General features: G+C 38.0%; 1 protein-coding gene and 1 non-coding gene across 4 annotated transcripts; both read left to right on the top strand.

The window, feature by feature from the left end:
• The first annotated feature begins 37,656 nt into the window (after positions 1-37,656).
• On the top strand, positions 37,657-133,800 carry TNIP3 (TNFAIP3 interacting protein 3). 3 transcript variants are annotated; one of them, XM_025385970.1, is made up of 15 exons: positions 37,657-37,738; positions 48,648-48,733; positions 82,459-82,579; positions 100,948-101,034; positions 103,915-103,995; positions 106,362-106,427; positions 107,854-108,003; positions 110,465-110,593; positions 114,906-115,022; positions 117,960-118,085; positions 122,694-122,744; positions 123,557-123,655; positions 127,155-127,215; positions 129,171-129,272; positions 133,196-133,603. In XM_025385970.1, exons 1-15 carry the CDS (start codon positions 37,736-37,738, stop codon positions 133,225-133,227), a joined length of 1,311 nt encoding a protein of 436 aa, XP_025241755.1. In that variant the 5' UTR covers positions 37,657-37,735; the 3' UTR covers positions 133,228-133,603. The 3 variants fall into 3 exon arrangements, with proteins under 3 accessions (XP_025241755.1, XP_025241756.1, XP_025241757.1); XM_025385971.1 differs by lacking the exons at positions 127,155-127,215; positions 129,171-129,272 and having other exon boundaries at positions 133,196-133,800; XM_025385972.1 differs by lacking the exons at positions 37,657-37,738; positions 127,155-127,215; positions 129,171-129,272 and adding an exon at positions 48,521-48,562 and having other exon boundaries at positions 133,196-133,800.
• Positions 72,281-72,387, top strand: LOC112625558. The gene has a single exon (XR_003119647.1). It is a non-coding gene; the product is annotated as a U6 spliceosomal RNA (small nuclear RNA).
• Positions 133,801-144,179: the final 10,379 nt, after the last annotated feature.

Below are 144,179 nucleotides of genomic sequence, written 5' to 3'. Positions count from 1 at the left end.
AGATGGAAAGAAAAAAATTCAAGCTGAGTATTAAAGGCCTATCAGGGAGAAAAGGAAAAATTCATTGTCTCCTGTTCAAAACCTTTTGCAGTTTGAAAACTATACGTCTCTTTCAAACTTCTCTATTAATCCAAAGTATACCTTCAAGCCTTCATCAAAGGATATTCCCAAGTTTATAGTTGCTTTTGCTTCTGAACATTCCTTAGGTTTCTCATTTTTAATTATAGTATCTCCAAATTAGCCTATTTTATGAACTTCTAATAATGATTTGGCTAAGGTTAGAAATGGAGAGAAAACCTTATTCCTACAAGTAAGCTACAGTCATGTGTTTACATCTATGATAATGTGCTGGTGCATCACCCCTATTGTATCAAATGCAGGTTTCACAATATTCAAGAATTTCAGGCTGAGCTAGTTGGTGTCTCCAAGGTCAATACCACCATGACTTTTCTTCCAGAGTTCACGGTTATGTGTTCATGCCTATGGGCATGAGGTCTAAACCAGATACACTTGGAGACAAGGGCTAAAGCACTCTAACCTTTTAATGACAAATGGACTGTGGACTCTATTCTTTCAAAACACTTTGCATGAAAGAACTGTAATAAACTAAAAATACAGATGGACATGAAGAGATTTATTTTTCTTAGCCAAATAATGAAAATAGAGCCCCACCTTTTCTCCACTTGACTTTCTATTTAGACTGCAGCACCTCGTCTTTATCTTCTCCTGGGTGAAAGAGACCCCTAGGCTAAGAGGAAATTGAATGTCAGCAGCAGTCTCCTCAGTCCCTTGATCTGCCTCTTGATCTAATGGGTTCCATCTTTTGAAGAGAGTTGAGGCCAAAACTTTCATTTCTGAAATGTCAAGAAATTATTAAACTCATAACACAAATGACATCAAAGGAAACCCATGGTGCTTTTTTGGTGTCCCGGGGAAAATTTCATCTTATATTTTGGGTTTAAATGTATAGTCTTGCATAAACAAACAAACAAACAAACAAACAAAAATACAGTGCAGTAAAATCGTCAGTGATTTTGAAAGCCCAAGTCAAATACTCTTGAGGATATGGCTTGTTTAATAATTTTTAATGTGGTTTTCACTGGCTTCATTACATAGAGGGCTAACCAGTGCTGCTTTGAACCACTGAAAAGAACAGATGACCTTGGAGATACTGTTTTCACACTACCTAATGAGAATAAAACAAAGCAAATGTGATTGTTAAGAAATTGCTGTTAGAGGAAAAACCTTTCATTGTTTTTATACAAAGTTGCTATTGCAATGTACCTATTTCAAATCATTTTAGGGTTTATGAAGTTTGTTTATAAACATGGATTTCTTTTACTAGTACAATAAACCCATTTGGTGGGTAATGCATTCTTCTTTTTTTTTTGAGACAGAGTCTCTGTTGCCAGGTTGGAATGCAGTGGCGCGATCTTGGCTCACTGCAACCTCCACCTCCTGGGTTCAAGCGATTCTCCTGCCTCAGTCTCCCAAGTAGCTGGGATTACAGGCATGCGCCACCATGCCCAGTTAATTTTTGTAGTTTTAGTAGAGATGGGGTTTCATCATGTGGGCCAGGATGGTCTTGATCTCTTGACCTCATGATCCACCTGCCTCGGCCTCCCAAAGCTTTGGGATTACAGGGGTGAGCCACCGCGCCCAGCCTAATTTTTGTATTTTTAGTAGAGGTGGGGTTTCACCATGTTGGCCAGAATGATCTCGAGCTCCTGACTTCGTGATCCGCCCACCTCGGCCTTCCAAAGTTCTGGGATTACAGGCATGGGGTAATGCATATATTATTGCTGCAGTTTATGTATGAGGACGTTGAGGATTCATAATGCCAAATTCACTTACAAAAGGCCACACAACTAAAAAGAAGCCGAGTCTGGACTTGAACCCAGGCTTCTGTCATTGAGACCAGTGATGTTCTTATGTGTTAGTCATATTTTTAACTTTCTGTCTTTTATGATCTTTGATATCTTGGGTTCTTGCTAAGGCTAGAAAATCTGCCCCTCCCACAGCTAGCTAATTCCTATAGGTAGTAAACAACTTGTGTTTCACATGCAAACCAACCAATCCAAAACCCATAACCTAAACCACCAGCTTTCTTTAACTCTCACACACCAAACTAGTATTTCCCCTGCCTTAAATCCACTTAGGATGAGGAACTGATAGTCAGGGACCACCCCTATATTATGCAACCAGGTAAAATTTTTCAAACTAGCCAGTCCTCAACTGCTTACCTTGCCTTGACTATTCCTGTGCCCCTAAAACCACAATAAAAGCCCTTTGTCCATACTTTCTGCTCATTTTTTCTGCCTTCTGATGGAACCTGGTCTTCCCCATGTGGCCTTGTATGGCATGGCATGCCCCTCCACTTGGGAACTGTGCGTAATAAAACTCTTTCTTCAAAGGTAGTTGTCTCTATGTCTGCCATCTTGGCACATCTGATTTAAAAAAAATCCAGATACATATTAAGGCATCTTCCCACATCAGCATCATACCCCTTTGGTGGTTAGCATTACCCTTGCCCCGTCCCTGGACACTAAGGGAGGAAGCTACTTATAAGGTCCCCTGAGCTTCTAAGTTATATAGGCCTGATGCAAATAATTTTTGTATGGTCCCTGTCCTTATTAACATTCTGATTAAAAATAGACTGCAAGATTCATCAGTCCTTACAAGCAACAGTATTTTATTGATGAAGATTTAAAATAATGGGTAGAGAAGAGGTACTTAGGTATTTGCTTATGATCTAATCAGTGTACTGAAGATTCTTTGTGGTGTTCAGGCATTGTCTTGTTCAGATCCAGAAGCCATTTTTTAAATGTTCTTTATTGATAAATGTGCAGTTTCTGGCTAATTTCATATTTTTTACCACAAGCAAATGATAGTAATGCTGTTTTTACTGAAAATGTCATGGATCTTTAGAATCTGTTTTATGGGGGAAAATATAGCTATTCTTGCCTCTGTTGTTGCCAGTGCCATTTGTTTACTGCTGGTTAGATCATTACTTTTGATGTTGTATTGTCCATCATGCAACCCATGGATGTTGCCTTCCAGCGACTCTGAAAGGGTTTGTTTCTGTGCTTTGTCAATGAGGCCCACAAATGCAAGCCTTGCCCCATCTGTGCAAAAAATATGAGCAATAATTTGTTTGATGGTCATGTTAAATTTGCCATTCAGAGCTTTGTAGCAAAAGCATGTTTTCCAACTGTATCTCCTATAAACTCTTTAGAACATAATCACTGTCTTCTTAGAATGATCACTTTTTCAATGTCACCTGCACTCTTTCCTCTACACATTGCGGCCAACAAAAGGTATAAGCAAAGGGCTAGTGAGTGGAGTGAGAAGGGCATTCTTATATGTGCAAGAAATGGCCTCCCTCATATGACATGGTTTAAGACAGACCTGAGAGAACAACATCATAGTATCAATTAGGGACAAGAGAGGACGTGGAATGAAAGGGCCCTTTGAAATAGCAGTGCACTGGTCTTGAACACTTTCAGACTATATAGGTGTAGCCTGCTCTGTGACTATCAACCATATGTGGCATGAAGCCTGCCAAGAACGTGGGGTGACCTCCCTGGTAACTCACGTAAGCTAAAGGAAGGATGCCTTCTGCCACTCTCACCACCCACAAGTGCTGTAGACAAGAGGTGAATCCTGGATGGAATTTGTGCTGGTGAAAGGCCAAGAATGCAGCCATAGGCCAAGAATCCACAGTGGACCAGAGGCCTGAGCTCACCCTGCGTCTGACTGGAGCAAGAGGTACTTCATGTCAGTGTGCCAGCACCATGGTGTGGCCCAATTTCTTGTGATCCCATTAAAGAAAGCAAGCAGTCAGTAGAGAACTGCTTACCAGGCCATCCTCCTAGAACCAGGGCCTGACCAGACAGCCTGGGGACAACACCTCAGGCATAAGTCAGGGCATCTGATGATGCCTTGTTTGGGAAAGAGAATCAGAGACTGCCCCAAATAAGAAGATGCAAAGACCAGAACCCACAGAGCCCTGAGCATTTTGCCCTCGTGGCTCTGCCAGCTCCGTGTGGTCCCAGGCACCAGAGGGTCTTAGAAAATGTCAAGAAAGGTACTTCATAGTACAGGGTTCTTGAGCTGGGGCCCTGCTTGTCCAAGTATTAGGGTGATACTGATTCCCTGCCCCAACTGCATTTTGTTACTTTTTCTGATTAGCAAGACAATGAAAAGCTCCAGAATACATGATGAAAAGCCTCATTTTCTGTGCCAAGTATCATCCATGTGCCCCTTCAAATCCATTTCCGCCCCTTTCACCTCCTTTCTGCTCTGGAGGTAGATATCTGACTGATAAGGACTGCATCTTCAAGGTCTCTGACCCTCTAACTTCCAGCTGGATTTCACCAATGGAAAGCCATGGTTGGGGATCAGGGGGACATGTCAAATGAAATAAGAGATCTATTCCCCCTCATTCTTTCCTTGTGAAATCATTTTAGCTGTGTTTCCCCACCCGAGACCACTGCCCCTCTTAGGCCGCCCTCCCCATTTTAATCTCTCTCCTGGGTTCTGGCCGCTTCTCTCCCAGTGGTACCAACTTGGTTGCTTCTAGCCCAAGGGTACTGCACTATCTACTAGCCTTACTTCCTTTGTAATCAACTCTTCTAGAATTGTCTTATATTGATACACTTACAAATGTAATGCCTTGTTAAAACATACACAAGTGAGAGACAGGCAGCAACTGGAGAGGGCTCCTGCTTAGTGGCCCATGGCCAGTGCAAGCTGCCTACAAGCCTCATGAACAGGCTAGTCTCACTCAGTCAGCTATCGGGGCCTGAACTTTCTGTCTAAGACATGTGGGCTGTTTGCAACAGAAGACCTGGGCATCCCTCAGCTGGGCTAACAGGTCATGCCCCTCTGGCTGCTTCAGGGAGCTCCATTTCCTGGTCCTCCTCAGAAAACGTTATAGTTTGGCACAGGGTTATAGCCAGTCAACATGCTTTCCCATCTGTAAAATAAAGAGGTTGGATTAGGGGATGTCTAAGATCCGTTCTGGCACTAGCGTTTGAGATTTGGAGAAATTGCCGAAGTGGAAGTACTTCCTTCCAGGTCCGCCCCTAACATTTGCAGCGCTTAGTAAAGAATGCAAATAGAAGTCGTCTTAACTGTGAGTCAAAATATTTAGAAGTTTCAAATAACGGTACAAAAAAATTTTAAAAATATGTTCTATATTTTCACCCTGACAAATGATGCTTTCACCACAGTAAAATTTTTTAAATGTGTAAAGATATAGTTTATTGGCAAAATAGCAAAGATGTATGAATTTTAACCATGACTGCATAAATGTGATATTATGTTGATTGACAACATTTGAATGAGTAATAAAATGAAGATGTGCATAAATTATAAATAAATTTATATTACTTCCAAATTTTAAAAGATATTTATTGTAGTGAAGGTGCTAATTATGGCTTTGTCATCAAAATTTCTTTACAATTTTTGTTCTTCTAACAGGGTCTAAATGATTAAAAAATAAAGGCAATTGTATTCAAAGTATACAAGTATTTTAATAGATTTTTATACCAATATGACTTACCTCATAAAAATTCCAAACATTAAAGTTATTTCTATATGTTAAATTAGTTTTGTTCTAAATATTCAAATTTCTTCTAAATATTCAAAATAATAAGCATTAAGATGTAAAATAATATGAATGAATAACAAACATTCAAATAAAAATTATTTAAATAAAGCTAAACTTTTTGTTTGAAAATTTAATTAAATTTTCTTTTATTAAAAATCTCCCACATTCTAGAGTTCATCGTCAATCATCCAGCATCTGTAAGAAACTTAAACAAACTTACAAGAAAAAAACAAACAACCCTATTAAAAAGTGGGCAAAGGACATGATCAGACACTTCTCCGGAGAAGACATACATGCAGCCAACAAACATATGAAGAAAAGCTCAAGATCCCTGATCATTAGAGAAATGCAAATCAAAACCACAATGAGACACCATCTCACACCAGTCAGAATGGCTATTACTAAAAAGTCAAAAAACAACAGATGCTGGTATGGTTGTAGAGAAAAAGGAAGACTTTTACACTGTTGGTGGGAGTGTAAATTAGTTCAACCATTGTGAAAGACAGTGTGGTGATTCTTCAAAGACCTAGAGGCAGAAATACCATTAGACTTGGCATTCCCATTACTGGATATATATACAAAGGAATAGAAATAGTTCTATTATAAAGACACATGCCTGTGTATGTTCATTGCAGCACTATTCACAGTAACAAAGACATGGAATCAATGATAGACTGGATAAAGAAAATGTGGTATGTATAGACTGTGGAATACTATGCAGCCATGAAAAGGAATGAGGTCATGTCCTTTGCAGGGGCATAGATGGAGCTGGAGGCCATTATCTTTAGCAAACTAACACAGGAACAGAAAACCAAACTGCATATTCTCACTTATAAGAAATGGGAGCTGAACAATGAGAACACACGAACACATGAGGGGGAACAACACATATTGGGGCCTGCTGGGATTGGGGTTGTGGGGAGGGAGAGCATCAAATATAGCTAATGCATGCTGGACTTAATACTAGGTGATGGATGGATCTGTGCAGCTAACTACCATGGCACACATTTTCCTATGTAACAAACCTGCACACCCTGCATGTGTACCCCTGAACTTAACAGTTGGAAATTAAAAAATATATATCCCACGATTCTGGAGTCCAGTGTCCATCTAGTTGCCTATGTAAAATGTATTCCTTTTACACATATTATTTCCACACCTGATTTATACAAACTTAAGATGAAAACGAATTGTTTAATAACCTAAAATCTTACTCACCAGCCATGTACAACTGTTGTGTAGAGTAGGCTAATTTGTAAATACCTCCAGAAACACAAATGAGAACACAAAGATTAGGAAGAAAAAGGACATTTGGCATTACCAAGAAACAATATTTCATTACTCACAGGGGCTGACGTGTGGTTGGGCACAATAAAATGTAATTTTTATTAGTAGAAGTATCAACAGTCAAGAGTAATAGTTGTAGTATTAATTCTGTTTATTTAAAAATTGTGTTGCTGTCTGCAACAACAGAGAACAACAAAAGCTTATATACAGTAAGCTTGTATATATTAGGTCTGGAAATAATATGTGTGAAAGGAATACTTACTTTTTACATTGGCAGCTAGATCGACACTGCTCTCTGCTTATTCCTTTGCTCTGTGTTGCAGAATTATTTGGGGGCTAATTTAAATAAAGATAGCCTATTTGATTTCTCCTCTATTTTGACCAAATTAAATCCTAATTTCAATTCAATAGATGATTAGGGGGTTAATTAACTACTATTGTCTCAATAGCTGTCTCAGTTTTACCTAGAAAGAAGAGATTTTTAGTAAACAAAATCATCATTCTGTTAGAATCTAACTGATGAGTATTTAGCAAAAAATTTTGATTCAGATACATTTTGAGCTAAATTGCCCTCATAATTTGAACACTGAGTCTTGGCTTCTAATTTCAACTACAGAAATGTAACTGCAAAGCAAAATTTTATACAAAGCCTGATACTTTATCTCTTTCAACCTCAACAGACTAGGAGTATTATTAATAGAACTTTAAGAAATAATCTTTGCATTCCTTTGTCCTATATAAATTTTCGCTTCTTTGCCTTTTGCCTTTTAAAATTTCTCCACTACCTTATCGAAGAGAAATTGGCAATGATCACATTTTCTACTTTGATTTTCAAATTGGGTATTTTAAAAAATGTGGACTAATAGACCAAAAGGAATGGAGTTGATCAGAGAGTTCTTGTGCTTTTGCTTTTGTGAATTAAGCTCTTCGCACCAACAGTCGCAAGATTTCTGTCACACTGGTACCTTTTGAAAGTTGGGTTCTTTCTCCTCCAAGAAGGAAAACAGAATTGAGCTTAAAGTGCTTTTAAAGTAGTAATGGCATCTGGAAAAATTATATTTAAATGCTATATGAAAGAACATCCCCAACAAAAATAACTTATCTTGAAATTACCAGAAATGTCACCTAGATTGAGAATGCATGAGCACCTTTTATAAGTTAAGGTGGAACAATTTATAAATACAGTAATGAAACTACAGGTATTGGGATAGTGTACTGCTTTTTTTCCAGCTGCTTACCAATTCCTTTTTCCTTCCAAAGAGTGAAAGAGAAGGATAGAAGCCCCAAACCGTTCTCTGTTCTCTTTAGTGGAGTAGTTATATCTAGAAGAATTCCCTAAAATTTTCCCAAGACATTCTGGCCTGACAACAGAATAGGAAAGTCCACAGTTAGATAGAGACCCTAAATCCATTTCCAGCTAAACACAGATTATCTGAGACCTCTCTGCTTGTGGAAAATATTTCTAAATATCCAAACAAATGAACAAGTCTCTGAAAAATGGGGCAATAATCAGTGTTTGAAACGGAACAGTCCTGGTAGTATCAAGCATGGCTTATGAATATTCGTATTTTAATTTTCAGTGGCCAGGCCCTGAGAGGCCCTGGCACAAATAAATAAAATAACATACAAATACAAATAACCACTGCACCTGGTCAGTATCTTAAAGACTCTTAGAATGTTTGAACTGGCATGGATTTCAGGGTTCTAAGTACCACATTTTTCAGAAGAAAGAATGCCAAGAGGTAGTGACCTGGGTAATGCCACAGCATTGGACCTTGGCAAAGGCAAGGACTGTGAAGATGTAGAGCAAGTGTAATGGGGTAGAAAAATCAGAGGTTATGTGAAGAGGTAGACTTTGGTTCTAGTCTCAGTTCTGCCACTTTGACACTGCCTTTGCAAAATTATGACTGAGACAGCAAAAGAGATCCAACTTAACTGATTCCACCTTGCTTCTAACCTCCAATTGTTCATTCCTTGGCATAGACTGAACTAACTTTGGGAGAAACTTTTTTTTTTTCTTCTGAGGTGGAGTCTCGCTCTGTCGCCCAGGCTGGAGTGCAGTGGAGCCATCTCAGCTCACTGCAAGCTCCGCCTCCCGGATTCACACCATTCTCCTGTCTCAGCCTCCCGAGTAGCTCTGACTACAGGTGCACGACAGGATAATTTTTCTGTATTTTTAGTAGAGACGGGGTTTCACTGTGTTAGCCAGGATGGTCTCGATCTCCTGACCTCGTGATCCGCCCGCCTCCGCCTCCCAAAGTGCTGGGATTATAGGCGTGACCGCCCCCCCCCCCCCCAGCCCCCACGAAGCTCAGTTGATAGTTTAAACAAAGACTGTAACAGCCCTTTTCCAAAGCAGACCTCCTTCTTGCCTGGGGACTAGATTGCCTTTGTAGGACTATTATTAGCCACAAGATTAGAAATTATGGTTTAGGAGTCATACTGCTGGAGGCTACAAGATTCTGACCCTCCCTAAACTGCTCCTAAGATCAGTGCTTGAGGTATTTTTCAGACCCTGCACTTGGTGGATCAGCTGACACCATCCAGATCAATAAATTGTCTCATCTGATCTTGCGGCCCACACCCAGAAAAGTGACTCAGCACAAGAAGACAGCTCTGACTCCCTATGATTTCATCTCTGACCAGTCAGCACTCCTGGCTCACTGGCTTTCTCCCACCCACCAAGCTATCCTTAAAAACTGCTCCCTGAATGCTCAGGGAGACTGATTTGAGAAATGGTAAAACTCTGGTCTCTCACACAGCCTGCATGAATTGCTCTTTCTCTATTGCAATTCTCCTATTTTGATGAATCTGCTCTGTCTAGGCAGAGAGCAAGGTGAACTCTTTGGGGGTTACATTAACGTAACAGAGCCCCTGTATCCATTTCCTTGTTTTTCAGAGTGAAGCATACTACGTGCTTATGGATTAAACAAAACAGTATATAAAGTGCCTAGCACAGACCAGATGTGTTGTGAACATGGATTATCTCTTTTTTTCTCAAATCAAGAATTCTTTGAAATATAGACCTCTATATATGAGCCCACTAAAGGCACCGAATAAAGGGAAATGTATAGTAATATTAAAAAAAAAATCTCTGACCTAGAAAGTCCTTACTTTCAAAGCAATGGGTGTCAGTGACTCATCACTATTGGACTTAAACAGAAGAAAAGGGATGGGGGTTGGGAGGTTCCTATCAAAGCAAAATAGGACACAGATGAATAAAAATACACACATATATGTTTTATCTACACATGTTAAACTATCTACATTTAGGTGGAACTAAAGAGAGTTCAATCATAACTGATTCTACCCTCTTCTGACTCAAAAGCAGCATTAAGTAACTTCCTGCACTCTACTGAAATGAGTTCTCTCCCTGCCCGCCCCAGCACCCTGTAGCCTGAGAACCTGGCTTCACTTCAGAAGTTGAGTCACTGTCTTTTTCTTAAAGACCATTTCTGCCAACACATTTCTCCATCCAATTTCGGAAAAGAAAGATTCATAAAGTCAAGGAGTCCCATGTGAGTAGTATCTTATTTTGACCGGTGCAGGTAAAATGCCACCCTGCATTTAAGGTCAACATTAAAGAAACAGAAGGGCAATTTTGAGAAGTCATCTAACCAAAGAAAATTAAAATAAAATTCAAACAAAAAGAAAAACATCAATGTTTCAACATCCCTCACAGTTGAATTCAGCTGCAATTTCTAATTTGCAAAAGGAAGTGCTTATTCATCTTAGTTCATAATGGCCCCCAAAGTGCTCAATTTCTCTTGCTTCTCTTAATCACAGACTCTAAAGGGACATGAGAGATGTGGATTAACAATGTGGAGATTTGAAATTGATTTTATTTTGGTAGTATCAACTAAAATATATAATCTTTCATTAATTTAAGGAATTTCAAATTGAAATGAAAGATAATTTTCTTTTCTTTCTTTTTTTTTTTTTTTTTTTTTTTGAGATGGAGTTTCACTCTTGTTGTCCAGGCTGGAGTGCAATGGCATGATCTTGGCACACTGCAAACTCTGCCTCCTGGGTTCAAGTGATCCTCTTGCCTCAGCCCGCTGAGTAGCTGGGATTACAGGCATCCACGACCACGCCTGGCTAAGTTTTGTATTTTTAGTAGAGATAGGGTTTCACCATGTTGACCAGGCTGGTCTCAAACTCCTGACCTCAGGGGATCTGCCCACCTCGGCCTCCCAAAGTGCTGAGATTACAGGCATGAGCCACTGCAACACTCTTGAATTAAGAGCATTATAAATTCATATAGAATTAAGCAATAGACACATTAACAATAAAACTTGACTTACCACATGAAGTAGAAAGTTCATTATAGTGAATGTACTCAGTTTCAATATTTTTTAAAATTCCAAGAAGAAATTGCTATGTTGAAAATAATAAGTGGTGTACATATGTATGAAAAGGAAGATCATGGGAAATGTGATGTATATTGTTACATCAGATGTACTTCTTTTCCATCCCTGTAGCTATGGTTTGGAGCAGGCTTCAACCAGATTTGTACAGGCATGATCTGATAGTCTTGCTTTGAGCTATGTCATATACCACATAGTGTGGCATGAGAAGTCCATGGGAAGCCACTTGGTGCTCACCCACATGTAACCTGGAAGTACTGAAGAGTTAACACTGATAGAGCACACTTGACCAATGAAGGATGGGGCTGTTGGAAATGCTTCCCCCCTGGATCTTCTAGAAGGACAATTCTGACATGCATTACATAAGGCTCCTCAGAGGGTCCTGCTGGATGGAGCATCAGTTGACCATAGAAGTAGCCAACACATGCCAGGCACGGTGGCTCATACCTGTAATCCCAACACTTTGTGAGGCTGAGGGAGGTGAATCACTTGAGCTCAGGAATTTGAAGCCAGCCTGGGAAACATGGTAAATCCCCATCTCTACAAAAAATGCAAAAATTATCCAGGCATGGTGGCATTTGTCTGTAGTCCCAGCTACTCAGGAGGCTGAGGTGGGAGGATCACTTGAGCCCAGAAGGTTGAAGCTGCAGTGGACCAAGAGCATGCCACCACACTCCAGCCTGGGTGACAGAGTAAGAGCCTGTCTCAAAAAAAAAAAAAAAAAAAAAAAAAAAAAGGTGACCAACACATTTTTACACTGCCTATCCCTCCTCCTCTGCTTGACTTCCTATATTAGCTATCTATTGCCATGCAACAAATGACCTGAAAACTTAGTGATTTAAGACAACAAATTTTTTTGGTTGTTGTTTTTGAGACAAAGTTTGTCTCTTGTTGCCCAGGCTGGAGTGCAGTGGGGCGATCTCGGCTCACTGCAACCTCCTCCTCCCAGGTTCACACCATTCTCCTGTCTCAGCCTCCCAAGTAGCTGTGACTAAAGGCACCCGCCACCATACCCGGCTAATTTTTTTGTATTTTTAGTAGAGACGGCGTTCACCGTGTTAGCCAGGATGGTCTCAATCTCCTGACCTCGTGATCCACTCGCCTCGGCCTCCCAAAGTGCTGGGATTACAGGCGTGAGCCACCACGCCCGGCCTAAGACAACAAATATTTATTCTCACCAGTCTCTGTGGTCAACTTCAGAAGCAGCTTGGCTGAGTGGTTCTGTCTGTCTCAGGGTCTCTCATGAGGATGCATTCCAAATGTGAGCTAGGAGTGCATTCATCATGAGGCCTGGCTGGGGTGGGAGGACCCACTTCTAAAGTTACTTACAGGGATGTGAGGAGCAGCACTCAGTTTGTCACCACATGGACTGCTGCTCACAAGGTGGCAGCCAAGTTTCCCCAGAGTGAGTGATGCAACAGAGGGCAAGGGAGAGTGCAAGCAGGAAGTCACACCATCTTTAATGACCTAGTTTCAGAAGGGACATACTATCACTTGTACTGTATGCTATGGGTGACATAGATCACCTCAGGTTCAAAGCAGGAAGGGATTACACAAGAGTGTGAACACCAGGAGGCAGGGAACTAGGAGGCCATCTTGGAGGTGAGGACACTTTCTCTATGGCTCACTCATGATCCCTGGGGCCATTTCAGAAAAACCACTTTTCTATGGACAGGATGTTTATTGAATTCTCCCAAATTCAGATGTTGAAATCCTCATCCCCAAGTGATAGTATTTGCAGGTGAAACCTTTGGAAAGTAATTAACCATGAGGATGGAGCTCTTGTGATGGGATTGGTACTCTTACAAGAAGAGGCACAAGAGAGCTTGCTTCTTCTCTGTCCCCACCAGGTGAAGATACAGCAAGAAGGCATCCACTTGCACACCAAGAAGAGGGCCCTCACCAGGAACCGAGTTACTCGCTTCTTCATCTTGAACTTCCTGGTCTCCAGAAGAGTGAGAAATAAGTTTCTGTTCTTGACGTCACCTATTTCATGTTATTTTTGTTATAGCAACTCAAGTTGACTAAGGTACACTTGTATGGAACTCTTTTATCACAGGCTCTAGTCTTGGATAAAAACTATGCTAACACAGTGAATGATTTTCTCTCGTGACTTTTTTTAATGAGGTACATCTATATATGTATATATTGATGTTATTTTGTGCAAAAAGTAAGTTGCAGAACTGTTCCATTGTATACATAAAACCAAAACATTATAAAGGAAACTTAGCAGTGGTAATTTCAGGGGAGGAGATGAGGAAAGAAAGACTTCCTAATTTTCATTTTCTTATTCTCAGCACTGCTTGAATTTTTGAAATACATTTATATATTCCTTTAAACATAATTTGAATTTTTGGGGTAGTGAGATTGTGGGTCACTTTAAATTTCTCTATAATTATCTATACACAAAAGTACCATAGTGTTTATAAAAAATAACAAATTTAGCAGTCAAAGAAACCCTCTTTTGTCAGGAACTATTAAAGGCGTTCAAGAAATGGTTTAGTTTAAACAGTACATAAGGTCCCTATGTTTAATCCCTCCAGGTAGTGAGCTTCTGTGTTAACCCAGTTATTTCACATAACAGAATTAGGGAGACATTCCAAACTCCAAGAATCCATGCCCAAAGAGAGCAGACTTCTGTCAGTCACTGTGCTGGCTGGGAGTCCATTCTCTTAACATTATGTTAAACCTGGGAGTACATGGAAGAATTACCTGGAACCATGGTCCAGAATCTTGCTCTTGTCCTCTGTTACTTTTCATGTGTTTCAAATTAACATAAAACCCCTCAACAATACAGCACCAAGATAATGTGAATCCCGATATAAAGCAATTGGCAATTGGTTCCTACTATTTTCTCAAAGGAGGTCAGGTAAAAGATCTTATTTCGGAAATGTCAGACAACATTGTGTGGTGAAGCAGGTGATAAGGTGAAGGGTGGCTCTCTGCATCCTCAGTATCTTCCTAGCCTAATCTCCCACAGTTACAGCCAGAGAAATGAGGATCAAATAAACAGAGCTGGGGTTTCATTGAGCCTGTCCTGGAAATCCCCTGATCACAGAGATAGTTAAGCTGTTGTGGACAGCTGCCACCAGGTGGCAGCAAACTGAGTTGGGACCAGGATGGATTTAGATTCTGCTTCCAGATCTCTCTTGTCAATTGGATACACAGATCCAACAAGCAACTCATTAACCTCGAATAATGCAACCCTGCATTTTACCCTTGACTTCTTAAAACCCCACGCATGTAGTTATGGCAAGATTTTACTCTCATGTCTCTTATATTCCAGATGATCTCTCAATAATGCTAATATTTGTTAAAACCAGAAAAGAAACTATATTAATCTATTAAATAATTTGAGTTTTCAACATTATTTGACTGCAGTTGTAAGGAATGGAGGAGACAGACCAAGAAGCTAACAATGCTTTTTGAAATCATTTTTTTATAACAAGAAAAAAGGTGAATATTAGAAACTACACGCCTTCCCAAATTATAGGAACATTTCTTGGTAAGCAAGTTTATGTCCTACAATTTTAATTGCAAATCCAAGTGTCCTTGCCAAGTTTTCCATGTTGTCAGTGAGGAACAGAGATGACTGTGGCTAAGACATTGTGTCCTTTGGGTGCTGTGGGCCATGACCACGGTACTGTTTGCATTCTGATACGTGGACACTAGCAAGGCTCGGTATTACAGTCAGTATTGAAGTCTGTGAATATCTGGAATACTAATATCAGTCAGTAGATTAGTGGATATCTAATATATTGCATCACTTTCTGCTCATCCCAATATGAATTTAGTGTCCCCCAAACTTCCAGCTTATTTTTGTGGTTAGCAGAGACATGAAAGCATGCAATTAGATCAAAATCTTGTTAACGCAATAAAAGTTCAAAATGTGATGTAAATATAAAAAAAAAAGTGGAAAGATTTTTTTTGTATAAACTGTCTCTCTTGTCCTATAAGTTTGTCCCCTTAAAAAGTTGTTGGTCCACTATACTCCTCTGAATAGCCCTCTGAGAGAAGTTATGTCTGCTCAGGACTGATGTATATTGTTGGATTTTCATTTTTGCCTTTTTATGGTGAATATATAGTGTGTGGATTTAAGAAGATTTAGAACACAGTAGATATTTTTCAAGTAAGGGTAAATGTAGCTACAAATATCCTTGCCAGCAACAGAAAGATCAATAGGTATAAATTTAAATTCTATGCAAACCCACTTCCTTATACTCATTTACCCGTAGCTCCTTTTTACCAAATTAGACTGAGAGGTAAATATTAATAAAATGTGTACATATTAACAAGTTTTCTCAGTTATTTTCCTCTGTTGTAAAAAGTCTTGGACCACGGAGACAGCGATTCTTCCTTTTTTTCTCTGCCGATGACTGTTTTGACTGGGAGAGACACTGCATTTTTCAAGCCCGACCCAGAATATTCTTCTCTTAACCCAATTAACTATTTTCATAATCACTGTAAAATTTAACCATAAAACTCATCTCTCCCACCTTAAGATTTTGTTTCTCAAGTGAAAGTAGAAAAACATTGTTTATATGAGTTCCTCATAATCGCTCATCATTTAGAGTTGCTGTTGGGAAAATCTTTGCAAAGATTCCTGTATCTTCAAGGATGTGGTAGCTCGCTGACTGTAGAGACCAGACTTAACTGAAAGTTCTTTCTTAGATATGAAGATTATGGTATTTACACTCTCCTTTTATTTAGGGAAATTTAAAAAATATTATTTGGAAATTGATGTGTGGACATCAATGTAAATGCAAATAGCAAAGAAAAAATTCTTTTTTTGGTCATATTCCAAGAGTTTCCACCTGGAGGAGACTCAGTTTCGGAGTTGATACTGGTGAGCCTGTTTGGAGTCTCCAGGGTTACAGGTTGGCTGGCACCTGAGATAGATAGGAATGAAGGAGAGCTCTACTATCTGCTTAGGAGGGGAGAGATTTGAGACTTCACATGGGAGAAATGGTCAGCGGGAGACCCAAAGGCTGGTAACTGAGAAAAATGTATGGCAATTTTGGAGTTAAATACCATATGTCATGCAATGCAAGCTCTCCCTTAGTGTCCTCTGCAAAGTCATTGGTAAATTTACATTGCTCACTCATGCTTCATAGAGAAGAGTTTCTGTTGGGAAAAACTGAAAAAGTACTGAATCTAGCTTTAAGGCTTGTATAAACTGAAAGTAGCTGTCTACAGAAGAAATTACATATAAGATGAAAAAGAATTTTAATAATATGATTTTCAAGCTGGAGAATCACTTCCTTATCTAAGATGCCACACTTCTCATAATTTACATGAATAGAACATCAGTTTAGATGTCCTAAGAATAAATACTTACAATATTTTAAAGAGAATGGTCATACTTAGTGTGTCCCTCTCTGGGTTTGTTAGGGAGCAAGGACTTGAAAACAGAAATATATAAGCCTAATGCCTGAAGTACCTGCAACCTCTGGAATTGTAAATTACATACACCAATGATTTCCATTTAAGTTGGTTTGGTTTGAATTTCCATCACATGCAGTGAAAACTTTCTTGTCTTTGATGCAGAGAGCAATTCTAGTTATCATCAGAAGTGGTCAGAAAAGGAAGACTCATGGGGATGAGAGACTGAGAATAAGGAAGGAACCTGGTAGCCATGGCGGTTTGCCATCCTGTCTGCCTGGTCTAATCAGTATCCAAGCTCTAGCTTCAGTATTAGGCAGGGTGCCTGAAGAATTCCAGGGACTTCTTTATGTGAGAAACATTCTATCAAACCTTACCTATGCCTTGGATATTGACGAGTGCTATGATTTGGATGTCCCCTCTAAAATTCATTTTAAAAGTTTAATTGCCATTGTAATAGGATTAAGAGGTGGCATATTTAAGAGGTGATTAGGGCTTGAGGGTTCTGCCCTCCTGAATGGTTTAATGTCATTATCTCAGGAGTGGGTTCATTATTTCATGTGTGAGCTTTTGATAAAAAGGTGAAGTTCTGACTCCCCTCCTCTCTGTCCCACATTCTCTCTCGCCCTTCACATGTTATGATTCAACAAGAAGGTCCTCAGCAGATGCTGACACCATCCTCTTGAACTTTCCAATTTCCAGAACCGTGAACCAAGCAGATGCTGACACCATCCTCTTGGACTTCCGAGTTTCCAGAACTGTGAGCCAAATAAACTTCTATTCTTTTTAAATTGCTCTGTCTGTGGTATTCTGCTATAGCAGCAGGAAATGGTCTAAGACAAGGAGCTGGCCAGTTGCAGACTTGATCACAGAGGATGGATCACTGAGGGTAACTGGGATAAGAAGTAATGCATAATGGTACAAAATGAAGCAAAAAGGTCATTTCTGGTCTAAAGATCTGAGTCTTACCTCTGAACCAGCCTTGACCCTCTTCCTTGACCATACTTCAGCTGATTTTTCCAACCTGACTATATGCACTTCCTATTCATGACACTGGCTGAAGGCGTCTCCTTCATCCTTGACCCTGCTAACCCAATCATTACCCCATACCTCCCTGGGAATTGCCTGAATCTGTCTCCCATTGGACCGACCATGCCCAACTCTCTAGCTAGGTTTGCAGTTGTAGGTTTGGACTCCTGCCATCTGTTCCCTTTTTTACACAGGCCCTCAGTGGCCAGGCCAACACAATGTTCTATCCATCATGTTTTATCAAGGCATTAACTTTAACTGTTTGGGGCCTTTGATTTACTACTCTGAGAGTTTTATTTGGAGTTTTGTAGGATGGTAATAACTGAATATGGTAGTTTAGGGGAAAGAGCAGTGAGAAGACACAACTTGGAGATAGTGGGAATAAAAATTAAAGATTATTAATAATCTTATTGATTGCTTAATAATTTTGATCTTTCTTTCTATTTTAAAAAAATCTCTCTTGTGCTTTCTTCCATCTCCTAAAACTAGAGGAAGAATTCTAGTCATGATTCCCCAGGGGTTTGAGGTGAGCTGCCATTATGGTTTCTAATCTTTGACATCTGGGCATATCAAGGCCTGAGTCAGGGGAGGTCAACTGAATAGTAGAACACCAAGTTAATACTAAAATTTGTCTTGACTCCCAAATTCTTCTATATTTTCTATAACTCTCTCAAAGTGGCTTTCACTTCAATCCTCCAAAACAAATAGCTCCTGTCAAGGTCACTAAATGAAGTCCACTTTTTAAAAACCAGTGGGAAATTTTCAGGTCGCTTACTCATCACAAGTGATTGCACAGCAGATCCTCCCTTCTCACTTGGCTTCCAGGGCACCACACTCTCTGATTTTCTCCCTGGTAAGTTAATGCTTCTTACCAGTCTTTTTTTCTGATTTTTCCTCTTTCCTATTCTTTTAATATTGGAGTGGCCCAGGGCTAAATCACTGGACCTCTTCTACACTGAGTGTGTTGGTGATCTCTCGTGTAATCTCAGGGCCTTAAGTCCCATCTATTTGCAGATGCTTCCCAGATCAATATATCTGAGTTGATCTCTCTTTAATTCCCAGGTGATATATACAACCTCCTACGTTGACGGCTCTACTTGGATGTCTAATTTGCATCTTAACTCTAAAATCTCACAAACTGAATTCTAGATCTTCCTCTTTAAACCTTCAACTTCCTCCTCACATCGGCTTCCCCATCTCAGTGAATGGCAACACAACCTGTTTAGTTGCTCACACCAAAAGCTTTGATGTAATTTTTGTTTTTTGATTTAATTTAGTTTAATTTATTTATTTTTATTTTTATTTTTATTTTTTGGAGACAGAGTCTCACTCTGTTGCCCAGGTTGGAGTGCAGAGGCGTGATCTCAGCTCACTACAGAACCCTCCTCCTGGGTTTAAGTGATTCTTCTGCCTCAGCCTCCCAAGTAGCTGAGACTACAGGTGTCTGCCACCATGCCCAGCAAATTTTTGTATTTTTAGTAGAGACGGGGCTTCACTATTTTGGCCAGACTGGCCTTGAACTCCTGATTTCAAGTGATCCACCTGCCCCAGCCTCCCAAGGTGCTGAGATTACAGGTATGAGCCACAGCGACTGGCCTGACATCATCCTTGAATTCTTTTTCTCGAGTACGCCCCATCCACTCTGTCAGCAAATCCTGTTGGTCTGACTTCAGCTTATACTCTACCCACACTACCCCATCATCAGAATCTTCTGTCTGAAATAGCCTCCTACTGGTCCCATTTCTATTCCTGCTCCCCTAGAGTTTATTCTGAACATAGCAGCTAGAAAGATTCCTTTGGGGGGGGAAAAGTCAGATTACATTTTTTCTCTGCTCATAAATATCTAACGTCTTTCAGTGTCTCCCAGAGTAAAAGCCAACAGTCTTATAAAGTACTGTGAGTCCTATGCAATGTGCCCTCTTTCACTCCTCTGACCTCATCCTTTCTCCTCTCCCTTCAGCATACCTCCTCTTCAGGGCCTTTGCCCTCACTGTTGCTTGGGCCTGGAACACCTTTCCACACTCACTTGCCTTCTTTCTATGTGGACTCCAATATCACCTTCTCAGTAGAGCCTTCTCTGACTACCGAATCCCGCACCCCTTCCCTGTCTCGCTTTTGTATTTCTGCATACTTATCACCCTCTGACACATTCTATGTTTTACTTGTTTGTTAGCATTCTGTCTTTCTCTAGTTAATCTTATGCTCCACCAGGGCATACAATTTGGTTTCGTTTACTTCTGTTCTCCACCTAAAACAGTGCCTGGCACATCAGAAGTACTCAATAGATATTGACTGAGAGAATAAATGACAAAAAACAAATTGATATTTCTGATCTTACTATGTAACCTCCCCTAGCCCCCACAGAAAGAAAATTAGTAATAAACACTGTCTGCTGGAGGCAGTGTTAAAGACACAGCTCTTTCCCCACTCATTTGTATGCAACAGAGTTTTATCATACATATTTCAAGACACTTAAGTATTAAAAATAAAGTTGATGCAAAAAATATGAATATAGTTTCTGGAAAATTAAATGTAAACAAAAAGTTTAAAAATATATAATTACAGAAGATTTGGGGGAAAATCACATTTGGAGGATATAAAAGTCAAAGTAAACACTTTAAAATTATGAACAGGTAGGTATGAACTTAGTTGTAAAATTTGATACCAGCTGACAAATTTTTATTCTTGTTATTGTCCTGTTATGAAATATTTTAGATTATAGATAACATAATAATTTCAAGGCTAGAGAGACTTTGGCTTAGCCAAGAAACACGTTTTCTCATCCACACAATGCCAAATGGAAAACTTCTGAGATAATTACAATGACATTTAGCAGTATCTGACCAATTTTAGCAACATACAATGTCTGACACCATTGTTCTACTAAAACATTAATTTATATAAGAAATGGCATTGAACAAAGGGAAAGGTCATTATTTAAATGACAAAATTTCAATAAAATATCACTTTAATCAGAGGAGACATGAAACCTTACTTTATTATATTTACATTCATTTAGGGAATGTATTTTACCAACAATTTACCTATAAATTAATTAAATCATTGAGATTTTCAAATATGATTTTGGAAAATATACGTAGAGTTTTTTTTCTTTTCTTTTCTTTTCCTTTCTTTTTTTTTTTTTTGAGGTGGAGTTTCACTCGTGTTGCCCAGGCTGGAGTGCAATGGCGCCATCTCGGCTCACCGCAACCTCTGCCTCCTGGGTTCAAGTGATTCTCCTGCCTCAGCCTCCCAAGTAGCTGGGATTACAGGAGCCCACCACGAGCTAAGTTTTGTATTTTTAGTAGAGACGGGGTTTCACCATGTTGGCCAGGCTGGTCTCAAACTCCTGACCTCGTGATCCACCCGTCTCAGCCTCCCAAAGTGCTGGGATTATAGGCATGAGCCACGGCGCCCAGCCCAAGATTTTCTTTTCTTTTACCAAAATAATATTTCAGGCTATCCTCAAAAGACTGGTTTCAATAATTTGAGATGGATGCTGACAATAACAGAGGTGCAGATGGATCAATATAGATTTAGGTTTGCTAGTGGTGAGTAGGAACACTCAGGGGAAAATGTCAGATAAACCAGGGGAAGCACAGCCAATGTCCTGCTTCCCTTGTTACTGTGCTTAACTTCCCTCTATTTACTTCCTCTGTGTCAACCTTGGCCTACTCTCCTCTCACCTTCTCCTTCCCTAACCCACTGGAATCATATCCTATCAGAAACACTCTTAATTAAACAGATACACAGCATTTTATACATACACAAACCTTTCCACACACCCTCTTGCACACGCATGGGCACACATACAGACACACATGAGCACACATACACATATCCCATCGTATTCTCATATGTATCAGATTTTATACTACATTTAAATATGGTGCTTCTGTAAACACAGGTACCAATAAACTTGTTTACAGACCCTAACACAAAAGTTGAAAAATAAAATATTAAGCCAACACAGGACTTTTATTTGTATACAATTTATTGATACCAAGTCATTGAATAAATGTTACTATAATAATGAAAATGAAGTGATACTACAATTTGCTTTAGAATGTTCTTGTAAAAATTATTTTTTCAGTAGTGTTCAAGTTTCCTTTATTTTAGTAATTTGGATAATAGCTTTTTTTTTCTTTTTTTTTTTTTTAAAAGACAGAGTCTCGCTGTGTCACCCAGGCTGGAGTGCAGTGGCGCAATCTCGGCTCACTGCAAGCTCTGGCTCCCAGGTTCAAGCGATTCTCCTGCCTCAGCCTCCCGAGTAGCTGGGACTACAGGCGCCCACCACCATGCCCAGCTAATTTTTTTTTGTATTTTTAGTAGAGATAGGGTTTCACCGTGTTAGCCAGGATGGTCTTGATCTCCTTACCTCGTGATCCATCCGCCTCAGCCTCCCAAAGTGCTGGGATTACAGGCATGAGCCACCGCGCCGGGCCAATAGTATTTGTTTTTAACCTCATTTCCTGTGATTGTTTCCCCTGTTCCTTGGAAGGTGTAGAAATTGATGTCTTACTGGATCTATTTATAACTACATTGGAAGCATTTTAGCATATAATTTGTAAAAGGAAGGGGAGAATGGAGAGAGGGGTTACATAAAAGAGTGTGTTTGTTTTTCTAAGGCAATGTTCAGGGTAGGGTCTAAGCTCAGTGGGAGTTGAAGTTGGTTGCAGTGCCTTTGGGATTGTGCTGTGAGAACTATACTCAGAAGGAGTGTCCCTATCCACGTTTCCGAAGTTCTAGAACTGTCCTTAACACATGAACCAGTTTATGTGTAGCTGAAGTGGATTGTGTATATGCCCTTTTCTCATCTAAATGCCTTATGTTACTTTGATACAAGCTTTAGAGTGTTTTGCACACAGTCAACAATCTTCAGAGTCTTTAAAAAATATTTTTTAGAGGAAGCATAATGAAATAGTCATCAAAATTCTTTATGCCTCTGCAAAGAGTTGAATTCAGAGGGTTAAGCAGTTCAGTCAGAAAGTGCCACTATGATGTGGATGAAACAAAATGAAAGCAAACTTTATTCAATGAGAAAATTTAGCACCAAAGAAATATTATAAATGCTTACTAGATAAGTATTTACGTTATGAGTCATGACCCATGGTTAGTGAAGTATTCCTCTTCAGCTTTCAGTAACCACGAAGGTAATTTTTATAAAAGTAGTTTTTACCCTACCCATAATGATAGCTGGAAAAGATAAACTCCTACACAAAGTAGTGGTGGGGGTGTCGGAGGAGGAGGTTACGATCTGTGTGGGAAGCTGTAGGTTGTTGGGGACGCTTTATAGTCCCAGATGGCTCCTACTCATTCAGCATTAGCAAATCACCCGCTACTTTTTCGTTGCTTAATTGGTCTGTTCTCTCTCTCTCTCTCTCTAATCCAACACATAATTTCAAAAAACAGCTTACAGTTCTTATTAAAACACTTGAGTTTGTATCAAATTGCATCAGCACATGGAATGAATTATTAAGATCTATTCACACACATTTTATTATTCAAGCTGTGTGTTCCTGTAAAGACCTTATTGACTTGTTCCATTTTAAAATAAAGATGCTGTGTCATTCAATATATTAAATTCAGCATTTCATTTGAAATTACCCAAAGCCTTAGGTAATACTGTTCACAGCTTTTTCCAAGGAAATAATTTTTATCTTTGAATGGTTTGATTTAAGATTGTGGCTCAAAATTACTTTAGTGGAGAATGATGTCCCCCACAGAAACATTTGCCAAAGAGGGATTGCTGCTCTGAATTTCTATGTCTCTTAAAGCTGAGTGAATTAATTTTCAGATCTTAATAACAATTTAAATTAGTTTTTAATCAAAAACCAAAGAATCTCAAACTTTCAACATAATACATGTGTTTATACAAATACATTTCTATATACTATATCTATGTCTTTATATATACTCTGTGTGTGTGCACAAACACACACACTTGTATATAGAAAAGTAAATGAAATGAAAAAATAAAACAGAAATCACAGCAGCAGCACACTACAGTTTCATAGCCGTTCTCAGGTATTTTTACAAGTTCACCTCACCTGAAGAGGTCTCTGGTGTGCAATGCTAATTTGAAAATCTGACATATAGAGGTAATCCCAAGCACCCACAGTTTCCCTAAAGAGCTCTGATGATGAGGCTATGCCTCTCTGTCTTTTTAAGAACTCTTTTACTACTCATAGTGTGGGGTAAATTGAGTGTGATGCTTCCTTCACCAGTCTCAACAGCCTATCACTACAACCCAAACAGGAACTTCCTCTTTATCCACAATTTTGGCACAAGTCTCTGGCCTCATTTCCAAAACTTAGCTTCTCTCAAAATGTCATCTCAGTCATTTCTGAGAACCCAAGGGAACCATACCATATATCCCCCAGGACAAAGGTCTCGGGTCTTCAGATTTCAGCAGACTTGCCCTATAGCTGCTCAGCTGCCGCAGCTGAGTTGACCTTCACAAGCTTGTGGTCTTCCGTGAACACCAGTCCTCCAATGTGACTCTGCTGGTGTTCCCTACATGGCTTCGGGGAGGGTGGCTGCTTTTCAAAATTCCTGTTGCACAACTAAGATCAGGCTGTAATTTTTGTCAAGAATTTCCTGAAAAGTTAAAGATAACAGAAACACAACTCAGAAGACAGCTTACAACTGCTACTAGGGATCAAAAGTGGCCTTTAGCTTCCTGGGTAGCCTGTGATCAAGGCTAGCTCAACTCTCTCTATTTCCATAAGAAACTTTAAATGTCTAAGCCTCATGATCCAGAGCCCTTCTCTTTTGCCCAAGCTGATTGACAAAGTGCTTGTTTTAACATGTTCTAGGTACTTTACATACACCCTCTTCAATTCTCACACCACCACCATAATAATAATTGTAACAACAATAATAATCCTACTTGCAGATATGAAAAATAAAGCCCAAAGAGGTTAAGAGTTATCCTAGCCGAGGTCACAAAGCCAGGATTTGAAAACTGTCTGAGTATCTGACTCCCTCACATGTAGCTTTGGGAATCTAGAAGCAACTAAAACTCTGATAGTGTTCAGAGCACTGAGCTCAAGCACACATTTTAATGAAACTCTAGCAGGCTTACCATTTGATGCAGCAATCCCATTACTGGGTGTCTACCCAGAGAAAAAGAAGTCATTATATGAAAAAGATACTTGTACACACAAGTTTATAGCAGTACAGTTAGCAATTGTGAACATATGAAACCAGCCCAAATGCCTATCAATCAGTGAGTGGATAAAGATACCATAGGACCAGACACTCATGCCTGTAATCCCAGCACTTTGGGAGGCTGAGGCAGGTGGATCACCTGAGGTCAGTAGTTTGAGACCGGCCTGGACAACATGGTGAAACCCCGTCTCTACTAAAAATACAAAGAATTAGTGTGATGGTACCTGCTTGGGAGGCTGAGGCAGGAGAATCACTTGAACCCAGGAGTCAGAGGCTGCAGTGAGCCGAGATCATGCCATTACACTCCAGCCTGGGCAGCAAAAGCAAAACTCTGTCTCAAAAAATAAATTAATTAATTAATTTAAAAAATTACACACACACACACATAGACACACACACATATATATATGAATACTACTCAGCCATAAAAAGGAATGAAATAATGGCATTCTCAGCAACGTGGGTGGAATTGGAGACCATTATTCTAAGTGGTTATACTCCGGAATATTATACTCAGGAATGGAAAACCAAACGCCCTATGTTCTCACTCATAAGTGGGAACTAATCTATGAGGATGCAAAGGCATAAGAGTGATACAATGGACTTTGGGTATTCCGTGGCAAGGGTGGGAAGAGTGTGAGGGATAAAAGACTACATATTAGGTACAGCGTATACAGCTCAGGTGATGTGTGCATCAAAATCTCAGAAATCACCTCTAAAGAACCTATCCATGTAACAAAACAGCACCTCTAAAACCTATGGAAATAAACAATAAAGATAATAAAAAAAGAAACTCTGGCAGTCTTGAGTGAAAGAGATGAGGGGGTACATGGGCAATGAGGAAGGAGCCAGGAGCAGGAGAGCAGCCGCCCATATTGTGGATAGGCTAGGAGGAGCAGCTGACTCAGGTAGACCCACATGGGAAATTTGAAACACCTACCTTTTTGGCCCACCAATCTCCAGCAGAATTAAAGCTTGTGTACTCTGAATTCAGAGGAAGAAATGTTCCTTCCCTCTGGCTGCCTTGGCTTGCGGCAAGAATCTCAATAGATCTGGATACTGCACCCCAGTATCATGTGTAGCAGGGAGAGAAGGAGGTGATGCTGTTTCCATTGCTCTTAAGCAAAAGTTTCTTCCTATTCCAAAGAAAGTCCAAATCTTACGGGTAAGACATCAGTTAAGCCATGGTTCGTTTGACGGCTTGGACTGTGAATGTGGTTCTCCATAAGCCAGAAGTCATCGTGCTGTTTGCAGAGGCATGGAATGTGATGTGGAGACATTAGCCCCAAAAGCTAGAACCTGGGGATCCAAGGCCAAGGCCAAGAAAGCGTGTGAGCCCCAGAGAGGAAGCTCACCATTGGAGAGGCCAGAAATCAGAAGAAACAATGGGTGGGCAGCCACAAGTCAAGCAATAAGGTCAAGGCAAATTAGTCATCAGTGAGACAAGCAAGAACACAAGTTCTCCTAAAAAATGTGGATAACAATTTATAGCTGTATCTGCTTGACATAATTAAACTAACTGAAGATGGTACAATTCTTTGTAGTGTCATGTAGATTTTATAGTTACTCTAAGATATAGCCATTTTGATGGCCATTTATTTGATTTTATCTGCTCTCTATAATTATTTGGGGCAAGAGTCTCATCTTCAAGTCATTTTACCTTTACCTTCAAGATTCTACATGCTCTTACCAGCAAACAGAGTGACAACAATTCCTGTAAGTTTGTATATTTGGGTCGAAATCTGAGCTGAGAAAGTAAAATGCCTTTTTGAGACTTTATTGCAGAAATCTCTGTGTCCCAACAACATGCTACTATCTTCAAGGTAATTTATACAGAACTAAGACAATACACTTCTTCCTCAGTTGTGATAAAAACATGATTATTAAAGATGTACATATATTCCTGAACAATATATTTTAGCTCTATCCTCTAAGTATAACTAAACCTGACTTCTTGATCCTAAATTCTCAGGTCAATAGTCAGAAGCTTCCTTTTGACCACAGAACTTCCAGAATTGTACAGCCTCACAGACAAACAAGCCATCTTCCTGTCTAAAGAAGAGTACTCACATGGTAATTCTAGAATCTGCTCTACTCAGAACCACCTTCCTCAGGGAGTTACATTTTACTTAACTTTCCACACTCTGACCTAATACAGTTTAGCACTTTTGTTCAACCACACTTTGTGTGTGATCTCAAGCCATCCTTTCACTGGTCAAAATTTCCAACAAATGGCAACTGGATGAATTCATAATCACTGAGGGAATTCTCCAGGTGAGAGATTGACTGTGATTTTTAACCCACAATAGTTTTTCTACAATCTCCAATAACCACACAATTATTTTATTGAACCTTTCCAAATACTTTCAAATCAACTTTATTGGGAGTAACTGCCATATTGATGTTTACCTTGATTCCTCTTCTTTTGACTAGGCCAACCTAGTTTGACTGTCTACCTCTAACTATCACAGCAAAAAGTCAGGAAGTAGTTTCAGCTCAAGCCAAGACCTTTGATCTCCAATATGACTGTTCTATGATTGTGCAGATGTGGACCCAAAGAAAGGTCCTGGGAATGGGATACCCTCACAACCCTTTGATCTTTTCCACCCTTTGCTGCTCATAGGCAATGATGCTAAGTCTCACCTCACTACCCATCATGGGATTTTCCGAAGAATGAAGCAGGAAAAATTGTCTAGATGAAGTTTTCATTTATAGGACGACACAACCCTTATAGGAAGGACAGGAATGGGTAGGAAATTTTAGTCTCATCTCAAAGGGTCCTGGGATACAGTAGTTGTTCTGACTTCTGATGTTAATGGTTGATTCCACCATGTGATCACTGACCGTGATCTAGCATGTCCTCTTGTCTGACTACTCTGGCCTGTCTGCCCCTTGGTTCTGTGTTTTGAGTTTCTCTGGCAACGTAATATCCTGGTTCAATGTTTTGACTGGGTTTTCTGTACTCTTTGGCAAGTCAGATATCCTGGCCTCCCGCAGAGCACTCTGCTGCCCACAGTCTAGCAGTGCTGCCAACTGATGCTCAACTTGCACTGAGACATTTCCCATTACTTTAGTAACTACTTCAACAACAGTTGCTTTCCAATTTCTGCTTGTTTTGAAACTACTTGCTAACTTGAGGAGGTTATAAAAAGTTATCTTCTAATTCTAAACTCTGTTTGCACTAAGCCTCACCTCACTTTGTTTTTTCCCCATTTGAACTCTTAGTTCGGGTACATCCATTGGGGATGACTTTGGCAATTTATCCAAAAGGCGTATACAGAACTCTGCGTGAAGGTGTGAATCATTCACAGACTCTGCGGCTCTTTTATTTTCATTTATCAACCCCAAAAGATTTTGCTTAGGTGCAAGGTGGAGATCTTTTTCTGAAAGAGCTTTAGGAGTTTTTCCATAAGAAAAGCAATCAAAGTGAGAACAGAGCCCAGCTTTCCAAGGAGCACTGGCCACAGCTGTCTTTATGAGCAAAGGACCAGAGGATGTGCAGCTGCTGGATCTTCAGGCTACCCAAAAATAGTCAGGGACGGGTCCCCAGAGTCACTCCCTCAGAGAGGCAGCAAAGCATGCTTTGTCAGAGACGGGAATTGAGGAGCCTGGGCGGACAGCGTGCTAGCCAGAAGTTTGAGATGTGGTTTCAGAATGAGGAAAGAAGGGCTCCAGACTTGCTTGAGAGATGTCAGAGCAAAAGATAATAGGTGATCATTTGCATTATTTGTTTCTTTTTCGTGGAAGTGGGCCTGTGGGCTGTGAACTGGATATCCTTCAAAGTTTTCCAAAAGATAAAAGATGAGAATTAAATTGTAATGTTTAATAGTTGTACATATTTAAGTACCTGATAAGGCAGTCTATTAGTTTTTGCTGTGTAGCAAATCATTCTAAAACTTAGTAATGTAATATAACAACCAATTATTTAGCTCTGAATTCTCACAGAGGCTGGTGAGGTCAGGCAATCACGCTTTTGGGGCTTGGCTGGCTTTAACAAGGAGGAGAGTGTGTGGGGCATGGGAGGCACCTGTGAATATGTCTCTCCTCTTGATGGAAGACACTAAAAAGTCACATTGCTTCTTTTATTAAGGGGTAGAGTCTATTTCTCCAGGCCTTGAATCTGGAATGCCCTTGTAACTTGCTTTGGCCAATAAAATATGCAGGAAGCAGAGATGTACCATTTCTGAGCCTATGCCTCAAGAGATCTATTCCCATTCCATTTACTCTCTCTCTCGGTTTTTTTTTTTTTTTTTTTTTTGAACTCTGCTAGTTACCAATGAAATATTAATGAAATTTCATTGAAATCTGAATTGCAATTTTGGGAAGAATGCATGGTTTAAAAATGGCTATTTCAGGTAGAGAACCAAACTTACACAATATTAAGTTTTTTCAATAATTTAAGGAAAACTCGTTATTTACCTTGTGAAGCTGTAAATCTGTCATTACCTTTTACCCAACATCCATGAAGCACTAAATTTCTTAGGAAATGACAACTGTTTAGGTTAATATTATTATTATTATTTTTGAGACAGAGTCTTGCTCTGTTGCCCAGGCTGAAGTGCAGTGCCACAGTCTCAGGTCACTGCAACCTCTACCTCCCAAATTCAAGCAATTCTCCTGCCTCAGTCTCCTGAGTAGCTGGGATTACAGGCACCTGCCACCACGCCCAGCTAATTTTTGTATTTTTAGTAGAGACAGAGTTTCACCATATTGACCAGGCTGATCTTGAATTCCTGACCTCAGGTGATCCGCCTGCCTCGGCCTCCCAAAGTGCTGGAATTACAGGCATAAGCGGCCATGTCCAGCCCCATGTTTGTTTTGATTATCACAGACTTACTGCTCTGCTTCACTGGTATAACCCAGATTCCATATGGAGGTAGCTATTACGGTATGACTTATAATCAAGCAGGCTTTTGAACCATGTGCATAAAGTATTTTTAACATAAACTAGAGAAATTCATAGAACGCATTTCTTCAAGATCCTAAAGAACAACTTTGAGTTTTGTTAGAATACACTAGTGACACAGACAGCATGGAAGCCTCAGAGTTTGAGAAAAATCAACAGCCAAATATGAGATTCCAGACCTCAACTCTGGGGTGGCTCATGGTCTCAGGCACATACGAATCATATAGAATGGCCTCACTGCCCAAGAACAAGTGGTCTAGAGTAGACAGTGACTGAGATTCACATGGTTTCCTCTTCCATTTGGAAGGCAGTCACATAAATCAATTGGGAGAAGTGACAAAAGATGCTTGGAGAAAAAGAAATAGGCCAAGTCCAAGTGAAATACACTTATAGCCAAGGATGGCTGAAAAATCTTGATACTCCCACACTAGGAGGAAATAGGAAAAGATGTTTCCCGTGGCCCTTCAGGGGCAGGACAATGAAGGAGATCAAATTCGAGAAAATGTGGACTCTGAGAGTTGGAAAAAATGTAAGTTTGCCATAGCTTCTGAAGTCAGACCCAACAAACAAGAACCTGGGGGTAGAAATAAGCAATTTCTCCAATTCCGATCAGCAAACACCTCACCTACAACTTTATTCTCCGACTCCACAGCCTCCGATCAGACTGGATCTCAGTTTGGAGACACCATTCACTAATTTGTCTTCATCAGGATGAGATGAGTCACAAATGGGAGGGCCACTTACCCCTGGTATTCACAAACTCTGCCATGGATAGGCAATGAAAACACTATCTCCTTGATAACGTTCTGCTTCTTGATGTGGGTGCTGGTTACACAGGTGTATTTAGTTTTTGAATTTAGTTTTTGAAAACTCATCAAATGCAAATGTATATGTACTATTTCTATATATTATGCATCAATTTAAAATGTAAAAGAAAAAAAAAGAAAGATTACCTCCTAAATGCTTTCAACATTGAGGTTTGGACATAGCCCTGTATTTCTTTCGACTGAGTTGAAAAGGGACATCTAGTGGCAACTTGGCTTGTAACTTGAGATGATGTTTTCCAGAGAAACAAATACTCACTTTCACATTGCCCATGGTCCCAGCCCCAGAGCGCACTCTTCTTCCCAGTCCTAGGAATGAAAGAAGGAATCACCCAGACACTTCCCTGCTGAGTCTGGCAGAGGCTCCTGAGTGCAATGACACTGACCAGGAAAAACAAAGATTAGGATCCTGCTGGACTGTGACTAGAAGGACTCTGGAATGCAAAATGAATGCTGACTTTCTCATTGTGGACGGTGACATAGGTTTTGCTACAGTTTCGCCAGAAATGCTTCATAATCATTTATTGTGAGAATTACAGTCAAGAGAGAAAATTATTACATTCTTTGGAGGGTCCTTGCAGGTAAATGACCCAATCGATGGAAAGTCAGGTTCTATCAGTCCTCAAGGGGACTGGGCTTTGTTTTATGGTGACTGAGACATCATACTGCTTTGGTGGGGTCTGGATATATTCAAGAGAAGTAAAGCAGAAAAAATTGAAGTGAATGCAGAAATTGAATGGGCAGAGAGAAATTGGAAACAATGAAATCTTTTAAGTTTAGCTTTGGATCGAGTTTTCACCCCAACTGACTTTAGAAATTCTTGGTTTATTTGTATAAAAGTCATAATAATCACTGTACGAGATTGTGGGAAAAATACAGGCTTCTGAGACTCACAAACCAGGGTGTGTCGGGCCTTAGATTCTGCATTGCTAGCAATTTTCCTCGTATTACCAGTACTGCTGATCCAAAGACTCCACTTTAAGTAGAAAGTAGATAATGTTTGTAAAGCATCCGGTATACCATAGATGATCAGAAATAATTGCTAATCATTATTTTCAATCATCATTGTCATCAAAATCACATGTGTGAATTGCTTCCATTACAGTTAATTATATACCACAACAATGATAATGTTGTTAAGTCATACAATAATTGTAAAATACTTATTTCAGCAATAAACTGTCCATATATGCTTATTCCTTATATTACATAATTTTTTAATATTAAAAATTTTAAAAACAAGAGACTATGAAAGCCTGTTGAATTTGTGACACTTTTTATTCTCTCTCTTCATTGTAATAGATACAGAAGATTGTGTGAAGTCTTCTTAGTATTGCCCAATTAGACGTATTATTACCAATAAGAATACTTGTTGGCTTCATTCAGTAGCAAAATATTATGCCTTGTATAATATCAGTTATTATGTGTATAGAGAAGATAAATATTAGAAGAATATACACCAAATTTTCTGAAAATGACTGTCATCTTTGGAAATCACAGTCTATCATAGGAGTCTATTTCTCCCTTTTTCCCCTTTTCGTGTAGTGTAGTTCATGATTCTTATGTGTGGCTTTGTAATTTAAAATATTTTTTTAAAATAATTATTATTTTGGGTCTTTGGCTATGCTTGACTTTCCAGAATCCTAGCATCTTTGTAAAACGGAGAAAATTTTCTTAAGAGTGAAGTACTTCCTCTTAATGTCAAATGTTTTTACAGTACAATGAAGTACTCAAGAAGACAGCTTTTCTAAAGATCTAATTACTCCTTTTTAGGAAATTAAGCATTCAGTTATATAATTTTTAAATTGTACTGGGAGTCCAACCTTTTAGGTCTTTGGTACTTTGGTTTAATATCTGAAATCATTCATGCTATTAATTCTATAAGTAGAATCAACTCAGAGTATACATACTGTAGAGCAATGTGAGGGTCATATTTGTGGGATATTTTTCACAATGATACAAAGGACCTTAAGAAGACTATTGATTTCATGCCATAAAACCAATCAAAATGGAAATGTGTTGTTTGCTATTTGGGGTGATATCAAATTAAACTCTTTGACAGGGAAGCGATTTTTAGGCACTATGTATACCAGTCTTTTTTAGATAAAGGAATGGAAGCCTCCAGGGGTTAAATGAGTCTGATATTTAATAAGTATGTTAGAACAAATGCCCCTGGAGAATAACACATTAGTTTACATTAAACTTCTATAAACAGATTTCTCTCCTTGGTGTATAAAATTACTTTTGATACAAGCTTTAAAATTTTTTTGTGAGTTTCAAAGTGCTAGAGGTAAACTTTTACATTTGTTATATAATCTTTTGGATCTTTTGGGATAAAACAATGAGGGCTCCTCTCAAACTTTAGCTTAGGGAATGACTTTACCTTAAAATGTCCATAAACTTAATAATTTTAGTAACTGTTTTTAGAGTTCCAGTGTTCCTGTCTATTCCCAAGCGCATGAACCCCACAATGCCGTAGAGCTGGAGTGAAGATCTGAAGATCATTTAAAAACAGCTGACTGTAAATGAAGGTCATAGAAGGTGGAAACCACAGCTTAACATTAAAAGTTATTTTTCCATTTTAGGTTTTCAACTGAAAACAAGAAACTGCTATAAGCAAAATGTCCCTTCAAATGTCTCTGTATTGAAAACAGAAAAGGATACAGATATAGTGAGGGTAAAAGTCAAAGGGCCCGAGTGTCAAAGAGTTCTTTGGGGACTTCTCTGTCAACACCTGGAATTGCCTTTGAAAGGCCACCATCTCTTTCGGGCCTGGCTTAAAATGGTAACTGGACTTTGGTCCCAAACAGCTGCATTTCTGATTTATCGACATCCATGGTTCATCTCCTTTTTGTTCATCCTCTTTAGTAAGGAGATTTATGCCCATCCTCTGTCCCAATAGTTTGCATGATATATCCTCTTTTTGGCAGCATTTTACAGAACAAAAGTTGACTACAGTTCTTAGGAAAAAGCAGAGCTGTGCTACTTTAATGATTTAAATAATGTGTTGTTTACCCATTTGCTATCCATATCAGAGTAAAGAAAAAAGCATATATATAGTAATGGAAGAGAATGTAGCAAAGATGCATTGAACAACTCGTTTCTCTAAAATAAGAGTCATCAAATATTGTAATCAGCTAGCCATACTTCTAGTTGTGATAGGAGTTTGTATCTGTGAGAAAAAAAATACCATTCTTTTTTATGAAGAGCAGGAAGCCCAAACTAACACTAAAGTTTGTTCCTAATAAACTGAGCTAGGAGAGAGTAGAACACAAGCCCATAATATGACCCTTTCTAGTTTGATATCCAGTCCAGCTGAGGCTCCCAGCACAGCCACCCTCTGTCCTTTAAGTAATATAACAGGTGATATTCTGAAGTTGCCATGGGAATATACTCTCTAGTTTGCCTCTCTCATCAAAACAATAAAGACCAAAGTTTGGCAAGAGGCCATGGCCTCCGTCTTGAAAGACTCTGGAGGGTAATTAAATGTCCCTAATCCACAGAAAGCTCTCACCTAACAGACAAAATCTAGGTTGAACACTTCCTGAGGAAACTGTACTTAAATGGGACAAACATTGCCAGGTTGGCTTTACCACACTTGGTAGAAAAATTCTACGGTGGTGAACACTTTTAAAATAATTTCCTCAACTGTGACAACTACATTTATTGTCTCCACTCAATCTCCATTTCTTACCCATGATTTGGAACTTGGATGTTGAGAGGCCAAGAGGGAAAGGAGCCTGAATCTGTGGCAGAGGGGGAGGGAGGAGGGTGCCTGGAATCTCACCAGAAAGAAACATGTGGAAGCACTTTGCCTGTCTTCCCGAGGACACCTGTGGACAGCCTACACACAAGGCACGCGGTGAGGTCCATGGGAGCTGACTCTTGAGTGACGCATTCAGCTCATCTTCAGAGACAAGTTGGGTTTACCCTTTCTCAAGCCTAAAGCTTGGAAATTTTCTTATCTTAGGCTCTTTAATACTCTCCCTGAAAAAAAGAAGAAACACTGAATATGACTGCTTTTTTCTCCCCCAAATTCTAAATGGCCTTGTCTTGCTTCGCCAGTCTCATTTTCTCCTTTCCGCCCTCGTTTTCTTCAGACACTTGTACCCTCAGACATGTGAAACTAATTTTAGATCAATCATTTTTGACACTGGTCTTCAAGTTTTATTAATTTTTTTTCCTAACTCATTTCCTCATTTTTCCCTGAAGGTAAATCACTGAACAAAATGCTGTGAACAGTAAAAATCGTTTAGTTGGCACGTGGCCAGTTTCTGCTCACAGCTGATGTCAGGTGGCTTAGATGTATACAAGAAGCAATACAGTGTTTTATGTGCAAATAATGCATTTATTTCATGGTGGCATTCAACAGAATCCAGTTTCCCCTCTACAGTTAGAACAGTGAGAAGCAGTGATAACAACATCTGTCATTCTGTTTTATGGACTATTCTCCTCTCCCAATAACAGTTCTATGAGGTAAATAAATATGGTGTCTTTCTACATTTTCATTTGACTAGCATTACCATCCTCACCATCCATCTCATAGTTTGGGGGTTTTTTGTTTGTTTGTTTGTTTGTTTGTTTTGAAATAGAGTCTCACTCTGTTGCCAGGCTGGAGTGCAGTGGTCCAATGTTGGCCCACTGCAACCTCCGGCTCCCTGGTTCAAGCAATTCTCCTGCCTCAGCCTCCTGAGTAGCTGGGATTACAGGCAGGTGCCACCATGCCCAACTAATTTTTGTATTTTTAGTAGAGACGGGGTTCTACCATGTTGGCCAGATGGTCTTGATTTCCTGACCTCGTGATCCACCCGCCTTGACCTCCCAAAATACTGGGATTACAGGCGTGATTTTTTTTTTTTTTGAGACGGAGTCTCACTCTGTCGCTCAGGCTGGACTGTGAGTGTAGTGGTGCAATCTCGGCTCAACACAACCTCCACCTCCCAGGTTCAAGCAATTCTCCTGCCTCAGCCTCCTGAGTAGCTGGGACTACAGGTGCATGCTGCCATGCCCGGCTAATTTTTTTGTATTTTAGTAGACGTGGGGTTTCACCATGTTGCCCAGGCTGATTCTGAACTCCTGAGCTCAGGCAACATGCCTGCGTTGCTCTCCCTCCACACTTTAATTGATGTGATCGTCAAATGAAAAGACATGTGGCTTGAAACACGATGGTCTTTCAACACACTTTGGGAAAACTTCAGTTCCAATAATAGTAATCACATTGTGAATTTGCATAGCGTTCTATAATTTTAAAAGTACTTTCAGGAAAGGAAGACATTAGTTAGATCTGAATATTCCAGTCTGTAAAGATGGCTTAACTTTTAGCCCCCTTGTTGTTGGCTGATTAATTTCTCCTTGTTCTTTCGATATTGTGCTAAAATAGCATACTCTTGTGAAATAATAAGTAATTAATTTTCTCACATTGAAAAAAACTAACAGGGTAAACGTCATTTTGTGTTCATTTAAAAGACTTTTTAAAAGACATATTCCAAATGCTTTAGGGAACCTTGAAACAATGGAATTTTCATATCAAATGTATTTAATTTAATAACTCAGGTTAAGGATGGACTGTTTACTTCCTAAGCTCTGTTTTGATTTTCTTTTTCAGTTCACTGCATATGCAAACTACATCGTATAATAGACTATTTTTTAAATTTTTTGAAAATACAGAAACATAAAATACAGTACAGAAAAAGAAAATACAGTAAAGAAAAACGTAAGACGGTGGCTCAAGCCTGTAATCCCAGCACTTTGGGAGGCCGAGACGGGCGGATCACAAGGTCAGGAGATGGAGACCATCCTGGCGAACACAGTGAAACCCCGTCTCTACTAAAAAAATACAAAAAACTAGCCGGGCGAGGCGGCGGGCGCCTGTAGTCCCAGCTACTCGGGAGGCTGAGGCAGGAGAATGGCGTAAACCCGGGGGGGCGGAGCTTGCAGTGAGCTGAGATCCGGCCACTGCACCCCAGCCCGGGCGACAGAGCGAGACTCCGTCTCAAAAAAAAAAAAAAGAAAAGAAAAACGTAAGAAACAGTATGGCTTTACCAACCAGGACTGATTTTTACAGCATTTTGTAATAAAAAAGATAATGTTGAGGCTCCCTTTGTCTCACACTTCCCAAAGCATGTCTGTAGAAGTGGAAGTGCAGAAGGGGATTATCACTGTCCATCTGTTTTTCTGAAGTCACAATGCCTGTTGTGATGAGAGCTAAAGTAGAGCAAAGAGTCAAACTCTGAGAAAATGTCTCCTCCAGCATATTGCCAGTATGCTATTTGCCATTTTCTTAATCTTACCATGCCTATCTGAAAAATGAATACTTCAATATAAGCAAATGGTATAACTAACCAATAATAATCACTATTAGGCACTTCCTCAGCAAACATTTTATTCCCAAACTGGTACAAATGTCCTTATCACTTTGGAGAGGTTTACCACTACTAATGATTTTGCAGACTGTTTTCTGGGATAAGAAAAATACACATCATTCCTAATGGTATAGTGCCAGGGAAGCCACATAGAGACTGTAAGTATAATCTCCCCTGCAAGTAAGAAAACACTCAGCAAGTCCTATTTTTAAAAGGTAATGAGCTTATTTCTAAATTACTTTAAAGGGTAACTGTTTAAATGTTAACCTGGGTGCTAGCTCTCTCAGGGAAAGAAATAGGAAGATGAAACACAGGAACATTCCTAGAAATGAGTGTGTGACCTATGTGGTCCTTACAGTAAGTTATACTAATTCTAAATTTATGTTTATGTGTTGTGGCCCTAGTAAGCTGATATAACTTTTCCATTAAGTGGGCAGGTAGATTTCCTGTAGTACCCCCAATTGCCTGAAGAGGTTTATTGTTTTCTTGTGTTTCCATTACAACATAGAGACTAAGAGGGAATCCTCTGTGGTATTTTCACATAGGTTGTGAATCTTTTATCTGTAGGTTGTATTTGTATCTGAGAGGTGAATATTAATAGTCTCTTGGCAGCAGAATGACTTTCTTAAAAAAGGGGTTTCCCTGTGTATGGGTGGATTAACCTTTCAAAATACATGTTTCTACTTAAACCACTTAGTTACTGTTTGATTCAAAGAGTCATAAAGACAGGTCTCTGTATTAGACCTTGTAGTGCGCTTACCTAGACCTGAGAGGGACTTTCAGGATAGAACATGGTGAGTAACATAGTGTCCTGGGCCTTTACTTTCATTTCGCTTACTTACGAGAGTCGGCTGTAACTTAATTTCTTTTTAAAATGCATAAAGTTCTCATATTAGAAAGACATGTATAATTGATCAGAATCTCAGTAATATTAACAATTAAGATATGGTTTTATGTGTTCCCGGTGAGAAAAGATATAGAACTTGTTGTAAATGTAATAATGTATGCTGTTTCCTTTAAATTTTTTACTTTAGAGCTTTTATCAGTTGGCCCCTTTGTGCACATTAGATAGAATAAGCTTTGGAAATGACACATTTAACTATGTGAATGTTACTCTATTTGCTTTATTACTTCTAAAAATCCTATAAATAATAACTAAATGTAAGTACTTACACGAGTAATTATGCTTTCCCTCTTGGCATATTACAGGGTTGAACAATCTTGATTAAGCAATGAGCAGAGCCAGCATCCATTTAGTGTGTTCCTCTGCAGGGGACATTTTTCACCATGTTCTTCATGGTGCTAGAGAATCATGTCGATGGGGAGCATAAAACATTCTAAAAGAATGTATTTCTCAATATAAAGTTACCGGGCTCTTTTATTTAAATAGTCAAATTTCCCAAAGGAGATTGGAAAATAAACTTCCCTAGGAATAATTTAAGTGTGAGCAGTTAAACTATCCTGCAAGGAAGGTTCATTTTAACAGCGAGCAGTAGACAAAGGTAGACTAGATGCTTACAGGTGCAGTGCCGATATTTCTTGAATCTGATAACATTTGCTTTCTCGCTTAACCACAAACTCCCTGCTGTGAAATGCTGAGAACTTCGTTCTTCTTAGGAATCTTGATCAGTGGCCTGTGGCAGAGATTCCCAGAGTGTCCTTTCAAGTGGCACTGCATGCACAGACCTGTCCCCACAGTGGAAGGCCTGAATTGGGCCTTAACCTAATGAGCAAGAAGCAAATATTTGTGGAATGGATCAATGTTAACAAACTATGTTCAGATATGATCTTCTCAACTTTTTAAGTCTATTTTTTATATCAGAATTTTAATGAATTTTTAAAGTCTAGAAGGGAAAAAACATTATACCTTTTCATTTTCTCCTTTCCTTTTCACTCTGTCTCTCTTCCTTTGTGCCTCTGTTGCTTTCTCTCTGTCTTCCCTATGTGTACCTCTGCCTCTGTCTCTTTTCCTGTCACTCTCTGTCTCTGTCCCCCTTTGTCTGTTTCTGTTTCTCTCTTTTTTTGTCTTGATCTCTCACTGTGCCTCTGTTTTTCTGTCTCTCTCTCTTTCTGTCTCCCCTTCAGCTTGGTCCTACTGTCTCTCCAAGTATATATTTAATTATCATTGGCTTCCAGTACAATTCTCTCACTGAAATTTGTAGCCATTGTACAATTCCCCAATTTTAATGATATTAATGAGGCATGAATGAGGAAGAAATAAGACTTTTTAAATATGGGAAATAGACTGTTAAATACAATTCCTCCTGTTAAAGGAACCTAAAGCACATAGTCGTCAAAGAGACCTGCGGCACAGTGTAGAAGAGACAGGCAGAGTTCCTGTATATCTCATCAATCAAAGTCTCTGATTCATCAAAAGTCCTGGAGGCCTCCTTGTCCAGGTGGGGGGCAGAGGTGGAGAAGGTGTGAGGAGGGGAAGGCAAAGGTGCTTACTAAGTTTTTGGCCGACTAAATACTTCCTGCTGGATAAAACCTTAGAGCTCACTTTAACTGTTAACTTTCAAAAATTGCTCTTTAACACTTTACTCTTTAGCTCTTTTTCTAAACACTGCTTTCTTAGTAAGATCAGATAATGATGAATTATCAGAGGAACACCTATTAGTTATAGTTGACTCCCATCTGTTTGTGGTTGTGACAGTTTGGATCTTTCAAATATTTGTTTCATAAAGGATAAAGATCTTAGAACAAACAAACAAACAAACAAACAAACAAAAACCTCACTTTTCACATGTATGTCCACAAGTCTTAAAGAAAAAACCGAGAATAAAAAATGCCCTTCTAATGAAATTGCACAGAGCATGAATAAAAATCAATTATATTTGAAAACACGGCCAAGATTAAATATCTCCGTTGTTTTGAAACAAAGACACCATATGGGGGGAAATTATTCTAGTGGTTGCAAAGCACAATCCAAACAAATGAATCTCTTGATTAATCTAAGTATGTAAAAAACCTTGGATGACAGTCACAAGGGGCAGTTAGTACATAGTTAATAGATCATTGTGTAAGTAATAAAAATTAATCATTCTCTGCCTTTGCTAATCTGACATGTATGAATGCTGCAAGAAGAAAGGATATAGGATGTAATGTAGTATTAAGCAGTATAGTTAATAAAATACATTTGAAGGCAAATGATTCCTTTCTCAGTTTTCGATTACATCTTAAATTTCAAATATGGTGAAATGTTTCCTTTTGATGTGAATAAATATAGATATATAGATTACAGCCAGATGACTCTCAGACACAGTGTATAGCTGACACACTATATTCAGTATGCTGTTCAGTATGTTGTGACTTTTTTCAATATTAGAGAATACGTTGTCATTTTCCCCCAAACTCTTTACTTAGAAAGGTGTTCAAAAATCTTCTAGTAAGATAGGTCACATTTTCTAAATTATGAAAGGCAAAACAATTGTAGATATTAAAATAAAAGAAAAATTGTTCAGCTTAACTTTAAGCTATAAAAATCAAATTTTATTTATAATGAAAAGAAATACCTAAAATCATTTAATAGAAAAAAATGAGTAGAAAGATTATCAACTTTGAAGTGTTTAATGTAGACAAATTAGAACCTGCCTAAATATGGGTGAAAACAATAAGATGAATTTCTAATTAGAGAGTGTTCTGCCACTTGTTTAAAAGCAAGAAAAATATCAAAAAACATAACCATGAACATGAACATTAAGATATAATTAGTCGGCCGGGCGCGGTGGCTCAAGCCTGTAATCCCAGCACTTTGGGAGGCCGAGACGGGCGGATCACGAGGTCAGGAGATCGAGACCATCCTGGCTAACACGGTGAAACCCCGTCTCTACTAAAAATACAAAAAAAACTAGCCGGGCGAGGTGACGGGCGCCTGTAGTCCCAGCTACTCGGGAGGCTGAGGCAGGAGAATGGCGGGAACCCGGGAGGCGGAGCTTGCAGTGAGCTGAGATCCGGCCACTGCACTCCAGCCTGGGTGACAGAAAAAAACACCCTCCCTCTCCAAAAAAAAAAAAAAAAAAAAAAAAAAAAAAGATATAATTAGTCTGAGAGGATCTTGAGCTTTACAGGTAAAAGCCGAAGTGTGGATTCTGTATCGGAAATCCAGTGCTCAGGGATCAAGTCTCTCAAGTCTCATCTCAACTTTTCTTTTTCTTTCTTTCTTCTTTCTTTTTTCTTTTTCTTTTTTTTTTTTTTTTTTTTTTTTTTGAGACAGAGCCTTGCTCTGCTGCCCAGGCTAAAGTGCAGTAGCACGATCTCTGCTCACTACAACCTCTGTCTCCTGGGTTCAAGCAGTTCTCCTGTCTCAGCCTCCCAAGTAGCTGGGATTGCAGGCACCCACCACCACACCCAGCTACTTTTTGTCCTTTTGGTAGAGATGGGGTTTTGCCACATTGGCCAGGTTATCTCAAACTCCTGACCTCAGGTGATCCTCCTTCCTTGGCCTCCCAAAGTGCTGGCATCTCAACTTTTCATTATCAGCAGAGAGTACTAATTAAAATCACAGAGCTGAGATCAGTCGTTATTATTCATTACTATAATTGAACAGTCTTCCATTTATTTTCATTTGAGGAATTGAGACAGCATAGTTCTTTGTATTGATGCTTGTTAATCTGGGGATAATCACTGTCTAGCCTCGGGTGGTTAGATTTAGCACAACTGATTGATTTTAATAGTAATAATGTATGGTTTTTTGAAAGAATAGTTTCTGATATGGCTTCTATTGCTGAAAATTTGATGGAAATCAGAATTCATTATACTCTTTCCTTTTAGTTGCTAACGATCTGTTGACAGGAGTAGAAAAACTAGTATTACAATTATGCAGATACCTTCTGTGCTAATGGATAGGGAGGCTAAGAAAGTTGTTCAAGGACACAGCTCTGGCTTCTGCTCTTCATGCTCTGAATCTCATAAGGCAATGATGAAATGCATGTGTGATAATAAGGCATTTACCTTTTCTAGTTTCTGTGGAGCCTTGTAAGGTCTAAATAAATGTGGAGGAATTTAAATCTTGTTTGATATTTGAAACTCACTGGAAAGCACGTAGCAAAAGTGATTTTTTATAGGACATCAGTATTATTGTATGTTATTTTTTAAAACCATCTTTCAGCTACTTTACCATGGAAATAATGAGAGCGAATCCAGCATTAAAGTTTGAATTTTTTTTTTACAAGACCAGGTTTAAGTTTGGTCATTGCTTGCCAAGCTGCATTCAAAATTAATGTATAGTTATAAAACAAAATTTATTACTTCAGAACAAAATCCTGGTGTGCAAAGATTTCTGATAAATTGGCACAGGCTATCCTTTACTTCCCTTTCAAGCGGGTAAGCATCTGCCTGGAGGAACTGGTACAGTTAGCAGGAGGCTAAGGATAGGCCGAGGCTGGCACACCTGTAATGGATATGAAAGCGATCCATTCCTAGTTTCACCTGAAGCATATTCTCATAAAAACAAACACACCCTCAGCTCCACATTTTCATGATTTTCAGCAGAACAACCAACTTTAAAAAATAATAACATATATAATAACATTTATGTCCAATAAAAATCACTTTCTCTATAGGCTTTCCAGTAAGTTTTGAAGATTAAACAAAATTTAAATTCTCTCACATTTATTTGGAGCTTACTATTTGCCATGCAACACTAGAAAAGTCATCTTATAGGGCAACTGAGGTGGAAGTTGCTTGCAAATGCAGTATCTTGTTTAATCATTATGAACTTTTCTTTGAAGAAGGGAGGTATTATCCTTACTTTGCAGGTGAGTACATTGGGGCTCAGAGTGTTTAAATAATATGCCCAAAGACATACAGCTTGTTAAACGTGAGAGACAGATTGGAATCCACATCTTTTGACTCTAAACCCAATCATCCTTCCAAAACACGTTTGAAAAAGCGAATTTGTAATTTGGGGTGTTTTTATGAAATATATGAGTAGAAATCCACAATACAGGAATATTCCCAAATAGAGCTGAATAAAGACTCAGAACAAAGATATGCTCATTTTTCTGCAGAATGAAGGAATTCTACGGAAAACTAGATCCTCTTCACAGGGCAAAAATTTCACTAATATTTCACTAAGCCTCTAAGATGCATCAAGAGCAAGATAGCAATATTGCAAAATCCTAGGATGACCAGTTTTCATAACACTCAAGTATTAGGAGCACTCTTAGCTACTATGATGTACAATCTGTTCTCATATCAGAGCCGGTGATAGACATTCAGCGACAAGCAAATGTAGTGATAGCCCTGGTGACAGACAGAATCTTAGTCTCCTGACTCCTGGTTCAGGAAGTTTTTTAGTTTCAGTCCTCAAATGTCAGTTTTGCATGTAGAAGAAATGCAGGTGTCCTGATGTGATTGAGCTGTAGAGAATCTGTGGTAGCAGAAAACTTTATCACTATAAAACAAAAAGACTTCTTAGAAGGAAATAGATGATGAAAGTCCCCTTATTTGACACCTTTCTCAGAAATATGAAATGGAAAAAAAATAGTTACAGCTCTTTTGAGTAGTTCTTTCTTTTGGTTTAGCCAAACGATGTGTAGCCAAAAATCTTTTTCTTGTTCTCAATTTCTCTTGAGCCATTACTGTAAATGACAGTAGTGTGTAATTTTCCTTTCCTCCGATTTCTTCCACACTGTAATCAAAGGTCCTTAAGTACCTATTAGGTATAGGAATCTTATTTGCTAGAGGAAATAAATGAATTAAAATGTGTAACATATCTTTTTTTTGAATAGCATTAGCATATTCTTAAAAACATTGATCATTTGCCTCATTTTGCATAGAAATTATCTGAAATCTTTTATTGCTGTTTTAGCTTTGTGCTTGTAAATTTAGGTTAGTTTTATAGTCACGTGACCTGCTTTACTGTTCCTGTTTCTAGGCTAAGTGAATTCCTTTTCCTTTTTTTAATATTTATGGAGATAAAATGATGGATAGGGAGCTTTAAGGATAAAGCTTCTTGAACATACAAACTGGTTATTTTATATATTAAGAGTGATTTAGACTGAATATTAAAGATATTATTAGAAAAACATAACCAAGATTTTATACTAAAAATGTTATAGTTCATTACATCTCTTTCTTACCAATAATAGCAAGGATCTCAAAAAGGTTATCCATTATCATCCACATATTGGCAACAAGTATCTCAAGCTTTGGAAATTACAAAAAGCCATGAGAATTGCTAATAGTAAACCATAACTTTTTAAAGAGCATTGGATTTTATTTGTTCACATTGATTTTTTTTAATAGAATTTTAATACCTTTGGGGAGGATATTTCTTCACTTACTCACCACAGCCCCTACCACCACTTGTCACCAATTTATGTCAGCTTCCTGACTCTGCAGGCATTTTCCCACTCTTGACTGAATCTATTGCTCTTTTTCATCCCCTACTCAGTCAAATCACAGCAGGAACAAATCCATTCGTTCCGTAAAACACACAGACTGGCACTCAAGGCATGCTGAATGCTCACAGCTAAGGACATTCACTTATTTCTGACTCTAAAAGTTAAGTGGTACATTTACCTAGGATCATCTTTGTTTATTCCCCCACGCTATTTATGACAATTTTACTTTTTTGCCATTACATATTTAAATAAAATGTATATAAGCCGATAATAGATGAGTACCAAAAGGTTAACAAAACATTGTTTCAATACAAGCTAGTTTTAGCATCTTGGAAACATCTAGTAAAGGTTAAGTTATCAAATTTGAATTGGATATTGGTGAGGGTGAATACAAAAAAAAGTAGTTAATTATCATAAAAACCTAAAAGCAGTATGTTTTCAGATTGTTTTGTGTCTTAAAATTTTTTCTCCTTTGTAAAGAAACCAAAACTAGAATTCACCGAGGATTTATTATGGGCCAGAAGACACATGTGGACAACCATTAATAGATCTCTCCTTAGAAAACAGCGCTTAGCAATGATGTTCACCTATGTATTTTCAGTGACATTAAATTAATATGGTATTAATGTATCATTCTTCATGAGTCCCAGCTTTAACCAATATTTTGATTAACTGACTGCCTACCTGTAGGTCTCTTATGTGATCAATAAGGAAGATTTCATGTATTCTTAAATGGTATAATGTCATTTCTAAAAAATTAATATAAGTGCTTTTATATCTGTAAGCATGTGAATGTACATATATATGGTTTTCAGTCTATTACTTTATAGATTCTTCATTACTTATTATATATGGATACAAGGATAGTAATTTTCATGATGGTTTAGTACCTGATGAGAACATTTCATCCTAAATGGATTGAACCCGGTTAACATTTAACGTTAATTTAGTAAAGATAGTAAAATGAAACAGTTTCCAGGTAGGTGTTATGAGTTGTAAATTGCATGACCCAGAAAGAAACACATTTTATATAAATAAATATGCCTTGTCAGCTTCTATCCTTTCTACCTTAAGTAAAGTTTTCATGCCTTTGATTGTATGTAAATTTAGACACCTCTCAATGTGTAACATAGACTTGACCAACATAAATGTAAACAATAGTACAATAATTCATTGGTAATTTTTAATATAACATTCTCAAGGTCTGTAAAACCTATTTGAGCAAACTTTGACTATCACAGGTAGTACTAACATCTTGCCCTTGAATCTGACTTTAAAAATCCAAATATTTTAAAAGCTGTCACTAGAAATGTCAAAAAGCTCATAAAACTTTGTTTACTTCCAAAAGTAAGTTTATCTTCAAAGTTGGGTTATTTTGGGACTATGGGTTGTGTAAACTTCTGCTTAAACAATCAATAGCTTATGATTTTCACTGATGTGCTGAAATGCATCCAAGAATAGAGAACATCTTTTGGCTAAGTTAAACAGAAAGCAACAGCTGCTTCTTTAGCAGTATAGGAATTTCTAAAAAAGGAGGAAAAGGACGAGTAGGGAGGAGAAAGCAGAAGTAATCAAATGATGGAAACAAAGACATGTGTTTGCTTTTAGCTTGAGAGGATGCTCAGTCAGTTGGGTACTCTTACTTCTATGGGTTTTTTCTTTGTTTGTTTGTTTGTTTGTTTGTTTTTGAGACGGAGTTTCAGTCTCGTTGCCCAGACTGGAGAGCAATGGCGTGATCTCAGCTCACTGCAACCTCTGCCTCCCAGGTTCAAGTGATTCTCCTGCCTCAGCCTCCCGAGTAGCTGGGATTACAAGTGCACACCACCACATCCAGCTAATTTTTGTAGTTTTAGTAGAGTTGGGGTTTCTCCATTTTGGTCAGGCTGGTTGAAATCCTGACCTCAGGTGATCCACCAGCCTCGGCCTCCCAAAGTTCTGGGATTACAGGCGTGAGCCACTACGCCTGGCCACTTCTATGGTTTTTAATTGTAAATCTTTTTGTTCTCTGAAATTATATGTGGCTGTAGCTAGGGAAAGTAGTGCACACCTGTAGTCCCAACTACTCAGGAGCCTGAGGGAGGAGAATTGCTTGATCCCAGGAGTTCAGAACTATGATGCACTATAATGGTGCCTGTGAACAACCACTGAACTCCAGCTTGGGCAATATAGTGAGACATTGTCTCAAAAGAAAGAGACAGAGAGAGAGAGAGAGAGAGAGGGAGAAGAAGAGGGACAGGGAGAAGGAGGAAGGAAGGGAGGGAGGGAGGAAGGAAGGGAGGGAGGGAAGAAGAAAGGAAAGAAGGAAAGCAGGAAGGAAGGAAGTAAGGAAGGAAAATAAACTATTGGAAATTAAAATTATGCCCGGGATATTGACTTTTCTGATTATCACTGGTTAATATTTTACTTCCTGGATAGAATAATAACAAATGTAAAATTCTAGCCTAGGAAAAGGTAATTTATGAAGGGGAAGTACAATGTTCAGTAAACTAATTAATGTCTTTGAGACAATTTCCATCTTGTCTGTTTCCAGTGCCTCCAAGATATTATTTGTCAATTTTAAACTGTACAATATTAAGTCTGGAGATTTCCTTTGGCACATGCTATTTTTGGGGTGTTTACCACCACAGTTCAAATAATACAATGCCATTGCCTAAGAAATATAGTTTTATGAGGTTGTATCTGTAATGTAAAAATTTTGTAGGTTTGTTTTAAAATATATTAGTATTAAAATAGATCAGTATCTAATTTTATTTTATTTCAAACTTAAAATTTCATCTGTATAATTTTCAATTATGGAACAACAATAGAAGATCGTGACTACAGGTCAGATGGTTTGGTGTCTAATCCTAGATCAGTCATTAATTAGCCAAGTCATTTGTTTTCTCTGGACTTCTGTTTCCTCTATTGTAAAATGATGGCATTATAATTCTTAGCGTGTTCTCCACAGTGTCAGATTCTACAATTCCCTGATACTCTAAGACTCCATGTGTAATTTCACATATGCTTGGAAATTAGCATTTTAAAGGTAATTTTTGAAATAGTGAAAGAATATAAGACAGTTTAAAAACCTTACTATAAATTTGTTTATTAATTAAATATTTAAGACTTCATGTTTCAGAAATGAGCACTTACTGCAGTCACTCTATCAGATGGCTATCACTTGGTTTCCTCTTCAACATATTTGCAGAATTGTGTAATATCTCCAGCGTGCCATATAAACAAGATGCGCAGTTGTGCAATTTTGCATATTTAAAAGATAGCTGTACTAGTTGGTGGTCCAATTCCTTCCACAGTCCGGAAAGGCATTTGCTTTCATCTAGTAACTAGCTACCATGGTGGTAACAGATGATTTTTAAACAGCTGTCACAAGCTGAAAACAACACAAAACAAAACAAAAAGCCACCCTCCCACACTATGTACAGCCAGCTTGCCAATAGCTGAAATGAATCTTTCCTGGAGCATTTTAACAAACCTTTTTTTCTTTTGTGGTGGTTGTTACAATTAAACAGAGAGGCATGAAACTCAGACAAACTGGCTTCATGTTTCCCATGTGCCTAACTCCTAAATGTTCTAACGGGGTCACAGCAATTGGTGGTTTCCAGATGCATTTAAAATGTGTTCATTGCCTGCAGGAATTGGCTTTTAAAGCATACACAAATCTTCAAATTCTTCAATCTCAAGATTCTACTGTAAGTCCCATGAGGTACTATGTAGTCTGTATAATGTTTGTCCACAGTTTGGTGCTTAAGTTGCACCAAACTTAAGTGCAACTTAATAATAAATTTTAAAAATGAGAAACAAATTCTGTCACAAGTAGTTTCTTTTCTCTCTTTTTTTCATTGTCCCATTACCACTTCCCTTGTTACCCTGAAAATCATAGAAATAATCAGTAACTCCTATTGGAGAAAAAGCTGTCATGAGCATTCTTCCTAGAAGAAAGCTGCTGGCGTCCTGGGGTCAGTAGGCACTCCTGGATAACTCATTCCTAGACTGGGGTTAATTAAACTACAAACATGTCAGTCTGACAACTTTAACCGTTCATGCTGTGTGTATTAGAATGTCTAGCTTTCTTTTACTTGCTCCTGGACAATTTCTCCCTGTCATGAGATTCTTCCTTAACTCACTGAGCCTGTGTTTACACCCAGTGTTTTACCTTTCATTGAAACTAGGCAGAAGGCAGGCTTGTGGTCTGTCTTCTCACGTCTGGCAGGGCTGAAAACAAGACATGAGAATAAAAACATGGCTTTTGATGAAAAATGCATTTAACAGGTGGTTTTCTCCTTCGGTGACTGACATAGTTAACTTCCCTTGAGGTACATCTGAGACTCATGTCCTTCATATTTTTTTCTTTTAGATTCCTTGTGGACGGCTCATAAACAAAAATGAGAAACAGGACGATAAACTGGTAATGTTCACCAATCAGTCTGAAGATTCTGAAAGGTAATAACAGTTTATTTGGAGATTATATGCTTCTGATACTAATATTCTAATTAGAGCACTTCTGCTTTGCAACAATGATAGTGTATTAAGAGTAGAAGAGAAGCTGTCTGGATGGAGCTATATAGAATAGAAAAGGAAAAGATGACGGGTCACAGTACGCCTATCTATCTGAACATATTTTCTTTTATTGCTATCCACAGGGCAAAAGACATAGTAGGTTATGAAGATTACTTGATTTTTAACATATCTGTAAATTTCCATTGACAAGCCTTGGTAGATGGTTTCTCTGTAATTGCACAAATTTGTCTCTAGGAAACAACTGTATTCCACCAGTAAGGTGAAGGGGTAGCTTTATCTTTTCTCCTGATTTGCTTAATCCTTAGCTCACCTGAAGGAGTGTGAGAAGTTTACTAAGTTCCTTATGAAAAAAAATCCCTTACTTAGGCACTTTCCACATTCTATCAATCTTTCAATTTTTTTTTTTAAAGCCTCATTCTATTTGTTGGTTCGTAGAGTTATTCCTTTTTTTTTTTTTTCTCAAATGTGGCACCTTTTATGTGCAAGACATTGTGCTTGCTCCTTGCAGAAGAGGAATCAGATTCAGACCCTGTCCTCAAGCTGCTTGAAGTTTAGAAGTGAAAAGTCATGCAGATGCCTAAGCATCGTATATGGTAGGATGTTCTGCCCCATGAAAGAGGCACAGATAAACTGTTCTTAGAAATTGGAGGAGGCCGGGTGCGGTGGCTCAAGCCTGTAATCCCAGTACTTTGGGAGGCCAAGACGGGCAGATCACGAGGTCAGGAGATCGAGACCATCCTGGCTAATCTGGTGAAATCCCGTCTCTACTAAAAAATACAAAAAAAAAAAAAAAAAAAAAAAAAACTAGCTGAGCGAGGTGGCAGGCGCCTATAGTCCCAGCTACTGGGGAGACTGAGGCAGGAGAATGGCATAAACCCGGGAGGCGGAGCTTGCAGTGAGCCAAGATCCAGCCACTGCACTCCAGCCTGGGCGACAGAGCGAGACTCCGTCTCAAAAAAAAAAAAAAAAGAAAAAAGAAAAAAAAGAAATCGGAGGAAAGTGAGATTTCCAGAGATTGGGATAGAAATACACGAAGTGGTTTAACCTAATTTCTGACAAAGAGAAACTGAGGAGAAAGATGGAAAAACAGAAGGAAAGGCTATTCCAAGCTGAAGGCAGAATGTGTGCAAAGATGTGGTGGTAGGAAAGTCATGTATTTGTGTCTGGATCAACTAACGGTTTGTTTTGGCTTCCACAGGTGGTGTGTAGTGAAAAGGAAACTCAGTTGATACTCTCTCCTGAGTGAGAGACTAAATAGCTGAGAATTTATTCTACAGGCCAATATTTCTGTTTATAAAGACAAAACTTCTATTTTGTGATACCTTTCGAGTGAAAGATAATTTAAATATATAATAATAATTAAGTTTTTAGGCCAGTGGTTCTTAAACTAGAGTTCTCAGATCCTGTGTGTCTGGAGTCATATTCTCAGATTGTCTATGAGAATCTTTTCATTAAAAGAGGCCCGTCTGTACTTTCAATACGAAAATCATGACTGGACAAGGGGTAACATTAAGAATTTTGAACCAAGGATTTCCAATAGGCTACTCTAGCAATAGTGTTAAAAATTAATTGGAAAGGGAAAAGATCTGAAGTTCAAATAAATATAGAAATATTGATTTCTCCCATTCACCTCAATTACATTCAGTATCTTTAACAAGCATTTTAGCCTTTAATTGTATATAATTTAGCATTTTCCTGTGCAATATACTTTATTATTCTATAACTGTGCTGGGTGTGTAAGTCTCTCCTTGTCAATATGATTTTACCTACCTCAACGGAAAGACTTGACATGCAGCAGAATATTCCCCCCAAAGACTGTGGGTCTACAATAAGCATTGATCTATTTTATATACATTTTAATAAAATATTAGTAAAATTGAAATTTACATCACAGGAGTCATTTGATAATGAAGTTATTATATTGACAACCTCTAAGATGCTATAGGCATTACAGAAACAAAAAATATATGATGTAATGTTGAACAACTTCTACGAAAGATGATACCCATCCTCCTTTGGTAGCAGAAGCATATGCTTGGCAAAATTTCACCATGTAGAAAAGGAAGAAAGGAAGGGAGGAATAAAGAAAGGAAGGGAGAAACCTATTATTTCTAAGAGGTAGGGGCTATCCTTACCCCACCACCTCTCCACATGCGCAAGCCATTTCCTTCCACATGGAGAATTCTGAGGACTTTGTGTGAGCTCCTGAGTCCCATTCTCTTGCCTCCTCTCCACAGCCAGCAATGCATTTTACTGTTTAGTTCTATTTACCGATGATGAAAATTATGTAGAATTTAGTAGCTAACGTTTTTTCTAAAGTGATTAAAATTTTGTATTTTGAATAGAGAGGGTTAGGTTCTTTGATAGTAATCTAAAATGTTCAGAAGATGTTTTTCAACTTGCCTTCTAGGGTGTATATACCCGGAAGTGCAGAAAGAAGGATAAGGGATGAGGCAGTGAGGCAGTGGCCACGGTCCATGTCTTTGCCTGAGGGAAGTGGGAAAGAAGAATAAAGAAGAGAGGTGAGAGCAAACAGGGCAGGAAGAGAATAGTGAGCGCCTGAGTCATCTTTCCCTCTGTCACTCCTGAACTGACTCCTTCCTCAATGAAGTGCTTTAGGGCCTACATATTGATATTATGGTTGACACCAGGCTTCCTTTCAAAGGAGTGGAAGAAATAATTTTGATTGTCAGTGTGGGGGATTATCAAAGTAAACATGGTGTTTTATAGTTTTTATATTTCCCTTTAACACAGTTTTGAAACATATTGTTATTATAAAAGCAATCCCTCTCAACATGTGTGATCCTGGGGTCATCCTTTTTTCGAAGTACTCTTGTAATACCAGTTCTTCATTTTAATTTTTCTAAAGCAGATGCTTTCCTGTCCTAACAATTATTGTAAGAAGAATGTCTTTTTTTTAAAAAAAAAGGATCATGCATTCAGAAAATTATAATTATAACGTTGCAAGAAAAACTACTATGATTCATTTTAGCCTGAAGTAGAGCTCATCTCAGAAGAATGAGATGAATTTGTGTTCTCATGAAGTAACCCTTTTACCTGGCATTAAACTCATTCACAACTGCAGTCATTGAACCTAATATTAAACAGGATCTAATGCCATCCATTTTTCATGCCTTCTGGTAACAATGTAGTGGATTTCAGATGCACTTAAGGAGCTCTGTGTCTTTCTTCATATTCAAATCATTCAAATGTCTTTATGTAAAGCATTGGTGGACATTAAGAAAATTAAACAATACTTTTGTCTTTTTTTCTCCATGTGAGTAGCATACTCTCTTCCAGATGCAACACTGAGCAGCCAAACAGCTGCTGGCTATTAAAAGTCCCTTAAAGCTCTATTTTTTTTTTTTTTTTTTTGTCTCATAAAAGGAAGAGAAGTGTAGGAATGTTTATGGGGTGACAGGCAGATGTTTTACTTGTACTATGTATGTGGTAAACGAAAACTAAAATGATCTCTTTTATAATATCATCGGCATTTCTACAATTCTTTTGGCCTCTTTATTTTTAACCCCCTTCTTACCTGACTCTAAATTAAACTGTTCTGGAAAGGCAGAAGAAAGAACCATTTATGCAGCTACTGTAAGTTAAGGTTATCTCACACCTTTTCATAAAGACAGACATCCCTGAAAATGAAAATGTATCTTCTGTCCATTCATATTGTTTTGTTAGGTAGAAGAGAGCCTTATAGTTTGAAGAGCTAAATAAAAGTATTTTTATTTTCACTAAATAAGCAGCAACACTGATGAATAAGTATTTTTTAATGACACACAAAACATCACAGACCAATCATAATTTTTTTCATAAATTTTACTAATTTATTTATTTGCAGTTCAAATTTGTTAGTTTTCCAGAAATTGCATCTCTTCAAACTGATAAACATCAAAGTCCCATTGGGTCTCTGGACAATAGACTAAGTTTCTTCTCTTTCCACATTAAGAAAGCAGTCTCTCAATCTTATTTATTTATGTGTAGTATATTAGATGAAATTACATTTTATTGGATGGACACATTCACAGAGATTTGAGACAAGGAGCTTTGGGACAACTTGTGCTTTGAGCCAGGCTCATAAAGCACATTTCAGAAAAACCTCTTCCATGCAAACAACGCCCATGGGATAAACACAGATTTCCATATTCTGAGGCCTACCTTATACAGAAGGTCCAAGAAGATATTTAGAGTATACCTTTTGTTCTGTCTGCCTTTAATACTTTATGCTTGCATACACTCTTGGATTCAATGTAGAAAACACTTGTAAGCCTATTACTGTATGCTAGAAAGTGTTTGGGAGATGTTGTTGAAAAGAATACCAAATTAGAATTTTCCCAAGAATCAACTTAGCATTTTTCTGGGAAGTACTGGTACCAGCATAAAATTTGTGTGTCTAGAGACAGGAAATCACCCAGCTTTTACCTCAGTGGAAATGTCTTTGATAAAAGCTGTGGTGGCACGGAGCTTGCTTGGAGGTCCGTACGAGGCCCCAGGCAGGCCACAGACAACCTGCAGCCAGCTGAATGAATTTTAAGTCTGTCCTTTCTGTGGGTGGCAACTCTAAGGACTTGGCTCTCTTTTTGCAGAAGGCTTCAGAGTTTGTGCTGAAGCCATCTCCTCCGAGTTGATAATTCAATATACAGACCCTCCATGGCAGTACATTCCATTTCTGTGGCTTAAATTTGAAGCAGTTTCAAAGCCAGTTAATATAATAGAAGGTATTGCGTTAGCAAAATTCTAGTTTTCAGGGCAATTTGGAAATAACAAATTCACAACTCTCTCTGCTACTCTGACAGGAATTTGTGTAAATGTACTAAGTGAAGAAATAATGGGAAAAATGAAGAGACTAGAGTTTGGAAAATTCAATTTGGCTTTGGTTTGAATCTTTTTGTTTTTATTCCTTCACATAAATTGAAAATTTAAATGTAATACCCTCAGTGAGTTGGGTTTTCATCTCTCATGGGCTTCCACTTGGGATACAACTTATGTCTCTATTCAAATATAAGTTTAGAGAGTAGGCAGGTTATATTGAAGATTTGTTTCAAATACCTTTTTATTCCTCTTTTTAGTATTTTATATCATTTGTTAGTATTTATATTGACATAAGACTCTAGCTGTCACTTCATATTCTAAATATTCTGCTCTGTTAGTTAAATTGTATAATAATTATTTAAATCACACATCACCTCTCTTTCCAAGCCAAATGAACTAGAGAATCATTTTTCAGTTTCACATCTAGGAAACATTTCTATGCCAAGGGCATTTCTGCTTTCCAAGCCTAGTTATTTTCATTGTTCTAACCATAGAAATTCCTTTATTTTCTTTATATTACCAGATCAGGGTTTTCAATTATGACAGAAAATACCAGCGTACTAAAATGCAAAATAATATTTATTTTAAGATCCAAACCATTTGATGATTTCTCTTTTTCGTTTCATTTTTTGCTGTGCTACATCATACTTTATTTCAGAACACAACAGTGGGGCTGAATTGTGTCCCCCTAAATTCACATGATGAACTCCTAACCCCCAGTGTGACTACATTTGGAGATAGGGCCCTTAGGAAGTAATTAAGGTTAAGTGAAGTCATAAGAGTGGGGTTCTGGTACAATAGGATTGGTGACCTCACAAAAAGAGACCAGAGAGCTTGCTGTCTCTCTCCACATGTGCACAAAGAAGACGTCATTTGAGCACACTGCAAGCCTTGAAAAGAGGCCTTAGAATGAAACCTACCTGTTCACAAACTTCCTAGCCTTCAGAACTATGAGAAATAAATACCTGCTGTTTACACCCAGTCTATGCTGTTTCCTTATGGCAACTCAAGAAGACTAAGACACCTATTTGTGCTACAGGTACTTAATAAGGATTTTATTTGCTTTTCTTATTGATCTATAATGATTTCAGAGACTGTGTGAAGAAATTGGGCTTAAGTGGCTATTAATATCTAATAGGCATCTGGAAGTCCAGGCAATATATTAGAAGATATTCCCTTAGGGGACCACCAATACTTCTATTATTTAAGATATCATTACTAAACCTGGTGCAATTTCAGGCTATTAAAAAATGTTGCAGAGAACAAGGACTTATTTTATCTCTATGTAATAGTAATTTTTCCTTTCTTTATTATAAATTATAATTCATTAAAGGATGGTGAAATACCTTTTCATCTGTGGGCTCAGGGTACCTCACACCTACCCTTTTGAGCAAAGCTGATAGCAAAAGTTCTTATTTATTTAGAAGTGAGGAGTATCCACTATCTCAATGACACCATTTAAAATCAGCATAGTGGTTAATAGTGTGGTTTCTTGAATCAGACTCCCTGAGTTCAAATCACACTTCTTAGGTAAGTCATTTAATCTAAAGCCTTAAAAATACTTCAAATTTTAACAATTTTCTCTTTTATTAGAAGCACTCATGTAAAATTCAGCAAAACTCTATACATTACCAAAAAAATGTGCCACCAACTAGTTTTCTATAGTAAGAAATATACTATAAGAAGTACCTAGAATAGTTCTTGGCCTGTAGTAAACCTCAATAAATATTTGTTGAGTGAGTGAATAAAAGTTGCATAACTAAAATGATCAATAAAACATCAATAAAATAATATAATGGATATTTATCTCTTTCTATTTGGAATAAAAAAGTAGAAGATCTTGAATCTTCTGTATTTGTTTAATGGAGCTTCACAGGTACATACATGTGTGGTATTTGTCATAACTTTATTGGCCTGAGTTTACAAGGCTAATCTGGAGCCTAATTATTTCCCCTGGGTTCACTATTCCTTCTAGGAATAATGCTGCTTGCTTGAGTTCATTTAAGCATCCATTATACCCAGTGTGACTTCTTTTTTCTGACCACAAATGCGTAGTTTTTTCCCCCAACTCTCCATGCCAACTATGTGTCCAATAATTCAATTCAATGTTGACACTACCAGAAGTTAGTACAGACCCCACAGGTTAAGGCCTCAGTCCCACAAGACTGCCCGCACTTCAGAGGCCAGTTACAAGTCCAGTGACCACCCATACTTCTGACCAACATGCTACAAATTCAGAGGTTACCACAACCCCATCCTCAGGTTTGGTAATTCATGAGAAGGACTCACAGAACTCAGGAAACACATGTTGCCAGTTTATTATTAAGATACAACTCAGGAACAGCCAGATGAAAAGAATCCAAAGGGTGAAGCATGGAGATGCTGTCACACAGCATCCTCGCCCTTAACAAACCTGCCATCCTCCCAGCACATCAATGTGTTACCAACCAGGAAGCTTTCCAAATTTCTTTGCTCAAGAGTATTTATATCCATACAGAACCCAGTAGACTTAAGTTTTTTTTTTAAAGAGTATTTACATCCCAATGTCCAGCTACCTCCCCTTCCTGGAGATTGGGGAATGGGGCTGAAAGTTCCCACCTTCTAATCACAAATTTGGTCTTTCTGGCACCCTGACAGACTTCATTAGCATAAACTTAGGTGTGGTCCAGAGGACTGTATATTTAAAATAACAAGACACAGTCATTCCTATCACTTAAGAAATTCCAAGGATATCAGAAGCTCTGTGCCAGGAACCAGAGACAAAGAGTATATTTTTTATTATACCACACCCACTTGTAACAGCCCAATGGATTCTCCTTGCCTGTTGCCTAGACAAAGCCAATTTATCAAGACAGAGGAATTGTAATAAAGAAAGCATTTATTTCACACATAGCCAGCTGAATGAGAGACCAGTTTTACCCTTACTCAAATCAGTCTCCCTGAAAATTCAGGGATCAGGGCTAAGGATAATCTGATGAGCAGGGGATTGGGACGTGGGTAGTGCTGATTGGTTAGGTTGGAGATGAAATCATAGGGATTTGAAGCTGCCCTCTTGTGCTGAGTCAGTTCCTGGGTGGGGTCCACAAGACCAGATGAATCAGTTTATTGATCTGGGTGGCACCAGCTGACGCATTTAGTTCAGGGTCTGTAAAATATCTCCTCTTGGGTTTTACAATGGTGATGCTATCCCTAGGAGCAACTGGGGAGGTTTCAAATCTTGATGTCTCTGGCTGCATGACTCCTAAACCATAATTTCTAATTTAGTGGATAATTTATTAGTCCTATAGAGGCACTCTGGTCCCCAGGTAGAAGGGGGTTTGTTTTGGGAAAGGGTTGTATGTTAGTTCATTTTCATGCTGCTGATAAAGACATACCTGAGACTGGGAAGAAAAAGAAGTTTAATTGGACTTACAGTTCCACATGGCTGGAGAGGCCTCAGAATCATGGCGGGAGGTAAAAGGCACTTATTACATGGCAGCGGCAAGAGAAAATGAGGAAGATGCAAAAGCGGAAATCCCTGATAAAACCATCAGATTTCATGACACTTATTTACTACCACAAGAACAGTATGGGGGAAACCACCCCCATCATTCAAACTATGTCCTACTGGGACGCTACCATAAGACATGGGAATTATGGGAGTACAATTCAAGGTAAGAGTTGGGTGGGGACACAGCCAAACCATATCAGGTTGTTATCATCTTTGTTTCAAAGTTAAACTATAAACTAAGTTCTTCCCAAAGTTAGTTTGGCCTATATCCAGGAGTGAACAAGGTCAGCTTGCAGGTTAGAAGCAAGATGGAGTCAGTTAGGTCAGATCTCTTTCACTGTCATAGATTTCTCAGTTATAATTTTTGTAAAGGCAGTTTCAAATTTTTGGTCTTCTTGTCTAAATTGCCCGCCTCTGTGTGGTTGCCATGCCCAAATCTGCAGGCTGGTTGTTTTTATTAACTAATACCTTAAGTCAATGTTAAAGTAGTTAAGTAAAGCATCTAAACATCACTGAAATTATGAAATAATACAGAGAGTAAGATTTAAAGATATATAGCATCTACATAGACTTTATTGCCTAATCCATTAACATACAGCTATTATAAATCATTCATTGACATATCCTGGTTTCTACGAAACTTTAATAGATTTAAACTTAATGGAATTTTCTTGATTTTCCTGGGACTTGTTAGTTGCTCTTTTAAATTTAGAAGTTTCTGCTTTACAACTGTCAACGCTTAATGTCTATTTTATGCTTTGAGGTAAAATACGTCATTGATCATTGTTTTTTACTGATCTTGAGGCTTTTTTTCTGTACTTCTGAACAATTCTCTGAATATTCAGGGTTCCTTCTTCTTTCTTCTTCAATTTCCAGTCGTTAACAGCAACAAATAAACAGCAACAAATAAACAGCAAACAAAACAAAACAAAACAAAGAACCCCAGATCACACATACTATATTTTCACTAATATGATCTTCCATGACTGTTTTCTTCCAATGAAAACATTTCCCTCTACCTGATCCCATTTTTTTGCCTTAGCTCTTTGCCCTTTGGAATCAATATTTGAACTTATTTCTATTTTAAATTGAAAAGTTGACCTTTCAATTCATGTACAACTCCCATGAATTCAAAATTAGATAGCTCTGTACCCCCAGGAACTTAGTGCAAGAAATAAAACATGGCTGGGCTTAGTGGCTCACACCTGTAATCCTAGCACTTTGGGAGGCTGAGGCAGGTGGATCCCTTGAGTCCAGGAGTTTGAGACCAGCCTGTGCAGCATGGTGAAACCCCATCTCTATTAAAAGACAAAAAAAAGAAAAAATTAGCTGAGCATTGTGACACACACCTGTAGTCCCAGCTCCTGTGGTCTCAGTTACTCAGGATGCTGAGGTGGGAGAATCTCTTGAGTCTGGAAGGCTGAGGCTGCAGTGAGCCATGATTGCACCACTACACTCCAGCCTGTGTGACAGAGGGAGACCTCAAAAAAGAAAAGACACACACACACACACACACACACACTATATATATATATATACACACACAAATGTAATATCTTAACACCTTTAAATACATTTATATTTTAAAAGTCAGAACAATAAATTTATGATAAAATTCCTATGAGAATAATGAATAATTTAGAGATTATTTTTAAGGAGCAAGTTGATTATCATCATATTTAACTTACCTGAGGATCAGGGAATAATAGCTTCTTCCTAATTGTGTTAAGGTGAGGATTAAATGATATAACACATGAAAAGTGTTTAGCAAAAAGTTTATTTTGATTAAGACTTGCATATTCACCTACCTAATGAACATGTCTACTTGAGAAGTCTAAAAGATATCCCAAGTAAGGGTCTCCTAAGACTAGTCTAAGTTTGCTCTTCTCTTGGTCTTCCCTGTCTGATATTGTTTGGCTATGTCTCCACCCAAATCTCACCTTGAATTGTAGTTCCCATAATTCCCAGATGTTGTGGGAGGGACCCAGTGGGAGGTAATTGAATCATGGGATAGTTACCCCCATGCTGTTCTCATGATTTTGAGTGAGTTCTCACGAGATCTGATGATTTTACAAGGGGCCTTTGCCCTTTGCTCCGCACTTCTTCCTGCCACCCTGAGAAGAAGGTGCCTTTCTTCCCCTTCGCCTTCTGCCATGATTGTAAGTTTCCTGAGGCATTTCCAGTCATGCAGGATTGTGAGTCGATTAAACCTCTTTCCTTTATAAATTACCCAGTCTCAGGTACTTCTTCATAGCAGCATGAGAACAGACTAGTACACTATCTCAATAAAGGGCAACTTTATTATTTCCGGTTTCTTAATCTGAAAGAACTTGGAAGCACCCTTGAGCTTTTTCTCTCTTTCCTTTTTCCCTCCTACTGGCTGAATTCAAATTACGCCCAGAATACCACCTTTTCTCTCCACATCCCTCACTACCATTCTGTCCAAACCACAAGTATCCCTAGTCTGCATAATTTCAAGAACTTATTAAATGGTCTTAGTACCTTTATCCATGCTTCCCTACAGGCTGTTCTAAAGCCACCAACAAGAATGATCTTTCCAAACTATGTCACATCATATCCCTCCTTTGCTGAAAACCCCCATCCACTCAGAGTAAAATGCAAAGTTTTTACAATGCCCACGAACTTCCTCGAGCTGGCTCCCTTTTACCTTTCCAGTGTAATCTGCTACAACTCCCCTTCTCACTCCTCCCACTCCAGCCTATTTTCCTTCTTGTTGTATGTTGGAAAAACCAAGCAAGCTCTAGCCATAGAGATTTTGCACTGTCTACCTTTACAGGGAATGCTCTTTCCCCAATAAGCCATGTGGCCCATACTACACCTCCTTCACGCCTTGCTCAATTGTCACCTTTCAATAAGTCCCACCTTTGATCACTCCATTTAAAATTGTAATTCCCATCTCCCCAGCTAACACCTCATAACCCTGATTCCACTTACATTGCTCTTTATTTCTTCTATGACACCTATTACCTGTTAAAATGCTAACTAGACACAGCACTTCTACAAACGGGAAAGGGAAAAGACACCCATAATGAAAAACCAGTCAAGAACCAGAGCGAACAATTATAGAAGAGAAAAGCAAATGAATAATGAACATATTGAAATATGATCAATATCACTGGTAATTAGGAAAATATAAATTAGAACAATGGAATTCTTTTGGTTGGCAAAAATACCAATAACACCTAGGACTGACTTCGGCTGCAGGAAAATAAGAATTCTTACACATAGCTGACAGGAATGAAAATTATCGTAACCAATTTAGAAAATAACCAAGAAGCACTACTAAAAGTTTTAATGTCCATACCCTTGGAACCAACAATCTCACATTGGTAAATCTATTCTATATAAATAAAATACTAGTATGTAAGAATATATCTAGACAGGCATTTTTATAGTGCCTTTATTGTAGTGACATCAAGAGGAAAACGTAATTAGAGACAACTTGCTATTCCATCATAGAGAAATGATTAAGTTGCGAACCCTGAAAATCTGAGACAGGTCTCGGTTAACTGAAAAAGTTTATTTTGCCAAGGTTGAGGATGCACGCCTTAGGAGGTCCTGATGACATATGCCCAAGGTGGTCAGGGCACCGTTTGATTGTATACATTTTAGGAAGATATGAGACATCAATCAATATATGTAAGACAAACATTGGTTCGGTCTGAAAAAGGCAGGACAACTTGAAGCAGGGAGGGAGCTTCCAGGTCATAGGTAGATAAGAGACAAATGGTTGCATTCTTTTGACTTTCTGGTTCGACTCTCCAAATGAGGCAATCAGATATGCATTTATCTCCATGAACAAAGGGGTGACTTTGAATAGTATGGGAGGCAGGTTTGCCCTAAGCAGTTTCCAGCTTGACTTTGCCCTTTAGCTTCGTGATTTTGGGCCCTAAGATTTATTTTCCTTTCACGAAGTAAATTTGGTCCATTCATAATTTTCAAATATTATTTGTCTATTTAAAATAATTAGAGCAATATGTATGAACTGATGGAATATTCAGAGAGTTTTGCATAAATGCAAAATAACCAAATAATTAGCAGAGTTATATATAATACAATACTTTAATATTAAATATTTAATTTATAATATATATTTATATTTTAAAAAGAAACAAAAATATCTTGTGTATTAGTGTATACACAATATACAGACACACATATATTGTATATATACTCTACTTATATTTGTATAAACACAGAGAAAAATATGGAAGAGTGATGTTAATACTAATTATCAGAGTAGAGTGGAACTGAAGGAAGCATAAGAATATTATTAACTTTTTTGTGTTCTCTAATGTTTGCTTCTTAAAATGGATATATTTCTATAATGTAAAATATCCATTAAAAAATAAAACAGGCTACTATTTGAAAATACATGGTCCAATAACCTGATAAATAAGTTTATGTATTATATCAGATGACCTAGATTGTTTTGAATGTTTTATTTTAATAGGTTTTTGGGGAACAGGTGGTGTTTGGTTATATGAGTAATTCTTCAATGGTGAATTCTGAGATTTTGGTGCCCTATCACCCGGGCAGTGTACACTGTACCCAATATATAGTCTTTTATCCCTCACCCCTGTCCCATTCTTTCCCCTGAGTCCCCAAAGTCCGCAGTATCATTCTTATGCATTTGAGTCCTCATAGCTTAACTCCCACTTATGAGTGAGAACATATGATGTTTGTTTTTCCATTCTTGAGTTACTTCATTTAGAATAATGATCTCCAATTCTAGCCAGGCTGCTGCAAATGCCATTATTTTGTTTGTTTTTATGGCTGAATAGTATTTCATGGTATCTATCTATCTATCTATCTATCTATCTATCTATCTATCTATACCACATTTTCTTTATCCCCTCATTGATTGATAGGCATTTGGGCTGGGTTCATATTTTTGCAATTGTGAATTGTGCTGCTATAAACATGCGTGTACTAGTATCTTTTTCATATAATGACTTCCTTTTCTCTGGGTAGATACCCAGTAGTAGGATTGCTGGATCAAATGGTAGAACTGCTTTTAATTCTTTAAGGAATATTCAACTGTTTTCCATAGTGGTTGTAGTAGTTTACATTCCAACAGCAGTGTAAAAGTGTTCCCTTTTCACCACATCCACGCCAACATCTATTATTCCTTGATTTTTTTATTATGACCATTCTTGCAGTAGTAAGTTGGTTTTGCATTTTGTTTTTAACTTGCATTTCCTTATAATTAGTGATATTGAGCATTGTTTCACGTTTGCTGGTCATTTGTATATCTTCTTTTGAGAATTATCTATTCATGTCTTTAGTCCACTTTTTGATGGGACTGTTTTTTCTTGCTGATTTCTTTGAGTTCCTGGTAGATTCTGGATATTAATCCTTTGTTTGATGCATAGATTGTGAAGATTTTCTCCCGCTCTGTGGGTTGTCTGTTTACTCGGCTGATTATTTCTTTTGCTGTGCAGAAACTTTTTAGTTTAATTAAATCCCATCTATTTATCTTGTTTTTGTTGCATTTGGTTTTGGGTTCTTGGTCATGAAGTCTTTACCTAAGCCAATGTCTAGAAGGGTTTTTCCAATGTTATCTTCTAGAATTTTTATGGTTTCGGGTCTTATATTTAAGTCTCTGATCCATCTTGAGTTGATTTTTGTATAAGGTGAGAGATGAGGATCCAGTTTCATTCTTCTATATGTAGCTTACCAATTATGCCAGCACCATTTGTTGAATAGGGAGTCCTTTTCCCACTTTATATTTTTGTTTGCACTGTCAAAGATCAGTTGGCTCTAAATATTTGGCCTTATTTCTGGGTTCTCTATTCTGTTCCATTGGTCTGTGTGCCTATTTTTATACCAGTGCCATGCTGCTTTGGTCAGGTCACTATGGCGTTATAGTGTAGTTTGGAATTGAGTATTGTGATGCCTCCAGATTAGTTCTTTTTGTTTAGCTTTGCTTTGGCTATGTGAGCTCTTTTTTTTTGGTTCCATATGAATTTTAGGATTTTTTTTCTAGTTCTGTGAAAAATGATAGTGGTATTTTGATTTGAATTGCATTGAATTTGTAAATTGCTTTTGGTAGAATGGTCATTTTCACAATATTGATTCTACCCATCCATGAACATGGGATATGTTTCTATTTGTTTGTGAGTTGACCTAAATTTTTATCTCAATGCTTCAAAATAATGTGACATTTAAAATAAATTATATAACTTCAATGTTGGACTTTATCTAGGCAGTTTCTTTAATTTACATATAAGGAAAATGAGATCCTCATGTACTAATACATAGCAGATTCTTGGTATATAACTGTTGAATAAATGAATGTGTGTATTAATTAATATACAAATGAATGAGCTAAATAATTGCCCAAATCATAGCTAGTTGGTTAATCTAGAATACAACTCTTCTGATTCCAGGTCCAGGGCTCTTTCTACCATGACACAAGCCTGGAAGAATAACATGCAGACATGTATTGCGTGAAGCTAGCTAGGCTTAGCTAGAAAACTCTTACAAACATTCTAGCTCCAAATTTGCCTAAGGCAATAATCATGATGCTCATGCTGTAGAACCATATTTATGTCTTCTTCTTAGAAAACCTATTGTCTTCTATTTTGGGAGTTTTGTTTGATTTTGAGACATACAACATAATGCTTAAAAACTAATTTTAAACACATGAGATACAAAACAATGCCTAGTAACCAGATGTTCCACCCTGGAGCCTACTGCTCTGTAAGAAGCCAGCCATTGACTACACGCCATCTTGCATGGAGTGCCCTCGTGGTTTCTGCAGTAAGTCCTTCTGTGGTCCTTCCAAGCACTAAATAAAACATCCGTATGGCCACCCAGTTGCCCCCTTTCGTGGAACATTTGATTAGCACGTTTTCTGGACTTTCCTCACACCTCAAAACTTTCTTTCCTGCCCCCTACTCATCCAGACTCATCGGAAGCATCCATTTACATAGTTTAGAGTCCATTCATAAATTAATCATGGTTATTGCAGCCACCAAAGTTCCCCCTTGACCTTCAACTCCTACTCTCCTCCCCAGCACACAGTTCCACTTTTGCTAATATTCAGAGTATCTTACCAAAAAGTGACCTTTACTTTCACTCTCACCAAGCAGATCCAAAAAGCCAGTTTCACTTTGTGACACTTCCCTCTGGGTTTATTTCTGCCCATGATAAGTGATTTTCCAGTACAGTTTTGTTTGTTCTCTTAACAGAGCCTGAACAGAGGACTTGAAATGGCCAGCTGAGCTGGGGTTCCAGATATCTGCTGGATAAAAAGGAACAAAAAGCTCTCTGAGGAAATTAAAACAAAAATAAACAACAACAAAGAATCTGTTGGAAAAAAGATAGCCAAGGTGCCTGATTACTGGCAGTAACTCCGGGATCATTAAACCAATAGCTTTGGCAGTAAGTGTTTGCCACAGTTCTCTTTGAACTAGATGGTTCTATCATAGGAAAAGACAGTAGTTTGTTAGTGGTTACTAAAAGCACCATGGGAGCCCACTGGTCAGGGCATGTGTGCTCCGGAGTCTCTGTGAATCCAGAGACTGCCAGGGACCCCACAGCTGCCAACTGTCAAAGCTCTGCGTAAAGTTCAAAAACGTTGCTGAGAAGTGTGGAAAACCCCCTCAGCCTGACAAGTTCTGACTAGGTACAGTTTTGAGACATTGTGTCTAAATAAAGTCTACGGAGGGCCCTACTATAAAGTTTTTGAGAAATCTTGGACTGTAAATATTCCTCTTCTTAGTGGATTATGCAAAAGGGAATTTATAATTTTGTAGCATCTCTGTGGAAACTCTTCTGCAGTTGTCTCGGTGAACCCATTGTTCAGCATTCTCAGGTGTGGCTGATGTTACCTATTTGGGTGAGAACCAAGGCAAGAGGAAGCTCCTTTAGCATGTCTGTGCCCATTTGGGGTCAGTAAAGGAACCCAGTGAAAGTGGTCACAGTGTTGCAACATATAAAAAAAAGAAATGCCAAATGCCATCACAGTATTGACAGGTAAGAGCTCTGCCTCTGACCATGGTTTTTGAGGGGACACAGTTCCCAAGACAATGCTAGCTTGTGTAGTGCCTTTGTGTAACTAAGAAAAAGCACTCTTTTTTTCTGGGCATATGCAGCCCCGCACGAGGTCTCTTGCCTGGGCAAGTAGAGAATGGGCTGTGTCCCAGCCTTCACTCCTAAGCCAGGTGCTCTTACACAACAACCTACACAACCATCCTCAGGTACCTAACCTGACAAGTTACCTACTCTGATGTCACTTGAAAAGATTAGGCTTCCTTGGTTTCCTTTCTTATCTGAGGGTATCAAAAGAATGTCTTTCTTCTGGGCATTGTGAATTTGTGTTTACATGATCAGCTTTCTCTTCTCCAGGCCATTCTTCTCAGGCTGTTGAAGCTTGCTGAGCACACTATTCTTAATTCTAGTGAAGAACAGAGGAATTTGGAGATAAAGATCAATTCGGTGATAAGCTTAATCTCAGATCTCTCAGCTTGTCATGGGTTGAAATCTTTAATCAACGGTTCCCAGGCGTCACTTCCTCCTCCCATTCATTGATCCCTTCTCATAACCAGGGCTTTTGAAGTCCTTGTTTTTCCTGCCCATCTACCTCTGCCAGAAAGAGGTATTTCTGGGCTAGAAATGTAGTAAGATTATTTTCTTAAAGACCTCATGTCCAACTTCTTTTAAGTGAAAACTGCTGTCTAAGTAACAACTAGTTGTATAGGTATATCTTGAAGCTTAGTGTGCTGTAGATATTACCGGTATTTTACTAACAGTTTCCCGGCTCTAGCATCCATCCCTTCCTGGTTCCCTGAAGTTGTATTGCCACCATTTCTGTGAGTGTGTCCCTGTTTCCCTAAATGCTCTGGTTTTGTTTTTTGTTTTGCTTTATTTTTTGTTTCGAATTATCTATCCGCTCTCTCTCCTTGCTCAATGCTTTCAACTGGACCTGCCATGTCACATCTGAGTTTTCTCTAGTCCTTTTGTTTGTTTGTTTGGTTTTAGGATTTCACTAAACTTCCTCTTAATTGTTTACAACTTTGTATCTCTGGCCATCGAAGAGGATCTATACCCTTTTCAAAGATCTCTTTTAAAGGTTTACATGTTAAAGGCAGTCTCTTTCTCATTACCCTCTCTAATTCTTCATTTTTATTTAAAAATTTTAAATACCTCAGAGCTATATGTGTATTTTACGACAGCTCAGGCCATCATTACTTTGAAAGAACAGCTTGTTCTCATAACGTATTCCATAATTTTTGTTAACACTCTCTTTGAACTTATATTTTCCAGACACATAAACCAACTTTTAAAAATTTTACCTTGAGGCAACCCATCTTCTTGATCATCTTCACTAGATCTTTCAAGTCATGTTTATTAGGGAACTTGAGGGTAAATTCACTATAAGTTTGTTCAGAGGCAAAATAATGCTACAATTTTTGGTGTTTTTAACAGAAACCTTGAAATATAAGCTCCATGAAAACAAGGATTTGTTTTCTGTTTTGTTCATTGACATAATATGCTAACCACCAAGAAATGCATCTGGCCCATAATAGGTGCTCAAGTGTTATTTGCCAAATGAATGATAAAATCTAGTCATTGAGAAATTTTGCACTGTAGGCTCTGTGAGAATGATTTCATAAGCAAACAATCTAAATGCCTTGTAAACCTCTTTGCAACAGAAAGTTTAGTCTATATATATCAAATCCATATGTTTTGGGTTATTTTCTTCTCTAAATGCAATTCTTTACAATGAAGGTCATGCTCTACTTTTCAGCCTATTCCTATAAATTTGTGCATTTTCTCTGTAGCTTATTCCTTTTGCTTTAGCATTTTGGTTTGAAAAGTCCTAAAAATGTCATTGCTTACTTTCTCTTACAAGTAATTTCTAAAAAACAAAACAAAACAAAACAAAAAAAACAAGAATGAAACTTCTCCTAGTCAAGGTCCTTAAGAAAGAACAAATATTTATACTCACCCAGAAACATGTCTATTATCCGCATCCTCTAGTTCTTTTCTAGGATGTATTTTTAAAAACATGACGAACATTTTCATAGTTACTCAATGTTTAAAATTGCCTTTGCCTGTAATATTAGTGAATCTTTCACATGTGTATTTATTCAGTCAAGCAAGATTTGTCATTACAGAAACTTTTCTTTCCATAGCGCAAAACACTTGAATAGTAGTGAACTTACACCATGACTTTCCACTACTCACTGATAAGGACTTCGACTTTCTTATATGGTTCTCCTTATTAATAAGAATAATACCAACAATCTTCATTTCTCTTTCATGGTGGCTAATGTATTTTGAGGAGGATTTCTAAATTTGCCCCCAAATTTCTTCAGAATTCTTGGGTAATTCCCAGTTTTTTGTTTATGTTTAGTTTTCCAGCTAGGTTTGGAATAGATTTACATGTTAAAGATGATCTCTTTCTCATTACTCTCTTTGATTCTTCATTTTTATTTAAAAAATTTAAATACTTCCTATGTGTATTTTAGCTTGAACTTAGCTTAGGTGTTTATTGTGTTTTGTTTTTGTTTTTGTTTTTTGTTTTTGAGACAGAGTCTCACTCTGTCACCCAGGCTGGAGTGCAGTGACCCGATCTCAGCTCACTGAAATCTCTGCTCCTGACTCCGCCACCAGGCTCAAGCGATTCCCCTGCCTCAGCCTCCCAAGTAGCTGGGATTACAGGCGCCCGCCACCACGCCCAGCTAATTTTTGTATTTTTGGCAGAGAAGGTGTTTCACCATGTTGGCCAGGCTGGTCTCGAACTCCTGACATCACATGATCCACTCGCCTCGGCTTCCCAAAACGCTGGGATTATAGGCATGAGCCGCTGTGCCCGGCAGGACTTAGGTGTTCTTAAAGAGAGCATTCATGTAAGAACATCCAAAGTCTTTAACAGTAAAGCTAAACAACAATTTCTTAACTCTTAGCAGCCATCTACTTGTTATTTATGAGTACAACTTTTATATTGCATTGATAAATAGCCCACTGCTTTCTATTTGATTTTTCCCCATTTTTGATGTATTTAACACATTGTATTTTTTTAAGTTCATTAAGACTTTGAGTCAAGTCTATTCGTGCTTGTTCTTGAATGCTTTAAACTGAATTCTTATTCTACCCATGGTTCTTTGAGTAAAAGAAGGAGAATTTTATTTCTTATGGTTTTTAATGACTGATGAAATACTAATCAGAAAAAATAAAATATAAAACTCTATGTATCTCTAATCTCAATTTTAAAAATTCATATATAAACGGAAAGAAAATAGGAGCAAATCTATCATAATTTTGTTTTAAATTTTCTACACTGAAATTGTATTATAACAATTATTATAAAAATCTTTATACAAAAGATTAAAGTACTTGTTTTTCCTATTTATTTATTTGTTCAGCATTTGTTGAGCCTTTGCTAAATATTTATAGTTATCTTTGGTATTAATGTATATTACTAAGCAATTGTTAATTTTTTCATCTTCAAAGCTGTATATACTTTATATCTCAGGTAATTTATAATTCCATTAAAAAAATGTGACAAATTCGTTGGTTTTCCAAATCTCGCTGGAATTTCACATTTAATTGTTATGATTTCTATTACATAGTCAACCACACACAATTACTTCCTATAGCAATTCCAGAATTTTAGCTCTTTAGAACCAAATATTATATTCATCCATTTATTTTCTTAATTTAAAAAAAACCCTGTATTTTGTTAGAGGAAAAAACTTATTAAAAAGAGCTACCTCTACCATTATCACTAGTTGATCTGTCTTAATTCTTTACCTTTAGCAATTTACAAACACAGGTTTAAAATGGATTTTTATCACAGTATTAGTTTTAGACACAAAACCTATAAAAAGAAAGTATTGTGGATCTTGTCAATTTATTTCTGAGTACAGAAAATGGATCCTTTGTTCCTGAGTAAACGCAGTAATTGATTAAGAGCTCACCTTGAGCAAATTGCTTAGTCTCTGTGGGTCTCAGTTCCCTCAACTCTAAGAATAGGGAGACAGTTTCCACCTGAAGAGGGCCTTCTGCAGTCCGAAAAAAATCAAGCGAATGGTGTTTAATGCAGGGCCTGGCTCCATGAATCCTGCCATCACTGTGACTAGTCTGGGCAGGAGGTCTGTTTGTTTGTATGTATTTCTACAAGCATCAGCAACGTGAGGGTAAATGTCGTTTCTTTAGCAGAATGCCACTGTTTCCCATTCATCCTATCATCACTCACAAAACCAGTTCACTTCACTCCCTGCTGGTCCCTGTTCTTACTGCTGAGTGCTATCAGCCTTAGTCAGTTTGTTTCTGAAATGTCAGCTATAGTGAGACTTGCTGTTGCTGTCAAGTAATCTAACTTACCCAGTTTTAGGAATTTATCTTCGAGCCTTTGTATAGCTGCATTACTACAAATACTAGATTTGCTTTTATGTCAATCGTATAAAGAGGATTATGAAGAATAACAAACAATTTTATTCCAAATAACTTTTAATTTCCTGGTCTCTCACATTGTCATGACCCTTGTTAATTCTCATCTGAATTTGATTGTTTGACATGGTATAATAAACAAAGAACCCAATGTTTTTGGTATTTCACCTGTGAAAAAATGGTCCACTCTCTATACTCAGAAATAAATAAACAAGGTCTGTAATACTTGGGTTTTATAACTTTTCTAGCCAAAGGTAATGCTGTGATATAATTCCATTTTAATCCATGTGATGCTGTCTGATGTCAAGGCTCATACCACTGTTGTTTAAAGAATAATTTAAAAAATTCCCTTATATGCACATTTCTTCCTTCTATAATCTCATCTAAAATTATGAGCATACAGACAGTTGATTTTTAAGGTGTATGGGGGTTACACAAAGAGGTTTTTAAAAAATATCTATTGACTTAATTGAGAACTCTTTTTTTTTTGCTTTTCGCCCTGGCTGCAATGAAGTGGCACGATCTTGGCTCACTGCAACCTCTGCTTCCGGGGTTCAAGCAATTCTCCTGCCTCAGCCTCCTGAGTAGCTGGGATTACAGCCACCCGCCACCATGCCAGACTAATTTTTGTAATTTTAGTAGAGATAGAGTTTTGCCATTTTGACCAGGCTGGTCTCAAACTTCTGATCTCAAGTGATCCACCTACCTTGGCCTCCCAGAGTTCTAGTATTGCAGGTGTGAGCCACTGCACCCTGCTGAGAAGAAGTGTGTGTGTGCGCACTTTTTTTTTCTGTTGTTAATGGATGTTAGCACTGACTCACATTTCCAAAGGCAGGCTTCTATAATCTGAGGATTCTGACTGAGCCTATTTGTTTATTATGAGAAGTCCACAGGGAGGTGAAATGCCAGCCATTAAAGAGAGCAAAGATGAAGACACTGAAGGTTTAGGGGTTTTGTTTGTTTCATGTTTTTTACTATTTGAATTTTGAATATTATAGTGGGAGTATTTCATTTCATTTTCTAGAATCCTTGGGCTAGAACATGCCATCACAGTAATATGATGCACACAAATGCTCTTCCTCCACATCCTTTTAGAAAAACAAAACAAAAACTAAATCATCTTAGTTGCTTTGGTTAGCACTAATTTTGTAAACCCCAAGAAAGATTTATTGGTCTGCATCTTAGTTCCTGCTACATAATGAAATGCTAATTTCATTTTTATAAAATAATTTCTACATTGAGCAAAAGATAATTTTAAGTATCAAATCAGATCTTATTTTGTAGGTTTAATATTTTAATTGCTTTTTTGCACTTATAAAATAATTTTAAACTTACCAAAAAGTTTTACAAAGTGCACAAAAATATTTTTTTTCCTCAGCCGTTTGGAAATAAGTTACCACTGGAAGTTTAAAGTCTGTTCTGTGAGAAAGAAAAAAATTTAAAAAGGTACCCACTGGATGATTTAGTCTGCATGTCCTATCAACAAGGACATACCACAAGATAACCATCAAAATCAGAAAATGAACATTGATAGAGTACTACATCTAATCCTCAAACCCCATTCAGGTTTTGCCAATTATCCTATTACTATCCTTTGCATAAAAAAGGCTTCAATCCAGGATCTTACATTACATTTAGTTTTCATAAATTTTAGTCTCTTACAATCTAGGTCAGTTTCTCAGTCTTGGCTTAACTTTCATGACCTGACACTCTAAAAGATTCTAGGCTTGATCTTCTCTAGAATGTCTCTCAATATTCTTTTGGCTAATGTTTCTTTGTAATTAGATTCAGATTTCATAATTTCGGCAAGCATATCACAGATGTGGAACTTTTTAAATGCATCTTAACATATGATCATAGTTTGGCTTTATCTCATTACAGGTGATTTTAACCTTGATCATTTGATTAAAGTGGTACCTGCCAAGATTCCTCAATGTAACGTTATTCTTTTATATTTCCCCTAGTATTCACTATATACTTGGTGGTGGGAGTATGAAATTATGTAACGATCCCATTTCTTATCAAATTTTCAGCCACCAGTTTTAGCATCTATTGATACTTCTTACTGAGATTATTACTATGATGGTTGTCAAATAATGATTTTCTAATGGGATAACGTTCTCTACACTTATCAGTAGGCATTCTCATGTAAAGAAAAGCCTTTTCTTATCCCCATTTATGTTTATTTTAACATTTGCGTCAGTATAGGTTAATAATTCCTACTTTATTTGATGAGTTATAATATATTCTTATAATTACATATTTTGATGTTGAAAGTATGCCATATTTGATCAATTCTTTGAATTCTTCCTAATTTCTGGCACAAAAACAAATTCCAGGCTCATCAATTTCACATCCATATGAAGATCACAAAAGAAGAGAATGAATATGAATTTTTGCAATTTTTTATAAAAATCAGCTTACATATGACAACGTACTGTCTCTTCTCATCTCTGATAGCATGTCCCAATCCTTTTGTATAGCTGATAAAGTAGAAGTCACTTTTGGTCAGAGCCCTTGCATTAGTTTTGTTAGAGATGATAGGAAATATTCTGAATCAAATCATGATCGGTTGTTATTATATATAGGGTCATTCTATGTCTATAAAATGAGAACTGTTTCTGAAAAGCTTCTACAGAGCATATAGAAGGAAAGTTATTGGATATAAGTCTATTGTATAAATGTCCAACAATAATTGCAACTTAAAAACCAACTTTATTAAGGAAGAAATAATTGTGCTCACTTCAGCAGCACATATACTAAAATTGGAAGAATACAGAGGCGATTAGCACAACCTACATGCAAGGATGCAATGCAAATTTGTGAAGCATTACATATTTTTTAAAAGGAAAATAAAAGAAATAATTTTTATCAAAAGTTTTAACATAAATGAGACAAAGGAAATGAGCTATAATTATTACTGACATGTACACCACACATTCTCTATACTCATGTCCCCTCTCCTGAATTCAAAATTCAAAATGAAAACCTTGGGGAGAAGTGCAAGCAACCTCAGAAACTATTTTCGACCTGAACTGAGTGCAGAGTGCCCTCTAGAGGCATCATTAAATCAATGCAATCTTTCCAATGGCAGATGAGCTGAAGCTCCATAGAAGCTTTTCAGAAGCAGTTCTCGTCAAATAGGTAGAATTACCCTACACATAATAACTGATCATGATTTGTTTCAGCATATTTTGTACCATCTCAAACAAAACAAATGCAAAGGATCTGACAAAAGGTGGCTTGGGCTTTATCAGCTACACGAAAGGTTGGGAACGTGCCATCGGAGATGAGAAGGTACATTAACGCTGTCCTATGACATTTTGTAAGCTGTTATGACGTCTTCCAAATATTTCACGCAGAAAGAATGTCTTCAATAATTTATTCCACTATTTCTTAACATTCCTTAACACCCACAGACAGTTCAGGCGTCGATTGAGAGTGGCAAACTGCTGCAGCGGTCAGACTTGACTTGGCTCGGCATCTTTGTGTATGCACAGGCGCTCGAAAAACTCTGGTGAGGTAGAATCAAAACTTGTAATCATGTCTTGAAAGGAAATTCCAATACAGATGTGAAAAGAATGCACATTTAAACTGCTGTTTCAAATAAATGTTATTTAATGATTAAATAGAAAGGTAATGCATTTCTATTATAAAATTTTTAGACAGCTCTTAAGTATATGGTATCTAAATGACTTAATATGCCAGATATAGTCATAAAAATTACGTTTTTTTCACCACCTTTGTCATAATTTCTGAAGAATTTGAATAAAATTATTTTTAGCAATGGCTGTGTCTTAAAGAAAAAAGTTCTTTCAAATATTTATCCCAATGAAACTCAGCCTTAACAATATTGGTTTGAGTTAAGAGAATAATTTTAAGATAGTAGTGTTTTGTTATATGATAATAATCTTTACTTAAATACATAGTTAATAAATAACAGTGAAATACTAGGGAAAATTATTAGACATGACTCAAAATTTAGTCTTCTCATATTCCTAGAGAATGTCACAAGTTGGAATGGTACCTGTCTAAAATTCAGGTAGAGATTTGAGAGAAACATTTTGATGAGTTAAAGGACAACTATAGTTGACATGGGATGTGGTTACATGAGGTGAATGTATAAGATATAACTTATATACTCTACTTCATTTTGCAACATAGACACAACTGTAAAGTACATCATTTAAATGTTCTTGTTGAAATGCCTACTTCCAAGAACATTAACAATAAAATACATAATTTTTCTGTGCATGTATAGCCAGTTTAACTTTGTTCTCCATCAGGGGTTTATCAGTAGATCCATTTGAGTGTATTTCTACGGTAGAACAGTGGTGCAAAAGCACTAACAGGTAATACAAATGTTAGATCAAGTGCCAACTTTTTCTTCACCTAAATATAGGGGCTCAGCCTTGTTCATAAAGTTGATTAGGAGCTATGTTTCCTATTCTCTAAATCTTTGTGCACTCCTTATAGTCTCTGCTTCTTCAAGAAAATAGAGTTTCAAATAAATAAAAATAACCTTACTAATAGCATGCCATACTAAAATAATAACAATAACAGCAACAACAACAACAAAAACAAGGAAGCTTTTCTCTGTTGACCCATAATGCTATTAAGCTGTGTTCTTCCTGTGTCCCTATCAGAGGGTAAATTTCGTGTAATTTTCAGCTTTGGATAAAGGGTAGTGAGAGTAACAGTGTTTGACCCTCTTCTTAGTTTTGTCCTTTCTCTCTACTACGGTCCTTGCTCTCTGGAGAGAAGATCACATCTTAGCATAACTAGGTCTTCCAGGCTTACCTTAACCATGAAATCTAATGTGACATCATTTTTCTTTGAGCTTTTATGAAGAAACTCTCTGAGAGTTTGTTCGGGGAGTATTGAGCTCAACACTTACCTTTGGTTAAGGTTCTACCCTTATTCATATTTCTTTCGAGTATTGGCCTGACTATAGCTTTAATTCCAGGGAACTTGGGAAGGACTTCCGAACTCCAGTATACCTCCAGATCCCTGCTCACTGACATTGACATTCTATGGCTTGTAACAGACAGGCGTGTCCCCTGTTATGCTACTCAACTGTTAAGACTTTGTGAGCCCCTTTTCCCAGAAGTGGATTTACTGAGGCTGAGAAGGAAAGACATAATATGGATAAGTTAGAGTGCATCTGAAGAAGACAGGGGACCAGCTTGCACAGTACTTTTTAATGGGAGCTTTTCCTTTTCTAATTCAGATCTAATTATTCCTGTCAATTTACTCTCTTGTCAAATACTTAATAATCACTGTGAGGCTCTGAAAAATACAATGATTAGCAGGCTAAACCTGTCTCTGCCTTCATGAGGTTTATAATCCAAAGGATACTGAATGTGAGTAAACACGCCAGGCAAAAAGGCCGAGATATGCATGTTTCAGAATATCTTCTGTTAAAACACTGTGTTTTCAAAAGCTCTATATTCAGTTTTAGTCTGTCACTCTGTTTTGTGAATGAGATTGTTTCACCCATGCAGAGCAGTCCCAAGAAGAAGGCCAAACCTATGACAGCAGGATGCCTGTAGGAGGATGTGGTTTCTACAGAACTCTGTTCACTCCTAACCTCTCACTGGGGCTAGCACCAGCACCTGAAGCCACGCTCTATCTCTACTCCAAACTGGCTCCTCTGCCTGCACGGTGCTCCTAGGCACAGCCACAAGAGGTTTGGATCAGGTTTGTGGCATAAGTATAGTGACCTGGCACATCACAAAAGCAGGGAGGAAATAAACAGGGAGCCAGCCAAGAATGCAGATTGAGGGCAATAATAGTGCCCAGGTTTATAAGAAACATCCCCCACCCCATTCTCTGGGCTTTTATTTCAGACATGCGAATACAATTCTTCGATCTCTATTTAAATTTTTAAACCACATAGCCTTGGGTAAAACTTTAGAAATGTTCCTTCTTGTCTGAGGACAGTGTTACTTTCAAAATTCTCCGAGCAAACCCTCTCTCTCTACTACACTCTTAAGCCACAACTGTTAATATTTCCAATTACTAAAATAATTAAGACACCTGAACTCAGTCGTCTAAAACACATATACACAGAGTAATTTATGAGTCACTTGTTTCTTCCCAAAATCACCAGGAGCATACTTAGAGTACTAATCATAATAACAAAAAGTAAAACCTAAAAATTACTGCTTGATTAGCATCTTTTAGAGAACACTTCTCATTCTGGGTCACATGGATTCCTGATGTTTAAACATCTGTAAGCATTTCCATTATAGAAGAATCTCCTGTCAATTCTTCCTTTTCTCGTATTTGAAGATGAGCTTTGTTCTCCAGGGTCTTTCCTGAAAATAATGGTTTATGACATAAGATCAAAGCAGAAAATGTGACCTTGGCAATGGACTGGGAAGAAATATGGCATTTGAGGTGGGCGAGTGTGCGGAGGAAGAAAGAACACTAACATCCTAAATTCTTATTCTGGCTTTGCTGTCTATTACTTAGCCCCACTGAGCCTCATTTATTTGTTATGTTAATGCAGGAGGTCAATTAAATGATTTTCAAGTTATTTCTAAGATTGTGGTTATATGTTTTTTCTATTGAATGTAATTATTTTCCTCTTGAATTTATACTTCTTGCCAATACTAATGAGGCAACCATACCATGTAACCACAAAAACCAAGTCTCGTGGTTTGGGTTGCATGCTCACCAGGCATCATTAGTGTCGACTCGAAATTCAATGGTCTCAAAGTACTGATATCCAGGGGTGTTATGGTATAATTTACAAAAAGTTAAAAATATGACACTCATGCAAACCTAAAATGAACCCTTGTCCAAGGTTTTATTCAATGCATTAATTAATAAGGTATCCTGAAACAGAAGACAGCTCATTTCAGAAGCATTTGAGGAGCTGGGTATTTATAGGCAATTTAGTAGAGAAGTGTTAGAATAAGATGGTTAGATACAAAACTGCCAAACAAGGCAGTAAACCATAACCTTTTAGATTATCTTCTCCACCAGATAAGATTCTACAAGTTAATGGTATTTATGCTCTCATCAACTAGTACAATTTAAATAAACAAAATTTTGATGAACTCATTAAACAATGTCATTCAACAACATATTGGACCCTTTAGATAATTTATTGGAGACTTCCGTGCTGGAGACCTTTGAACAAGTAACAAAAATATGGGGGCTCCAAATATAGCTGAAAATCATTGATCTCTTCCTGTGTCCTCTCTGGCTGCTCACAGAGACTACAGGGCAGATAGCTATTTCCCAATGTTAGTCTGGGAAAAACAGTTCACAATAATACAGAACTCAAGGGAAAGTTTTTTTTTTTTTTTTTTTTTTTTTTTTTTTTTTTAAGTTTCATTGTCAAATTGGTGAAACCTACTATCCTATTGATAAAATCTAATTCATATTAATATCATTTCTATTTCATTTCTATGTTGATTTATTCTTGTGAGTGAAGGGCAGGAAGGAAGGAGATTTCTGTCCATGTCAGTTTAAAATAAGCTGTGAAGAAGCCAACACCCAACCGGTATTTACTGAATTTCATTGATTTCTGTCACCCTCACCTCAAACTCTTAGCCTAGTAATATTGCCTCCATCATTCTCTGTTCATTTATAATTTAGTAAAGAGGCTCCCTTAAATCAAGATTTTAGTAATAGTATTTGGTTCAAAGAGTCATTGCTGAATTTTTATAACTCCTGCGTGGTTAAAAAAAAAAGGAAGGAAAGAAAACATAATAAAAGTGTACTCTTAGACCCAAAAAAGTAGTCACTAGTGAAAATAACTAAAGTTGGGTCAGGGCTTTTAAGCTTTTTAGAGGTCCAGAACTTGCTAGAGACCCTATCTTCAGGAAGAGACGATAGACACATAACACACATATTATTTTGTATTTAATTTGGTTGAATTTGGTCAAAAATATAAGATAGACCTGATCCCTATATCTTATCTCCCAAGCCTCTCCGAACATCTGACTTGACAAATCAGCTACATTTCAGTTGGAGGGACCTATAGTTGTTTTCTTTAGAACTAGAGCAGAAATGCCTGGCAAAATGGAAAACCTAAAACAAATTCTTTGGAAATAACACAGCCCTCCATGGTCCTGTTGTATTAACAATTGCTGAGCTCACTAAGACCCCAGATGTAGAGTAAAAAAGTCACAAGCTTCAGCATGAACTCTTACCCTGCTCTTCATGAGTCAAGTGAGCTGGGAGAAGGTGTCTAGCCTCACTGCTTATCCTCATTGACGCTCGAGCTTCCTATCGGAAAAATATGTGTGAGTAAGAGGTAGGGCCCAGAGCAGAGATCATTGGAGTCGTAACTCTCAATCAGTTGAGCAGATTCTTGGAACAGATCCCAAGGTGGGGACAACTATGTACCCATGGAACTAATGCAAGGATTATATAGGATCTGTTCTATTGGTGTTTAAAAGTTTGGTAGGGTGTTTTTTTGTTGTTGTTGTTTTACCCTAATGCAAACCTCAGGTCATAGTGTTGTATTATGAGCACAATACTGTTGGATGCGATTATTAAGCGATCTCAAGAAAAAAGGAGGATTTTTCAACTTTAATTCTGCCTCTCGATTGTCAGCATGTTGAGCTTTATAGGAAAAAATGAACTCTGGTAAGTACTTTCTTCTGTGAAATAAATCTACGTCAAATTGAAATTTATGAAACATAATGAATTTCACTAATGTAAAATATTTTCATGTACAAATTCCTACATTAATTAAAGAATAACCTAAAAGGTTTCCTAAGAATGTTATAAAGCCCAAATAGGTGACATAATTCTCATTTATTTGAAGTGTGACTAAACTTCTTGAGTATATTTTGAACCCAGTGAATATTTTTTGTACTTTTCTTTTCTTTATGGTGGTATACTAAATTTATGGCTCCTGCTTTCCAAACTTGTTTGTTAGAATGTTTGGTAACTATTCCAGACCCTCAGAATAATAACAATAGCATCAATCACTGAGCATCTATGGCATGCCTGGCACTGTGCTAAGCATTGTACATATGGCATCATTAATCCTACTGACAGCCTCACAGTATTACATTGTTTTCCTCTGTTTACAAAACAGGCCAAAAAGGTTCACAGATGCTAAAGGACTTACGCTAGATCCCACTGTTGTGTTCAACTCTAAAAGTGTGTTGATTTTCTCCTGCATCACAATGCTTCTTTCAGAGGGTTCATATGCAAGTTCTGAGGCATATTCATTATAGTGACAGTGACAATGTCAATCATATTGGCAATGCGAAAAGACAGTAAGTGCAAGTCCTTACTGTGCTACAATCCCTGGAGCTCCACCCCTCCTGTGTCCTTTCCGTTCCCAGCTGGATTCCTGAGTGCTCGAAACCTATCCTTCCCACAGTGGTCAACACTGACACCCACTCTCTGCATAGGTGTGACCAAAGCCCCCCCACGTGTGGTCACTTCCATATGGTTCTCTTTTTTTTTGCTGCCACTTCTCCTCTTTCTGTAGTGGTCAAAGTCAGTGAAGCTATAGTCACCACGCTGAGTCTCACTGTGCACCAAGCCCAGAAAACCACTATCCTCATGAGGGCCCCTCCCTCTTTGGTTGTGGTCCTGAGGGATGTGTGCTGAACTGGGCTCACATGAGAGGACGCAGGGTCCCAGTTCTGAGGCTGACCCTTCACCACTCTGTCCAAATGAAGTGGGAACAGTAACTACTGGCTTCTAACACGCTTGCCACTGAAGTTGAAACAATTTGAACAGTGATGACTGCATGTGATTATTTCTGTGAAAAGTCAGTATCTTGCAATACTCAATTGTTGTTTAATATCAAAGAACACATATAATACAAGTAAAAAAGAACAAGGTAGCCTTGAGGGCGATACCAGCTGAGCTTGAGTGTCCATTCTGAAGCTGCTGCTAGTGTTTCCTTGCTTACTGATTTGTGTTTCGATTTTATCAGTCCCATGAGTTTGAGTTTATTTACATACATTTTAGATAAGCTCTTAATTCATTCATTAGATTTGAGTTAATAATTAGGTATTTTGAGTTAAATCTCATCCTGTTGTTATACTTATTCAATAACAAATCCTTATTGACGTCCTACTGTGTGCTAAGAGACGGAGCAGTGAATAAACACAGACAAAGGCCTTTCTTCTTTCCTGGGACATAGATGGAGCAAGGGAGAAGAAAAGTAAACAAATATGAAATCAAAATAATAAAAAAATTCAAAGAAGAAAATAAAACAGAATTAAGGGACAATAGTGATGGGGCTGAGAAAGCTAGTTCAGATAGGTTAGTCAGCAGAGGCTTTCGTGATAAAGTGACATTTGAGCTCGCACTGAATGAAGTGGGAGAGCAAGTTTTGCAGAGGAAGAGCAAACGCCAAGGCTTGGAGTGGGAACTGGTTGGCATGTTCCATAAAGTTTGACGATGCAAACGTGTCTGGAGGAAAGACAGCAGAAAGGAAGAGAGAGTAGAAGGTAAGATTAGAAAGCAAGAAAATGAGATCAATTGAGGACTTGTAGATCATGATGAGTTTTATCTTCAAATGATCTTGCCTGAGATTGAAGTGGCTCAGTAACTTTTCTGTCACAGAGGGATGTGGTACCAGAAAGTCTTGTGGTACTCGGCAGGCAAGTCTGGTTCAGAATAGGTCCGAAAGCTGCCTCAGGAGCTTAACATTTAGACTAGTCAAATTCTGTTGCTACGTGGGAATCTAATTAACCTGAAGGATTTAGGGCAGTTACCAAACAAATTTTGTGACTTTCCTCCTCACAGGTTTGTGGAAAACCCTGAAGATAGGTCCAAACTCATTGTTATGCATAAGCAACCTTTTGCACCATGAAGGATTTACCGTAGACCCAGTAGCCCATATTTTACAATGGGATCATACACGGCACATGATGTACAGACATTTCACAGCCTGAAAGAAACAATATAAATATGAAAGTCAAGGTGCATATGTAGGGATTTTTGATTTTAGATAACAGAAACCAAGCAAAGCTAGCTTTAAACATAATGCGAGAGAATTCATTATAACGATATGGAGTGTTTCCCAGAATCCAAAGGTTGGAAGGTAGTCAGACCTCAGAAGGGGCTGATTCTAAACTAGAAAATTGTCAGGACTCTCTCCATCTTTCAGCTCCACATTTCTCTACCCGTATGCTTCATTCTCAGTTCACTCCAGACACGGAGGAGAATCCCACTGGCCAAACTGGGATCAGTTGTTTACTCTTGGTCCAATCAGTTATAACCAAAAGGCAAGTTCAAGTCATACCAATGGAAACATGGCTGTCAGAGCCTACTCCTGTGAGCCACTCTCAACGAAGGTGGTAGATTGAGCAGACAACCCTAGCAACCTCTGCCATACAGGCATTTGAATAGGCCGTTCATCTAGTTATTTATTTTATTTGGAGACAACTTTGAGAAGTACTCCTGCAAGAACTCCTCCCTCGATCCAAGGGGTTATTTTCAGGGGGTGAGATATGATGAGGCAGGCAAATATATATATATATATAATATATAAAATATATATTTGCATATGTAATATATATTTTATATATATGTAATTTTATATATAATATATATTTATATATAATATATATGTTATAAATAATATACATATAAAGAAAAAATCACACAATGCATTTTTCCTTGTGAGTTGTATTTTTAATGAGAAAATTTCTCCATTATACCAACATCGTATAAAGCAGTAGTCCCCAACCTTTTTGGCACCAGGCACTGGTTTCATGGAAGACAGTTTTTTGATGGACTGGGGCAGGGGTAGCATGGTTTCAAGCACTTTACATTGATTGTGCACTATATTGGTATTATTATTATATTGTAATGTATAATGAAATAATTATATCACTCACCATAACGTAGAATCAGTGGGAGCCCTGAGCTTGTTTTTCTGCAACTAGATGGTCCCATCTGGGGGTGATGGGAAACAGTGATAGATTATCAGGCATTAGATTCTCATAAGGAGCAGGCAGCCTAGATCCCTCACATGTGCAGTTCACAATAAGGTTCACACAACCTAGACCCCTCACATGCGCAGTTTGCAATAGCTCCTACGAGAATCTAAGGCCGCTGCTGGTTTGACAGGAGGTGGAGCTCAGGGGGTAATGTGAGCCATGGGGAGGGGCTGTAAATACAGATGAAGCTTTGCTCACTTGCTTGCCTCTCACCTCCTGCTATGTGGCCCAGTTTCTAACAGACCCCAGACTGGCAGTGGGGATTGGGGACCCCTGGTATAAAGGAAAAATAAAAATTTGATTTGAGTAGGAAGCTCTGGTTTAAATCTTGGTGTTATCAGCTAATGGTCATGTGACTGTGAGCAACTCCCTCTGAGAAGCAGCTGGACTAGATTCTCCTAAGGGGGCTACCAGATACTCTTCAGCTGTAATATATTATTTCCATTTGGTGGCAAGTAGCTGCTTAGGGATTTGTTTTCAGGTTAATTGAAGACATACAGCAAAAATGGTTGAGACAGGTTGTAGAATTCTATAGGTCTGAGTTTGATCTTGGCCCTGCCGATGCTTCAGTTTGATTTCACTTAAGTTAGTTAACTTCCTAAACTCAAGTTTACTTATCTGTCTAATGCAGGGGACAGTGGCTACTTTAATAGGTTGCTGTGCACATTGGATAAGAAAATGCATGAAAGAGCCTAGCTCACTGTGAGTGTTTGATTCAATTCTTGCCATTTTTCTCAGACTGAAAATTCCTAAACTTGTCCGTATCTTCCTTTGTAAGAGAAAATTAAACTCTAATGCTCTTTCAAAGTGCTCTCATGGCATGCACTAATGAAAACATAATGAGATTAGAGTTTGGGAGATCGTAGAGAAGTATCATACATAAATAACACCTCCATGTCATCCATAAGCTCACTCTACACCTGAATAATTTTTAATTACCTTTGTATAACATAACTTTCTCATGTCTTTCTGGGCAGATGTGAAAGCATGGAGCTGGACAAAAAAATCCAGGATCTGATTGAGAGAAATGCTTCTCCTCATCCAAAAGGGTTCACCCTACAGGCCATGCCAACTCACAGAAATCTGTGTTCTCCGAAGGTAAGAAAACACCTTTTTTCTCCTTATCTCGATTACCCTTCAGCAGTTTATTCACCAAGAAGAATTTGCGGGGACAGTCCCCAAGTCATTTACAGTCAGTCATGTACTTCCTTGTCAGCTGAGAGGATAAAGTAAAGCAGTATAAAACTTCTGTCACACAGCCACTTCCTGTTACTAAAGAAATTCTTCAGCAGAAGAATTTGCTGGCACTTTCCGGTTTAAAGTGTCCAGGCAGCTGTGACTACAAGAAGGTGAGGAGATCATGCTACTAGAAAGAATGTTTAATGCAGGGATAACTCTCTTCTGGGAGGAAGTAACCCATTTTAAGTAAACCTGTTTAAATTGGGTTACCAAAATCAGCACAACTCATGTTAATGATTTTTTGTAGTCGTTTTTGTTTCATTTTGTATTTTTGTAAGAAAAAGCAAGATTTCACTGATTAAAGGAGCTGTTTGACTTTGAACTTCCACTTGTTTCAGGGTATTTGTCTATGGTGCTTTATATAAGCAAATAAAATTCAAGGGTAGGCTCAAGCTAGGAATTTTACAGATGACTTTCTTGACATACATCCTATGACAACATGAACTCTTAAACTCTAGTCCTCCCAATTAAAAACTATCTTTCATGATTCTTACTAAAAAAAAAAAAAAAAAATCTAATGTGAGTAGTTTGAGAGCATGGCTGGCATTTTAAAAAGTAATTTATACTTCTTTTTAACAATAACATTAGTTCTTCTTTCTAAAGAAGTTCTTATTCAGTGTAGAAAATGTATATGGATAAACACAGAAAACTATAAAAATCATGTAGAGACAGATTTGCTGTGGAGATAATGGAGCATGGGCTCCCTTAAACAAATATTTACTTTTATAACTAATTTGTATCCATAAATTTGTTTCTTTTTTCCTTTAAAGGAAATCCCAGAATTGTATAGGCCTCAGGCTTCACTAAACATAGAACTGCCTCTGAAACCACCAGTAGGCTCACCACCTATAGAGACCATCTCTTAGCATTTGGGATATCTCTGTCTTTTATAGACACACACACACACACACACCCCTGTCTTGTTAACTTACCCTTTTCACTTAATATGCTGTGGATACTCCTGTACCTCTTTTTTTCATTCATGTCATGAACAATGTTGTGTGCTTTCTGCATTTAGTCACTTTTTCCTGTTTAAAAACTTACTTCTTCCTTAACAGGTTGTCTTTACGTTTGGAGTTACCGATGAATGTGTACTAATGGTTAAGAGGTCAAATAAGGCCTCTTTCTTCTGTTTTCTTCTGCTCTTCTCATCCCAACTCCAAGCCCTCACATATACACCTCTAACTCTCAACTAGAAATTTATTCCTTCATGAAAATGTGTGCTTTTTCCAGCCACCTTCTTGTCTAACTCCAGAAAGAAATTTCATGGTGATAATATCAATTCCCTCTGGTACCCTCATCCTCATATCCTCTCATTATCATCCTCTAAGACCCATTTGCTCATGACTGACCTCCTTGCAATTCTGTTCATTCATCTTCTTGTCATCCTTTACATGATAAAAACCTCTTCTACATGCTTATTACCATCCTCTTAGCTACAGGTTATGTCTCCTTTTGGGACTTCACTGAAACTTGTGTCTCTCTCTCTAAGACATTGATTCTCCTATGACCTCGTTGAGGAAATTTGCTTGTTCTCCTGCAGTTCATACTTCCAGGCAAAGGGCAGCAGATTCTTAGCTAATGTTTTCTATTTTCTTTGTGAAGTATGAGGTAAAGACATCTACAGAGACTGAGAGGGTGAGAGGTGAGACCCAAGGCTTAAGAGAATTGGGGAAGATATGAAATGACTGTTGGAAGGCAGGGAGACAGAAGAGATAAGTAAAACTAAAATGAGTTGCAGAGTAGTAGTGAGGACCAAGTTGAGTTTGAAAACCACCACTGTATGATAAGACCAATCACTTAACAGTGTGGGGGTTCCTGTATCTCCAATCTCTCCATCACCTCTCACCAGCTCAAAATATGTACCGTTTTCCTTCACTTCAAACATATATGAGACCTCATCTTCTTTTATGGGTAATGTTTGAACTCGCTCTTACACAACATAGCCAAGCTCATTGATCACAGCATCCAAAACTTTCCCTCTCCTATCACACCATTAATAACCTCTATCTGGATCAATCCAATGGTCATTTTGCATTTTACTTTTCACTTGTCTTCTTATTTGCATTTGACACTACTTAGTCTTTCAATTTCCTTAAAATGTCTTACTCCATTGACATCTATAATATTAATCCCTAGACACCCTCACCACCCCTCCCTGCTTTTTTTCTCTGGTCTCTTCTTCTCACTCACCTTCACTGACTTCCCTTACGTCACCTACTTGTGCTACATTAGTGTTACTCAAGGATCTGTCCTGGGCTCATTAAACTACCAAACATATGACAATGACTCCAGACACGTGTACTTACTAAACATGGAGTGCTTTTCTACATGTACTTTCTTTCCACTCAGTCTTTCCTGAAGTGAATTCAATATATTTCCTGCTATATCTGCTTGTCATCCCTCCCCCACCCCAGCCACCACACACACATTTTCTATGCTGGTGAGTGAATCACTAGGCACCCAGTCATCTAAATTTGGGGGAATCCTGAATTCCTTCAGGGCCACCATGCTGCACGACTCAGGTGGCACCATTCACAGAATAGTGCCATCTTTCCTTCACTCTGGACCTTCCCTAAGGGAAGGTCTAATCTGCTTTCATTATATCTTTGGACTTTTTTCCTTTTCTTCATTTTATCAACATAGATCTTACTGATGTACTTAAAACCTAAAAGTGCTTAAAACTTAAAAGTAGATCTCTTTACATACATCATTGAATCCAAATGCCTTTGCATCATATATACATTCCTCCAAGATACAGCTTCTGCCACATTTAGAACAAAACATTAGAAGAAAGATGTAATACTTGTTGGAGTAAATACGTTTTGGGGTAAATACTTTATTTTGTTTGTTATACAACAACACTTAAATATGTCTGTCTTTATCCACATTTTCCAGATGAGGAAACTAAGGTTCATAGAAATTTTAAAACATTGCCTAAATTCACAAAGTTGTATCAGGATAGAAAGCCAAGTTTGTACGTATTTTTCCTGTAGTGTTTTAGTGTCTTCTATATATTCTGCTGCTTCCCAAAGTGCACACTGTGTTCTAGCTACCAATAAGCCTTTAACAAACCATGAAGTTTCCTCTGCTATCATTTCACGTGCTGTTTACTCTTTCTGGAAATCCTTGCTTCCTTGCCCATTTGATGAACTGCCTTTTTTTAATCCCAATTCAAACCTTTCTTGTTTTGAAACCTTTTCACCCTCTCTAGTCCCACATGGCGTTACTCAGCCCCCTCCCTGCTATGTCCTACTTCTTTATCTTCTTTATATGTCATTTATAGACTTCATCATTTTGCTTTTGTGATCACTTATGTATCTAAGTGTTTTCTCTCATATGAATTATGGGAGACTCATGGATTCCTTGATGATGAGGTATAAGTGTTCCATGAAGATATAAAGTATCACAACATAGAATTTTCTAGAAAGCACCAGTAGTAAACAACTTGTTTGGTTTCATGAGACATGGTAACACTGAATATACAATTGATTTATTCCTATAATTCCTTTACAAATAGTTCTCAGAGTCTGCAGGGGAGTATAAAATGTACACTCAAGCTCAATCTCTCAGTTCTTGTATGGAAGCTGCCATTTGGTCTTACCCATCCTGGTGTCATGAAGTTACTGACTGCTGAAAGTTTTCAGGTGCTCAAACTCCTTGCTTCTCAAAGTTTGCTGTACCACTCTTAGGAGCACTGTTGGGTACCACTCACTATGCCAAGTGTGCTCAATGTGGAATATGTCTTCGAGAACTCAAAATGCAACCAAACACTATTGCTCTTGTGACTGAGGTGAAGAGACTTCTTCTTTTCCAAAATTAGCTTGCACTTCCAGTGTTTGCCGGAGGGTCACAGTCCTTTCAGTTTGTCCTTGTTCGAGTTTTAGCTGCTGTCTATTGAGCACCTACTCTTGGCCAGCATTTTGCAAAGTATTTCTATTCATTAGCCCATTTCATCTTTACCCCTCTATGGATGGGGAAACTGGAGTTCAATGCGGCTAAACAATTTTCTCATGATTGTATAGCTAAGGGGATTTAGATTCTGGACCTAATCTCAAATCTGTCTAATGAAAACAATTGCCCTGTACTTTCTACTTTTAATTTTCCCTCCCTCACTTCAGAGTTATTTGAAGACTAGACCAGAGCTCCAGCTAGTGTCAGGAACGATACTGTCATCAGGCTAACTCCTCCTCTTTGAGCTTAAAGCACCAAACTTGGATCAAGCCACTGTGACTTGATTCTCTCTCCTGGGTAAATTCTCCCAGAACAGCCCCCAGGAGTCTTCATTCTTTATCCCAACAGACCACTGGCATATCCTCCTCAATTGTCCTCTGCAGGTATTTCAAATATTTGATTCTTTGAGTAAACATGGCTTAGTTTCCAGGTGGAATCTCTGCTGAACTACTATTTACACAATAGCACTCTGCAGAAAGAAATCCTATATTCAAAACAAAACAAAGACCTTCACATTTTTGCTGAGATATTGATAGAAAGGGAAATATATAAGAAAATTTCTATTTGGTTAAGACAAGGGTGAGCCAATGACAGGGACTGAAGAAGACTTCTCTCGTTTTCACACTGAATGAAGTTAGCCTAAGAACAATAAGGTAGATTCCCTTTCAAGGAGAAGGAAATTGGTTTCTTTATGACTTTATGGGATGTGAAGGGTGCGACTGAATAAAAGAGATATTATTTAGTGAAAGAGTCTGAGATATATGTCAAGTTCCCTTTTTGTTCAGCTACTATTGCCCAGAATATGTAAAGAAGAAGAATTACTATAAGAGAAATGAACAGACTGACTCACTGCTTTGAGGAAACAGAAAACCACTATTGATGAACATGAGGAACTCCATGAGCATGAAAGTATGCTTTTATATTCTGGGACAGTTGAAGAAGTAGAAAGTTAGTAATCAAAGGTCATTTAAAGTCTTGTAGGCAAAGGAAAAATAATTACCTAAGTGAGAATGACATTAAGGTTCCAATATGAATGTTAAATGAAAGCTATATATAACCAAGTTATTGTCCAAGTATTATGAGAAAATTATGAAAATAATATATGAACCTGCAGTCATATATCTTCAAATACAAAAGAAAGGGACAGGATACTCGAACTGTATTTCTTGGGTAAACAAATATGTTCCAATAATGCTTGAAAACAAGAATGAAACCTGGGAGTGAAAGGGAAAAATGCCCAAATTTTAAGCAGATCCTGCCAGGATTGAATTCACCTAAAAGCCCCATCCTGTCTTTGGATTCCATTGCTTCTGATTTTAACTTAGAGGCAGAACTAGAAATGGGCTTTTAATTACTTTTGATACAAGTTCAGGGAGGAACTCCCAGTGGCTGGGGACAAATTCTAGACCTGGACACTCTTCCCAAGGTAAAAAGCCTTGAGAAATTGCTTTAGTTGGTTCTGAGATTAACATATACTCATGACACTTCAAAAGATTGTGAGGGAAAAACTTCTTGCAAACTACCGTAAATTGACACACGTTTTCTGTAACCACACTGTTGGGGGGAAAAAAAAAAAAATCTGGCTTTCCTTTTCTTATTTCCCTTTTTTTGAAAGCTGTGTATTTTTTTTTTTAATCAAAATCTTATTTTCTTATCTGTATAATGGGTTGTGATAATTATACAAAGTGAGTGAAAATGCACTCTGTAAATATAAAGTGCTAAATCAACACAACACTATCATCATCATCATCATCACAATGCTAGTAGGATGAGCTTGAGCTTCAAACTTTTCTTCAATGGTTTTCTCATACAATAACTGACTTCCTCTTTGAATCTCATTATCTAATTTCAAAGGTAGTTGTGGAATGTCTTGATCTATTTTTTCTGCTAGAAAAAAAAATGTTGCATTGTTGTGTGAGGATCTGTTAAACTTTCATTGGGAAACCTTTGGATACCTGGCTGAAAAGCTCTGCCTGCAAGTTCTCAGGCAGTGAGGAACCTGTCAGCTCAGCTGCTGCACCTTATGGCATTCGAAACTCATTACTGGCAACATAGGTGAAGTTATTTAAATGAACCATGTATCTTTCTATTATCAGTAAAGCTTGGCTCTTAGTGTTTAATCTTCTGATTCTGAAAGTTTTATAAACCCTCCAAATTAAACAGATTAGTGGATAAATAGGCCAGGTTGTATTTCCCAAAATATCACCATAGAGTTAATTTGATCCCATGGTTAATTTATGACATATTTCTCCTTCCGTTCATTACAAGGATTTTTAAAGGATTCCACTCTACATGAATATCAGGTATACATCCAGATAAGGAGATCTTGCTGCATATGCCCAGCTTGAACTCTATATTCTAATAAAGTACACCACCAGACATCCCAGGAAAACAGAGACATAGGTCTGTGAACTAAAATTGGATCCTAAGACCAAATAATTAAAACTCATAAATATTAAGGAGAGAAAATATTTCCCTAACTTTTGAAAGCCACACACCCGTTTGGCAGAAATTTCTATACAGGACAGAAGAAGTGGTGCAACGGGGATAGAAACTGAGGCTCCATTCTTGTTGATAAATAAGACACGCTTTTGAGTAGGATGCTTTCTGTTTACTCAGAAGTCATCTGTTCTATCACTGGGAGAATTTGTCCCATGTTCCACAAAAGAAAGAGTTACAGAAAACTGGGAGATGCAGATTATCTTTTGGAAGATGTAAGCAGTAGTTAGAAGAGGATTCTCTCTGCCTCAGTGAACACAACAGTCCGGGCAGTTCCAGTTTGGGTTAATGGGGTGGGCAGGGGAGCAGACGACAACACTGGGGGGCTTGGTGGTGGAAGTAATCAAGACTTGAAGTGAAAAGTGGCATCTGTGTGGAAATTATAAATGTTAATTAGAAGAATATAAGTCTTCCTAGAACCCTACAAAGAGAAGAAAAAGCACTTGAGGTCTAGGGTTTCTACTGAATGGACATTTAAAGCCAAAGGTATTATTCTTACTTTTGGAATTATCACTCCACCTTTGTCTTCTTCCAGACTTGTATGACTTCAGTAAGTAAATCTGAAGAAGTTTTGGATAGGTATTCCTTTTAATGTAAGAAGAAGAACAGCATAAGCCTGTGGGTTAGGAAATGTGTAAACTCATCATGACAATGTTAAGGAAGCAAAATATTGGGCTTGAGAGATACCATAAATAATGTGTTCATAAGAGTTGTTTAGCAAATGTGTTCATGATGTTCTTGATCTGTTTAGCTTTGTGACAGGATGTGGATGTCTCCTAGGGACATCGCAACCCAAGCTGGGTTTTGGAATCTAATGCATCAATAAGTCTTCTTTCTCAAGTAAGCCTTCTTATTTCTAGTTTGATTGAACATATTTTTGAATGGGTTTGGGAACAGTACTAGCAAAATGGACACTGTAAGCTCTTGCTGAAGAATGTTCATGTCATTCTCATGTCCACCTTCTAGATGAAATGTAACAAAAACGCTTTTTACTTTATTTTGTACTTGTGGTGAGAGTGAGGTATAACTCACAAAGTATGTAAATATGTTTTCTTATGGGACTCTAGAATAAATAGCAAAAAAATAAGATCAATTATTCCTTTATTTTCCAGTGAAGAAGATAGCTATTCTGATTTCTTTTTAAAATAAATGTTTGTTATTAAAACTGAGTTAGCAAATGTTTGCAATTTTTTAGGCTAGCATATTGGGAGATTTTTTTTTTTTTTTTGAGTCAGGCCTATTTTCAGACAAAACACTTTTGGTATGTGTTCTTTGTATCACCCATGTTTTGAGTACTCACCATTAGCCTTTCCATATACCTGTATCATCTTTATATGCACATGTTCTTTCTCAATTTTTAAAATTTTGCTTATTATTATTATTTTAGAGACAGGGTCTCGCTCTGTAACCCAGGCTGGAGTGTAGTGGTGCAATCATGGCCTGCTACAGCCTCAACCTTTTGGGCTCATGTAATTCCTCCATCTCAGCCTCCCAAAGTGTTGGGATTATAGGTTTCAGTCACCATGCCTAGTCTCTTAATTTTTATAATTATAACTTTTGGTATTTAAAAATAGTGTCTAAATCTATAGATACAGTGTTGAAATATATTGCCTCAGGAAAAAGGTAGTTCTGTTTCACCTGAAGTATCCAAGCTAATCTGGACAACCCCTTGGGAGGAATGATGCAGAAAAGATTCCATCATCAATGGAGTGGTCCCCTCTAATGTTCAGATTTTATATTCAGAAAACAGAAAATACAACTGAGATGTGCCTTTTGCTCATCTTCATATTCTAGTACTAAGCACAATACTTGGTCCACAGACAATAATCAATAAGTATTTAATATAAGAATGCATACATTGGCTGGGTGCAATGGCTCACGCCTGTAATCCCAGCACTTTGGGAGGCAGAGGTGGGTGGTCAGGAGTTTGAGACCAGCTTGGTCACAGTGGTGAAACTCTATCTCTACTAAAAATACAAAAAAAATTAGCTGGGCGTGGTGGCGCACATCTGTAATCCCAGCTGCTCGGGAAGCTGAGGCAGGAGAATTGCTTGAACGCGGGAGGCAGAGGTTTCAGTGAGCCGAGATCTCACCATTGCGCTCCAGCCTGGGCAACAGAGCCAGACTCCATCTCAAAGAAAAAAGTGCATACATGAATGAAGGTGAACTCAACACATGAGCAAAGTACAGGAGAAAACCAGAGTGATCTGCATTGCTATAAAATGATCAGCAGCTAATTTCCTTCCGGAGAAAAGAATTTTTTAAAAAAAACTCAAACACAGATTACAGTTTTAAAAGGCTGAATTTCTCTTTTCTAACCACTACAGTTTTTGAAGGCTGAGTTTCTCTTTTCTGATTACTACAGTTTTTAAAGACTGAATTTCTCTTTTCCAACCACTAATTTCTATTTTGGAAATGGAAATTAATCTCTAGGCAAGCAATAGTGGGAATTTGTTAAGATTTTGTTTGGATACAACATCAAAGGTCAAGCTACCTCATACCTATCCTTCAAAAAATGCTTAATTCCCATAAAACTTCCCTGAATCATATTCCTAATGGCTTGGGCCCCCGCACTGCTTTTCCATCATTGGTAAATGATGTCTCCTGCTATAATTTTTAGGTGTGTTATTTATGTCTACCAACATAGATCAAAGGTTCTTTGGGGGAAGTAAACCAGGAAGACTAAATGAACTCTGATACGGGTTCAGCCACCCACTTGTTACATCATAATTGTGAGCAAGTCATTTGCCATCTCTAAATTCAACTTTGTCCTCATTAACATTAAAGATGCCTCTTCTTACAGGGCTGTTATGAAGTTCAGATTGAAGCAAATAAAGTATTTTAAACCACATAACTCCTTAGTACAAAATAGTAATTTTATTTGTTTTCTAAACTAAATTTAGTTCCATTCTAGGAACTGTAGCTTGTCCTTTGGAAAATAATTTATCTAGTTGACTGCAGAAAATTTCAGTCACTTCAGTGTTTTCTCGGGCAATTTATATTTTCTGTGCAGTGGTATGCAAGAATTCTCCCCTATCCCTTCATGTAATGGTACCTAAGGGTTTGTGGAACAGATTTTGTGAAATAATCTGGGTGAAATAGGGTTGCCAGATGTAGCATATAGAAATATAGGATGTCCACCTAAATTTAAATTTCAGATAAATGGCAGAATATTGTATGGGACAAACATACAAAAAACTGTTGTCTATCAGAAATTCAAATTTGACTCAATATTATGTATTTTTCTGGCAACTTTGGGGTGGAGGCATCAGGGCTACAGTGATCCCCCATCTGACAGTGCCATTGGCACTGATTTAGTCTGTCCCTTGTGGGTTTTTTCACTGGCCTATATCCTCACTGGCAATCACTAATGCTTCCAGGTCACTCAGCATATCTCTTATCCTTAGGGTCATGTGGTAAACACTACATCCTCCTCAATTTGACCCTGAAGACCCCTCAAACCCTCAGTTAGCCACTCTTTCATCCTTCTCAGGATGCATAGGAAATTTCTGGCTCTGCTTCCACACCACTCTAGGGTTGAGTTGTCTCAGGACCTCTCTACTTAGACAAGTCGTAAGGCCATGTCACAGCCGTGTACCATGGTGGTGTGGAGAAATTCTCTTCAAGGCTTGTACCTTCCCTGGACTTAACCCAGTGAGTAAGGCTGGAGCTGATTCTGCTCTTTGATATTCAATGTAAGCAATTTGGAAGATGATAGATGAGTACCTAGAAGTAGGAGAATAGGGGCCAGGTGTGGTGGCTCATGCCTGTAATCCCAGCACTTTGGGATGCTCAGGCAGGCGGATCATTTGAGGTCAGGAGTTCAAGACCAGCCTGACCAACATGGTGAAACCCTATCTCTACTAAAAGTACAAAAAAAATTAGCCGGGCTTGGTGGTTCATGACTGTAGTCCCAACTACTTGGGAGGCTGAGGCAGGAGAATAGCTTGAACCCAGGAGGCAGAGGTTGCAGTAAGCCAAGATAACATCACTGCACTCCAGCCTGGGTGACAGTGCAAGATTCCATCTCAAAAAAAAAAAAAAAAAAAGGAAAAAAGAAGAAGAAGAAGAAGAAGAAGAAGAAGAAGAAGAAGAAGAAGAAGAAGAAGAAGAAGAAGAAGAGAAGAAGGAGAAGGAGAAGGAGAAGGAGAAGGAGAAGGAGAAGGAGAAGGAGAAGAGTAGTAGGGCTCCATTCCTCATGAGAACTGAGAAACATCCAGGCAGTACTATTTTTGCCTGATTCATTTTCATTTTCCTGGGGCATGAAACCTTTACTTTTCTGGGGCAGATGGTGAAAATGGTAAGGACAGGTTACACTGACTCTTCATCTACTCATTTTTTTTTTATCAGTTATTCTTGGTATAAGTTTTTATGCCTTAATTCAGACTTTTCCCCTAACATTTTATGATGAACATTTCAAACATGTAGCAAAGTTGAAAGAATTGTATGGTATACACGTATACCCACCATCAAAATTCTGCCATGAACATGAACATTTTACTCTACTTGTTCACTATTTATTCATCCATCTAGCCATCCCTCTTTTAATCCATCAACTCATGTTACTTTTTGAGGCATTTCAAAATAAATTGCACAAAATAAATTAGCCTAAAATCTTTAAAAATTGTTTTGAAAACATTAGCTCTTGAAATTCAAAGGTTTGATTTTCCAGATGGTATCTAGAGTTTGGAGAGTCTATTTTGAAATGCAAAGGCCAAACAGGGGCTGTTCTTCTCTTTTTATTCTATGACAAACTTAATCTGACAAAAGATATCCCTTACTGGCAAGGCATGGTGGCTCATGCCTATAATCTCAGCACTTTGGGAGGCCGAGATGGGCAGATCACCTGAGGTCAAGAGTTTGAGACCAGCCTAGCCAATGTGACGAAACCCTAACTCTACTAAAAGTATAAAAATTAGCAGGGCGTGGTGGCAGGCACCTGTAATCCCAGCTACTTGAGAGGCTAAGGCAGAAGAATTTCTTGAACTCGGGAGGCGGAGGTTGCAGTGAGCTGAGATCATGCCACTGCACTCCAGCCTGAGTGACAGAGCAAGATTCCTTCTTAAAAAAAATAAAAAATAAAAAATAAAAAATCTCTTACCGAGCAAAGAAAGAATTAGCTACATAAAACAAAAGAATAGTGTGTGTTTTGGAGGATCATCAATTAATACTTCAATATATTAACTTACAAGATCTTAGAAAGCACCATGAAAATGTAGAAAATATCATTAAAGACAACAGTTCTGCCTTTTAAATTTTTTCCCATAGCATATCTAATTATTTATATTTTTAATTTATTAAATAGTAATCAAAATCAAGTAAAAAATTTTAAGAGGCATTTGTATGAACGCTAAAGAATATTGATCACGTAACCAAAATAGGATAAAGTAAAATATTTGCCTATAAAATGAATAAAAAGTAAATACACGGAAACAAGCCAGCTCTTTAAACATGTGTTAACAGTTCTACCTGATCATTTCTGGTTTGGAGGCAAAGCCTGTAACTTTGTGTATCCCTGTGGTCATTGTGTGTTCTGGACTGTGTTCTGAAAAGCAGGGGTGTGCTATGATTTTGTACTATAGATTCGTACACAAATGGACCCATTCAATAAAAATGTATTGTACTGCTACTCTGTACCCTGAAGGTACTGTGGTAGTTCCCAAGGTTAAAATGATAAATACTGACCTCATCTTCAAGAAGCTTATAGCATCTCAGAGGGGAAAGGAACATACAATTAACAACTGCTTTACAATAAGTGCAAGAGTTAATGCTTCACAAAGCACCATGAGATCTCAGGAAGGAAGTAGCTAACTCCACTCTGGAGGACCAGGGGAGACTTCACAGAGGAGCTGATGATCAAGGTGGGTCTGATTGTTTACTGCTTTGTGGGGCAGTCAGAAATCTCTAAACACGGATTTCACAAAGTCTGCAGTTTTATAGAGGCTACAGACTCGTCAACAAAAGCCGATTTGCCTTCTAATGTATCTGATGTGCCCTAAAAACTAAAAGTGTATAATCAAAACAGACTGCAAACGACCTCACTATATTGCATAGGAGCATTGTTTCAGAGTTCCAACCAGGAGGGACATCAGCGTATATCCCCCAAGAGGCTATGGAATCTGTGACACCCCATCCCCTGACTCTGCTTGTTCAAAACCAGGTTTGGGGGAACAAAGAGAGGTGATTTACTAGTTGGAAGCCAAAAAGTTGAAGTTTCTGATCTTTAGATCTCATATCCCTTGAGAAGATACCTGATTTGAGAACATCATAAATTTGTTTCAGGGTAAAGAAGGCAATTTGTGTGTGTCTGAGTCCCATGTGAACATGCGCAGGCACTAAAATGGCACTACTTTAGCCTCGAGAAATACAGAGTGAACACAACACACAAAAGTTGCTAGCATGGAGTTTACAATCTAGTGTCAGGAGGCAATCAACAAAAAGAAGAAGAAAATATAGTGCTATGGAAAAATAAAGCAGGAAAGGTGAATGGAAAGTGCTGGGGTGGAGAACAATTTTACATTGGGAGGCCAAGTAAAGACTCAATAAACAGATGTCACTTACACCATTACCTGTCAAAGGTGGGGGGGATGTACCATGTGGACATCTAGGGAAAAGATAGTTCTAGGCAAGAGAGAGTAGGTTCAAGGGGCAACAGCGTGGCCAGGACATGGCACAGAATGAACTAACAGAAGGATACCAAGAATGAGGTCAGAGGGGCCTGGGCTAGATTGTGTAGGACCTTGCTAGCCACTGTAAAGAGTTCTGCTTTCACTCTGAGTGACATGGGAAGCCACTGAAAGGTTCTGAGCATGAAATGACATTTTAAAAGCCTCACATTGGCCACTGTATTAATAATGGGTGGGGTGGGGGAGTAGGAGCAAATATAGAAGCAGGAAAGCCCTTAGGTTATTGCAATAATCCAGCTAAGAGATGATGGGGGTCAACGCAAAAATGCCAATCATCTTGCCCAGGGTCACATAACTAGCAAGTGGTGGAACTAGGTTTGACAAACAGCCAGAGATCAGTCACTGCTGGATACGCTCTTAAAAATGTTCCTATGAATAAAATCAGGAAGCAAATATTAAAGTCCTCATTTTGAAAAAGTTATTAAAAGGCATTTTTTTTTTTTTTTTTGAGAAGTTGAGGTGGGAAGATCATTTGAGGCCAGTAGTTCAAGACCAGTGTGGGCAATATAGTGAGGCCCCATCTCTACAAAAATTGAAAAGGTAAAAATAGCCAGGCGTGGTGGTATACAACTGTAGCTACTCAAGAGGCTGAGGCAGCTGGATTGCTTGAGCCCAGGAGTTGGAGCTTACAGTGAGCTATGATTTCACCACTGCACTCCAGCCTGTACTACAGAATGTAACTCTGTCTCAAAAACAAAACAAAACAAAAAAATAGAAAACAAAAAAGAAAAAGGCCAGGTATGTTGGCTTATGCCTGTAATCCCAGCACTTGGGGAAGGCCAAGGCGGATGGATCACAAGGTCAGGAGTTCGAGACCACCCTGGCCAATATGGTGAAACCCTGTCTCTACAAAAAAATTAGCTGGGTGTGGTGGCACATGCCTGTAATCCCTGCTACTCGGGAGGCTAAGGCAGGAGAATTGCTTGAACCTGGGAAGCAGAGGTTGCAGTGAGGCGAGATTGTGCCACTGCACTCCAGCCTGGGTGGCAGAGCAAGACTCTGTCTCAAAAAAAAAAAAAAAAAAAAAAGGTAAGTTTATTTCACCTTGCCACTTGCTCATTAAACTGAGAAGTCTCTAGGCTTTTGTGGTAATGTGTTCCTCCCCTGTCTGGATATATTTTCAAAAAGCCTACAAAATGTTCAGGTAGATTGGATACAGGATGTAAGAGAAAGAGGAGTCAAGGATGACTCCAAGATTTTCAATCTGGAGAATAAAAGGTGTTATTAATTGTAAGAGGGAAGGCAAGTTTTGCAGGGAAAATCATAAACTAAGTTATCCTGATCAAACAGGTCAGGTAAAGAAGGAGGCAACTATTATGCATACAAGCGGAGATGACAATTAAGCAATTAATATAGGAGTCTCGAGTCCAGGGGTATGGTCCATTCCTAGTTCTCCTGGTGAACTGATTGCTAAATATTTTGATTGTAACAAGCTGTTGAAATAAACATTTTGAATATTAGTTTTGCTAATATTATTACATTGCAATATTAACTACATTGCAGTTTCCAATCTCTCCCATTTAATACATGATGAACTAAAACCAATTAAAAAACCACTTTGATCATGTAATTCCTTTGCCCAAAGGTCTTTTGTAACTCCCTATGGCCTATAAGGTCAACATGTCTTAATCTGAAATTAAAATATTTTATGTTTTCATCCAAATCAACTTTAGAAATGCCACACGGACCCTATTCTAGTTAAACTGGATTTGTCAGAATCCTTCATACCTAAGTTTGTCCAGTTGTGTTCTGTTTCTTACTTTGCTCCCTTTACAGCATTTATAGCTCAGCTTTCACTCTCTATCAAAATCCTATCTACCCTTCAAGGCCCAGCAGAAACTCTGACTCTTTCCATAGCTATTAAAGGTGAGAATGAACACTCTCTCCTCTGAATTCTTACAGGCCTTATTGTCTTTATCATTTATTTCCCAGCTTTCATTTACTGTTTAGTTTTTCAAGTATATATATTGACACACACACACAGCCACACACATGTGTGTATGTATATGTACATTTCATCATAAGCAGGGAATTTTGCTTTTGTTTTCCTTTGGAACCCACACAATGTCAAGTACAGAGTGAGTGATGCATAAATTGTGGGTTTCCCTTTCCTTTTGTCATATTATTTGTTTCATAAATAATTTGATTGATGGCCCTACCTTTAGAGTCAAATTCTTATTACTATCTAAGCTCACATAGCAACCCTGGAAGAATACTATTACTATCCCATTGTATAAAATGGAAATTGAGCCTTAGAGACCTTAAGCATCTTACATGACCAAATTCGCAAGCAGGGAGTGGTAGAGCCAAGCTGTGAATCCAGATCACATTCTAGAGCTAGATCTTATAGTCATTACTGATCCTCTCTTTCCCACCTACATAGCACATACACTTAAAAATTCATGCAAATAGATTCAGGAAACAAACAAGGTTTTTCAGCTCCCATTCTAAAAGCATACAAAGGAAAAAGCCACGTTTCTTTTACCTGCCAAAGAATGCTTCTGATAACTTGTAGAAATACGGTGCTCTCCTCTTGGACTAATTTTAAGATAATTATTGTCCACTAGAATGATGGTTACAGACCAGTGACTGGTAGTCCTTGTTCCTTTACCACATTTCCCTTTCTTAATTTTAATTTTAATTTTATTTCATCTGTATAATATTTTAGTGACTTCAGAAATGAAGACTCTTCACAATAGCCTTGGAAACATGGAATGACACCTCTGTCTCTCTGAAAATGATTTCAGCTAGCGAGACTTCTCATGAAACAAAGCTTGACTCAAAGCCAGACTCTTAAAATATGTGGCACAATGTGAAAGGGATGGAGGTGAAGTGAAGAGAGCATATGTAACAGAAAAGACCCAATTAATTCTTAGGGATGGCCTATTGAAAGTCTTGTTTATCTGAAACCAAACTTGTGGTTCTTCAGAAGAGTTATTACTTATTCATAAATAATCATATGGCTCTCTTGAGCTAATGGAAAACCTGTTTGTTGTTTATCCGCATAGTAGAAGAGGAAAAGGAATTGTAATGAAAGATGCAAAGGTATAGAATTTCCATTTAATAGAAGCCATCGCACCTAACAATGTATGTGCATCAGGATACTTTACAGGGGAGACTCAAGAGGCACAATGCCAAGGATGGTATTTCCTGGCAAGAAAATGTTCTTCCGACCCACTTTTCTGGGTCAATGTTACCCCATCCCTAGTTTATTACTACCAAATACAAAGTTAAAGCTGAAGGGAATCTTAAACTGTATAAAACTGTGGAATGTGTCTGTGCGTGGTATGTTTCAGAAGAAAAATATTTTTACAATAGAGTTTTCTTTTTCTTTTCTGATGAGCAGATTTTAGCGTTGATAAAGTGTCAGTTCAGGAAATCGCGGCCTCTATACACTAAAGTCAGATCTTATGTGAGTTGTAACTTTTACTTTCAGAACCCTGAATGAACAATTTGACTCCTACCTGTATTTTTGGATTTTGCCTTAAAGCAGCGTCACTCCCTTTCACTCAAGCATAGACCAAAACATAACAAGAAACCAGAAGAAAGTACACACACACACACACACACACACACACACACACACAAACTAGCAAAAAGTTCATCGATTTGGTATATCATTATATAGATATTCATCCATTTATTCATGTAGCAAAATGTGTTGAATGCCTGCTGTGTGCCAGACAGCTCAGTGCCTGGCTGCTGTGGACACAGAGATGAATACAGGAACATGGAAATATGTAATCATAATGCATGATGAAGGGCTCTTCTTAGCTGATTAGAGGAGGTCAAGAGAAGATCAGAAGGAAATAGAAGCACTGACTGTAGGTTTCTCCAGCCACAAGGTTGGATGGAATGCCCAGAGAGGAGACATCTGAGGTGGCAAGAACAGTATGCACAGAGCTCAGGGGCATAGAACCAGCTCACTCATTTCAGGAAAGGGAGGTCAGTCAGGATGGTTGGAGCACCGGGGAGAGTTGGAGAGTGGGGGGAGATATTCAGGAGAAATGGGAGGGCCAAATGTGGGACACTCAATCACTCCCTTTTGAATTTTAGGAGTTTAAGGCTTTATCCTATATATATGTGAATATCTCATAGGCAGGTCTAATGAAGTTAAATGATTGACTATAAATTCTTTTCTCCTTTTAGTTACACATTCTTTCCCTTTTTGTATTCCTTGCCTCTTTTTTTTTGTTCCAAGTCCAAAATGAGGTCTTCTGTTCCATCGCAGTTCATTTATGTAGCTCCAAGTATCTGCCATTTCCACACTTTTATCTGTACCACCCAGTAGTGCTCCATTACCTCAAGGCCCCTAAAATGACAGCAGTCAACTAATTAAAACTAAAAAGATTCTCCATGAGATTTCACTTCAAATGAGTCATGGAGAAAATCTAGACTTGATTTATAGAAAAGACAGTCTTAAACTTGAGAGGCAAGTTTAACCTTTCTGCCAATACAGAAGATTAGATTTGCAAACAATGACCATTTTCTTTCTGATGAATTATTTTCCCTTTTATTTCTATAAGAATTAGTGGCACTTATAGAATTATGTATGACTCATTAAGTTCTACCAAGCTACACTCACATTTAGAAGGCATTGCCAGAAAATCTTGCCTTTAGGGAAACTGAGCTATCAAAAAGTCAACAGTTACCTAATTGCTCTGGGAAATACAATGAATTTATAGCAGTTAGGCTACTGAGGAAACACTTGGATTGCCCAGGCTTTCTGTGGTGGAGAACTTCCTCCTCCAGTGGGAGAAACTGCCAGTAAAGGAAGAATGACGATTTACATACCATAGCAAGGCTAATCTGCCCCAGGTCTTAGTCACAGCCTGCCTATTTGAGACATCCTGGGAAATCCCTATTTGGAAGAGAAGAAAAGTTAAAATCACAGTTGCAGTGCTTATAACTTTATTCTGTGTAATTCCTATCCACAGTCACTTCTGTTCATTTTTAATGAAAACCTATTGCTGCTATTTTCTATTGAGTTAATGGTGATGTGTGTTTTTTAAATTTTGTATATTTGCTCTCACCCTAAAATATATCATAAGAGACATTTTTCCCCTCTTTTTCTTTCTGCTTTCCAAGACTCCAGGAAAAACAGCTTCCATGGCACATTTTGTACAGGGCACATCTAGAATGACTGCTGCAGAACGTTCTACAGAGCATAATGAGGTAAGAACATATTTCTAGGAGATGAGTTGATCACATCTAGCATTGATGGCATTTCTAGTGGTTAATTTTGCACTTAATAAGAATAGAAATGGCTAGTTTGCTTTCTTTAGCTAAGATTTACTCTATAGTTTTAACCAATATTATGTAACATAGAAAAAAAAATCTAAGTAACCAGTACATTGCTTTTAACCCACTGGGCTTAAATTCCTTTCAGCCTTCCAATTCCTTTCAGCCTTCCAATTCTGTGGGTTCCTTATTTTGTTCTTGGTTTAGAGGTATTTGTTTCTATATAAAATCTAAAAAGAATACTATATTGGTGTGGGTAGAAATAGAACATATTTTAACAATAGAGTATCTGTAGTAACATTTTTATATATTTACAATTGGTACCATAGATTTTGTTCAGCAATAGAGACTACTGCTAATTGAATGAATGAATTCAAATATTTTCTAGTTTTCTTTTACAGATAACCAAGGTATAATGGGAAACTAAATGGAAACTTCTGTTCATTTAAGTTTTTAATTTAGTAGCATCAGACCTTGAATATACATTGGTAAGGATGCTATCATAGAGAAAGAAGTGCCCATATGCTTTGAACACAAATTCTACTTTACAGGGAATAATTATAGGAAATTATTTATAGGGAATAACTGTTCTGTAAGCAGCCCTTACTAGAAGCAATGACTGAAAATCTTTGTAGTTACTGCAAATCAGATGCCTTCATTAGGCACTGCGAAGCAAAGTAAATACAAAGGAAAAGGTCCCCCAAACCTTTGTATTTGATTAATTTTGCTTTATTTTATAGAAACCTGAGACATATGAACTATAGCAAAATGTTGATTAATCTCCAGAGAAAGCTCTGGTGATACGTTTGTGATTTACATGCCATTCCTATTCACTATGTTTTCTATCTTTCCTCCTTCCTATCCTCCCCCACTTATAACTGAATATTACTTATGAATTTCAAAAACTAGTACTCCTGCAGTTGCAAATAGAGTCTCTTGCAGATTTGGTATCTAGATTTTCAGTAATTTTTATTTATAAAAGAAAAATCAAGCGTGAAACATACTATAATTTTCTTCCAGAGAAAATTATTTATGGGGAAACAAACAAAAAGCACACTGTCTCATTGTTCCACATCTGGGTTCCCAAAGTCAGGGACATACAAATGCTTGCCAATCACAGATTTTTGTCTACATCACGAACAGAGAGGAGCCATTTTTGAGCACCCATAATTTATTCCCTAGAATGGGAGTATATTGAACTTTAGTGTGAATCAAGGTTACCTAGGAAATATATTAGAAATAGAGGTGCCCTGGCTGCTCTTCTAGAAATTCTGATCCACTGTTCAGGATGCTTGACGTTTAGCAAGCTTAATGGTGACTTTGATGTGCTCTTTTGGTGAGAACCACTGTTCTAAAATCCAGTCTTACTATGGCCCTACTTTGCTGATGACCTCAAGATACACTAAGTAGGGTTGGCTCACAGCATTTTCCAGATCAAAGACGCTTAATAGTTAGTCTGTTCTAACCCAGAATGGGTCTAGTTTCTTGGAAGTCTTCCCAAAAAGAAGAAGATCCAACTACAGGCCCCAACATACTTGACACTTGGGTTTCAGTGTCACTCTTGGTGCTCAGCCAGACCAGTGTCTTGAGGTCAAAAGCAAATATAATCATTCAGAATTTATTTACCCATAGAAGACTGTCTCTTTTTAAATGTGGTCTTAATTGTAACATAGGTCTAAATAGGAAGAAGCTAAGGAAACGAGAACATCTATGCTTACATAAAATACCATCAAACCCTAAAATGCCGAAACACAAATAAACAGAGAAAAGATAGAAAATACACTTTTATAAATAATTTCTGATGAAAAAAGTGCTTGAAATACCATGATGATTGCAAAAGAACAATTTCCTCTACACATTTTTGGCAAAGACCACAACATGTTCTGAAAATATTTCTTAATTGTTCATGAACAACTTTAAGCAATTTAGTGGCCCACAGTAACTAATAAGGCTGAAACTGATTACAGATGTAGGAACTACTCTCATCACCCAATTCATTGTGTTACTTATATGACTCTGGGATGAGATAGTAGTAAGATTATTGAGTTATTATAGAGGAATCAGTCCTTTATTTAAGTAAATGTTGTTCTTAGTTGATTTAGGCAGATGGCAGACAGTTTCCACAGCTTTTGTGTTACCTTTAAATGAATACTCTCAGTCCTGGAAAAAAAAAAATAACTGAAAAGAAAGGTGGTAAACTTTTCATTATGACAGTAATTTATTATTAATCTAAACTAGTAACCTAGTGACTTTATTCAAGGAGCTGGCTAAAATTACACAGTAATTACACAGTAATAGCTGTATGTGTTTGTCTTTATTCTTGATGATTCTGTCGTTCCTCTGACTTTTACTGGGTCTACTTTTCAGAATATTACTCACATACATGTTCATGGGCACAGCTACCAAAATGACTTTTTTGAAATGTTTACTATAAAAATGCCTAAAATATATCCAGGAAACTTACCTGATTTCTTAATTGTCATTTTTTTGGAAAAGGATTGAAATCCAAATTCATAAAATTTTAATCTCTGACTTACCCATTATAGTATATAGATATATTTATAATTTATTACAGAATTATTATGGTAACTAATTTATATAAAGGATTCTAAAACATAATATGAACTGATTCCTCCAGCAGCCACTGTGAAGGACTTAGAGTGTGAGGATTATTACTGCTAGAATCAGGTATTTTTATAAATCGCAACAGGAGAGTTGGCCAAATGCATGGTGTTTGGGAGGAGGAGCAGTACTTCTGTTTATTTTGTAAACAGTTTTGTTTCAATTTTTTTCTTTTCTTTTCTTTTTTTTAAGTGTGGTGAATCATCAACAAGAAAGAACTTGACAAATTCTCTTGAACAAAAGATAAGGTGTTTAGAAAAACAGAGAAAAGAGGTAACTTAGAAATACTTGCTAAAGCCACAGGTGCCGTGGATTAATGCTGAGGATAAAATAATGTATTATCCTTGTGCCTTTTATTTTTGTTATCAGGTCACAGTATTTATCTTTAAGATACTGGACTGCACTATTTTGAGAGCAAATGCTTTTTTCTTATTCACCTGTATGTCTCATACTTGTCTCAGTGTCTGTGCAGTGATGAATGAAAAATGACAAAGTAATAAGTCTGGTAACATAATCCTAATTTTCTCAAAACTTAGATGTTTCCTCCACACAGACCAAGTGACTTTATCCTTTATGCCTTTATCCTTTATGGCTTATGACCTTTACCCTTTATGCCTTGCAACTTCACACACGTTGGAACTCAAGGTTTCTTGAGTTACTTGAAAAGTCTTTAAGTATGATTGATTTAGGTGCTATGACTTCAGGGTTTGGGCATCCAAACACATGGGAGTTAGAAAGCATTGTCATAAATAAAGTTTGTTTCTAAAATATTCCTGGGAATTAATGGGTATTATTTTGAGTTTTATTTTTCTGAGCTTAATGAATGTTAGAACCTCTTTACTCTTCTTGACAGAGGAAGTAGTGAAAAGTATAACAATTTTAGCACTCTGTATATTGTCAATTTTGTAATTCCTTCTTGTTTTTTTTTGAGACAGTGTTGCTCTGTCACCCATGCTGGACTGCAGTGGCACAATCTCAGCTCACTGCAGCCCCTGCCTCTGAGGTTCAAGTGATTCTTGTGCCTCAGCCTCCCCAGTAGCTGGGATTACAGGCATGCACGACCATGCCCAGCTAATATTTGTATTTTTAGTAGAGATGGGTTTCGCCATTTTGGGCAGGCTGGTCTCGAACTCCTGTCCTCAAGCGATCTGCCCACCACAGCCTCCCAAAGTGCTGGGATTACAGGAGTTAGCCACCGTGCCCAGTCTGTAATTCCTTTTCTAATTCATTCTGTGTATTAAATCTTTCATGTTCTCTTCTATGGTGCCTTCTACTCTTCTTTGATACTGCGAAGAATATTGTGACCTTCTGGAAAATTACTAAACTACGGCAGAGTAATGTAACTATAGTATACACAATGGAATCCCTAAAATGCCAACAAAGTAACTCTCGATATAATAATATTATACAATTTCATACTAAATAATGACAAAGTAACTGCCACTATGGATTCAGTAATTTGCTTTTTAATTAGGAGAAAGTCTTGCTAGTTTTTAGTCATTACCACTATCTTCTCAGTGTCTGTTCCATATCCATAAGTGCTGGAATTTCTCTTAATGCAGAAAACTACAAACTTCCCCAACAAAAAGCTAACCACATATCATAGCATTTCTTCTGCCTTCTAATTAGCAGATAGTTTTAAGATCTTTAAATTATTTTCAGCCTAAAATGCATCTAAATATTGTCTTATGACAAAACTATAATTTCTTGAAAATCTAAATTTTCAAAATGGTGATATTATCTATTTGTTGAATATTTATTATAAATCATGTGTTAATCTTTTAAAGCACATTATTGCAAGAAAATCATGATCAGTTAATGGCGCCTAGGCTTTGTTAGCATAAATTCTGCTTTAAAAGAGCTGGAAAAAATATTTCATTATAATCAGTGTAAGCACATAGAAAAATATGAAAAAGTTTGGGAAAAGAACCTTCATAAATGAAGAAATCTTACAGACAATCATCAATACTTACAAATTTTTATCAGATTGTGGTTGGATCAAACAAAGAAAATGAAAATTCAAATAACTAAGAAAAGTTAAAAGTTACTGATAAACTGTTCAGCTGCCTTGTCAAGATACACCTACGACTTAATAGTTTTTCCTCTCCCCTCCCCTCCCCTCTCCTCTCTTTTCTTTTCGTGAGATGGAGTCTCACTCTGTTGCCCAGGCTGGAGTGCAGTGGCACGATCTCGGCTCACAGCAACCTCCGCCTCCTGGGTTCAAGCGATTCTCCTGCCTCAGCCTCCTGAGTTGCTGGGACTACAGGTGCATGCCACCACGTATTTTTGTATTTTTATTTTTGTATTTTTAGTAGAGACGGGATTTCACCATGTTGGGCAGGCTGGTCACGAACTCTTGACCTCAAGTGATCCCACCCACCTTGGCCTCCCAGAGCGGTGGGATTACAGGCGTGAGCCACCGAGCCTGGCCAATAGTTTTTCATATAAGAACCAGTTGTGAAAAGGTGAGAGTGTGTTCAATTTAATCATCCCAGCACAATCAGAACTTGATGAAAAAAAATGTTGTCTTCATCCATGGCTTCTAAAATCTTAATAAGCTCAGAAAGTAATTTCTTTTTTACAAAATTTCCAAATGGGCAGAAATTCTTTGTTGATGCCCCAAATTTTAATAATTTCAGCTCCTGGAAGTTAACCAGCAATGGGATCAGCAATTTAGAAGTATGAAAGAGTTATATGAAAGAAAGGTAAATACCTCTCTCTATTCAGTATTTTCTTTAAATCCATTATCCTGGTGTGGCCAATTGTGTGAAGAGTCTCATTGATTTCAGCTACAAAGAGCTTTGTGGATAGCCAACTGTTAGAAAATGATGGGGGAGGGTGCTGAGTGTAGTATTGGTCTTATGGCACTGAAGATTAATGAACGGTGTCAGTGAGTCATCTTGAACAACAGCTAAAGAAAAGTGCAAAAATGGCCCCCAGTGATGTCTCAAGAGTTCTTATGCACATTTATCATGGCTCACAGAGTATCCCAGCCTTACCTTTGTCCCTAGAAGCCACAAATGCGCAGTTATATGTGAGGTGAGATATGGTTTAAAGTTCACACTGTTTATGCCACGTTAGCCCTAATTCTTTAATTAGATAGCATGAGCTGTTTTCCACAAATAGAGAAACAAATGGTGGTAACAGTGAAAGTGTGAGGAAAAATGGGGCAATCTCCTCTTCCATCTAAAGCACGTTTGCTCTTAAAAAGCTCTGGTGAGAAAGGGGCTTTTGGAAGAAAACCTCCTTTAATACATAAAAGACCATTTATAATTTAAAATTATTCTATCTTCAAAAAGAGATAAAGAGAGAAAGTACTTTCCCCTAAATAATTCAGTATTAAGAAACTTGACCATGAGTATTATAATATAGCAGCATTGTTCCTTTCCTCCTCATTTTGTTACCCAAAAGTATTGAATTTAAAATGTTCAGGATAATGTTCCCACTGCACCAGGCAATGGTCAGGCAGCCTTGCAATATCCCTGCTGGGGCAATACGGGTCTGTAAATGTTAAAGATGATGATCCCAGAGAGAATGCTGAAGCTGCTTTCTCGAAGGGCTTGCAGGTGTGTGAAGACAGTGTTAGTGATGGCTATAATCCTCATCTTGGAAGACGCACCCCTCTCTAAGATTCTCGCTCTGGACTGTGGTTACTCTGAGGACCTGTCACTCTGTCATCAGAGTGATCTGGCACCTAGTAGGAGTTCAAATGCTGCAAATTACTGATAGATTAAAGGCCATGTCTGTTTTTCTCTGGTATAGGCATATTCTACCTAACCTGCTGCCCCTCATTGCCTTTTCCAGACCAGGCTAGGCTCGCCTGGAGAGTTGAGAATAGGATAATAAACCTAGAGAATTCCCTGGGTGTGGTCTAAGTCTTTTATTCCCTCTGAAGTAGGGGTGGTTTGGAGAAAAGAAGGAAGAGCTGGAGGCTGTTTTGGTGCAAGGCCAAGCTCCCTTTGAAACGCGAGTATCCCGATCTGTGTTAGGGACGGTGGGAACTAGGACCTCTCCTTAGGGGACGTCCTGGGGTGGGGCGTTTCTGTCCAAAGTTCATACCCTGAGAATAAATCCAGGGGCTTGTGAGCTTCAGAGAAGGTATCTGCAGCTGTCTGTGAACGACCTCCTCAGGTAGCAGAGCTGAAGACGAAACTGGACGCCGCAGAAAGATTCCTCAGCCTGCGAGAGAAGGAGCGGCATGAGAGGCAGAGAGAGGACGACAGGCAGAGAGAGGACGACCGGCAGCGCGACCTGACCCGGGACCGGCTGCAGCGGGAGGAGGTGGGCGGGGCCCGAGTTCTCGAGCCCAGAGGATCCAAGTAAAAGCAAAGGGGCGGGGGGATTTCCTGTAGAAAACCTACCGTTTTATTAAAATCAACTCACTACTGAGCAAGGACCGATGTGCAAGGGTGTATGGGTTACGCAAGTCCCCAAGAGCCATGAACAAGGGTGACTTCTCTAGAACAAGAAGGAAGGAGATTCTCTGCCGGGTTTCTCCTGGTTGCATAAATAGGCAGACAGTCATCCCCCAGGCCCTTCCAGGAAGAAGAAAACCATAGATTTGCTGACACTCTAGGGCATTTCAGCCTAAGAGAAAATTATTTTTTTCTTTTGCTTTTATTCGTATTTATTATTTTTATTAGTAGTGTTCATAATAATAATATGGCAATACTTTGTATTTGTGCAGTAGCTTTTCAAGCTTACAGAGAGAGTTACATATGAGGTTTTACTTCTGTAACCATAAATTTATGACATTTTTAAAAGGCTTCATCCTCATTATCTCATTTAACATTCTCGGCCCACCTGTGAGCAAAATAATTATTTTTGCTATATTAAAGATGAGAAAGCTGAGATGTAAACAAATTGAATTGCCCACGTTGATAAAAAGGGACTGGAACCCAACCTCCAGATTCTAAAGCTCCATCAGTCCCTTGCTGAGAACTGGATGGTGTTGAGATGACAGCTTTTCCTGAAAAAACACTCTTTTTGTCCTGGTTTTACTTTCCATTATTGGACTTCATGACTATTGTAGAAAAAGGGAGAAAACCTTAAATTCTAATGGTCCCTTGTTATTTTAGGTATAGTAAGAAAAAACAAAGTGTAAAGACTCTGAGGGAATGTCTTATCACTGATATCGTGAGGCATTGGCAATATTTTAAAACGTAGAAATCTTAAGGCAATGTCTAAAATTAGCACAGACAATGCCAGTCCAGGTTTTCCTACCTTGCTGAGGATGTCTTTGTCACAGTGAGTCAGGAAAGCAGAGTTTAGCAACACTCCCTTTCTGCCATGTAGCAGTCATTTCCTTTTCCAATTACATCCTAGCCAGGAATCTGAGTAATTTTTCCCTCAATGCAGTTGGGACCATTTTCTCATTGGAATAATTTTCTCTTAAATTATGCTAACTTAGAAAATAGTTGGCTTATTTTCTAAGTGTATATGTTCATTCTATTTAAATAAAAGCAAGTAGAAATATTTTCCCTTTTAAAGAAAATGAATTACCTAAAGCGGATTTCTTAAATTTTGTAATCATATTGGGAAATATTAGTTGCTCAAATAACACACTTTAACACATATATTAGCTATTTTTGCATGTTGAGTTACCTATTTTGTGCAATATTTATTTTACTGGGTTAAAATCTCCATCTCACTAAGAATCCAATTTACTTCACAAAATGTTTGCTATCGGTTATACAAAATTAAGAGGTGGGAGATATTGTCTGAATCCAGAGCCTGTTGATGTTTAAGCAGCTAACCTTCAGTTGTTTAAAACACTGCACTTCTGGATGATAATCTAAAACATGGAGAAGTGGTGGCAGTTGGACTAGTTGATTTCTCCCTTTTAAAAATAATAATCACAACAATAGAGTGCTCTAAATAAGATCTGTAATGAAGGGTCTTATTGGCCTAAAGATTATTCTCTTTTCCCTCTTTCTAATACAGAATGATGCAGGAATGAGCTTTGAGACATTTCGGATTGTTTTCTTACAATGACAGTAAGAAATAGCTGAAAGCCTTTTCTTTCTGCCATTTCAGCTATGTTTCTTAATCGCTTATCCATCACCTAGTAACAGTACATAGGGACTTGCATATCCTGCAGACCCATTTATTTGACAATTGAAAGTAAGAATTGGGAATCCAGGACTTTGGGAAGCTGAGACGGGCGGATCACGAGGTCGGGAGTTTGAGACCAGCCTGGCCAACATAGTGAAACCCCATCTCTACTAAAAAATATAAAAAACTAGCCGGGCGTGGTGGCAGGCACATGTAATCCCAGCTACTAGGGAAGCTGAGGCAGGAGAATCACTTGAACCCGGGAGGCGGAGGTTGCAGTGAGCCGAGATCTCACCATTGCACTCCAGCCCAGGCGACAGTGTGAGAATTCATCTTAAAAAACAAAAACAAAAACAAAAACAAAAACAAACAAACAAACAAAAAACAAAACAAAAAAACCAGAATTGGGAAATTTGAATTTTTTTTTCCCCTGGGGTCGCAAAATTTCTAAGCTACTTCAGTAGATTCTGATAAAAGAAAGATTCCTTCAATCCTAATTCTAGCATTCATCCAAAGAATATCGCTCAAGTGGGACGTTAAGTTAAAGTCTTGCAGGTTCTGTTTTTATTGTATCTCAGAAGGGTGACCCCTCAATCTGCCTGCCATGGCCGATATATCAGAATTCCTACAATATCATCTCGTTCGACTTGTACTGATTTTTCTTTTCTTTTCTTGGTCTTTACTTCAGAAGGAAAAGGAACGCCTAAATGAAGAATTACATGAATTGAAGGAAGAGAATAAGCTTTTAAAGGAAAAAAATGCTCTTGTGAACGAGGAGAAGGAACATTACGAATGTGAAATAAAACGCCTTAATAAGGTATCAGGCAGGTCAAGCATGGGATATTAAAATGAGAAGTCCCTGCATAAAACATTCTTACCGAGAGTCACAACAAAATCTAGGCTGCAGTGTGGGTCCCAGCCTTCAGGCACAAGAAATTAGCTGTGATTTTATAAATCACTCCTAGCTGCAGCTTTCAGCCATACTTGGCTAAGGAGGTTTTAGGGAATTTTTGTCCCTACAAAGATTCATCATGAAAAAGAGAAATGAGGAGGAATTATAGAGACAGTAAGAACGTTTCTTAGTTTGAAGAACCACATAAAGCAAGTGGGTGTTTGCGAACAATAACGTATCTCTTGGTCAACCACAAAAGCTTCCTCAGGAAACAAACTGCTCTTTAAAATGATCACTATGGAGTTGGGTGTGAAACACACTCTAAGGAAGCATGCTAAATGCCGAATCCAGGCTGAGATGGTAGCTCTCTCAAGTGCAAGCCTAAAACCTACTTTAAAGTCAGGGAGAGGAAAGGTGTGCGCATGTGCATGCAGTGGTGTGTGTATGTTGTTTTATGGACTAGTTGGTTCATATTTTGGAGGAATGGGTCGCTAAATAGTTCAGGAAAAATATTCCTATACTGTTGACTTTTCCAAGAGCCAACCCATATGTGGAACATAGGAATGCTATAGCACATGGTTGAGTTGAGATACGCATCTCTCAACTAGATATTTCCTGATAAAAGAATAGAAATTGTCTTCTGAAACAAGAGTAGGTGATTGGACTTGAAACAGATGCTCAACCCCTGTATTTTGGGCCACATGCCCATGGTTCTAGTTAACTAGTGTTCAGAGATGTCATTTAAAGATCCTCAAATTATTAAGTATGTGCCTGCATAGCTGATAGGATGCTTTGCAAATGTGATCCTGCAGTAGATCTGTTTGTGGGACAAGTTATTCTTCAGGAGAAAATTGGAAAGTGAGGATAAACTTCATAATACACTTTATCCTCTAAGAGAGAAAAACCATGCTCAAACATACAATGCAGGGCAAAATCTATCTTTTCCCTTTTGTTCTCTTCCAGAAAATGTTGCACAAATGCATTAGAGGAACTATAAACAATTGAGATTATATTTAAAATCCTCCCATTTTTGATACCATATTACAAGTTTTCTTACATTGTCTCATTTATAGACTGTCCCTAAATATAGATACAAAGATATAAACCTTGTAGATATTAAAACAGCCAAGAATGCTGTATTTTTGCTCATGTCCATGTGCACTCTTCATGTTTGTGTATCCATATTTGTACCTCACAGAAAATTGTTTACAGTTAGAAAAATATAAGTTTTCATCATTCCAGTGATAATACAATTTAATAATTCTCCATGAAATTTTACATTTTAAAATTGTATGATTTTATAATTATAAAATCTCAATGAGAAAAAATAATTTGAGTAAAATCAGATCTTTATACAAATGTCACCTCTCAAAGATGACTTTTCTGGCTATCCTAATTAAAATTACATACTATACTACTGGTGTTTCCTGGTTTAAATTTTCCTTGGAATTTATTACTATCTAATATACATATATATATTATATATATATATATATAGTCTAACTTTTATGACTTTATTTGTTTTCTAGCTACTAATCTTGGTTGTAAACTCCATGAGGGTAGGATTTTCAGGCCAACTCCTCCATTAGGCACCAGAGGCACAGTGTCTAGGCCTGTAGTACTTTTAGGGGCCCATAAGTATGTTTATGTTTAATTTCTCTTAAAATTAGAAGAAAAATAAACTTTTGGGGTGAAAACACATTTTCATATATTATGTAACCATCTTTATAACAATGCATTTGTAAAATATCATTTTAACGTGTATTTTAGGGAGGGAGGGACTCAGGCAATGTCATAATGTGGTTCTGAATTTTTTCTGTTTTTTTTCACTGCTTTATCTTAAATACCTAGAACAGGACCTTGCTCAGAGTAAGATCTTAAATATTTATTGGATGAGTGAATGGATGAATTTAATTAGCTAGTATATAATATGCTTGGTAGACAATACTGGACCTAGAATTCATGCTTTAACAGGCATAATACATTACTTATGGGTAGTGAGGAAAAAAATAAAAGCATGCTTAAAGCCAGAAAAGATTTCATCCCACATCTATACTTTAAGCTGTCCCTTGAAAGTATAGATATAAAGTGATGAGTTATGACAGTAGGTTTTTGTCTTATTTAAGATGGGTATTGGTACCTAATGTAAGATATTATTGTTCTTCTATTTTACAATGAATATTTTTCTTTTCCTCCTTACCAATGTGATAAACAGAAGTTACTCAAAATGTTTTTGGTAGCTGATTGTGCACACCATCCATCACAGCATGGAATCCAGAGCCTACCCTCTATGTACAAGCTGAATATCTGCTGACCCATATTCACTTAGCAAAAATGTGTAATATGTCAGCTTAGTAATTAACATACTGTTTTCAGAAGTTCACACAATTGTGTGTATTCAATTCGATTTGTTTGCTTTGAAGAAAATATCTGGGAGTTTGTTTTTATCAGGCTCCTAAAGGGAAGCCAGATGTTTAACCAAAGTGAAAACAATTACCTAAGGCTGCTCAGCTTGTGCCACCCATGGGCAAACTTGATTTGTCTAACATCTCAGTAGATCTGTTTAGAATATCTGTACTAATCGTAAATATTCTAGAATAGGTTATAGGTGTTTGTTCAAGGAAGTTGGGAAAACCCAAAATGGAATAAATATCTATTAGACTCATCTTTCATTTATGACTCATTTACAAAATTTCTAGGATCCCAAATAGCATGAAAAATAGATCAGAAAATGCAAATAACAAGATCTACAAAAGTAGTCTATTCCCAGGTGTAGGATAAGGAACTAGCATATTCAATTGCCATAATCCATTTGGCCCACCCCACCCTAGATTCTCTCTACTACTATTCACCAGTTGAAAAAAAAATGAACTATTCTGACACTTCCTAGAGCTTAACACAAATCCTCACAAAACATAAATTATTAAGCTACTTTTGTTGTTTCTGTAAATTCTCCCCAAAGGATGAAGAAAGCTCTTTATTTCTCTTACAACTTCCTGAAAAAAATGATATTCATATCAGGCTAGACAGTATCTGTATATTCTAAGACATTCTATTAGGAAATTCCCAGTCTGTCCACATACGCAAAACCATACATTTGCTTGTCTTTTCCTACCTTTATGACCATATTATATAGTAATGCAGTGGAGTTAGTTACCTACTAATATCACCAAATAGACACTGTTGAAGTTACTAAAGAAATACAGAAGCAAATTATTCTTGGATCTCTGAAAATAAACCTTTTCTATTTGTACAGAGGACTCATTTGATAATGAGCAAGTAGTCATTTTGTGGTCCCTGAGGCCACACCAGGGTGAGAAGTGTTCTGCCACAATATTTGGAAGTCATTTTTGTTGAACTTATTATGAACCAAAGGTCTTCAAAAGAGAGGCAATGTCTTTCATATGATGTTACCAAAAATAATGTAATGATGTGATCATGATGAGCTAATGACTAAGGACTAAGGATGATCATCTTTCTGGTGAATATAGGCATTTCTTTCCTCTCCTCATGCCATGCTAAAAGCATCAACTTATACTGGATGTCAAGAAAGCAGGGCACTCTCCACTCGGTAGTGAGTTAATGAATGTTTTAGCAGAAAACAAATAGGACTGTGGCTAGGCCAGGGCAGAAGAGTAGCACAACAGAGCTAACAGATTCTGAGTCTGCATGGGCTCTCATTTCTGTGGATGTCCCTCTCTCCTGTTGAGGGCATGCCATAGTTATACAGCAGAATATTACTCAAAACATTACCTGGGACCAGCAGCACCAGCTTCTGAGAAATGCAAATTCTGAAACTATACCCTCCAGCCTACTGATTCATAATCTCTGGGAGTCAGTACCAAGGGATGGGCATGTCTGCTACCTCTGATGTTCCCTAATGTCTGAGCATCATTGATAGGGTATACATTTGACTGAAGCAGATAATCTGGAGAAAGTCTATAGATACAGATTTTGTTTTCATAGTTGGCTAGGTGGAGGAGGAGGGTCCAACATCAAAGCCTAAATAATAATGAGGATCGATTAACATAAGCATCATCATGTAGAAAAGACAAAGATTCTGGAAAAAAATACATATATGAGAAAATCAGAAAGAAGAAAGTTACTCGGTTATGTCAGCAGCGTTGAACATGAAATGCTTATTTGTGGGTGCATTTGAGATGATTGTAACAATTATAAAAGAATTCATTCCCTGTGGTAAATCTTAGATCAACAGTGTACTTATCTTATTACATAGGTTCTTCAGGATGCCTTGAATTTCAAGTGTTCATTTTCTGAGGACTGTTTGAGGAAATCTCGAGTGGAATTTTGCCATGAGGAGATGAGAACAGAAATGGAAGTTCTGAAGCAGCAGGTGAGAAGCTGGAAGTGGCATGATCCTGTGGAGAACATACTGCCCATTGTTCATGCTTCTTTGGGCATTTTTAGATGTCTTGCTGCTAGAAATATGTCAAAGGTTTTTGCATTTATTTTAAGTAGAATTATCTAATTTTCAAGCTTGATAGGAAGAATATAGATCAGCTAGTTCAGTCCCACCATTTAGAATATAGGGAACTGAGTTTCAAATGGATTAAATGGCTTACCCAATCACACAGTTAAAAGAGGGACATGCCAATTAACCTTGGGTGAGGTTCTATTAGCACTGGGGCTAGAGAGTTTCATGTAGACATAGTTTTTGGTTTTGATTTTGTTTTTGAGACAGAGTCTCCCATTGTCGCCCAGGCGGGAGTGCAGTGGCGTGATCTCGGCTCACCGCAACTTCTGCGTCCCCGTTTCAAGCAATTCTCCTGCCTCAGCCTCCCGAGTAGCTGAGACTACAGGCACATGCCACCATGCCTGGCTAATTTTTTGTATTTTTAGTAGAGATGGAGTTTCACCATGTTGTCCAGGCTGGTCTCAAACTCCTGACCTCGTGATCCACCTGCCTCGGCCTCCCAAAGTGTTGGGATTACAGGCGTGAGCCACCGCACCCAGCCACATGGCTTATTTTAAGAACACTATTAATCCCAACTCTGGATCTTTTCAGAAAACAGTAGCAGCTGAGTGATCATTCTGTAGTTGCTAGCCTCTAGGCCTTTGCACAATAGAGCAGTTTTAAAGAGAATACTTTGTATTTATTATAATCACTGAAACCAGGTCTGCTCAGCTAGTCCCGCACCACTTAGCAATTCACTGATGCACAATAGCATTCTCCTCTCCACTCACCTAACCTCACTCACTATTGCCAAGTGGACAGCAAGAGTAAGGATGCACGCTCTACAACTTCTGCATGTATCTATTGGCAGCACAGTGCAGAGGAGATACCGCACTGGTTAAACTGCTTGTGTCTAAACTTACTCTGGAATTCTCTAAATCTGCTGGAATTCACTTAGCTGAGGGGCTGACCACGCATATCATGTCTCTTTTTATGTGAGGGGTTAAATAAACTAATGTAGAGAAAAATCTGGAATGGTTCATGGCCACAGTGGTAAATACGGGATACATCAAGGAACCTCAATCCCTGAAGCACACATTGTCAGTAACTTATTAGCAATGGGAGACAGGGTGCCATAGAACAAAGGGCTGGAAAGCATCATTTTTCTGATGTCCCTGGGTATGATTTACTGACTGCTTTTGCCCTGAGTGAGTACTAATTACAAAGATTTTTGTTGCAATACATGGAAAAATCGAGCAATTGTGTTATTATTGCTGTTATTTGTTTTATTGTTACTGCTTCATATGAAGTAACCTATCTGTGAATAGATCTAAAAATTTTATAGCATTTGATGGTAAAGTTGGATTTTCTCTTCTGTCAATTTTACTTGAATAATCTGCTTCATTACATTCAGGGTAAAATACATAGCTGAAAAATAAACTCATGAAGAGAATAAGGGTAATATGCACAGTCTCAAAGCTCTGTCAAATTCTCAACCCCTAGAGTACTGTTGGTACTGGCCAGGATTTCTTCAAAAACCAAAAGTACTGCTTATGTTCAAACACTTGACATCTTCGGAACTTGCAGATAAGGTACACGACATGCAAGAGTCACTTTTACACATAAAGTTTATAATAATGGTTTGGTTCATATTTCTTACAGTGACAGATATTCTTTTTTCATAATCCCTGTGGGAAGACCAAAATCCATCTCCATAGTTTTGCAGTGTATCTATTGCTGACTTTCTCCGTAAATATTTTAACTGTGCATGTTTGTAATCAGGCACCCACAATCGTTACATCACCAAGTGCCAGGTGAAACACTAAAGGGTTTAAATGCACAAAGAAACTGAGTGAGAATCTTGGCCCCTACCTGACTAAAGTGATGACGTTGCCAGTGTTTAATTCTAATCAGATGGTCTCCTCCCATTTAAAATGCCTCTGGTGATTGTTTACAGAGCATTAGTTTAACTGTCTTTGGAAATGAATGTCAGTTCTTAACCAAAAAAATTATCAAAATGTCAGTGTGGCTGGATGTAGTTTCCCTTCAGTACTTCTGGTGAATAAAGACTTAAAAATTTAATATGAGTATCTGCATGTAGATGTATACAAAATGTTTAATTTCTTCCCTTGCATATTTTGTTCTATTGCTGTCGACTTAGAACAATAAAATTGATAAACCTTTAGTTAAAATGTGTTGCACTGTTAGTGATGAAAGTGTAATGTGCAGTAGTTTTAACAGACAAAAATCTAGCTACTAGCTTCCAATATAAGTAGTAATTTAAATCAGAGTCTTAGAGGAATGTTTTTGCTTCATTCCCTAAGTTTCATTTGTTTTCATAGCTTTATATGCCAGTCTCCTAGCCCTCAGTCAACAATAAGTCAGTTGAAAACAATAACAATACTTAAACCTGTTTTTGTTTTTAGTTTGGTCACTTTTCTGGAATATTTGGAGTGCCTCTCAAGCAGTGTTCCACTCAAATATTACTATTATTTATGATACACACCCAAAGTAACTTATAAAGGGAAAATTTGTGAATACCTTTTAACAATCATGCTTTGCTTTTCCACATACGTAAGGGTTTTGTTTCTCTGTTGCATTCAACTTATACATTATGTCTGGAAACTTGGGCATGTCAGTATTTAGTGACACTTAACAGCTATTTTCAGTAAACTGTCTTTTAGAAGTTCAAGCAGTATTCATACATCAAAGTCCTTGTGTTAAGGATGGATGACTTGCTCTGAAACAGTGACACTGAACACTAGTTGGGAGGGTTCTTTACAATAATGGAGTAGGCAGCAGTCATTTAAAATAAAGTCATTTACATGGCTTAAGAGAAAAGGAAGCTAACAGTAACAGCAAGTTAATATTTCTTAGGTGCAAATATACGAAGAAGACTTCAAAAAGGAACGATCAGATCGAGAGAGACTTAATCAAGAGAAAGAGGAGCTACAGCAAATTAATGAAACTTCCCAATCCCAGTTGAACAGGCTGAATTCCCAGGTACAAGTCAAAACAAAATAATCTTTGCCAGCATGTATGTATTTTTTTTTTTTCATTTAAAAAATTCAAGACTTTTTGACTTCTGTTAATTGCCATCGAATTTTTTTGAAAGGTCAGCACCTGGGATGAAGTCATTCTTAAACAATCTTGTAAAGAGATGAAAATGACTGGAAATTTCTTTTAACTTAAGTATATTAAGGAATTGCCCAAGAAATTGGATTCCAAAGTTTTTTTTATAAAATACAGTCCTTTTGATCTTTTTCTCATAATATTTATCCTGGTAGAATGAGAGTTGAACTACCTAGTACTCAAATAAAGTGAAGTGGTTTTCAAAATTCTTGTCATTTTCTTTGAAGGGCTATGTTGGAATGCTCCTGTCTGCCAAAAACATACATATTTCTAAATGCCATTTACATGTGAGACTGAGGATTTTGTTCAGTGGTTCCCAGATGTAATGTAACTGGAGTACTTTCAAGGAAGCCAGATAATGGTCACCAGTTTATTAAAATAGAATATATTAAATGTAAGCATACTAAAATTAAGTGTAATTGAATATATTAAAGTAGGTTCAGGAAGTTGCCATGATGGGTAAATAGTGATGTTAATGAAGGAAACTGTAGCTAACATAATTTTGCCTTAAAAAATAAAACAAACTGCACCATTTTTATTTGTAAAATATTGCAATACTTTTAAATAAATAGAAAATTGTTATGGCAATGCTGTGGCAGCTCTTAGTTTCAAGATTCTTAGTCATAAAAAATTTTTAAACAGTCATCATTTTCTTCCAAATACAAAGTGGATTGTGAATTACATTTAATTTTATCTCTGATTTTTTAAAGATTAACTTGAAATTCCTAATTTTACGTGGAAAAAATTGTTTTGCAGAACCATTTTCTCTGTAAGAAATTAGAAAAAATAAAATAGTAGTAAAAAAATCAAATAATTTTATGAAAATAATTCAGGCAACCTAATAATTCATGTAACAATAGATAAGACAATGTTCTCATTACTCTTGGTTAAAAAAAAAAAAGAGAGAGAATATATATACTTTTTTGGTTTTTGAGATGGTGTTTTGCTATTGTTGCCCAGGCTGGAGTGCAATGGCGTGATCTCAGCTCACCGCAACTTCCACCTCCCAGGTTCAGGCGATTCTCCTGCCTCAGCCTCCCAAGTAGCTGGGATTACAGGCGTGCACCACCACGCCCAGTTAATTTTTTGTATTTTTATTCTTTTAATTTGTTTCTTACATGCCTAGCTAGCCTAATTTCTTTCAAGTTGTCTCTGTACAAACTGTTTTACTTGCTGCCAGCAAAACAGTTTTAGAACAAAAAATAATTTGTTTTTTAAAGCAATTGTAAAATTTGCTGCCAGTACAACAGCAAGTGAAACAATTTTAATTTTAAAACAATTTTTAGTAAATTATTTATTTTTGTATGATAAATTATATATCAATATATAATTATATAATTTTGTTTATTCTACTATATTAAGATTGGTGATAGACTGGCAATGTCCTTGCCATTACAGAACTTTTAGTCTGGTCAGGAACATACATCTATCTACTTAACATTATATACTATAATCCACAAGCCCTTTCCTGTGTCACCTGTAAACTTGATTGGTATCAGCAAAATAAATGTGTTTTCTAAATGCAGTATGGTATAATTGTGCCTAGAACCTAAAGGAAAATCTTAATCATATCTAAAGTGATAACTTAGAGCTATGAAATTTTTTCTTTAAAGTAATGAAAGCCCAATCCTTTTTTTTAAAGTCTCATTTACTCAGTAGGAGAATGATAGAATTCACAGAGACGAAGTAGATGGTTTGATGATGTATGTTAAATGTATTAACAGCAGATTAAATGCTAAGATATTTAAAAAAGAACTGATGGCCGGGCGCGGTGGTTCACGCCTGTAATCCCAGCACTTTGGGAGGCCGAGGCGGGCGGATCACGAGGTCAGGATATCGAGACCATCCTGGCGAACATGGCGAAACCCCATCTCTACTAACAATACAAAAAAATTAGCCGGGGGTGGTGGCGGGCGCCTGTAGTCCCAGCTTCTAGGGAGGCTGAGGCAGGAGAATGGCGTGAATCCTGAAGGCGGAGCTTGCAGTGAGCGGAGATCGCGCCACTGCACTCCAGCCTGGGCGACAGAGCGAGACTCCGTCTCAAAAAAAAAAAAAGGAACTGACATTACCTGACATTACCTTAGTTGAATAACATATTATTTGCTGTCCAAGTGGACTTTTAGAGGGATGTTCAGGTCAAACCATTCTGGCATTCTGAGTTGCTTTCTTCCCAGAATATATTCATTCTGTCACTAAGATGCGTTAAGCCAGTATCAATGGTAAAATAAGTAATGTGGTAAAGTGAAAGATGCTTAGGGTATTTAGAAATAAGAGGAATTTAGGGCAAAAAAGACTTGGTGTTCCTGCCTGCTCTGATATTCCATTGGTGGTAACCTTGAACAAGTTATTTAACTTTTCTATGCTTCCTTTTCTTCATCTGTACAATGACAAAGTTGAACTCGATCATCTCTAAAATGTTTCTTATTACTCTAAAACCTCTCTCTAAAAAATAAGTTACCTAACCTCTTTTAGTATACCTGCCTGTAAAATATAGATAATGAAACCTACCTTATGACTTCACTAAGTTGTTCTCAATGGTAAGTGAAAAAAGCAAAAAACAGGCCAGGCGCAGTGGCTCACGCTTGTAATCCCAGCACTTTGGGAGGCCAAGGCAGGCAGGTCACTGGAGATCAGGAGTTTGAGACCAGCCTGGCCAACATGGTGAAACCTCATCTCTACTAAAAACACAAAAATTAGCTGGGCATGGTGGTACGCATCTGTAATCCCAGCTACTCACGAGGCTGAGGCAGGATAATCTCTTGAACCCAGGAGGCAGAGGTTGCAGTGAGCTGAGATTGGGCCACTGCATTCCAGCCTGCGCAGCAGAGTGGGATTCTGTCTCAAAAAGAAAAGAAAAAAACAAAATACCCTTTAGAAAACATTTAGCTCAAGCCAAATCATGGCTCAGAGGTATTTTATAAATTATTTTAGTCTATTAGAAGAGGGGGCACGTTTAATAGTTTCATTTAGTTGTATAATTAGCATGCTACTTTCAGTTCCTTGTAATCTAATTTTGATGCTTTCTTTTTGGAAGGCATTCTGCTATATGCTGTGAGAAAACGAAAACTGGTTCTTGCTAGTAAATAACTCACAGTATAGTAAAAGAGACACGTACAGTCTATCCTCATCATCACCAATTCTGCATATGTGAATTTCCCTACTCACTAAAATGCATTTGTCATCCCCAAATCAATACTTGTGGTGCTTTGTGATACATCCTTACATATGAGCAGAGCAGCAAAGTTGTTTCCTGACATATACACATTCATAGTGTTCTTTTTGTGGTCCATTTAGTGCCATGTTTGCTGCGTTTTTGTGCTTTTTGTTGGTGATTTCATGGTTTAGAATGGCCCACATATATATGCTGACATGCTCTCTAGGATTCCTAAACACGAATGATGTGATGTGCCTTACAGAGAAAATATGTGTTAGAGAAGATTCATTAAGGCACGTTATAGTACTCTTGACCATGAGTTCAGTGTTAATCAATGAAACATATTAAATAAGTTGTCTTTAATCAGAAACACACATGAAACAAAGTTATGTATTGATTCATTGACACAAATGTTGTGAGAAGAGGCTAGCAGAAACTTAACCCAACAATTCTCCTAGGAGCAGTGGTTCAATATTCACTAATTCAGTGTCCCTGAAGACTTTATGGAATATGACTACCACAAGCAGCAAGAATTGCCTGTAAATAGTACACATTGGTCTAAAAAGTCACACAGTGAATGTACAACACTACATAAGAGGACAGAATAATTCTGATTACTAGGACTTGGAAAGGTATCATTCAGAAGGAGATATTTGACCATTCCTTATGGGAATGTGGGACACGGAGTATAGGAATGACAATGAAACAGTCAAGGAAAAGCCAGCTTTCTCTAAGTGTGTCTTAAGTTAAGGGAACCCAGGGTAGGTGATTCATCTAGATGAGGCTGGGCCTTAAGTAGTGAGAAGCCGTGGAATATAGCAGTGTGACTTTGAACAAGTTACTCAGAATCTTATGTCTTAGTGTTCTCGTCTATAAAATTGAGATAATACTAAGTATCACATAGAGGGATTGGGAGAATTCAGTGAGTTATTGCATGTAAAGAATTTAGATCAGTTTCTGACATGGATTAAGTGCATATATAACTTCTAAAATTTATTATGGAAGCCTTTGAATGTCAGTTTGACAATTTCAGTGTCATTCAGTAAGCAATGAAAATTGTTTCTATATCTGTATCTAAATAGATCTACCTAAAACAATTGTAATGGCCTCAAAAAACTGGAATAGCAATTTAAAACTATCACATTTTTCAAACTTCAATTGGAAATGTAAAGATAGAATCAATGCATATCTGGAAAAACCAACCTGTGGCTGTTTTTGTTGGTATTACTGCTGTCAGTGCCTCATACTTGAGTAGGTCAAGAGTGGCTTAGGAACTAATGATTTGAACTTGTCTTGATTAACAAATGCCTTTGTTTTGTCTTTAGATAAAAGCTTGTCAGATGGAGAAAGAAAAACTAGAAAAGCAATTAAAGCAGGTATGTTGTTCTAATTTTCACTCATACATTTATTCCCACGTACAACATTTCTCATTGTCCCAATTAAAGACATATTCAAGCTCTGCTACAGGTGGCCTACAACAACCCATGGTCTTCATTACCGACTACACCATCAGTGGATAGACAGTGCTTAGGCACCACCAAGGCCTTTCAACCCTAACACTCATGGAAAGTATATGCTTTATAGAGCATGTTACCAGTAGCACAAACCTTAGTGCTCCTTAGACCCACGAGCACCTGGGAAATAGATTTCACTGGTATTTCATGCAGTTGCTCACACAATTAACAGTGGAAAACTAAATCAAATACTGCCTCTTTTGAAAAAATAACATGCCTTCTTGAGCACAGAAGTATTCTAGCCCATGGATTCTCTAGTTGCCTTAAAGACTGAATATTATTTGTCTTAATTCCTAATTTCCTTTCTGGACTTTAGTTTTCCCTGGCTACAATTTAAGAAAACCTATTTCATGACTCAATGGATAGATTTTCTTCATTGAGGGCCCTCAATAAAGATAACTCAAAAACATAAAGTTAACTCTATATACTTTTCAAGTGTGTCTCATTTCCTCAAAATGGAGAAATGATTATAGTTTCACCTTAGGTAAGACTTGACCAGTGAGCCTTATCTGTATCAGTCCTGAGTCTATTGACATGTTTACGGTTTTGAGTTATAATTATGCCAGATTAGGTGGAACCTTAAGATTGAAACCAAACCTTTTGTATAAAGCAATGTCAGTGCGACTCTTCAGTCTCTCCCACTGGTAGTGAACCCACAGCTTTGTTCTCCTCAGATGTATTTCCCAACCTGTAACTGCGGCTTGGTTTTCCACCTGCAAGATCCATGGCTACCGACAGGCGCTGGAGCTGTGCAGAAGCGACGGGAGCACCCAGTAAGTAAGAGTGCATTTGAAAAAGTGCTTAGTATACTGTTTTGGTAGAAATTATGTCCATCTCTGGAATTTCAGCACATTATATTATCTACAGCAAGAGCCTCTGTTTTTCTCTCAGCCTCAAACTTGCAAAGTTGGAGTGGTCAGTGTACAGTAGAATTATCTTTGGGACACTGAATCCACAGGACACATAGATACGAATAAATTAACTGAAAGGTATTAAATTGGGAATAATTCCTTGAACAACATATAACATTTTCAATTGGCATACCTCATTCTACCCAAAGAGTATTTTAGGTGTAAAATGTATTTATGTATAAAAGAAAGTGGATATGGCAAAACAAAAAAAAAGAGATGCTTTTTTTCAGTTGTAAATTTATATTGAACTACTATGGATATTGCTACATATGTGCAAAATAGTTTTTGACATTTTCCAATTGAAAGGATTTTCTTAAAGGATCCAAGAAAAAGTGACCCACTTAAGTTGTTCTCCATGGCTGTGTCTTCCCAGACAAAATGAAATGCAGAGTTGAGCAATTATTTGTGAGGGGAATTGATTTGGACAGTCAACCTGAATAAGTCAGGCCCAAAGCACCCTTTTTTTCCCTCTCAATAGCAGTAGTCCACCCACCCTCCTCTACCTTCTATTTTGCCTGCATAGATAGAACCTTTATCCAGGAAAAAAAAAAAATGTGTTTTTTCTGCATTTTGTATTTACCCAGGCAAATCCTCCCAAACTTTAGGTTTGATTGTGTTTCTCATGATGAAAAACATCTAAGATTTTAAACTGGGATTTTCCGACCAGAATGCTTACAGAAAGCATGATTCTCTTGGCTTCTTGAAAGTTCTCATACTTTTGTTTGAGTGTGACTCAAAGCCCTTTTCCCAAGGGAGGAGATAATGACTCTTTGGGTGGCAGAAGGATGTGAGGATTTAATGAGCATCTCTTATTTGACCCCGGTATGACACAGCACACTGCTAAGAATTGGTTCTTTTCATGTTATTGCTGGTTGCTAGTTCTGTCTGCTCTCCTTCCCCAATTTCCTTTTTTTGTTTTCTTTTTTTCTTTTTTCTTTCTTTCTTTTTTTTTTGAGACAGAGTCTCGCTCTGTCGCCCAGGCTGGAGTGCAGTGGTGTGATCTCAGCTCACTGCAAGCTCCCCTTCCCGGGTTCATGCCATTCGCCTGCCTCAGCCTCCCGAGTAGCTGTGACTACAGGCGCCTGCCACCATGCCCGGCTAATTTTTTTTTTGTATTTTTAGTAGAGATGGAGTTTCACCGTGTTAGCCAGGATGGTCTCGATCTCCTGACCTCATGATCCTCCCGCCTCAGCCTCCCAAAATGCTGGGATTACAGGCATGAGCCACTGCGCCCAGCCTCCTTTTTTTTTTTTACTTTATCTGTTTGCTTACTTTTCAGTCTTTACCAATAACATTAAATTTTTTTTTTTCAAGATTGTAGAAGTCAACTCAGATTGTGAGAAACACAAAGAGAAATTTACTGTAGGAGTGAATTAACCTATAGAAGTTGGCTTCTACAGGTTGGGGGATTATTCTTATGAAATATTCTTATGAAAGATTAACTATGAAACCAATCAGTCATTCATATTTACCTAAGAGTACAAATTATTGTTTCTGTCAAATCTTTATTTGTGGAAAGAAGGAAGGAATTCACCTACTACAGCTAATCAAGCATTCCCTGTCAATTAAAAAAGGCAAGGCAGTCCAGGTCACATAAAATTGTCACCAAATAAAGGCCTATATTTGAAAAAGGACTCCAAGCCATGTAGAATAGCCTACATTTTTTTTCTTTTTTCTTTTTTTTTTTTTTTTTTTTTGAGAAGGGGTCTTACTCTGTCGCCCAGACTGTAGTGCAGTGGTGCGCTCTTGACTCACTGCAACCTCCACCTCCCTGGTTCAAGCGATTCTCCTGCCTCAGCCTCCCGAGTAGCTGGGACTACAGGCACACAACACCACGCCTGGCTAATTTTTGTAATTTTAGTGGAGATGGGGTTTCACCATATTAGCCAGGCTGGTCTCAAATTCCTGACCTCGTGATCTGCCTGCCTTGGTCTCCCAAAGTGCTGAGATTACAGGTGTGAGCCACTACGCCTGGCCAGAAAGGCCTATATTTTCAAGCAGTAGTCTGATGAAAAAAATCTCAGCATAACAGTAGAATTTACAACCAAATCCTCAAAGTTAATTTAAAAATAAGATTTCATGTTTCTTGCCTATATTGAAGGCTGAATTAAGTCACATGCTACAGTGCTGGTAACATTACAGGATATTTACCTTCTTTTGGTAACCCTCCTGGAATATAAAACTGAGGCTCACGTCACTTATCCTATGTGTTATTTGAGACGTCTAAAAATAAACGAGAAGATAAAAAACAGAGGTGATCTCATTTCCTCTTCTAGCTTTTTCATAAGCCAGAGGAGCCAAGGGCCTAGGTGTCTAGAGTGGGGGTACAGTGGGGTCAAACTGCACTAAAAGCAGCATTTCTCAGTGTCTTGTTGAGTAATTGAACTTCGTAGGTGACTTTCAGCAGTCTGACAGCCTTGTAAATGCTCTCTGTTGACTCATGTTAGAAAAATTTTCCTCAAGTTATTTTTAGGAGCTAATTGAATTACAGAACAAAAAAATCTATATTCTCTGTGCCTTGTGGAGAAGTAGGAGGCAGGGGTGAGCATTCAGAGCAGAAAGACAGACCTGCTTTGTGGGCAGGTAAAGCTGAGATTGCTCCATTCCTAGGGGTTAAATACAGAGGTCCGGGCCTTGAAGATATCTTGATAATTTAGGCCTATGGGTTTACTATTTATTCAATGAAATTTGTTTGGCATTCAATATCTAGCTGTTCTTAACTGGTGTAAACCTAGGAGAAAATCCCAAGAGAAAAATCTTGTCTCTGTAGACTAAACTATACGAGCAATTTAGAAGACAGGTTCTGCTGGATTGGTTCTTCGGAATAGAAAAAAGGGAAAGATTTGCCCTCCTTCACCATCCTGAACTTCTATCAATGCCAAGTCCCCATTTAATAGCTTAGATTTCCTTCCTTAAACCATTAGAAAACTTGTATTAAGCTTTTTTTTTTCCCCCTGGCCTTCTCATTGCCTCTAGTGTGAGGGTCTCAAAAAGAGTATTTGTTGATGCTAAGTTGCTTTGTTTTATTGATGGGTTGTAGTAAGTTTTACAAGTGTTTATACTTCTGCAGATATTCAAAACACATCTGTTTCAGAGAAAAAAAAAGAAAGAAAACATGTCACAACCTCAAAGTAGTAGAAATTCTGGCCAAACACAGAGTGAATTTAAGAGGGGGTAGGGAGAGATGATGGCAGTGATGGGGGATAAGCAGGATGAGTGAGGTTGGCAATAGGTTTGGATAGAAATTACTTTTGTGTTACCTGCTTAATAAAAGCCACATAGCCTAATTGTATTTTTGACATGCCACTATGTTTGGTTTGAAGTCCATATTGCTATAATAATGTTTTATTGTTCCACACAGCCAGACTATCAGTGGTATGCTCTTGACCAGCTTCCGCCAGATGTACAACACAAGGCAAATGGTAAGACCACAGCTGTGTTGAGCATTCTTTCATGTTTACATCTTAATGGGATCTTTTTGGGATGTTTACTCAACATACATTCATTCGTACTTGGGGAGGACTTACTATAAAGTTGTGTTACATACATAACTTTAATTTGATGCACCTGGGGTTAAATTGAACTCCTTAAGACACAGAAAATGTGCAAATACAGAAATGCATGAACTTCAATGCTGGCTTCTGTTCCTTTTTCAGTCTCAGAGTCAGAATTCCATCTGGGGTTAGAAATGAAAACTGTAAGCAGAGCTGTATTATAACAACAACAAAGTTCTGCAATTGTACTACAAAGTACAGATGCACACCCACTATTCCAAGTTGAGTTTGCTAGACAGATGTTTTAAATGTCACTGGCAGACAGACAGAGGAAACCAAAGGCTCAGAACTGTGTTCCCTTATGACTAAATGTCAGACTCCAAGGCAGGGTTCTTAGTTTAGGCCAGGGTTGCCCACAATGCCCACCTCAAAGTATGCTGGGAAAAACTAAAAGTCACTTACGAAGTACTCACAACTAAGATTACTTTTTTACATCTTATTTTTTATTGGTTTAACATTTTCTTTTTTGTTTCTAGAATCTGCTATACTTTCTACTGCTTCTTTCTATGGTCTTGTGAGGCCACCCAGAAGCAGGCTGTATATACTGAGCTATAATCAAAATCCCACTTCTATTCTCATCACGTATACATAATCAAAAGTTAGAAATGTCTGCTGCACGTTTAAAGTCTCATATGACACACACCTGGGACTCTCACTTGTTAATTTCCAAAGATTTGAATCTATCTAAAAATGCTGAAGATGAGCTCTATAGTCTAATTTCAGGCCATTCTTGAAATTTGATCTCATTTGAAGTCAGAGCTGAGATCACAGAAATTTAGTTTTTAATACAAGGAGTCTGTTATGGAGTGTAAATAGGAAGCCAGGGATACCACATGTAGTTTTGCAGGTTGTGAACTTTACAAGTCTAAGGGGCGCATAATGGTCGTCTATGTGGATGGAGCCTGCTGACATACAATATGCAATCTGGACAGCTGTACACAGCAGCAATGGGTGTGGCAAAGACCATAGATTATAACAGCATCATAGAAAAGAAATATGAAATGTGAGAACTCCATAATAAAATGTCCAGGTATTTATCAAAACTCTATAGGACTCTCTTTTTTCTTTGCTTTCTACTACAAATATAGCCAGAGGTTTTAATGAAGTTCTTGAGTTCCAACAATAATGGAGTTCTTTTATTAGAAAGGCATACCATTAACCAGAATGAGTGTTGCATAATATATGCAATTTTAAAATCTATTATTGTATAATTGCAGAATTGCTACCCAATTATAATTTTCCATTGTATATTGCTCTGGAATGATTATTAAAGATATTTTCTTTCTGAATTGGAGTTTAATCACTAGAAAATACAATTACTTAGTACAGAACTTAGTAATACCATAAGGTCATTTATATATCATTATTGAATTCTCCCTGGACCAATATTACACAAGCTAGTGATTACATAAAATAGAAACGAATTGTGATGACATTCAGAAACTAAATAGAATACGCAGTAATGAAACGTTGTAGTCAGTGTATGAGACGTACTGATTTTTGTCTAGCTAGGAAAAATGTAGTGAGCTTTGTGATGTATAAGCATACCATGTAACAGTGTCTACAGATGTAAAACTACAACAAAAAAGTCTCTATGATGTACCAACGTAAGCTTTGTTTCTGTTTTTTTTTTTTTTTTTTTTTTTCTGAGACAGTCTCACTCTGTCACCCAGGCTGGAGTAGTGCAGTGGTATGATCATAGCTCACTGTACGCTTGAACTCCTGGGCTCAAGAAATCATCCCACCTCAGTCTCATGAATAGCTAGGGCTACAGGCATGAACCACCATACCCAGCTAATTTTTATTTTTATTTTTTTGTTCAGAGGGAGTCTTGCTCCATCTCCAGCCTATTGCCCAGGCTGATCTCGAACTCCTGGCCTCAATTGATCCTCCTGCCTTGGGCTCCCAAACTGCTGAAATTTCAGGTGTGAGCCACCACACCCGGCCTGTTTTTAAAGAGTTGTTTATTTCAGTCTTCACAACAATGCTATAAAATAGGTTTTGTTTTGCACTATTTAACACATGGGGAAACCGAGGCTTAGAGGATATACGTAACACCGAAATCACACAGTTAATAAAATTTCACACACGGATTAGATTATTTGATATATAGGATTCTAAAACCTATGGTTTGAATTATATAGTACAGTGCCCCTCTTACTGTACCCCTCTCACTTTATTAAAATTTTCTAAAATTATAAATACAAAAATGAGAATGGGTCTCTAACACAGATAATAATATGACTAGCGTTTAATCCTCAATAATCTCATCTTCGCATGACCTCACAGCATGCTACTCATTTGACATTTAGAATATCACAAGTAAAAGACACAGTACTATGTAAGATTAAGTGTGTAATAAATATGTTATGAACTAACTTGTGCATGGACAGCCCTGGTGGAACCTGACCAGGGGTATGTTATCATTTGAAACCCATCCTTCTCCATACCAACACAACTCTGCAACTAACTATGGCTGGCCAGCAGCAGGCAAGAGGGCTGATCGTAGTTAGGGCACCACCAAAAAATTCCTTACTTAAAAACCTACCTGTTTGGGATTCCTATGCCTCCTTTACTAGCTTCCACATTTGATGTATTTCATAGCTCAAGCCATGTCATAAGAATTGGCAAGAACTCTGAAATCACTCTTGTCACAAATGACGGATGTGTCATAATTTAATTTCAGTAGTGGTTTTTGCTGGTTTGGGGTTCATTTAATTAAAAAGGTCCTTTTAATCTGTTGGTGTAACTGAATTGTTCAGAATTCTCATAAAATAATTTTGTGGTATTGATTATTAAGAAATCACTGGTTTAAGGCCAGACGTGGTGGCTCATGCCTATAATCCCAGCACTTTGGGAGACCAACGCGGGTGGATTCCTGGAGCCTAGGAGTTCAAGCCCAGCCTGGGCAACATGGTGAAATGCCGTCTCTACAAAAAAATACAAAAATTAGCCAGGTGTAGTGGCATGTGCCTGTAGTCCCAGCTATTTGGGAGACTAAGGTAGGAGGATCACATGAGCCCAGGAGGCCAAGATTGCAGTGAGGTGAGATCACACCACTGTGCTCAAGCCTGGGTGACAGAGAATGACTCTATCTCAAAAAAAAAAATAAAAATAAAAATAAAACTTCATGCATTTTAAAAGGTATGGCAGATAATGAGTGATTAAATTTCAATGATACCACTAAATCTTCCTCTAACATTTCTGGGGCCTAGAGCAAGAATAAGTGGAGAGCTACATCCTATATGTGTAAATCTCATGAATCAAGCATAGAAACTGTTAAAGTATAATCTATCCTCCTACCTTGACAAACATACATGTAAAACCAAAGTACAATTTACAATGCTCAGATTCAAAACCAGTCTGTGACAGGACAAGGTGGCACAGGGAGACCTAAGCCCTGACCTCTTGCCTGGGACCCTCCACCTTCTCTCCCCACCCTCCCATCATAAGGACTCTTGAGTGCAAACTTGAAGACAGCCCAGTTGGGACATCCCAGCCTTGTCCATACACCCCTCACCACTCTACAAACAGCACTCTTTCGACAGCCTTCAGGCTGGGAAGAGGACCACATGAGTCTGGGAAGCTGGTCCAGAATCACTTGGGCAGGGACTTCAGGGGTGTACATTTGGGTGCCAGGAGCTTGTTCTGGAGGAAGGGTCGCTCACACTGTGAGGAAGGGTGTGGCTGGAGGAGGGCCAGAGCAGAGTCCTCTATAATGTGGGGACCCCAGTGAAGGGCTTCCTGACTAGGGACTGAGGGTGGTAGGTGGTGAGTACCATGGCGCACAGTCTGCCAGTTAACTAATTTCCAGCTTTGCTCTCGGTTACTGTCTGTGGTTATTTTAGAACGCTTTGGAGACACATTGAAAATCAACCCTTCTTTCAAAAACTAAATATTTTAAATGAAGGGTTTCGAATGTTTTCAAGTCATTTGAGACTTGGCTTTCTCTCGGTATAGCATTAAATAATGGTGTTTTTAATACATTGAAGTCCACAGATATTAATGGGTTACAGTTTTTGTTTAGAAACATGTGATTTTACAAAGAACATTTTCATCTTGTTTCATCTGTTATCAGAATGAGATGCAAAATGACTTCCATGTTTATAGAACAATTATGTCATAACAGAGTTAGTATAACCTTAAAAAACATGTTGTTTTTTCTTCCTTTCTGAAATGTCAAAAAGCTATGGTTTCTGATTGCACTGCATGCCAGTCACTTCTGTACATTCCAAATTTTTCATAGGTTACAGTTATGCTTTGTCTAATGAGCCAGACCTGGATTATTAATGTATCTAGAAAGGCATAAAATGTAGGGATATGAAACTGTGTTGTGAAATTATTTCTTTACAATATAGAAGATCAAAGCCTAAATATTATAATTAGCTTTTACTAATGTCTATTAATAACCAACTAAACAAATACTGACTGGATTTGTCTTCTAGGATTGCCGTAACAAAATACCACAAACTGGGTGGCTTAAAATAGAAAAACTTTTTTTTTCCCCAGCTCTGAACGTTAGATATCCAAAAATCAAGATGTTGGCAGGGTCAAGCTCCCTTCAAATCTTCTAGGGGAGGAGACTTCCTTGCCTCTTTCAGCTTCTAGTAGCTCCAGGTATTCCTTAGCTAGTGGCAGCATCACTGCAATCTCTGCCTCGGTCTTCACATGGCCATCTTCCTTCTGTGTCCAGATTTTCCTCTTCTTACATGTACACCAGTCATAGTGGATTGAGGCCCTCCTCCCACCCTCACTGTACATTTAGGGAAATTCTGCCTTCCCTTCAAGAAACTAAAGATCTATCTTTGTTTTTTGTTCAGATTTCCATTCTGCCATGGATTATCTCATGGGCCACAGCCTCTCTCCATCTAAAATATGAGGCTATTGATCTTTAATTCTATACCTGTTTCACAAGAGCACTGTCCAAACTGAAGAGGAGTTAATTTTAAAATATTTAAGATACCAAGGGAGAGGTATCATTAGTGGATTAAATGTTAACTTTAGATTGGTTAGATCAATGAATTTATGCTTCTGGGTTCAAATTTATGTTCTCAACATATTAGATACCTTTTTAACATAATGACCACAGTCCTCAGCAACATGATTTTTCAGCCTGGAAAAGTAACTTATTATCTTCCTATTTGCTTTATTTTTTGTTACCAAAATGTTAGTTTAGCATGTCTTTGGTATACCAAATGAGGGCAACAAGTACAAAACATTCAGCATGTTTTTAAGTTATCATGGATAAGGATAACACTTTGTTTCTTGGCATTTCTATGATTTTTTTTTCCCTGTTGCCATGAGTAAACTTATTTGACTTTGTCTTTCATGTAGTATTAATTATCAAATAGTATTCAATCAAAATATTCCAGATTTTTCATATTGGTCTTCATGATACACCAACAAATCTTTCTATATGATATTTTCTATAGCTTTGGCAGTAAGGTACCCAGTACCATATCTTAAAAGATAATATTTTGCAAGTTTTCTTTCTCTGGGGTAAGTACTGAAACTAACCTAAGTCATATATATGACTTACTTTCACATGCCCAAGCCAAAATGCCAGCAAGAGTGAGAATTAGTGTAGAACATTGCGCTTCAGGCATAATTAGAACGAGGCCACAACTGATTTCACAAAATGGTAAGCATATGTCAATGCTTAAAATAATAACCCTCCATTTCCCGCTTCTTGATTTCTCAGTGTAAACTTGTGGGGAGCTCATGAATATAACATAACTCTTTTTTTTTTTTTTTTTGCCATCCTGGAACTTTATGTCAGCCTTAAGCCAGAAGAAGGAAATGAAATGTTAATTTTTAATCTAAAACATTTTCCTACTGTTTTCCATAGGTTTCTCCTCAGAAAAGAAAGTCAATCAGTAGAAGTACACACTAACAGAGAGGGACAACAGGCAACGGGGGACCGTGGCTGAGGACCCTCTTCTTTGTTTATACAGAGGCTTGTTTCTGCCACAAAGGCACATCATCTACCCTGTTATTTGTGCCTGGTCATGTTTCCCTTTGTCCTGAATACAGGAAAAGGCTTCTGACAGCTGAGATCCTGATCAAATCGGAGGAGTCCGTTATTATACAACCAAATACAACTTCCGGTTTCCTTGAAATGAGACTCGGCAGATGGATGATGCACGACTCCCTGAAAATCTCTTCAGCATATTGCTGTTTGATGCACAAAAAGCATTCTATGATTTAAGCAGCTCAATGTTTGGTGCAGGGATATTGTATGTTGATTTAAAGTGCATATATACGTGTGTGTGTGTGTGTTTCCTGGGGTAAAAATTTCTGCAGTTGTAAATTTTTAACATTGCTCCCAGTCTTTTTCCACAGGGCCTTAGTTCTTTAGCCATTTGACCAGATATCGTTGACCTCAGTGAACCTAAACATAGAATGGAAGAGGTGTATAAATCTCGTTAAATTAAATAAGTGGTTCAATCTGAATAAAATCGTAGATTGGAAGCTATTCCTTAAACAGAACATTTCTTTAAGATGATAAAATGTGAGCCTGCTTCACAAGAATTGATTATGAAAGATGAAGTCTTGGGCTGGGTGCAGTGGCTCATGCCTATAATCCCAGCACTTTGGGAGGCCGAGGTGGGCGGATTGCTTGAGGCCAGCAGTTCTAGACCAGCCTGGCCAACACGGTGAAACCCCATCTCTACTATAAACACAAAAATTAGCCAGGCTCGTGGCACACACCTATAAATCCAGCTACTCGGGTGGCTTGAGGCGGAAGGATCACTTGAGCCAAGGGAGGCGGAGGTTGCGGTAAGCAGAGATCGCCACTGCACTCCAGCCTGGGAAATAGAGTGAGCAAGACTCAGTCCCCTCTACCCACCCACCCACCCACTCTACACCACCAAAAAAAAAAAAAAAAAAAAATTGAATGTATTGAAATTTTATTGCAATTAAATCTTACAGTGACATGACAGATGTCTAAAGACTAAGCAGATTTAGAAGTATTAGGTTTATCCATTTAATAAAAATTCTGCTAGGACTAACTTGAGATCCTCTTTGTGATCCTCTATATACATATATACATATATATGTGTGTGTATATATATATTCTCACAAATAGGATCTCAAATTATACATTTATTATAATTATACATTTATATGTGTATATACATATATATACACATATAACAAGAAATGTGAGATCCTTGGATATCTGTGCTTTTAGAAGTAAACCTAAAGCAACAGCAAAGCTGAAAATGCAGTTGAAGAAAATAATCCAAAGATACTGCTGAAATTATCCATTTCAGCTTCCAAAAATTATGCTACTTTATTCCAGCTCAAATTATTATTATTCCAGTATCTGGATACACTTGAAGCTCTGTATAATGGGAAGATGAAAGAGCCTTAGGAAAATAAATATTTTCAGGTTCGGCCCTTTGCAACCCTGGAACACAATTCTTGAGAAAGAATTATCCTTGTCTTACATTAATTTTCTGAAGCTTGTTTCTGCTATTTATCAAAGAGACAAATCATTCTTGGATATTACCTCAGTATAAGTATAAGCATAAGTATAAGTCAGCTGCTGACTTGTTAACTGTTTTCCTGATTCACTTATACTGAAGTAATACCCAGGAATTGAAACATTTTGGCATATTTCTAAATTTCCATTTCTTCAGATTAGTGAAAAAGTCATTGTAATGTCAATTTCTTGTGGGTGGATTAAATTTGCCAACTGAGGTATGCCCACCGGAATAAAAACTGAACGAACACCCAAGAAAGTATTCCTTGAGAGGCCAGGACCAGGCCTATTCAGCAGCAGGAAAATGTGATTTAACTCTCCAGTCCAGAGTCATCCTCTTACTAATTAGCAAGTTGCCAAATGTTGGCAAGATTGTGGAAATGCTAATGTAATGGGAGAAAATCCAATTTAAGTGAGACCTAATTTAATTTGAACTCCAGTGGGGGACTACAAATGTGGAAAGAGGACCCCTTGCTCAGGGCAACTGCCATTCCCGAAAGACGGATTTCACAACCCTGTCCTGAGAGTGAGCCAGCCTCTCCTGTGTCCCTCTACCCACACCATTTGTTTGGGGACTTTTCTGCCTCAACTCATTATAAGAGTTATACCCTGAGCTGTGACTCTTACTTCATTATTATTAATACACAACTTGTGGAAATTGTGTGGAGAATAGTTATGTCCCTTTGAAAGGAGGGGAAGTCACATGATCTGTTCTTAGGAAATGTAAATCTAAGCGTACATTAGGTCGTTGGTAATCATGAAGATTTTGATCTTTGATTGAAGGTCTCACATGAAGAGAAAGATGTCTTTACTTTGTCTTGGTTGTGATATGGTTAGGTGAAAACTTTCCTTCAGGGTCTGGTTTGGACTGGGAGTTAGGCCAGCCTCTACTTCTCTTTGCTGTTTTGTTTTGGTCTTCACTTTTCTTACCAACAAAAAGAACATTTTGGACCATATTGCTAGTATTATCGACCATGAACTAACTTGTAGATGATCTCCCTTAGTTTATTTACTGAGCTTTCTCACCCAGCAGGAGAGGTATAAACACCGCCTTGTTACAGATGATTAATCAAGAACACAAAGAGATTCAGTAATTTACCTACGTTCTTATGGCAAGTCAATGGTAGAGCCAAGATTCAAAACTGTCTTGAACCTGGGAGCACCCAGTTTCTGGCGTGCTACAATTCTGCTTTGTAGATTACCTTGGCAAGCTCACCTTATTTTTATGATTCTTTTTTTTTTTTTTTTTTTTTTTTTGAGACGGAGTCTCGCTCTGTCGCCCAGGCTGGAGTGCAGTGGACGGATCACAGCTCACTGCAAGCTCCGCCTCCCGGGTTTACGCCATTCTCTTGCCTCAGCCTCCCAAGTAGCTGGGACTACAGGCGCCCGCCACCTCACCCGGCTAGTTTTTTGTATTTTTTAGTAGAGACGGGGTTTCACCGGGTTAGCCAGGATGGTCTCGATCTCCTGACCTCGTGATTCGCCTGTCTCGGCCTCCCAAAGTGCTGGGATTACAGGCTTGAGCCACCGCGCCCGGCCTATTTTTTATGATTCTTTTGGGTTACCGTCAAGTAGCATTACAGGAGCACACTTCTTAGGAGAAAATATTTTTATTAAAAATACTATAAATTGAATGGGATTCGTAAGTTGCCTCCTGAATTAAGAGAAGTATTATCTCATTTAGGCTACTACGCAGGAAAATAAAAATGTATACTAATGTGAAAGTGCACTAAAATAATGCAAGCATGGGCATAAATGGTGCCTTCCCGTGTCAACACTTTTAATGTGGCTAAGTTGCTAATAGAAACAAATCTAACAGAATCAAATCTAAAAGACATATGACCTCCCAAATTTGTAAATCAGTTTAACAATTACTATTTAAATACCTACTTATTTCTAAAAATGTCTAGGCAGCCCACATCTCATACTGCCTCTGTCTCTATGCACTATGCTTGGTTGAATCCACATTGAGAGCGGAGGACAGAGTTGTTTACCAAACATTATTCCCCTAACTTGAAGGTCCCTTTGCTCTTTTTTTATTTCTGCTATTTTTCTTGCCATCTCCCTGGGGAATCCTAACAAGATTACATACTAGAGAGATAAAATCCATTGCGTTGCTATTGCGGCCACACTATGATCCTTCTATCTCTGGCTCCAATTTGCTCAAGTCCCAATGACGCAGCTCAAAAGAAGAAAATATTTGCCGTAATGTCTACTTTTCAATAATTTTAGAATTAATTTATTTTGCCCAATTTCTTTCCTATATATCTACCTCTTTACTTTCATCGATCTTTTGCTCCAAGACAGAAAGGTGTTATGGGGAACAGTTATGCTCACTATCTTTGCGATTCCATAGAAAAGAAAAGGAAGCTGTCAGCACACACACACACCCCCCCCCACACACTCCACAAATTCATACACACCACAGACACAAACCACACTCACCACACATGCTCACACACCCCACATATACACATCAGGCACGTACTCTTCCTCTGCCTCCCCAGTCTTGAAGGCAATGCTACAGGTTCCTGGGTTCTCCATTTGTGACTGGGGAAATTGATTACAATTGAAAAAATTGCATAATAAAGCTAATCTTTTCTCATTTTGTCTCAAATCCTTGTGTGTATAATGTATTGCCAAGAATACTGACTAACTCCATGCTAAGATTCCTCCAGGAAGTAATAATGTTGAGATCTAGAACCAATTAATTTGGCCAGTTATTGCTAAATAATATGAGGGAACTTTTAATGTTTGGGGGTGCGTGTGTGTGAATCTCAGTGCTTTGTGTACTGCACTCAGAAGCTAAAATAATATCTGTCTGCCCTCCTTCCACTTTATTCCATACCAGTATCAGAAGGAAGAGCACAATGAATGAGACTGCTGACGTATTTTGGTAAACCAAATCCAACCCTTGGGGCTTCCTAATGTACTTAACTTGTTAGTTGGGATTAATTTTCTGGAAGATTCCATCTTATTAACTGCTGTTCCTGAGTCTGCTCTTTGCTGGGTACTAGTATGCTTCGATGAAATTGAGACTCCATTTCCACATTTGTAGAGAAGCCTCTTGGCCATGGGATAATGACCCACATCCGTCCACCACAGCCACACACAGAGCTGGCAAGAATGCAGCTCCTCACTCACAGCTGCCTCTGCAGACAGGGGGGCGGGTGGGGCTGAAGCAGAAGAAAAACGGAGAAAAGAATCAAAAGAAGAAAACCTTTTCCTTAATACTTCCCTGCAAACCTGGTTCGTCGAGCATTTAAAGGAAGACAACACTGAGCTGGCACATGCAGCATCTCACAGGAACAATCAGGCTTGAGAACAAGAACGGGGGAGTGAGAATCATTAATGCAGCACCCTGATGCTGACGTATTCATAGTTGGAGAGGATTTAGGAGGCATCAGCGCTGGCTACACTGCTTAGTGGGATGCCTCTTGCACGTTTGCCACCCTCGTGGCTCCGTCCTGGCCCTGGGAAGGGAGACTGAGAAACAACGTGTGAGATCTCAGGTTCTTGCCTAAGCCGAGATATTTTGCGCTTATCTCTAGGGGTTCCAAAAATTGGGCAAGATGTGGCACGTAAAGAAAGAGGATGGAGTCTTTTCCTCCTCTGATGCTGTTTAAGCCATGTAAGTTCTTTTCCTCTGTTCTTGGAAAGGAGGACCTAATGTCTTCTCACTTCTTGACCTCTCCTGAATTCTTTAGACCGAAACAGCATGTCTTTCCCTTTGACCTTTATTTCTTTGTTCATACTGTCCTCATATTCCTTTTAGACAGCTGAAGGTTCAAAAAGGCAAAATGGATGTTAGAATGGATGTAGACATTATAATCTCAAAATTCTCTCAGGAGATGTGGTAACTTATTTGCGATCTCCAGATTTCCATTCCTCAATCCAGACCTCGTGATTCCTAATAGAGAACTCAGTGTCTCAAATGGAATTTTCCTTCTAAACCCACCTGCTCTGTTGTTTATTCACTCTTCTCATGTACACAACTACCATTTATCTATTCCTGCAAACCAGAAACTTATGAGAGAGCAGCCTCTCCACCCTCTCTGCCAGAGGGTGCCCATTCTGGCTTCCACATCTCTTGAACCACCGCCCCCCCCGGCTCCTCTCCAGAGCCCTCACCCTGGGCATGGTCCACGCCTGCACCACCTTCACCTGGCCCACAACGGTAGTCCACATGCCAGCTGGGTGCCCTGTCTTGCACCCTTGCAACTCTCTCCAGGAGTGGCTTATAGTGTTCCAGAAGCACTGGGCCCTGAACTGCTGCTTTTGCTGAATGAGTTCAGTTTTGCAGATGATCTCAGTGCTGCTCTGGCTCCACACTGAGCTACTCCAACTATGGAACCCAAATTCTTTTCTCAACCATCCCTCACGCAACATATGTGTATGCAGTGAAATACTTGGAGAGTTCACTATTCTAGTATACACTGAAGAAAGCCATTGTGTATAACCAAGGTTCTCTTGGTAATTGCTTAGGCCTTTTAAAGGGATAGTGGGCAGATACAAATCATGTTGGTGAAAAGTAAATCCTTATACAGGTGGCATACACTCACAAAGAAGAGCAAAGGATGGGGAAAATGGAAAGAACAAAATTCAAATCAAGAATCAGCTCGTTTATGTTCCACACTTTGGCAGCCCAGTAAAGCTGGCAGAGGCTGACTCTTTTGTCTTCCAGCGTATGTAATGAGAAGTCCCCAGAAGCAGTCCAAAGAGCCACCACCAGGGGCAATAGAGGGTTAAGTGCTGAGGGCCCTGGTCCTGTACCTAATTCACAGAGAAGCTTCTTCCTTCCTTCCTTCCTTCCTTCCTTCCTTCCTTCCTTCCTTCCTTTTCTCTCTCTCTCTTCCTTTCTTTCTCTTTCTCAATCTTTCATTCTTTCCTTCTTCTTTTTTTATTCTTTCTCTCTTTCTTGTCTTTCTCCCTCCCTCCCTCTTTCTTTTCTTTTCTTTCTTTCTTTCTTTCTTTCTTTCTTTCTTTCTTTCTTTCTTTCTTTCTTTCTCAATCTTTCGTTCTTCTTTCTTTTTTATTCTTTCTTTCTTTTCTTTCTTTCTTTCTTTCTTTCTTTCTTTCTTTCTTTCTTTCTTTCTTTCTTTCTTTCTTTCTTTCTTTCTTTCTTTCTTTCTTCTCTTTCTTTCTCCCTCCTTCCCTTCCTTCCTTCCTTCTTTCTTTCTTCTTTCTTTTTCTTTCTTTCCTTCTCTTTCTTTCCTTTTCTCTCCCTCCCTTCTTTCTTTTCTCTTTCCTTTCCTTCCTCCCTTCCTTCTTTTCTTTTCTTTTCTTTTCTTTTTCTTTCTTTCTTTTCTTTCTTTTTTTTCCAAGGTCTCACTCTGTCTCCCAAGCTGGAGTGCAGTGGTGCAATCTTAGCTCACTGCAACCTCCACCTCCCAGGTTCAAGCAATTCTGGTGCCTCGGCCTCCCAAGTAGCTGGGATTACAGACGCCCACCACCAGGCCTGGCAATTTTTTTTTTTTTTTTGAGACAGAGTCTCTATCTGTTACCCAGGCTGGAGTGCAGTGGTACAATCTCAGCTCATGGCAAGCTCTGCCTCCTGGGTTCATGCCATTCTCCTGCCTCAGCCTCCCAAGTAGCTGGAACTACAGGCGCCCGCCACCACTCCTGGCTAATTTTTTGTATTTTTTGTAGAGAGGGGGGTTTCCCCATGTTTGCCAGGCTGGTCTCGAACCCTTGACCTCAGATGAAATGCCTCGGCCTCCCAAAGTGCTGGGATTACAGGTGTGAGCCACCACACCTAGGAAGAAGCTCCACTTTCATCTGATTTGTAGACTAGAGCTCCATTTAAGAGTTCATCTGACAAAAAGGGGATCCTGTTTTTAAAATTTTAAAAACCCATAGCCTATAGAATAAAGGATAAACTCCTTATTATGACTTTCAAGATATTTACAACTGGCAGTCCTCCTCAGAGCATCCTCTGCCAGTCATAGTCAGCAACCCCCTTCCTGGCCAAGTAAAGATCTTCCTTCCTCAGAGAAGTCTTCCCCAAGCCATTTATTCATTTCCCCTCCCATGTTACCAATTACACCAACTTCATATGTTTAGTCATCATTATACCAATAACATTGTTTTATCAACTATTTTGCTTCCATGCCTGTTTCCCTTGCTTATCTGTCTGCTCCTAGAGAACACAAGCCTTATTTATTTTTATATCTCCAAGGTGCAGCACTGGAAGTAACTCTAGGTGTTTGAAAAGAACACTTAATTTCTGTGAACTTCAGATTTTCCTTGAGTAAGTATCCCAGACGTTAGTTGGAAGCTTCCAGCCCCTCTGATGTGACCTGTCCTCTCTGTTTCACCATCTCACCATAACCTCCAAAGCTCATATCAATCTGGATGTAAACTTGGATGTGAAAATCAGAGCCTTTCAGAGGTGCCACAAGTCATCTTCCCTCTGCAATGATTTTCTTGTGGTTTGTACAGTCTGTCCTAAAGATTTGTGGAGTCATGGGAAGGGGCTGCATTCATAGAATTCCACTAAAAGCTCCTATCTAGTATTTGTGTATCCTGCCTTTCCCTCCACCACAACTTTGTTGTATGGTTATTTTTATTTTTACTTTCTTGTCTGCTTGTCTCCATTTAGTGCCTGGCCTCTGACCATTTTCTCTAGCTTCCTATTCTTTCCTTCTCCTCGGTAGTAATACAAATGTCTCCTTTTGTGATAAATATAGCTGCTTAATGGCCATCACTTATTTTTCAATGTGTCCTTGAGGTCTTACCCTCCACCAAAAAGAATTACCAATGCAATCTATCACCAGAAAACAAACCAAAAATATTGCAGGACTCTCATTAAGATGAATTCTGATAAATTTATTTTTTTTCAAGTGCTGAGGCTTAAAATGAAGACAATAGCTATGCATTTATAGGAGTATGTAAGAGTTCAATTATAAAATGCATATAAGCTTAACATGGTGGCTAGCACATGGCAGGGGCTCAATAAATCCCTTGGTTTCTGTATAAAGACAAAGGTCAATGTTGAAAAGGCTAATAAGATGTTGTAAAGAACTGTAAAATGTCTGAGACTTTATTCTACTTAAAAGATAACCGATGAGCCCACCACGGTTTCATGGATGCTGGAAGAGGATAGAAGACTCCTGGACCAGAGACAGAGACTTTGTGACTCATAGTGATGACTGTAGTCACAGTGTCATCATTTTCTTGGGCCAGTTATCTAGCCCCGAACTTCCACAGGGTGAGTAAAGAAGGCCAAGTGATGCCTACACAAGCAGTAGGCTTCATTACAAGAAAGGAACCCTGAGCTTAAAGAACCCAAATCTTTGCAATGGGCAGTAAGAGGACATTATCTTCATTATACTGGACATTTAACCTGTGTGCCATTAATTCCAGAAAGAGACACTGTCTTCTAAGTCTGTTCACCACAAAATTATTTTTGCAAATATAATCTAGAACTAAGGCAGCCAATTCCTCTGCTTGTAGGACATGCAAAAGAGGAGCAATTATCTCCCAACAGATAGTTATGAATAAAATCACAAATTTTTCAAATACTGTAATAAATTGTGCTATCTATGTGAGCCTGGGGTTAAAACTTGGGTTACAGATACATTAATTTCTTCATTTATAAAGGGGAATACTTCCTATTAATAATTCAATCTTAGACATAATCTGAAACCCTTTGTCAGTTACAAGTTTTAAACTCAGTTATTAAGAATATCTTTCCTTATTTATCTTTGGTTTGTATTGTATGTGCATGCGCAAAGAATGATAAAAAAGTAAGTGAAGAATTTTCCTGTTCTTTGAGGAGAGCTATTCCAATTTAATACTCCATTAAAAGTCCCCAGAGAGGCTGGTGGTTTGCTTGGTTTTTACACATTCAACTCAACATCCTTTAGAAAAATTATGTTTCCCCACTGGACCCAGTTTGATCCAAAGTACTGTCTACCCTCTCCTGGTTTCCTGGGCAAAGGAACAACCATGTGATCCAAATCAGGCCAACTGGACACCCCTTTGCTGGAACTGGAACTTCTATTTGGCAGAGCACCTTGGTAAGGTAATGGTTGCTACCTAGGCCCCTTAAGATGCACCTTGTCCTACAGCTTCCCTGTCATCTCTGAATCAATCAGTATCTCTCCAATCAATTCTTTCAGTCAGAGAGTTAATTTCTCTAGTTTTAAATGAAATAATCTTGATTAATCACAAATGTGGGAGTTAAAGTTCAGAGAGTTTCTGTCAAGGGTATTGTGGGTAATATGTGTGTGTGTGTGTGTGTGTGTGTGTGTGTGTGTACTTTTTCTTTTCTTCACAATGTGTTTGAAAATGGAAAGTGGAACTGGAGGTGGCCTTAAAGAATATAATCAGATATGATATAATCAGATGAGTTAAGCAATCCAAATGCTATGATTGGCAGTCTTATGGAATATTTCCCTGGATCATAATGCAGTAAATTTTAACATATTTTAAAGTGGAAGACACTGTAATAAAAAATAAAGCAATGTTTCATTTGAGTTTTCTCTGAAATCTAGCAAAGCCCCTTAAGAAGATATTTTAATGAAGCAAACTTAGAAAAAGTTACCGTAAAGACCACAAAAGCCCATGTCTAATATCTTTATTTCTTTTTCTGAAGTACTTACTTGCATATAATTTACATTTTAATCAGTTGTTAATAAATAAATCATAGGAAATGGAATTCCTTTGTGTAAGAACTATACTAAATGAATTCTGCTTTAAAAACCAGTGGGACGATGGTGATTCTTTCCAACAAAATTAAACTCCAGCATTATAAACTTCCAGTTATTCTGTCATTAAATGTTAATTCAAACTCAGAGTATCTCCTTAATGAGAGGTTAAGATAAAATTCCTGATGGCTTCAGAATTTTCGGTAAATTAGTACCTTTTTGGACAGTTGGTCAATTCTACACGTATCCTCTTATCTTGGTCACTTATCTATTTTGGATCTTACTGTTTGTCAATATCACTTATTAAAAGTTTCTTTCATTTTCAGAAAACTATACTGTATGTACAGTGATGGGTGATGAGAAAGAAATAGAGATACTTTCTAGGCTTTCTATTGTCAGAGGACAATTATTAGCAGCCATGAGATGATGCAATGAAGCAAGGGGAGACTGAAGCTCCCTTTAATTTTCAATGTATTCCTTGGTCTTTCAGTTCCTCTAGTAGTCTTGCCCTTATTATATAAAACACAGTAGATAAGCTGTCACAATTTGGCAATTTAGAGAGAAGTATTACAATTACATTAAATTTATATAAATGGTGCCAAAACCTCTTCATTTATGGTAAGCAATTAGAAGTACCTTATTTCTTAGTAATGTACTTTCACTTTAAAAAAATACATCGGTGTGCTACCATA

The sequence above is a fragment of the Theropithecus gelada genome, chromosome 5, assembly GCF_003255815.1.
Source record: "Theropithecus gelada isolate Dixy chromosome 5, Tgel_1.0, whole genome shotgun sequence".
NCBI lineage: Eukaryota > Metazoa > Chordata > Mammalia > Primates > Cercopithecidae > Theropithecus > Theropithecus gelada.
The sequence above is the reverse complement of the archived record's forward strand: the minus strand, read 5'-3'. Positions and strand labels throughout refer to the sequence as shown.

Excerpts from the sequence above, each read along its gene's own strand:
- TNIP3 (XM_025385970.1), top strand. Across the intron at positions 122,745-123,556 it reads TAGAAAAGCAATTAAAGCAG|ATGTATTTCCCAACCTGTAA; the intron begins GTATGTTGTTCT and ends TGTTCTCCTCAG. Across the intron at positions 129,273-133,195 it reads CCAAACTGCTGAAATTTCAG|GTTTCTCCTCAGAAAAGAAA; the intron begins GTGTGAGCCACC and ends TGTTTTCCATAG.